Source organism: Salvelinus fontinalis, chromosome 8 (assembly GCF_029448725.1).
Source record: "Salvelinus fontinalis isolate EN_2023a chromosome 8, ASM2944872v1, whole genome shotgun sequence".
Classification (NCBI taxonomy): Eukaryota; Metazoa; Chordata; class Actinopteri; order Salmoniformes; family Salmonidae; genus Salvelinus; species Salvelinus fontinalis.
The window spans coordinates 32,085,737-32,228,948 of NC_074672.1; the positions used below are offsets into that span (position 1 = coordinate 32,085,737).

The window sequence follows — 143,212 nt, forward strand, 5'->3', positions numbered from 1 at the left end:
CCACATACAGTGGGGCAAAAAAGTATTTAGTCAGCCACCAATTGTGCAAGTTCTCCCACTTAAAAAGATGAGAGAGGCCTGTAATTTTCATCATAGGTACACTTCAACTATCACAGACAAAATGAGAAAAAAAAATCCTGAAAATCACATTGTAGGATTTTTAATGAATTTATTTGCAAATTATGGTGGAAAATAAGTATTTGGTCACCTACAAACAAGCAAGATTTCTGGCTCTCACAGATCTGTAACTTCTTATTTAAGAGGCTCCTCTGTCCTCAACTCGTTACCTGTATTAATGGCACCTGTTTGAACTTGTTATCAGTATAAAAGACACCTGTCCACAACCTCAAACAGTCACACTCCACACTCCACTATGGCCAAGACCAAAGAGCTGTCAAAGGACACCAGAAACAAAATTGTAGACCTGCACCAGGCTGGGAAGACTGAATCTGCAATAGGTAAGCAGCTTGGTTTGAAGAAATCAACTGTGGGAGCAATTATTAGGAAATGGAAGACATACAAGACCACTGATAATCTCCCTCGATCTGGGGCTCCACGCAAGTTATCACCCCGTGGGGTCAAAATGATCACAAGAACGGTGAGCAAAAATCCCAGAACCACACGGGGGGACCTAGTTAATGACCTGCAGAGAGCTGGGACCAAAGTAACAAAGCCTACCATCAGTAACACACTACGCCGCCAGGGACTCAAATCCTGCAGTGCCAGACGTGTCCCCCTGCTTAAGCCAGTACATGTCCAGGCCCGTCTGAAGTTTGCTAGAGAGCATTTGGATGATCCAGAAGAAGATTGGGAGAATGTCAGATGAAACCAAAATATAACTTTTTGGTAAAAACTCAACTCGTTGTGTTTGGAGGACAAAGGATGCTGAGTTGCATCCAAAGAACACCATACCTACTGTGAAGCATGGGGTGGAAACATCATGCTTTGGGGCTGTTTTTCTGCAAAGGGACCAGGACGACTGATCCGTGTAAAGGACAGAATGAATGGGGCCATATATCGTGAGATTTTGAGTGAAAACCTCCTTCCATCAGCAAGGGCATTGAAGATGAAACGTGGCTGGGTGTTTCAGCATGACAATGATCCCAAACACACCGCCCGGGCAACGAAGGAGTGGCTTCGTAAGAAGCATTTCAAGGTCCTGGAGTGGCCTAGCCAGTCTCCAGATCTCAACCCCATAGAAAATCTTCGGAGGGAGTTGAAAGTCCGTGTTGCCCAGCAACAGCCCCAAAACATCACTGCTCTAGAGGAGATCTGCATGGAGGAATGGGCCAAAATACCAGCAACAGTGTGTGAAAACCTTGTGAAGACTTACAGAAAACGTTTGACCTCTGTCATTGCCAACAAAGGGTATATAACAAAGTATTGAGATAAACTTTTGTTAATGACCAAATACTTATTTTCCACCATAATTTGCAAATAAATTCATTAAAAATTCTACAATGTGATTTTCAGGATTTCTTTTCTCATTTTGTCTGTCATAGTTGAAGTGTACCTATGATGAAAATTACAGGCCTCTCTCATCTTTTTAAGTGGGAGAACTTGCACAGTTGGTGGCTGACTAAATACTTTTTTGCCCCACTGTATCTCTCTCTGTAAGGTCTCAGTGATAATAAACAGTAACTCGTGCAGCAGAACAGAACAATTCAAACACTACATAAAGACTACAATAGATGCGAACATACAGTGCATTCGCAAAGTATTCAAACCCCTCGACTTTTTCCACGTTTTGTTACATTACAACCTTATTCTAAAATAGTTTTTTCCCTCATCAATCTACGCACAATACCCCCTAATGGCAAAGCAAACACCGTATGAGAAATTTTAGCAAAAAAATGAAAATAAAAAAATGAAATATTACATTTACATAAGCATTCTGATCAGTACTTTGATAAAGCACCTTTGGCAGAGATTACAGAAGTGTTCTTGGATGGGGAGTGTCGCTGCACAGCTATTTTCAGGTCTCTCCAGAGATGTTTGATCGGGTTCAAGTCCGGGCTCTGGCTGGGCTACTACAGGACATTCAGAGACTTGTCCCGAAGCCACTCCTGCATTGTCTTGGCTGTGTGCTTAGGGTTGTTGTGCTGTTGGAAGGTAAACCTTAGCCCCAGTCTGAGAACCTGCTCCAGAGTGCTCAGGACTTCATCAAGGATCTCTCTGTACTTTGCTTCGTTCATCTTTCCCTTGATCCTGACTAGTCTCCCAGTCCATGTCGCTGAAAAACATCTCCACAGCATGATGCTGCCACCACCAGGCTTCACCGTAGGGAGGATGCCAGGTTTCATCCAGTCGTGACACTTGGCATTCAGGCCAAAGAGTTCAATCTTGGTTTCATCAAACCAGAGAATCTTGTTTCTCATGGTCTGAGAGTCTTTAGGTATCTTTTGGCAAACTCCAAGTGGGCTGTCATGTGACTTTTACTGAGGAGTGGCTTCCGTCTGGCCCAGGAAGAAAGCCGTTACAAACAGTCCGTAGAAACATGTCAAACGATGTATTGAATCAATCTTCAGAATGTTGTTAACATACATCTTGAATAAGGTTCCAACCGGAGAATTACATTGACTTCAGTTGAGAGATGGAACAGAGCAGCCTCTCACGTGAACGCGCGTGGTCAAAGCGTGGTCACCTCATTGCAGTGCTTACTCATTCCTGTCTCCTTCTGCCCCCCTTCACATTAGAGTCATAAGACATAGTTCTATTGACTGTTGACATCTCGTGGAAGCCGTAGGAAGTGAAAACTAATCCATATCTCGCTGTAATTTCAATGGGAGCTTGGTTGAAAATCTACCAGCCTCAGAAATAATCCAAACAGGAAGTGGAACTTCTCAGGTTTTTGCCTGCCATATGAGTTCTGTTATACTCACAGACATAATTCAAACAGTTTTAGAAACGTCAGAGTGTTTTCTATCCAATACTAATAATAATATGCATATATTAGCAACTATGACTGAGGAGCAGGCCGTTTTCTTTGGGCACCTCTGTGCACATTTCATCCAAGCTACTCAATACTGTCCCCTGCAGCCATAAGAAGTTTTAAGTCCTCCAAGTCTCCATTCTCCCCGTGACATCTAACAAAGATACAGCTGTAAATCAAATTCTACACATCTACAGTATAATTGAAACTGGGATGGGGGTACTAATCAGAGAGAGAAAGGGAGAGAGAAAATGAGAGCGGGCGCGAGAGACAGAGAGGGAGGGAGGGAGGGAGGGAGGGAGGGAGGGAGGGAGGGAGGGAGGGAGGGAGGGAGGGAGATGGCAGACAACTGCAGTGTCTTATTCATCCCTCTTTTAAAGTAGGAAATTATCTATTTCATTGTATCCCGTTCCTCCCCAGGGATGAAGTCTGCTTGCTCAGTACAGAAGGATGACAGTTCTATCTTTCTATCTCTTTCACTCTCTCAGAATCTCTCCATCTTGCCAACTATCACATCCTCTCATTCTCCCTCTCATTCTCCCTCCCTCTCATTCTCCCTCCCTCTCGCTCTTTTTCCTCCTCTCTCTCTTCCTCCTTCTCTCTCCCTACCTGTCCAGTTAGGGCCAGTGTTGTGCCGTACCTGTCACAATTCATCATAAGCAGGAAATATTCTCCTCTTCACTCTCCACTTCTCCCCACTGAGGAAAATAAGAATACAGACTCCATCTCAGCCAGATCCATTCCGTCAGAATAATTCTGGCCAGCACTGGGCTTCTGCAGACTGCTCAGTACAAGAGAACCACTTCCAGTCAATAAACTCTTATCTGCTTGGTTCTCTCCCTGAATAAAAAGCAGAGGAGGAAAAATAAACTTAATCTTGGAAGTAAATTAGCTTTGAAACTTAGAATCCATAATATAACCTTTATATAACCTTATGTAAGTGTTACAAAGTCCAATGGTTGAATGTACTGAGGAGAGTCTGTGTAAATTATTACACATCTTACCTCAAGTTAACAGTAAAGTATGTTCAGTGTCATGATGTAGGAAAGTCATATTTGTCCAAACAGTCAAGGTGAGCTACCAAGGTGACCTACCCACAGAGACACAAAGAGAAAAAGAGAGAGTCGGACAGAGAGAAGGAGAGAGAGAGAGACGGACAGAGAGAAGGAGAGAGAGAGACGGACAGAGAGAAGGAGAGAGAGAGACGAACAGAGAGAAGGAGAGAGAGACGTACAGAGAGAAGGTGAGAGAGAGAGACGGACAGAGAGAAGGAGAGAGAGAGACGGACAGAGAGAAGGAGAGAGAGAGACGGACAGAGAGAAGGAGAGGGAGAGAGACGGACAGAGAGAAGGAGAGAGAGAGAGACAGACAGAGAGAAGGAGAGGGAGACGGACAGAGAGAAGGAGAGAGAGAGACGGACAGAGAGAAGGAGAGAGAGAGACGGACAGAGAGAAGGAGAGAGAGAGACGGACAGAGAGAAGGAGAGAGAGAGACGGACAGAGAGAAGGAGAGAGAGAGAGAAAGAGACGTGCTTGGAGTAAAGTCCTAGTGTAGGCAGGCACTGCAATTAGCAATATGAATGATGTTCAATATTGACCCTTCTATATCCCTGTCATGTAAGATAACATATTGGCATTGAAAACAGAAGATCGATTACCCCTTTCTCCTCTGTCGTGTTTCAATGTCATACAGACAAATTATTAGTGTGTCCTTACTGAAAGCTTTGTTATCGCACCAAGCTCAGTGGATCAATGAAGCTGACTTTCCCTGGCTATTTGTTACCTTAGAAGACTCTCCCTGACTATCCTAATTAGGAAGATGCTAACAGAAGAGAGAAGTGTTATGTCTTCCAAGGACACTGCTCATTGTTTCAGAATTACACTCGCTAATCATTGCTAAATAAATCATTTATCCTCACAGGACTCCCTTTATGTGTGTGTTTGCGTGTGTGTGTGTGTGTGTGAGAGTGTGTGTGTGCACGTGTGCGTGTGAGCGTGCATGTGTGCATGAGTGCGTGTGTCTGTAATCTTTACGGAAAGGCACGCACAGAGACCACGTTGAACTGAGAGACCATAATTGAGTTTAGCGTGTGTGGATAAAATTAAAAAATGATGATGTCCATGGCCTATTTTGAGACTTTTTCTTTCCTTGCACTGTTACGTCACTAACTTCAATCATTTATTTGTACATGAAATGAAATTGACTAAATGAGTTCACAATAAGTTTCACGCTGAAGCATGAAAACACACATGGAGGAAAGTATTAACTCTGTAAATGTCTCTACAGTACATCCTGTACCAATATGTGTATACAGTATGTTTGTGAATTCTTGTGTTTGAGTACAGATGTAGGATCTTAATTTGATCACCTTGTTTCAGGAGAACTTTCCCTCAATGCAGGACCTTTCTTACTTTTAGTGTATTTGAGGTTTAAAAATGCTTCTGAAGTTTGTAATATCCACTTTGAAATGTCAGACTTGATTTTCTCTGATGAAAAATGTATCAACCCCTACAAAAATGACAATTAATTATACTCCACATTATAATTGATATTTCATGTTGCTGCAGGATAATTAAGACCCGATAACTGTATGTGGGTGTGCATTCATGTATGTACTTGTGAGGGTGCGTGCGTGTATGTGTGTGTTTGTGTGATCCATCAATGGGTCTGATTTGTGTGACCCATTTGTATTGCGGAACATTGCATTGACCGTTTCTCTCTCTCATGCCCTCTGCTTGTGTATAGACTATAGAGTGTACCGACAGCACTCTCAATCAATAAATCTTAAATTGAATACGTGATTGGTTTGGGACTGAGTGGCCATCTTTGTTCTTAACCTTCCACAGTGAGTCCCACTCACCACATTCACCCAACAACAGACACAGTCTGCATCTCAAATGAAGCGAACCCTATTCCCTATCTAGTGCCCTACGTCTCACCAGGGCCCTATGTAGCTGGAGCCCAAGACACTCCATACCCACCTGGTAATAGGTTTTTACATTGTGATCTTCTCTGACCTTGTGAAAAAGTGTCTAGTGCGGGTTTGATTGAATTGCACTCCTCAGTCCATTGTGACAGTAGAGAGTGCAGATTGTGTGGTGAACCAGAGGACTGTGGGACTTTTCATTCCTTAACATACTGTATGTGTTGCTTGATAAATAGGTCAAAGGCACGCATGCACTGGACTCGTGAGAACAAGAACACACATGAACGAACATGCATTACTGTAACATGCAGACACACACACACTAACACGCTCACACACACACACACACATACATACACTATAACGCTGTCCATTGTTATCATTCTTCATTTTTCTACACTATCATTTCCTACTATGTTTTCTAATAAGTAAGTAATCGGAAACGTCAGACAGATACTCCTGAAAGTTATAGCAGGATTTGTTGTCATCTGAAATAAGTACAAATCAACATAATGCCTCATGAAGATTACCTAGAAGATGACACTCCTCCTCGAGTGTGTTTACATACTTGTAAATGAGAACGTGTTCTCAATTTGCCTACCTGGTTAAATAAAGGTGAAATAAAAATAAAATAAAAAATACTCTCTGTGTTCTGACGCTCAAGTCATTCCAGGTTAAAGGTTTACATAATCTATGAGACTACAAACTACTGTCTCTCTCTCTCTCTGTCTGTCTGTCTCTCTCTCTGTCTCTCTGTCTCTCTGTCTGTCTGTCTGTCTGTCTGTCTGTCTGTCTGTCTGTCTGTCTGTCTGTCTGTCTGTCTGTCGGTCGCCCTCTCTCTCTCTCCCTCTCCCTCTCTCTGTATCTCTCCCTCTCTGTCTCTGTCTCTCTCTCTCTATCTCCCTCATTCTTTATCTTTTCTTCTCTCAAGGCAGTTTTGCTGCATTCAGAGGAAACATTGCCAACTGTTCCACGGCATTAGCAACACATCAAATCAAATCAAATGGTATTTGTCACATGCGCCGAATACAATGAGTGTAGACTTTACCGTGAAATGCTTGCTTTACGAGCCCTTCTCAACGATGCAGAGTTCAAAATAAATAATAAAAATACAAATTTTAACACAAGAGGAATAAAATACACAAGAATGGAGCTATATACAGGGAGTACCAGTACCATATCAATGTGGAGCTATATACAGAGAGTACCAGTACCAGATCAATGTGGAACTATGTTACAGATATGTACATAAAGGCAGGGCAAGGTGAATAGTCATCTGGATAGATAATAATAGTAGTAAAAAACTAAAAAACAGTATAGAAGCAGCATATGTGTGTGTGTGTGTGTGTGTGTGTGTGTGTGTGTGTGTGTGTGTGTGTGTGTGTGTGTGTGTGTGTGTGTGTGTGTGTGTGTGTGTGTGTGTGTGTGTGTGTGTGTGTGTGTGTGTGTGTGTGTGTGTGTGTGTGTGTGTGTGTGTGTGTGTGAAAAAAGGGTTCCAAAAGGGTTCTTCGGTTGTCCCATTGGAGAACTCTTTTTGGTTACCGGTAGAACCATTTTTGTTCCATGTAGAACTCTTTTGGGTTCCATGTAGAACCCTCAGTGGAAATGGTTTTACATAGAACTCAAAGGATTTTACCTGGAACCAAAAAGGGTTCTTCAAAAGGTTCTCCATTGGTGACAGCAGAAGAACCGTTTAAGAATGTAGTGTATGTGAATGTGTTTGGGTTTTGTATGAGAGTATCAGTGTAGTGTATGTGAGTGAGTGTGTATATGGTATGCATACATAGTCTTGTGAGTGTGCATAGAGTTAGTGCAAGATAGTCTGTGGAACCATTGAATTATTTAACTATTTTGCGGTCTTATGACTATTTAGCAGTCTTATGGCTTGGGGATGAAGCTGTCTCGGAGCCTGATAGTCCGAGAGCCAATGCTCTGGTACCGTTTGCCAGATGGTAGCAGAGTGAACAGTCTATGGCTTGGTCGGCTGGAGTCCTTGGCAATTTTTTGTGCGTTCCTCTGACACTAACTGATATAGAGGTCCTGGATGGCAGGGAGCTCGGGCCCCAGTAATGTACTGGTCTGTCCGCGCTACCCTCTGTAACGGTTTGCATTTTTCCATACCAAGCGGTGATGCAGCCAGCCAAGACGCTTTCAATGGTACAGCTGTAGAACTTTTTGAGGATCCAAGGGCCCATGTCAAATCTTTTCAGCCTCCTGAGGGGTAAGAGGCTCTGTTGTGCCCTCTTCACGACTGTGCGGGTGTGTGTGGACCATGTTAAGCCCTTAGTGATGTAGACGCCAAGGCACTTGAAATTCTCGACCCGCTCAACTACAGCTCTGTCAATGTGGATGGGGGCGTGCTCTCCCCTCTTTCTCCTGTAGTCCATGATCAGCTCCTTGATCTTACTGAAGTTGAGAGAGAGGTTGTTGTCCTGGCGCCACACTGGTAAGTCTCTGACCCCCTCCCTTTGTTTTTATATTGCTGCTACTCACTGTTTATTAACTATGCATAGTCACTTTACAAATGACCTGGACTAACCGGTGCCCCCGCACATTGACTTGGTACCGGTACCCCCTATATACAGCCTTCACATTGACTTGGTACCGGTACCCCCTGTATGTAGCCTCCACATTGACTCTGTACCGGTACCCCCTCTATATAGACTCCACATTGACTCGGTACCGGTACCCCCTCTATATAGACTCCACATTGACTCAGTACCGGTACCCCCTGTATACAGCCTCCACATTGACTCAGTACCGGTACCCTCTGTACACAGCCTCCACATTGACTCGGTACCGGTACCCCCTGTATATAGCCTCCATATTGACTCTATACCGGTACCCCCTGTATATAGACTCCACATTGACTCGGTACCGGTACCCTCTGTATATAGACTCCACATTGACTCGGTACCGGTACCCCCTCTATATAGCCTCCACATTGACTTGGTACCGGTACCCCCTGTATATAGCCTCCACATTGACTCGGTACCGGTACCCCCTGTATACAGCCTCCACATTGACTCGGTACCAGTCCCCTCTGTATATAGCCTCCAAATTGACTTGGTACCGGTACCCCCTGTATATAGCCTCCACATTGACTCGGTACCGGTACCCCCTCTATATAGCCTCCACATTGACTCTGTACCGGTACTTCCTGTATATAGCCTCCACATTGGCTCTGTACCGGTACACCCTGTATATAGCGTCCACATTGACTCGGTACCGGTACCCTCTGTATATAGCCTCCACATTGACTCTGTACCGGTACCCCCTGTATATAGCCTCCACATTGACTCGGTACCGGTACCCCCTGTATATAGCCTCCTCATTGACTCTGTACCGGTCCCTTCTGTACATAGCATCCACATTGACTCTTTACCGGTACCCCCTGTATATAGCCTCCACATTGACTCGGTACCGGTACCCCCTGTATATAGTCTCCTCATTGACTCTGTACCGGTCCCTTCTGTACATAGCATCCACATTGACTCTTTACCGGTACCCCCTGTATATAGCCTCCAAATTGACTCGGTACCGGTACCCTCTGTATATAGACTCCACATTGACTCGGTACCGGTACCCCCTCTATATAGACTCCACATTGACTCGGTACCGGTACCCCCTCTATATAGCCTCCACATTGACTCTGTACCGGTACTTCCTGTATATAGCCTCCACATTGACTCTGTACCGGTACACCCTGTATATAGCCTCCACATTGACTCGGTACCGGTACCCACTGTATATAGACTCCACATTGACTCTGTACCGGTACCTCCTGTATATAGACTCCACATTGCCTCGGTACCGGTACCTCCTGTATATAGCCTCGTTATTTATTGTGTTACTTTCTGATTGATTAGATTATAATTTTTTTAACTTTATTTTATTAACTCTATTTCTTGAACTGCATTGTTGGTTAAGGACTTGTAAGTAAGCATTTCACCGTATTCGGCACAAGTGACAAATAACATTTTATTTTATTTTATTATATTTGTAGGCTGTCTCATCGCTGTGGTGATCAGGCCGACCACCGTTGTGTCTTCAGCAAACTTGATGATGGTGTTGGAGTCCTGCGTGGCCATGCAGTTGTGGGTGAAGAGGGAGTACAGTCAGGGACTAACCCCTTTGGGGCCCCCGTGTTGATGGTCAGCAAGCAGGTGTTGTTGCTTACCCTCACTACCTGGGGCCGGCCCGCCAGGAAGTCGCAGAGGGAGGTGTTCAGTCCTAGGGTCCCCAGCTTGGTGATGAGCTTGGAGGGGACTATGGTGTTGAACACTGAGCTGTAGTCTATGAACAGCATTCTCACATAGTTATCTCCCCTCCTGTCCAGGTGGGAGAGGGCAGTGTGAAGTGCAATTGAGATTACAGCATCTGTGGATCTGTTGGGATGGTATGTGAATTGGAGTGGGTCTAGGATGTCTGGGATGATGGTGTTGATGTGCGTCATGACCAGCCTTTCACTTCATAATTACAGGTGTGAATGCTACAGGGCAATAGTCATTTAGGCAAGTTGCCTTGGAGCTCTTGGGAACCGGGACAATGGTGGTCAGTTTGAAACATGTTGGGATTACAGACTGGGACAAGGAGAGATTGAAGATGTCCGTGAAGACACATGCCAGCTGGTCTGCACATATATTGAGAACGCATCCTGGTATTCCATCTGGCCAGGTGGCCTTGCGACTGTTAACCTGTGTGAGTGTTAAGACTGTGTGATCACTGAGATCACACAGTCATCTGGAACAAAAGGGCTTTCACGCAAGACTCAGTGTTGTATTCCTCGAAGCAAGCATAAAAGGCATTTAGTTCGTTTGGAAGATATGCATCACTGGGCATTTTATGGCTAGGTTTCCCTCTGTAATCCATTATCGTCTGCAAGCCCTGCCACATGCGACGAGCGTCAGAGCCGGTGTAATAGAATTCCACCTTTCTCCTACACTGAGTGTACAAAACATTAGGAACACCTGCTCTTTCCATGACATAGACTGACCAGGTGAATCCAGGTGAACTTTATGATCCCTTATTGATGTCACTTGTTAAATCCACTTCAATCGGTGTAGATGAAGGGGAGGAGACAGGTTAAAGAAGGATTTTTAAGCCTTGAGACAATTGAGAAATTGATTGTGTATGTGTGCCATTCAGAGGGTGAACGGGCAAGACAAAAGATTTAAGTGCCTTTGAACGGGTATGGTAGTAGGTACCAGGCGCACCGGTTTGTGTCAAGAATTGCACCGCTGCTGGGTTTTTCACGCTCAACAGTTTCCCGTGTGTATCAAGAATGGTTCACCACCCAAACATTGTAGTCAACATGAGCCAGCATCCCTTTTGAACGCTTTCAACACCTTGAAGAGTCCGTGCCCTGGCAAATTGAGGCTGTTCTGAGGGCAAAAGGGGGTGCAACTCAATATTAGGAAGGTGTTCCTAATGTTTTGTCCACTCAGTGTATTTGTCATTTTGCGAGTTTGATGTCTTGTCAGAGGTCGTACGGGCATTCTTTCGTCCATGTCACTGTCCTGTTCCTTGTAAGCGGTAGCTTTACCATTTAGCCCAGTGTGAATATAGCCTGTAATCCATCAAAGGGAGACAACATCCATTATCTCTGCTGGCTACCAGGACCACCGCCATGCTAGACTCTCTGTGTGTGTGTGTGTGTGTGTGTGTGACAGACATGGTGTTCTCGTTTTCTCCTCCATGCATGTTTGTGTCTGTGCGTGTCAGCAGAGAGATGTAGCTTGTTTACCACAAATATCCTACAACACGAATAGAGAAGACAAGGTGATGCAAGTTCCAAAAATACCTTTTATTGCGACTCACTGCTCATCCACTGATTTCATCTGGTATTGAGTCATATCTGCATCTGCCAAGGCTGACCTCAAACAATGGTGACTGAATGCATTCGGAACAGTAACCAGGGGATTAGATGTGGACATGGGTTTGACACGCAGGGTTTTCTTGATCATTAACCTCAATCAGCATTACTGACGGGTGGTTTCCCTCTAATGACACGGACCTGAATCGCTGGATCACAGACAGACAGACAGCAGTTAAACATATTCAGTTAGACAATCTATCATAATTTTGTATGAAGAATATACTATCAACTCAATATCAACTATCTCCGTACACCTCGGCAATGGTTAACTGAGGCTCTCAGCTCCTGGCTCCCGGCTTTCAGTAATGGGGCTCCCGAGTGGCGCAGTGGTCTAAGGCACTGCATCTCAGTGCTAGAGGTGTACTACAGACACCCTGGTACGAATCCAGGCTGTATCACAACAGACCGTGATTGTGAGTCCCATAGAGCGCTGCACAATTGGCCTGGATTTGGCCGGTGTAGACAGTAAGTAAGAATTTGCTCTTAACTGACTTTTCTATTTAAAACAAAGGTTAAATACAAAATGAAACCAGGTCTGTGAAGTTTTGCGGCTCTTTGGATCTATGAAATGGTTCTGGGCTGTTGAAGCCATACATCCTCTAATGCAGCTGACAGCGAATTTTCATCACAGAATCTTCTCCCAGAAGTGAAATAATGTCTGCCCTGGAGGCAAATTAAATGAAGAGAAATGAACATGCTGAGGCCTTGGCTGTAGATGGCTAAAGTTAAAGGTGATGGAATCAAATTGATGCATAGGCGGAGGTACTTCATCACAAGACAGACAGCACAGAAACGTCATATTAGGTTGTAATTACATTTATCGCAGTGAGCCCTTCCTGTGATTGACAATGGTCCGCCCAAGAAGGCTTTAGTGTCCATGTTAGACTGGTTTGATATATATTAGATAGTGCATCTCTGTCAAAATGTGTGCCAATTAATTTTAAAACACTGTTTAAAATGTGTCGGCCAATCAGCTGTGTTTTTAAATTGGTTCTCTCAAGAAATAGGACAGTGTCGACTTTCATTATGTCAATAATGGTGAAATGCAGACTCAAAATGACCTGGCTGTCAAACCAGATAGGCTGAGGTAGCCTAATGAGCTTCTGTTGATGAGGGCTAGCAGATTCACTCAACTATGTGCTGATCAAATACATGACCCGAAACCAATGCATATTTATTCCCTGTAGTTACAGGTAGACTTAATAAACCATTTAGACTCCAAATTCCAGTTGCCATGTCTGGGATGTGTGCAATGGGCCTAAAGTAGGCTATTCTCCTAGCCTGCACGTTTTCCTGTAGTCTGCTGCACTCTGCTGGTAGAGCATGGCAGTAGTAGTTGTGGAGCGCCACAGGGGGCGCTGCTGCAGACCAATGTCATGATTGTAAAAGGAAGTGCGTATGTTATTGTTTCAAAAGTTCCAGTCTGCCGGAAGCTCATACGAAGAAGATTATTCCGGAAGTGAACCCGTTCTTATTATACCTTAGTGAGTGAACCGCGTTGTCTGTATAACTAGCCACGATGGCTAGCAGAGATGGAAACTATAATAACAGAAATCAAAATGATGGTAGAGGTTCTAGGGGCGGTGGACAGAATTTCGGTAGAGGCTCCGGTGGCCGCGGGCAGAATGATGGTAGAGGCTTTGGGGGCGGCGGGCAGAATTCTGGTAGAGGTTCTGGAGGTGGCCGGGGTGGCGGGCGTAATGCCGATCCCCCGCCAATGCCCATGTCCTCCCCGCTCATGGGCAAGAAGAAAAAGCCCTTCCTTGGGATGGCCGCGCCGCTAGGCTATGTGCCTGGACTCGGCAGAGGGTAAGCAGGCATGGTGTTAGTTAGCTTAGCCACATAGCTAACTAGCTACAGTAACTAAGCCACCTTAAATCTTGAATTTGGCTGGCAATCAAGTACTTGTACCTAAATCTTGCTAATAGTGTTAAGATGCAATACGTCTAAAATTCCATCTTTCTTGTTATTAAGTAACGTTAGTAACTACTATGTTTGGCTCGCAATCTACCTATGTAAACCCTCCAGAACCAGACTGAAACAAAAACTACAGAGGCTGTGGTCTCCAGAAGCAGGGTTGAAGATAGCCAGCAGATCTGACCAGCTTGCTTACAACTGCACTAGGGTCTGACAGACTTCCAGTGTAGATTAAGACACCGCTGAGCCCACCCGAGATATGGCTCGGAAAATGTATCTTGATACAGGGATGAGAAATGAGTTATACTCCGAATTGCCCCATTATCCCAACTGAACTATTACAACAACTGCAATTTTTTTTAGCAGTCGTTTAATCTTCTCGGTGTAACAGTTGGGATAATGGGACAATTTGAAGAACGCCACATTTCTCATCCCTGGATTGAGGTATGTTTTCCAAGCCATCTCTCGCACCTGCTCTGCTGTGTAATACTCTACACACGAAGCATGTCTGACCCTAGTGCAGCTGTAAGCAAGCGGGTCGGATCTGCTGGCTAGATTGAAGAATAATGTTCTAGTCTGTTGTTGAATCTCTCCATCTAACTCTACCTCTTCTGTCTCCAGAGCCACAGGTTTCACCACCCGGTCTGATATCGGTCCCGCTCGAGATGCCAACGACCCGGTAGATGACCGCCATGCTCCCCCGGGGCAGAGGACGGTGGGGGACAAGATGAAGAAGAACCAGGAAGATGACGAAGAGGATCTGAATGACACCAACTATGATGAGGTCCTTGTCTATACATGACACCCAAGAACAAGTTCAGGCAAAGCTCAGCTCTCACCGTATTGTAACATCTGCCTCTGCCCACTTTTTCTCAGTTTAACGGCTATGCTGGCAGTCTGTTCTCCAGTGGACCCTATGAGAAAGACGACGAAGAGGCAGATGCTATCTACGCAGCTCTGGACAAGAGGATGGACGAACGACGCAAGGAGAGAAGGTGAGAGAAGAGACTTCCATGTGTTTATTAGTGTGGGTTACTGCTCCTGGGGGGGTGGGTGTGTGTGTGTGTGTGTGTGTGTTACTGCTCTTTTGTGTTAACCCAGTCTGTCCTGTGTGGTCCCCAGGGAGCTGAGGGAGAAGGATGAGATAGAGAAGTACCGTATGGAGCGCCCCAAGATCCAGCAGCAGTTCTCTGACCTCAAGGTTGGTCACTGTGTTCCCATGGCAACAGAGTCAACTCTCCTGTACTGTCTCCGAGCAGTCCTACCTTTAAATCTGCCAAAGACGCAATTTCCATCTCTTAATGGATAATGACATTGAAAGCAATACATCTATTCTACATTCTCTCTCCCTTTCTCTCTCTCTGGCTCTCGGTCTGTGTGTAGAGGAAGCTGTCAGGAATGTCAGATGAGGAGTGGCTGAGTATCCCGGAGGTTGGCGATGCCAGGAACAAGCGCCAGAGGAACCCGCGCTATGAGAAACTCACCCCTGTACCAGACAGCTTTTTCTCCAAACACCTGACCACAGGAGACAAGCACACCACCGTGGACCCACTGCAGGGGGTTAGTAACGTTACATGCACAGAAGCAGACACACACTCAAGCATACTCACCAACTTCTAAGGGTCATGCATCGCCGTACTCTCATACCACGCTCTCTCTGTTTTGTCACATGTTGCAGTTTCATTATGTGCCTGTAGGAGTCAACTTCTGCTGAAACAGTCTCCAAATCCTACCTAGGGCTGTTGGGGAGACTGTATTACCGCTACACCGGCAGTCACGAGTCATGACCGCAGTAAAATTCAAATGACTGTCGAGTCACAGTAATCTCCTCTTATGCACTCTGGACATGCTTCGGTAGTACCCAGCTTGCTAACGATCTTTGGGTCCTGATGGCCTGGTTCTCAGGGCTCTATTGTCCCTCCATCAGGTCCTAATGGCCTGGTACTCAGGGCTCTTGTTCCTCTAACCACTCTGACATCAATGTAAATGATTTCTACGGTGATGATTAATTCAAAACACCCATACTATTAGAGCTTATGCATGGTCTTATGCATGGTCTCCCCCCCCCCCCCCCCCAAAAAAAAAACTACATTAAAATGATCGTGCCCACAATACATATTATGCATGACAAAAAACATCAAACAAAACTGATTTAAGATGTCTTTGGTACATAGTTGGTCTGGCCTTTGAGTGTGGACTGTATTATTATGCATACTGGATGGACTGGTTACCTTCTGCTCCAAAATGTCTATCCATGAGTCTGGGAGAGAACGTATAGGCCCAGGCGATGCTGCTGGTTCATTGATTGTGCAGGGCGGCTAACAGTTAGCCTACAATTAGTAAATTTGGTTTTGAATAGCCTAGTAATAGGGCTTTTTTTTCATAATTCAATTGTGACATTACTTTAAGCTATACAGAATATCTCACCACAATGCATTTCCATCTCCCCTCTCCTTTATTTTTTTCTCAAGCGCGCAGGCGGGCTGTCAACAGTTTAGTGAAATTTGTTTAGTTGTGAAAACATGTTACTATCGATGTTCCCGAACAGATTCTACTTGGTTTTCCAAATTAAGCACTTGCTATCTGCAGGATCAAGGTTAAAGGGCCCATGGCATACAGAGTTTGGGTGGAAAATCCCGTCGGGCAGCAAGAGCATGCTCCTCAAACAGTGGTTGATGCGTGGAGTGAAATAAATGGAGTGAAAATTATGTTTATTCCTAAGCACATGCTCCGCTATAAAACCAAAGTAGCCTACAAAACTGACTGGCGGGAAAGCACGCGGCCTACATTCACTATTCTAGTGCATACAGATGACTTGTCTTTTGTCCCCTGTCCATTTGATAATGGGACATTCTAAATCGAAACAAATTTTACATATTAGTAAAGACATGATTATAATTGAGAATAGTCTGATGGGTGAAAATATGATCACTTGATGAGAGAACAGCTGTGCAGCCTGAGGCAAGGAAGAGAGCAAATCTTTTTTTGCTACTTTCTCAAATCCTCAATAGCCAATAGTCCCACCATGCAGCCCATATCTGTTCTGATTTCTAACACATTCTGATGTTTGTATCATTCACAACTAAGGTTGACAAATAACAAAATCTAGCATATAGGACTTGTTTCAAATGATCACTTTTACACTTACTACAAAATAATGGCACAGGATTTATAAGCATATCTTGCCAGCTAAATGAACAAGCCTACAGCCTAAGGCATGGAGTATAGCCATATAACTAACATATAGTAGGCCAACTCATATTCTGTTCTTCTGAAATACATTTTCTTCATGTCATGTTTCTTTAGACCTGACTAAAATAAAGAATGGATTTGTGAGGGTGTATATTCAGGGTTGGGTAGGTTACTTTCTAAATGTAATCCGTAACAGTTAGTAGTTGTCTAAAATTGTAATCTGTGAAGTAACTTTTGGATTACCCAAACTCAGTAATGTAATCTGATTACATTCGTTTACCTTGAGATTACTTTCCCTTAAGAGGCATTAGAAGAAGTCAAAAATGTATGTTACCAATTGAACGTCATCTATTGCAGGATAAATCAATGTTAAAGTTTACATATCTGGCCATATATGCATGTTACATTTTACTTTATGGGTTGTTTATGTAGGCTTCTTCTAACCCATCGCTTTCTACTACATATAATAATACTATTAAATTGTATCTTTACGTTAAAAACCAAAGTCTATCAGAATTCCATATTTCCAAGTCCTATTCTTGAAGTTCAAGGGGTATAACATTTATTGGACTGACTGGCAGTATAGATTAGCCAAATTGTTTTACCTGCGCATGACCCCAAAACTAAGGATTTATTAGCCAGCCCTACTCTGTTGTTTATGATTTTGTTGTCATGGAGGACGGATTGGGCTCATTGATTCGAGTTGAAAAATAAGTCCTGCGCTCATGGAATGGCATGCTTTGAGCACTACTGAAAAGTGCTATTTACATGTGGAAAAGAAATGCCATATGCTGCATTTGTTATAGGCCTATTGTCTACCTTTTTGTTGGACACTGATATCTTGATAATAAATGCTCGCTTCGAGCCAAGCAACACTAAAGCATGCACAAGAGCACCAGCTGTTCTGGATGACTGTGTGATAACACTCTAGGTAGCCGATGTCAACAAAACCTTTAAAGAGGTCAACATTCACAAAGCCGCTGGGCCAGATGGATTAACAGGACGTGTACTCAAAGTATGCGTGGAGGTAACCTGTCTAAATGATTACCACCCAGTGGCACTCAAGTTGGTAGACATGAAGTGCTTTGAAATGCTGGTCATGGCTCAGATCAACAGCATCCTCCCAGACACCCTAGACCCACTCCAATTCCCATACCGCCCCAACAGATCCTCAGATGACGCAACCTCAATCGCTCTCCACACTGCCCTTTCTCACCTGGACAAAAGGAACACCTATGTGAGAATGCTGTTCATTGACTACAGCTCAGCGTTCAACACCATAGTGCCCACAAAGCTCATCACTAAGCTAAGGAATCTGGGACTAAACACCTCCCTTTGCAACTGGATCCTGGACTTCCTGTCAGAGAACTGGCAGTGTGGTGCCAGGACCACAACCTCCCTCAATGTGAGAAAGATAAAGGAGCTGATCGTGGACTACAGGAAAATGTGGGCCGAACAGTAGGACCTGAGCCCTAGGACCATGCCTCAGGACTACCTGGCCTGATGACTCCTTGCTGTCCACCTGGTCGTGCTGTTGCTCCAGTTTCAACTGTTCTGCCTGCGGCTATGGAACCCTGACCTGTTCACCGGATGTGCTACCTGTCCCAGACCTGCTGTTTTCAACTCTCTAGAGACAGCAGGAGCGGTAGAGATACTCTGAATGATCGGCTATGAAAAGCCAACTGACATTTACTCCTGAGGTGCTGACCTGTTGCACCCTCGACAACCACTGTGATTATTATTATTTGACCCTGCTGATCATCTATGAAGATTGGAACATCTTGGCCATGTTCTGTTATAGTCTCTGGCCACCCCTCATAGCCTGGTTCCTCTCTAGGTTTCTTCCTAGGTTCTAGCCTTTCTAGGGAGTTTTTCCAAGCCACCGTGCTTCTACACCTGCATTGCTTGCTGTATGGGGTCTTAGGCTGCGTTTCTGTACAGCACTTTGTGACATCAGCTGATGTAAGAAGGGCTTTATAAATACATTTGATTGATTGATTAACATCGACAGGGCTGTAGTGGAGTGGGTCGAGAGTTTCAAGTTCCTTGATGTCCACATCGCCAACTATCTATCATGGTCCAAACATACCAAGACAGTTGTGAAGAGGGCACAACAAAAGCTTTTCCCCCTCAGGAGACTGAAATTTTTGGCATGGGTCCCCAGATCCTCAAAAGGTTCTACAGCTGCACCATTGAAAGCATCCTGACGGGTTGCATCACCGCCTGGTATGGCAACTGTTCGGCATCTGACCGTAAGGCACTACAGAGGGCAGTGTGAACGGCCCAGTACATCACTGGGGCCAAGTTTCCTGCCATCCAGGACCTATATAATGGGCGTGTCAGAGGGAAGCCCATAAAATTGTCAGAGACTCCAGTCACCCAAGTTGTAGACTGTTTTCTCTGCTACCGCATGGCAAGCGGTGCCGGAGTGCCAATTTCTAGGACCAAAAGGCTCCTCAACAGCTTCCATTAATAAAATCGCCACCGGGCAATTTACATTGTCTTCCCACCCTTTTGTACACTGCTGCTACTCTCTGTTTATTATCTATGCATTGTCACATCTATGCATTGTCACCCCCCCCCCCCCCCCCCTACATGTACAAATTACCTCAACTAACCTGTACCCCCGCACGCTGACTCGGTACCGGTGCCCCCTGTATATAGCCTCGGTATTGTGTTACTTTTTATTATTACTTTTTATTTTAGCCTACTTGGTAAATATTTTCTTAACTCTTCTTGAACTGCGCTGTTGGTTAAGGTCTTGTAAGTAAGCATTTCACTGTAAAGTCTACATGTGACAAATAAAGTTTGATTTGAAATCCACAGATGAAACAATAACAAAATGTTGCCCCGCCTCTGTTTTGGTAAACAGTTGAGGGATGGCCCTGTAAAAATGTAACCACTCTCAGATTAATCGACAGCTATGGATGCAAGGACTGACCATCCATGATATCAAAATGATAGTTTTAACAATGTTATGAGGCTATACAGTGTTTGTTTATATTTCCAATGTTTGCAAACATTGGAGTAAAACAAGCTTCTCTTTTGGGTTCTCATGGAGTGTGACAATTGAACTAAGCCCATGAGACATTTATAAGTTATTTTCTTCAGCAATCAATGGATAAGTCCCAAAATTGATATAGCAACTACAGATTGACCCTTTTAAGTCTATCAAAAGTGTGCAAGTTTGAGTATGTGTCCATTAGGCTTATGGACTTTTTATCAGCATGAATTAGATTTGAGCAATAAAAGCCCCACGCTTATTCCATAGGCTGGGATCTGCACTATGCAGCTTTTGCAAAAGGGCATTTTTCACTGGCTGTCCACTGGTTTCAAAAACAATGGTTGATAGGCTGCTTAAATTTCTTGAATTCAACCATTATTGAGTTCGAAAACACATTTAGATTTGTGAATGTTCATCCACAACAACCACAATCCGTGAGGTGCAAATAGTTGAATGAGAGAGCAGCAGTGTGAATCACAGAGGCTTTCGACTCTTATCACTGCATTCTTATCGGCAGACTCAACAGCCTTTGTTTCTCAAATGACTGCCTCGCCTGGTTCACCAACGACTTCTCAGATAGAGTTCAGTGTATCAAATCGGAGGGCCTGTTGTCCGGACCTCTGGCAGTCTCTATGGGGGTGGCGCAGGGTTCAATCGGGGGGCCGACTCTCTTCTCTGTATACATCAATGATGTTGCTCTTGCTGCTGGTGATTCTCTGATCCACCTCTACACAGACGACACCATTCTGTATACATCTGGCCCTTCTTTGGACACTGTGTTAACAAACTTCCAGACGAGCTTCAATGCCATACGACACTCCTTCCGTGGCCTCCAACTGCTCTTAAATGCTAGTAAAAATAAATGCATGCTTTTCAACCGATCGCTGCCTGCACCTGCCCGATTAGCATCACTACTCTGGACGGTTCTGACTTAGAATATGTGGACAACTATAAATACCTAGGTGTCTGGTTAGACTGCAAACTCTCCTTCCAGACTCACATTAAGCATCTCCAAACCAAAATTAAATCTAGAATCAGCTTCCTATTTCGCAACAAAACCTCTTTCACTCATGCTGCTAAACATACCCTCGTAAAACTGATTATCCTGCCGATCCTTGACTTCGGCGATGTCATTTACAAAATAGCCTCCAACACTCTACTCAGCAAATTAGATGTAGTCTATCACAATGCCATCCGTTTTGACCCCAAAGCCCCATATACTACCCACCACTGTGACCTGTATGCTCTCGTTGGCTGGCCCTCGCTTCATATTTGTCTCTTTATCTCAGCTCACTGGTCACTTTAGCAACACCCACACGTAGCACGCGTTCCAGCAGGTTTATTCCACTGGTAATCCCAAAGCCAACTTCTCCTTTGGCCGCCTTTCCTTCCAGTTCTCTGCTGCCAATGACTGGAACGAATTGCAAAAATTGCTGGAGACTTATCTCCCTCACTAACTTTAAGTATCAACTGTCAGAGCAGCTTACTGATCACTGCACCTGTACATAGCCCATCTGTAAATTCCCACCCAACTACCTCATCCCCATATTGTTATTTATTTTTACTCTTTTGCACCCCAGTATCTCTACTTGCACATCTATCACTCCAGTGTTAATGCTAAATTATAATTATTTTGCCACTATGGCCATTTTATTGCCATACCTCCCTAATCTTACTTCATTTGCACACACTGTATATACATTTTTCTATTGTGTTATTGACTGTACGTTTGTTAATCCCATGTGTAACTCTGTTGTTGTTTGTGTCACACTGCTTTGCTTTATCTTGGCCAGGTCTCAGTTGTAAATGAGAACTTATTCTCAACTGGCCTACCTGGTTAAATAAAGGTGAAAAAAAATAATCGGTGCACTATGTGGATATCAATAATAAGTGATATCCATATGTAACAGTATAACTTTAGACCGTCCCCTCGCCCCGACACGGGCGCGAACCAGGAACCCTCTGCACACATCAACAACAGTCACCCACGAAGCGTCGTTACCCATCGCTCCACAAAAGCCGCGGCCCTTGCAGAGCAAGGGGAAACACTACTTCTAGGTTTCAGAGCAAGTGACGTAACTGATTGAAACGCTATTAGCGCGTACCCGCTAACTAGCTAGCCATTTCACATCCGTTACACGTATCACCGTAGACTACACCACTGCTGTCATCCTTACCTCCAAGCATTTATTCAAGTTGTATAATCTTTGGATGCCGATAGCAGTCGCACCATTGGAAGACATAGCTAGTACTGTAGCCTACTGTACAAAAGCCTATTCCTGCTCTTTTCCCATGATCCATAAAACACATTTGGTGTGTCATCATGGTGGTCTCTGACTTGTGGTCAGACTCGCTCAGGTGGAACAAATTTAAACTTGATCCTTTTTTCAATGCTGATTTGAATGTCATTGAGAAAACAGAAGTGTCAAAGATTTTTTCCCCCACACACTTCCTTTCTGAATTTAAAAGTAATCCTCAAAATAATCATCTGTTTTTTCTAAAGTATCTGTAATCTGATTACAATATGTTTTTTGCTGGTAAAGTAACAGATTACAGTTACCGTTTTTTGTAATCCCTTACTTGTAACCCAGTGTATATTAAATTGAATTATTAGACTATTTTACATGTAGAGGTTCCAAAGGTGCGCATCAGAGGCTTGTATGCGTAGAGGCCTGGAGATGCGAAACTTGTTTGTTAATTAACGGTCAATTACCTTGAGACCGGCAGTCTTCTGCATGACAATAACCAGCTGACAAAATGTCATGACTGCCACAGCCCTAATCCTACCCATGCCAACAAGTATTTCTAGGCTACTGGTTCTCATCCAGACACTTATTTGTTGTGTTGGTTCTGTCTCCAGTTGAACCTCCCTGGTGGTCTGGAAAGCCCGTACCCTGGGGGGATGACCCCTGGCCTGATGACCCCCGGGACAGGAGAGCTGGACATGAGGAAAATCGGCCAGGCCAGGAACACACTGATGGACATGAGGCTCAGCCAGGTAATGCATAACTTTAGTCCTACTGACTTAAAAGCTTGTGTCTAGTTTGACTGTTATTCCCCAACCTACAGTGTGCTCCAAAAGTATTAGGACATTTATTGTAATACTTTTCTTTTTGTCTCTGTGCTCCAGCACTTTGGATTTGAAATTATACAATGATTATGAGGTTAAAGTGCAGACTGACGGCTTTCATTTTAGGGTGTTTTCATCTATATCAGGTTTCAGGTAGCATAGTGCTTAAGAGCGTTGGGCCAGTAACCGAAAGGTCGCTGGTTCGAATACTAGGTGAAAAATCTGTCTGTGCCCTTGAGCAAGGCTCTTAACTCTAATTGCTCCTGTAAGTCTTTCTGGATTAGAGCGTCTGGTAAATGACTAAAATGTTCATGTAAAATATCATGTGAACATAGTACAAAAGTATTGGGTCAAATTCAAATATGTAGTAAACGTTTTTGGTAGAATTTGGTGCCATTTTCCTAGCACGCAATGATTACAAGATTGGATGCATTTGCTGTTTGTTTTGGTTGTGTTTGAGATGATTTTGTGCCTAATAGAAATCAATGGTAAATAATGTATCATACCCCACCAAAAATTCTACCCTCCCATGTTATTGTAATGACGAGAGATTAACATGTCTTGGGGGTATGATATCAAATTCTACCCTCCCATGTTATTGTAATGACGAGAGATTAACATGTCTTGGGGGTATGATATCAAATTCTACCCTCCCATGTTATTGTAATGGTGAGAAGTTAACATGTTTTGGGGGTATGATATCAAATGCTACCCTCCCATGTTATTGTAATGGTGAGAGATTAACATGTTTTGGAGGTATGATATCAAATGCTACCCTCCCATGTTATTGTAATGGTGAGAGGTTAGCATGTTTTGGGGGTATGATATCAAATGCTACCCTCCCATGTTATTGTAATGGTGAGAGGTTAACATGTTTTGGGGGTATGATATCAAATGCTACCCTCCCATGTTATTGTAATGGTGAGAGGTTAACATGTTTTGGGGGTATGATATCAAATGCTACCCTCCCATGTTATTGTAATGGTGAGAGGTTAACATGTTTTGGGGGTATGATATCAAATGCTACCCTCCCATGTTATTGTAATGGTGAGAGATTAACATGTTTTGGAGGTATGATATCAAATGCTACCCTCCCATGTTATTGTAATGGTGAGAGGTTAGCATGTTTTGGGGGTATGATATCAAATGCTACCCTCCCATGTTATTGTAAAGGTGAGAGGTTAACATGTTTTGGGGGTATGATATCAAATGCTACCCTCCCATGTTATTGTAATGGTGAGAGGTTAACATGTTTTGGGGGTATGATATCAAATGCTACCCTCCCATGTTATTGTAATGGTGAGAGGTTAACATGTTTTGGGGGTATGATATCAAATGCTACCCTCCCATGTTATTGTAATGGTGAGAGATTAACATGTTTTGGAGGTATGATATCAAATGCTACCCTCCCATGTTATTGTAATGGTGAGAGGTTAACATGTTTTGGGGGTATGATATCAAATGCTACCCTCCCATGTTATTGTAATGGTGAGAGGTTAACATGTTTTGGGGGTATGATATCAAATGCTACCCTCCCATGTTATTGTAATGGTGAGAGGTTAGCATGTTTTGGGGGTATGATATCAAATGCTACCCTCCCATGTTATTGTAATGGTGAGAGATTAACATGTTTTGGAGGTATGATATCAAATGCTACCCTCCCATGTTATTGTAATGGTGAGAGGTTAACATGTTTTGGGGGTATGATATCAAATGCTACCCTCCCATGTTATTGTAATGGTGAGAGGTTAACATGTTTTGGGGGTATGATATCAAATGCTACCCTCCCATGTTATTGTAATGGTGAGAGGTTAACATGTTTTGGGGGTATGATATCAAATGCTACCCTCCCATGTTATTGTAATGGTGAGAGATTAACATGTTTTGGGGGTATGATATCAAATGCTACCCTCCCATGTTATTGTAATGGTGAGAGATTAACATGTTTTGGAGGTATGATATCAAATGCTACCCTCCCATGTTATTGTAATGGTGAGAGGTTAACATGTTTTGGGGGTATGATATTTGTGCATCTAACATTCTCACTGATCGTTATTCATGATTCATTCAGGACTATCTGTAATCATGGTAGCATCCACATTTAATGTAGATGTGTCTAGAAACATATTATATTCTTATTTACAATAAGTGACTCTAAAATGTCACAATACATTATTTGCTATACATTTCTATTGGACACAATTATCTGAAACACAAACAGCAAATGCATACAACCAATGTGTAGAGCCACAAGCTTGATGTAGTCATTGTGTGCTAGGAATATGGGACCAAATACAAAAATGTTGACTTCTTTAAAACACATATCAGGGAATTTGTTGGCTTCTTTAATAGACATATCAGGGAATTTGTTGGCTTCTTTAATACACATATCGGGGAATTTGTTGGCTTCTTTAATACACATATCAGTGAATTTGTTGGCTTCTTTAATACAGGTGAATTTGTCAGAATACTTTTGATCCCCCAAAATGGGGGGGCTATTTATTTATTAATTTTACCTTTATTTACCTAGGCAAGTCAGTTAAGAACAAATTCTTATTTACAATCACCGCCTCGGAACAGTGGGTTAACTGCCTTGTTCAGGTGCAGAATGACAGGTTTTTATCTTGTCAGCTCGGGGATTCGATCTAGCAACCTTTCGGTTACTGGCCCAACACTCTAACCACTAGGCTGCCTGCCACCCCATGTACATAAAGTGGTGTAATTTCTAAACGGTTCACCCGATATGGATGAAAATACCCTGAAATTAAAGCTGACAGTCTGCACTAACCTCATACTAATTGTATCATTTCGAATCTAATGTGCTGGAGTACACAGCCAAAACAACAAAAAATGTGTCTCTGTCCCAATTTAGTTTTGAGCTCACTGTATATTTTATGGAAGGGACTGGTCAGGTGGTATCGAAAGTCTCCAGTAAGCATGTGATCCCCAGTATAACTTCCTGTTTTGTATATCTGTGCTGATCTCCATCTCTCTCTTCTCAGGTGTCTGACTCTGTGAGTGGACAGACGGTGGTGGACCCTAAAGGTTATCTCACTGACCTAAACTCTATGATCCCCACTCATGGAGGAGACATCAGGTGAGGGGCCCAGAGAATAAACTTAGCTACGAACACACATTTGTTGCTGATCTATATCTCTGTCTGTGTTGTTGACTGTCTTCTTGTGAATGTGCAGTGACATTAAGAAGGCCCGTCTGCTGCTGAAGTCAGTGAGGGAGACCAACCCCCACCACCCCCCCGCCTGGATTGCTTCGGCCAGGCTAGAGGAGGTGACAGGGAAACTACAGGTGGCCCGGAACCTCATCATGAAGGGCACTGAGATGTGTCCCAAGGTAACATACTTTACAGTTTGTGTATCTTTTCAAAGTGCACTTCTTGCTTCCCATGATGCTTATCTGTATATTTGTGTGTTCACTTTTTAGGTTTTAAATGCGGCATTCAATTTCTCCACCAGTCGGTGTCTGTGCTGGCCTGGTTAGATTTCCAGACATTAAAAATGGGCTGGCCTAATTCCCCTGTATTAGATAATAGATAGGTCTAGTCTAGATGTGTCTCTGGCTGTAATCTGCACATTACTGCAGACTAATGATAGTGCTCAAAAACTTCACCTCATTGGTGATAATGATTGATGGATGTGACTGCTAGTCTACAGCCTGGTGACTCAGCCAAGGCAGTGGTGACCCAGGCAATGTGTATGATGAATGGGTGTGTTTTGTCCCCAGAGTGAGGATGTGTGGCTGGAGGCTGCCAGGCTGCAGCCAGGGGACACAGCCAAGGCAGTGGTGGCCCAGGCGGTGCGTCACCTCCCCGGGTCTGTCCGCATCTACATCAGAGCAGCCGAGCTGGAAACTGACGTCAGGGCCAAGAAACGCGTCCTCAGGAAGGGTGAGATGTTTGTGCCCTGTCAAAGCTACAATGGTGCAAACCAGTTCTTGTTGAGACCTGTAAAGCCTTGTTCGCATTGACAGTTTGAAGTGACTCAAATCAAGTTTTTTTTGCATATCCAATTCGAATCTGTTATTTTTCTTGGAGTCTGAACAGCCAATGGTAGGCATTGTTGTCACCTTAGCTTGCTACCTAACTGTTGAATGATAGGAAGTTATCTGTCTACACCACTGTGCCATGTCATTACTATGACAACTAGTGTGGTATTGTCAGCAGATGACTTCTGCCTGAACACACACACATCCGATTTGTTCACTTGTAACCTGTTCTTTGGACAGTAGAGCCCGACCGATTTATCGGTTCACCAGTATTATTGGCCGATATTTCGTACCGTTTAATCCATTGAAAAGGACCAATATAAGATGAAAAGAAAACGCTCGTCATAAAAGCCGTTCTTGATAGAATTGGACTTTTTGTACATTTCGCGCTACACTAAGACTGGACACTACCACCGGGCCAACGCATCCACACCAGTCAGAGAGGAGAGTGAACTAACTCTTAGTCTTACTGCTTCTACTGTGAGTGCTGAGTGGACAGAAGCTTGTCAGCTCAGTAAAATGCGCACAGGCCATTTACTGTTACGTAAAGTGTCATGGTAGGGTGTCGTGACAAACAATGGATGCAATGCCCAAATCTAAAGTAAGTGCGATGCTAAGAAGTTCAAAGTTGTGGTAATGTTATAGCTTTTTAGTGAAGCCAGCGAAATCTGTTGTGTTATTTTTGCTCTTTAGTAAGGCTATTCCTCAAGCTCTAACATTCAAATGTTTTCAGAGACACAAAAAAACATGTCACTGTCACTTGGTAGGGACTGGTCCTTATTCACATTTCGCCAATCGCCATTTCCGTGACGAGTGCAACCTATCCAGTTAACTAGCTGTGTGTGAGGACTTGACAATGTCCTCTGAGGGATGGTGCTATCAGGGATCCTTGGGATGTCCCTACGCTAAATCCCAACCACAGATAGAACAATGAGCAAGATATTTCACCGGATGTATAAATGTGAAGCATCCGGTAGGCGTTGCCACGCACTACCAAATATGGGGATGAGAGGAAACCCAGTGGCTGGCAGTAGGAGAAGATGGGGCGAGATGGATTTTTGCCAACATTCTGCTAATTTTCTCATTGATTAAACATTTGATCTCAATACAGTTTTCTGTTTCCAAAACTAGAATCTGTTACAAGAGAGTAGACTAAGTTTGTAGACTTAAAAATTGCATTATTTAGGAGTGCAAGGGCAAATTTAGTTATTGCACACGCACACTTCACCCGGTAGTGTTCCCTAACAGAAATATCCAAATACATGATACAATGCGGCAATACGACCTCGATTGCTCAGTTTAGCTGAGCGGCCAGCTCTAGGAAGAGTCTTGGTGGTTCCAAACTTCTTCCATTTTAGAATGATGGAGGCCACTGTGTTCTTGGGGACCTTCAATGCTGCAGAATTCTTTTGGGTACCCTTCCCTAGATCTGTTCCTCGACACAATCCTGTCTCGGAGTTCTACGGTAAATTCCTTCGACCTCATGGCTCTGTTATGCACTGACGAGTGTGTTCCTTTCCAAATCATGTCTGATAAATTTAATTTACCACAGGTGGACTCCAGTCAAGTTGTAGAAATGTCTCAAGGATGTTCAATGGAAACAGGATGCACCTGAGCTCAATTTCGAGTCTCGTAACAAAGGGTCTGAATACTTATGAAAATAAGGTATTTCTGTTTTTTGTTTTTTATACATTTGCTAAAAATAAAAAAAAATCTGTGTTCACTTTGTCTTTATGGGGTATTGTGTGTAGATTGATGAGGAAACAGTTTTATGTAATACATTTTAGAATGAGGCTGTAACGTAACAAAGTGGAAAAAGTCAAGGGGTCTGAATACTTTCCAAATGCACTGTATATCAGTTATCGGTGAATATTTCCACTCTAAAATTGGAATTGGATCCAAAAATCCCATATCGGCCTGGCTCTATTGGACAATCAGTTTTTAAAAATGAATTTGAAAAACAAAACTGATGTAATCATTAAGGCCTGCACTGTGAACAAGGCCTAAGTGTCTGCTATTGAGACTATTGAGCTTGGACTAGTGATGAAAGGAAAGACTGGGAGAAGAGGGAAATAAAAAGTTCAACAGGCCACCACTCCATTTGAACCCAACCTTGAACCTTGTTTCTTATCCCAGTTGACACTTCTAGCCATGTGAGAGCACTGCTCCATTACACACACACACACAGTGCTGTTCCCAGCAGCATACTTCTTTGAGAGACTGGATGTTTTGCTTCCTTTGAAAGTGTTCAGCCCCTACATATCTGGGCTGCCCCTGTCTGTATTTCACCATAGAAATAAAAAACCTTCTATTTATCCATCACAGTGTGCCTAGAAGATTGAGGCAATGTGTTGGTATTAAAATGATAATTGCCATGATTACATTATGACATTTTTTGCAGAAATGTTTGTGTTTTAGGGTTGGACAATATCCAGATTTTCATATCATCACGTCATCGGGATTTACAGTATTACCGTCTTAGTACACAAGGGGGCACTAAAAATGCAACAAAAAAACAAATGGGCGTCTATTACCAGAATGCTAACAAAATTAGCACAGGTAATGGCGTATAGTGGCTGCTAGCTAAATATGCTAACGACCACAAATGGAAAATAAAGTAATTGCGAATACAGGCAATCCAGCTCATAAAGTTTGGACATTTATAAGTAAGTGAATGTTAATACGAGAAAGACGTTTTGACAGGCTTGTCTGAAGGAAGAAGAGCTCTGGCTCTGGAGCAGCAGGTGTACACGCTGTGTCTGTGTGGAGTCGCTCGGAGAAGCCTCAGGAGCCGCCAACGGAGTGGAGAAAAAAACACAAGGAAACGGAGATGGCAGCAGTGACATCTGTACAGATAATTCATCCAAAGTGCTTTGACTTCTCAAACACGGCAGCTAACATTATTTGATGCCCCGCCTCCTTGTTAATTCAGCCACTTCACTAACTAGCAAGTGAAACCAAATACACACCTGGACTCTTTCTCCCATTGTGCCATGGTGGAACTAAGGTGGTTCATAATGTCAAATCGTGACAGACCAAATGAAGAACTCGATCTGCCTCATCTCCTAATGTTTTGCACAAGTTGACTACAGGTATTTACTTAAGTAACTACAAAAATGACAGTTTGTTGATAAATGAAGGCTGTAACTTACTTAACAGAAATCCCATGTGGGATCGCCGCATTTGAAAATGACGGGGGAAGAACATCATCTGTAGTTAGGTTTCCATCCAACTGGCGGCAACATTTTTATGCGAATCTTTAAAAATCTGCTTCAAGAAAATGTGTATTTTCCCACCAGTGCTGTTTCCACCAAACGGACTTGTTGCAGATAAAAGTCACGTTATGACAATCCACACAAAATGTACTTTTTCACTTATGTTTTCATGTACCAAATAAAAATTGAATGTTCAATGTGTATCCATCGCATTTTCAACTCTACCGATAGTTTTGTCACCAAAACTGTTGCGTTAAATGGCCTTTGTGCCTACTCTGGTCATACCGTGGGCTTTCACCACCCTGTGAAGAGTCGTAGTGGGAGGACCTAATGCACCATGTCATCCCATGACTCCCAACTTTACTTCCATATGATGGTTATTATATCAATATTTGCACATAAAGGCGTTGCCACTGTCGTTTCACGCATAAGTAATTTTACAGACAAAAAGATCCCACCATGTCGAATGAACAAACGATCGGTCATTTATACAATTCAGTCACGGGGCCAAAAAAGTTTGGGAACCCCAGGTGTAACTCCTCTCTGTGTGTCCCACAGCGCTGGAGAATGTGTCTAAGTCAGTTCGTCTGTGGAAAACTGCTGTAGAACTGGAGGAGCCAGAGGATGCCAGGATCATGCTGAGCAGAGCTGTGGAGTGCTGTCCCACTAGCGTGGAGGTACACACATTGATATTGTGCAATGTTCTCATAAGGACCCAGTCTCATACAACCTTCTGCATTCTGACCCTGACTGCTCATCCCAAAATATCAACTTTTTTTTTTGCACCCCCTTCCCTCACCTTCCTGCCCCCTCTACCTGTGTAGTTGTGGCTGGCACTGGCGCGGTTGGAGACCTATGAGAATGCCAGGCGTGTCCTGAACAAGGCCCGTGAGAACATCCCTACGGACCGCCACATCTGGATCACCGCCGCCAAGCTGGAGGAGGCCAATGGGAATACGCAAATGGTGGAGAAGATTGTTGACAGAGCCATCACATCACTCGGGGCCAATGGGGTCGAGATCAACAGAGAACAGTGGATACAGGTGAGAGGGAGAAAGTGTGTGAGAGAGAGAGAGGTGAGAATTTAGAGCAGGAAACACCAGTGTGATACAAAGTGATGTGAGCCACTTCCAGCTCCTGTTATTTTCCTGTGACCCACTGAATAAACAACAGTCTCCTGCAGCCATTATCCAAAAGCCTTCCGCTTCACCCCGGCATATTCAAAACGTCTAATGTTGACAAGTTCCTTCACCCTTTACTCAAATCATGCCTATGCTGCCCTTGACTCCACTGTGTAAAAGGATACTGTAGTCACTTCCTCTCTTCAGAGGTGCTGGCATGCCAGAGTCATTTGGAACACTCTCTCGTCCATCTTATTTAATCACTGCAGCACAAAACAAGTGGAGATCTCAAACACTTTGCACAGTGTGTGTGTCACTTCCTGCAGGTAGGTGACTGATGTCTTTCTGACCTCTGTGCATTTCACCTCTGTTCAACTTGCACTTATTGTTGTGCAACCAAGCTTTGGATTGCAATTATCTGTCGGATTTATTTTTTGGTTTTCTTTTCCCTTGTTTTTACTCTTTTCTTGGCTCTAAAGTGAAGTGGTCCATCATCAGTTCTCTGGAACAGGCATGGGAGGTATATTGGAGTACACATGGGTAATATTAAGCATATGGGTTTGGCACTGCAGAGCCAGATCAAACACGGGCTTGATTCAACTCAAAATAAAGAGATCATGTCATGTTTTTCCCCCAGTACAGTTGGAAGCCCTAGCCGCCAATAAATCAGTCTATAAATGGTTGAGGATCCCCGGTTATTTTTTTAGAGGACGTGGGGACATGTTTTCACATAAATCGCTCTGTAGTTGCTCCAGCATTCCACTGGCTTGCCTGTGGTTCTCTCTCGCTCTCTCTCCTCTCCCTCCTGTCCTTCCTTTCAACTCCCCCTCTCCCTTTCAAACTTTTCTCACGATTCGTCTTCTCTTCCCTCCCTCCTTTTCATTTTCCCTCCCGTCCGTACCCCTCTCTGTCCTCTCCTCGCTCAACCTATTCTTTCTGCCTCTCCCCCCTCGTCTCCAGGATGCAGAGGAATGTGATAAAGCTGGCAGTGTGGCAACGTGCCAGGCGGTGATCCGGGCGGTTATTGGCATCGGCATCGAGGAGGAGGACTGTAAACACACCTGGATGGAGGATGCAGAGAGTGTAAGCCATGATGACCTTTCACCCATTCCTTATCCTCTAATATCTCGATCCCCCGGATCTAATATCGCGATCCCCCTGGATCTATTATCCAGATACTCAGTTTATATTAGACACATATGGCATGTCCTTAGTTTGATACATTATCTGTAATTATTTTTTATTCCAGTGTGTGTCCCATGGGGCTCTGGAGTGTGCCCGTGCCATCTATGCCCACGCCCTGCAGATGTTCCCTAGCAAGAAGAGTGTGTGGCTCCGCGCAGCCTACTTCGAGAAGAACCACGGCACCAGGTGTGTGTTGAAAGTTGAATTAAATACCTGTACCTATTGATTGTAATTGTATCAAAGTAGATATCATCACTGTGGCACGATGTCATTGGCAAATGATTCAATAGAAGCCAATCAATTTCATTAGTTGCTTTTCATTCATTTAATGTATGTAAAATAGTAATTATTTATGTAAGGAATCAACGAGGGGCTATGCGTTCTCTGGAAAATAATGAGGGACGTGGAAGGTGTGTTCCACAACGCATTAGCGAAGTGGAACTGACCTTCCACGAGAACGCATAGCCCCAAGTTGATTATCCGATTTATACCATGGCAGTAATTTAACAAATTTACTGCTAGAAATGTGTTCATTTGCAGGGAGAAATGTGTTTAACATCCACTGAAGTAGCTAGCAAGTTTACTAGATAGCGACAATAGTTGCCTTGGTAACAAACAGACCTGCTAGTTTAGCTAACCAAACCCATACGGTTAGTAATGATCAATCACTGTTTGAAAGCCTGCCTGTCCTCACACTTTCTCACCATTACTTATTCAATCTCTTTCCTTTCTCCTCCCTCTGTCTTTACCCACATCTCTCTCTCACTCCCTCATTTTCTTCTCATCTGACCGCCTTTCTATCTCTCCATGATGCACCCTTTTACTTCTCACTGTCCACTATCCACCCCCCCTCCCCCTCAGGGAGTCACTGGAGGCGCTGCTGCAGAGGGCAGTGGCTCACTGTCCCAAGGCTGAGGTGCTATGGCTGATGGGGGCCAAGTCCAAGTGGCTGGCTGAGGACGTGCCTGCTGCCCGCAGTATCCTGGCTTTGGCCTTCCAGGTGAGAGAGGAACAATGATCTTGCTAGCTGGAGTAAACATGCTTATTCCAACAGTATCTTTCTTTATAACAACAGGGTACACAGCAAAGTGCAAACCAACATTTGGTGGAAGTAAAACACCCTTCCTCCTATCTGTCTGTGTCCAGGCTAACCCTAACAGTGAGGAGATCTGGCTGGCTGCTGTGAAGTTGGAGTCTGAGAATAATGAATACGAGAGAGCACGTCGACTACTGGCCAAGGCCCGCAGCAGTGCTCCTACTGCCAGGGTGAGTGTTGGGGGGGTGTGTCGGGGTTTCCGTTAGCCGGCAATTGTCTGCTTTCGGCCAATAATTCTAAATGAAAAGCCGATAAAACTGTTGTCGACCAAAAAAAATCCCATATCCCATTTATTAATTGATGGAAATACCAGTCGATGGAAATACATTTGACCGTCATGCTTATCGGTATATAGGTTAATGTGCATAATTTGGTGGAATGAAATTGGCCTATTTTCGTTAGTCATTATGTATCTTATTCATCCAACACAACTATCATACACGCCCAGTATACAGAGCCTATTTTGAGTGGGATTTCTCCTGATGGAGGAAAACATGCACTTTTATATAAGCCCATTCATTGCGCAACAATTCTAAATGCAATCGCATGTTAAACCATTTGGTGCCAGGTAAGATTATCATTATGTGCATTTTCATGGATCAGTTTTATTTCAATAATAACGTTTTAGTTTCTATGTGTGCTTAGATGTTTTTCACTGACAGCCGCAGCTCAATAATCAGCTAGGCCTATTGCCACGCAGGTTTCCCAATAAGACATATAACATAAAATACATTTGAAAATAAAATAATGATCCTTGATTTCTCTGGCCAAGTCATGCTTTCTGGTGAAGTATTTTCACAGATTTTATGTATGGACAGGAGTAATTATATAATTTTGGAAAATGTATTTCCATTTACTTCTTTATTGGACCCACTGCTATGCCATTTCTCCTGTTCTATTGGACCCACCACTATGACCATTTCTCTCCTGTTCTATTGGACCCACTGCTATGCCATTTCTCTCCTGTTCTGTTGGACCCCCACTATGTCATTTCTCTCCTGTTCTATTGGACCGACCACTATGTCATTTCTCTCCTGTTCTATTGGACCCCCACTGTCATTTCTCTCCTGTTCTATTGGACCCACTTCTATGCCATTTCTCTCCTGTTCTATTGGACCCACTGCTATGCCATTTCTCTCCTGTTCTATTGGACCCACTGCTATGCCATTTCTCTCCTGTTCTATTGGACCCACTGCTATGTCATTTCTCTCCTGTTCTATTGGACCCACTGCTATGTCATTTCTCTCCTGTTCTATTGGACCCACCGCTATGCCATTTCTCTCCTGTTCTATTGGACCCACTGCTATGTCATTTCTCTCCTGTTCTATTGGACCCACCACTATGCCATTTCTCTCCTGTTCTATTGGACCCACCGCTATGCCATTTCTCTCCTGTTCTATTGGACCCACTGCTATGTCATTTCTCTTCTGTTCTATTGGACCCACTGCTATGTCATTTCTCTCCTGTTCTATTGGACCCACCACTATGCCATTTCTCTCCTGTTCTATTGGACCCACTGCTATGTCATTTCTCTCCTGTTCTATTGGACCCACCACTATGCCATTTCTCTCCTGTTCTATTGGACCCACTGCTATGTCATTTCTCTTCTGTTCTATTGGACCCACCACTATGTAATTTCTCTCCTGTTCTATTGGACCCACTGCTATGTCATTTCTCTCCTGTTCTATTGGACCCACCACTATGCCATTTCTCTCCTGTTCTATTGGACCCACTGCTATGTCATTTCTCTCCTGTTCTATTGGACCCACCACTATGCCATTTCTCTCCTGTTCTATTGGACCCACTGCTATGTCATTTCTCTCCTGTTCTATTGGACCCACCACTATGCCATTTCTCTCCTGTTCTATTGGACCCACTGCTATGTCATTTCTCTCCTGTTCTATTGGACCCACCACTATGCCATTTCTCTCCTGTTCTATTGGACCCACTGCTATGTCATTTCTCTTCTGTTCTATTGGACCCACCGCTATGTAATTTCTTTCCTGTTCTATTGGACCCACTGCTATGTCATTTCTCTCCTGTTCTATTGGACCCACCACTATGCCATTTCTCTCCTGTTCTATTGGACCCACTGCTATGTCATTTCTCTCCTGTTCTATTGGACCCACCACTATGCCATTTCTCTCCTGTTCTATTGGACCCACCTCTATGCCATTTCTCTCCTGTTCTATTGGTTTTCATATCAACTTTCTTTAATTGTCCTCAAGCCAAAGGCACAATCCTAGTCATATTAGCAACCCATCGTAGCTGTTGCATCTTTCGATTCCAGAGATTTTCACCTCTGTCACATATGGAACCGCTATCAGGTGAACTGTTTAGAATGGCATCTTCCCAGCGAATTGCATTTTGACAAATGTTTGAAAATGATGTTTTATTGTCCCCTTCTTTACATGATTTCCGTGGTCTGTTAAGATGCATTTCCATAATCTAAATGTGATTTCTGTCATGGCCGGTGAATTAAAATCTTCCCGGTCATCTTCCCGGTCAACCCTGGGTTGTGTATGGGTGGGAATGAGCGGATGTGTGATAGAGGATATATAATATGATGCTTGTGTATGGTTCACGTGTGAGCCTCGACCGGAACTTTAGTTGAGGGGGGACAGAAGACAATATCCTGCTGCTCCACTGTACAGATGTCAAGTCTTAATTCGACCAGTTTCTCACCGCAGGAAAATAATCCTGCAGCTACAAGACACGTGGATTATAATCAATGGACATTTTTGTAGGGGTTAATACATTTTTGTAGGGGTTAATACATTTTTGTAGGGGTTAATACATTTTTGTAGGGGTTAATACATTTTTGTAGGGGTTAATACATTTTTGTAGGGGTTAATACATTTTTGTAGGGGTTAATACATTTTTGTAGGGGTTAATACATTTTTGTAGGGGTTAATACATTTTTGTAGGGGTTAATACATTTTTTGTTAGGGAAAATCAAGTCGGACAATACTTACGTGGAAATTACAAACTTTTGAAATTACACTACAAGTTTATATTTCCTGCAGCGCAGGACAATTCTCTGGGAAAACAGAGTGATCAAATTTAGCCATAACTTTTAACTGTTAGCCTCAGCCAAGACTCCTCTATGGATACAAAGAGCTGAATCAGAGCGAGTCCTACAGTCAGCCAAGACTCCTCTATGGATACAAAGAGCTGAATCAGAGCGAGTCCTACAGTCAGCCAAGACTCCTCTATGGATACAAAGAGCTGAATCAGAGCGAGTCCTACAGTCAGCCAAGACTCCTCTATGGATACAAAGAGCTGAATCAGAGCGAGTCCTACAGTCAGCCAAGACTCCTCTATGGATACAAAGAGCTGAATCAGAGCGAGTCCTACAGTCAGCCAAGACTCCTCTATGGATACAAAGAGCTGAATCAGAGCGAGTCCTACAGTCAGCCAAGACTCCTCTATGGATACAAAGAGCTGAATCAGAGCGAGTCCTACAGTCAGCCAAGACTCCTCTATGGATACAAAGAGCTGAATCAGAGCGAGTCCTACAGTCAGCCAAGACTCCTCTATGGATACAAAGAGCTGAATCAGAGCGAGTCCTACAGTCAGCCAAGACTCCTCTATGGATACAAAGAGCTGAATCAGAGCGAGTCCTACAGTCAGCCAAGACTCCTCTATGGATACAAAGAGCTGAATCAGAGCGAGTCCTACAGTCAGCCAAGACTCCTCTATGGATACAAAGAGCTGAATCAGAGCGAGTCCTACAGTCAGCCAAGACTCCTCTATGGATACAAAGAGCTGAATCAGAGCGAGTCCTACAGTTAGCCAAGACTCCTCTATGGATACAAAGAGCTGAATCAGAGCGAGTCCTACAGTCAGCCAAGACTCCTCTATGGATACAAAGAGCTGAATCAGAGCGAGTCCTACAGTCAGCCAAGACTCTTCTATGGATACAAAGAGCTGAATCAGAGCGAGTCTTACAGTCAGCCAAGACTCCTCTATGGATACAAAGAGCTGAATCAGAGCGAGTCCTACAGTCAGCCAAGACTCCTCTATGGATACAAAGAGCTGAATCAGAGCGAGTCTTACAGTCATCCATCCTCCAGTTTGCCCAACCCCAACATCAGTGTCGGGTGAAAGAGAACGAAAGCCCCAGGGGATATTTCAAAACTCATTTGTCTTGTCAGAATGGCCCAGTGGGATATATAGATCACATGGTGTGCACACACACAGATCCCTCAGTCATTTACTATCAGGGGAAATGTGAATGTGGAAGCTGCTGGCTGTGCTAGGTGTGTAGGGGTTGCTTCTCGGTCACGTAGAACACCAGCAGTTGGTGAGGTGGAGATGGACCTGACCTCAGACTTGTTTCGGGAGGAAGTATTATATGAAGGTAATGGTGTGTTATCCATGCGTCCATGCCCAGGCTTGCTAGATTCACAACTGGATGGGAAACTGCCAAAGTGCTGTCTGTCTCCAGGAGATCATAGCATTGCCTTGCCAGATAAAGTAACAATGTGGTGTTGTTGAAGGTAGAAACACTCAGGCTAGGCTTGAGGATGTTGCACCTGGCAGCATTAACATGATATTAGTTACATTTGAAATGGTTGTCTGATGTCTTGCCACCAAAAATGTATTTGTTCAATGCTATTTCTTCTGCAAGATCTTATTCAGAATGGAATACTGCTGAGAATAAGTGTTGTAATGTCAAATAAAATTTTATTTGTCACATAAACATGGTTAGCAGATGTTAATGCCAGTGTAACAAAGTGCTTGTGCTTCTAGTTCCGACAATGCAGTAATAACCAACGAGTAATCTAACCTAACAATTTCACAACAACTACCTTATACACACAAGTGTAAAGGGATGAAGAATATGTACATAAAGATATATGAATGAGTGATGGAGGCCTCCATGTAATGACTAAGATGAAACATGTATATACAGAGTGTGTGTTTGTCCCATTGCAGGTGTTTATGAAGTCAGTAAAGCTGGAGTGGGTTTTGGGGAACATCGAAGCAGCCCACGAGCTGTGCACCGAGGCTCTTAAACACTATGAGGACTTCCCCAAGCTCTGGATGATGAGGGGACAGATAGAGGAGCAGTCTGAGCACAACGAGAAGGCCAGGGAGGCCTACAACCAGGGGGTGAGAGAGGTGGAAGGGAGATTGGACGTGAAGACAGGAGCGGGCATTCTGGATGATGAGCGATCTGAATACATTCATATAGCTAGAGAGACAGTAGGCTATCTGAAGTTCAATGTGGCCCAGTTATTGATCCGGTCTTAAAACACTGATTCATCTCTTAACTCTGTGTGTGTGTGTGTGTGTGTGTGTGTGTGTGTGTGTGTGTGTGTGTGTGTGTGTGTGTGTGTGTGTGTGTGTGTGTGTGTGTGTGTGTGTGTGTGTGTGTGTGTGTGTGTGTGTGTGTGTGTGTGTGTGTGTGTGTGTGTGTGTGTGTGTGTGTGTGTGTGTGTGCGTGTAGCTGAAGAAGTGTCCCCACTCCATGTCCCTGTGGCTGCTGCTGTCTCGTCTGGAGGAGAGGGTTGGCCAGCTAACCAGGGCCAGATCCATTCTGGAGAAATCACGCCTCAAGAACCCACAAAGCCCAGACCTATGGTGAGATATACAGACGCATTACGCTTACACACAGACACACACACACACTTAAAACACACAAACTGGGTGATGCATACACATTACCTTGTGTGTGTGTGTGTTGTCAGGTTGGAGTCTGTGAGATTGGAGTTCAGGGCAGGGCTGAAGAACATCGCCAACACACTGATGGCTAAAGCCCTACAAGAGTGCCCCAACTCAGGTAAGACAGTCAGTCACAATGTGTGTGTGATGGAAAGCAATTCTCAGTCTTTTTAGTCTGCTAGATCCAGGTGGTGATTGTCCCAGTTAGCTAGGTCTCACTGTTGAGAATATGAGATGTATTTACTCACATAAACCAGGTTTCCATCTAACATTTTTATGCGAGTAAAGTACACGTCGGATAGATAATGTCACGACAGACCTGATGGAAACAGCAAATGTGTCGGTAAACTTTGCAAATGTCGACAAAACAATACTCTAGCCAAGGTGGGATCTTTTTGTGAAATGGAGGTGGAAATGCCTTTATGCACAAATATGGATATAATAACCATTTTGACGTAAACTTGGAGTCACGCGATGATATGGTGTGTGGTCTTTCCACTAGGACTCGTCAGGAAAGCATGCAGTTTATTAGGCTGCAGATGAAATAAGTTCTGAACTTCACAGGGTGGTGAAAGTGCTAGATGAGCTTGATGATCCTTTCCAATACATTTTGAGGGTCTTTTTCTGGTGACATGATGATTGATGCTTGACTGCTGTTTGACAAAACAAAATAATAATGATCTCATCATGTAGTATGCTGTTTCTTCGAGCTGCTGGGCACATTTGCTCTTTAACGCAACAATATTTTTTAACAAACCCATCAGTAGAGTTGAAAATGCGATGGAAACCCATTTACATTAGATTTTTTTATTCAGTACATAGGAATTTGACTGCACAAGTCATTTGTGTGTGCATTACGTCATCACGCACAGCCTTTTATCTGCAACAAGTCAAATTGATGATGTAAACATCTCCGCTGGGAAATGTTGTCTTTTTGTATTTATGTGGATTTTAGAATATTGGCATGGAAATCTGTCGCCAACTGGTTGGAAACCTAGCTAGTGAAGTGTAAATACCACAGAACTGTAAGGCGTTTACTCAAGTGACATGGTTTAGTCCTCAGAATCAGAAGGTTAAAGTTGTTTGTGTTTTAACTATGTCTATTTTTAATCATGATCATTAGTTCAACATGAAACAGTTCAGGGTGGAGAAAATACTCTTACATATTGTATCTACATATATCTCTGTCTTTCTGTAGGTATCCTGTGGGCTGAGGCAGTGTTTCTGGAGGCACGGCCCCAGAGGAAGACTAAGAGTGTTGATGCTCTGAAGAAGTGTGAACACGACCCACACGTCCTGCTAGCCGTGGCCAAGTACGACACACTACCAACCTACAGAACATGAATCTTTCACTCTCTCTCTCAACCTCCCCCCTCCTCTTATCTTTGCTATGACCACCTTCCCCTTTGTACTGTCTCAGTAGGTTAAACTCTCCCTTGCTCTTATCTTTGCTATGACCACCTTCCCCTTTGTACTGTCTCAGTAGGTTAAACTCTCCCTTGCTCTGCTTTCATTCCTTCAGTAGGTTAAACTCTCCCTTGCTCTGCTTTCATTCCTTCAGTAGGTTAAACTCTCCCTTGCTCTGCTTTCATTCCTTCAGTAGGTTAAACTCTCCCTCGCTCTCTCTTGCGTTCACTCTGTCAACATATTGGTGGTGATCTGGCGGTAACCAGCTTGTGTGTGTGTGTGTTGCAGGCTGTTCTGGAGCGAGCGTAAGATCACTAAGGCCAGAGAGTGGTTCCTGAGGACAGTGAAGATTGAGCCAGACCTGGGAGATGCCTGGGCCCTCTTCTACAAGTTTGAGATGCAACACGGCACTGAGGTCTGTGTGAATGAGCTTGTATGTGTGTGGGAGGCTCTGTGTTGTTCTATGGTGTCTCACATCCTCTCTCTCTCTCTCTGTGTCCCCTGTAGGAGCAGCAGGAAGAGGTGCGTAAGCGCTGTGAGAACGCTGAGCCGCGTCACGGGGAGCTGTGGTGTGCCGAGTCCAAACATGTCCTCTACTGGCAGAAGAAGATAGGAGAGATCCTAACACAGGTCGCCTCCAAGATAAAAAACACCTTCTAAAGTTGGACAGACAGACTGTGTGTGTTATGGATCTGTTTCTATGACTCCATGCCCCTCTGTCCACTAACCAGTGACACACACCTCAAGTTCTCTCCTTTCAAAGTCTGTGGTAGGGAGTAGCAGCATAATTGCAGTCTTCGGACACACTTGCCTGGGCTGAGGAGTGGACTATGGTGTTATACATTGTATAACAGTGTTATACAATGTATGCAGAGTTTTTTTTAAAGCACATTGCTGTTGGGAAAATGAAAACAGGATATTTTGTTGAACTTCATTTTTTATGGAATTGTGAAATATAATGTCCTTCAATTGAATCTACAAGTGTATTCTTGGAGCAGACTAAGTTACCTGATACCAGCTCTGTAAAGAAGTTAATGTGACCATTCATTTAACCATGGTATTGTTTCTTTACTCCTCTGTAATTTGCTTGATCGAGATATACACCGTAAATAGTTAGTCATGATTCACTGTTTGTGTATGTCTTACAACTGTTTAAAACTGCTCCGGAGGATTCCTTAATAAACAACAAACTGAAAATCGACCATTTAATTGCCTTGAATATGAGATGTTTTCTTAAGAAAACAAGCATCTTCCAAGATCTGTATGTGGCATGACACTGATGGTGAGATGGGTCGGCTCAAGATCACTGCCAAAGTAAAGGAAATCATATCCCATTTTATTTGTCACATGCTTCGTAAACAGCAGGTGTAGACTAACGATGAAATGCTTACGGGTCCTTTTCCAACAATGCAGAGTTAATTTAAGAGTCTATTGACGCACCTGTGCGTCAATCTAAGTAACATAATAAAAAAATCGCTATCAAAATCCATTCGTTTAAACTAGAGATAAGAGTTTTTGCATGTGCTGTGTCCCAATCCACCGCGTCCGAGTGACAGCCTTTTGCATCTGCAGTGGAAAGTGGCCGAGCTACAGCAGTGTTTGTCAGACCATGAGACATCCTGAAAATTGGTCTTCTCACAAATGTTTGGCTTACGAACTATTATGACCACTCTATTGAAAGGGGAGACACCCATGAACACAGTGGCCTTCTCTGTTTTAGTCTACGACCCCCACAATTGTCACAGGACTTGTGTGAAGGGAACCCATACAAACCACCTAGTTTGGAGGTAGTTTTGTGGCAACAAAAGTAAGGGGTTAAATGTGTCATATTTCCTAGATATGACACTCTTCAAAACCCTATTCCTTATGATACATTTTTGGCTGTTTTTGCCATTTCTGAATGTGTTATTCAATATTTTATTTACAATTATTTTGATACCCAAAGGGGTCCTAAACTTCAAAATCAAATAGCTTAATGATCCATGGTATGGCCATCTTAAAACAATTTCATGTGTTAGCTTAGTAACCCCCCCCCCCCCCCCCCCCCCCCTTTAAAGCATGGGTATGAGGTAATTGAGGTAGCTATGTACAAATAGGTAGGGCTAAAGTGACTAGGCAACAGGATAAATAGAAAGTAGCAGCATATGTGAATGTGAGGGTGTGTGTCATCCATATTCATGTGTGTGTGTGGGTAGAGCTAGTACAAAAAAGGGTCAATGCAGATAGTCCGGCCAGCCATTCGATTAGCTATTTAGCAATCTTATGGCTTGGGGGTAGAAGCTGTTCAGGGTCCGGTTGGTTCCAAACTAGGTGCACTGGTACTGTTTGCTGTGCGGTAGCAGAGAGAATGGTCTATGGCTTGGTTGGCTGGAGTCTTTGACCATTTTTGGGGCCTCCTTCTGACACCGCATCCCTCCAATAGAACATCCACATAAAGTCTGTAAATAGGGCGTTGGGACACCACGAGCAAGAACAGTTTCAATGCACCAGGGCATAGATTCTACAACTGTCTGGAACTCTATTGGAGGGATGCAACACTATTCTTCCAAGAGAAATTATCCAGGCGAATGCCTGCCTCAGACCGCTTGGAGAACATAAAGTCCTCCCAAGTCACTTTATACACACAAGATCTCTGCTAAACATAGAATCACATGGTGGTCCATCTCTCTGGGACCTCCAATAACTTCAGAACAAAGTTGACAACAAATACAAAGTTGCCATTGTCTTTGCAATTGATACAAACAAGCGACATACCGAGATGACTGCATCAATCTAACATAATACAAACATCCCCATCAAAATCTGCCTGTTGAAGCTAGAGATGTGTTTTTTGTATGGACTGCGTCTCAATCTACCGTATTCGCCTATGTCGGTCTTTCGCATCTGCGGTGGAAAGTGTATTAAGTAATATGACCCCAAACGGAATGGGAGACTCACAAACACCATGATATTCTCCATTTTACTCTATGATCCCACAAGTGTTACAGGACTCATGCGAAGGTAACCCCGTACCGGTTAAAACATTTTATGGAAGTTTTGTGCCAACAAAAAAAAGGGATTAAATATGTGTTTAAGATTTACTGACCTTTCTTATATCTCCTATAAGACAGACACTTCAAACACGTAAGATTTCTTTTTTGACTGTTTTGACATTTCTAAATAGAACCCTCCCAAAGGTTTAGACAGTTTAAAATATAAACAGTAGGCTATAGGCCTATTTATCATATTTAAATACATTTCATGTTCAATCAATCAAGTTATATTGTCTGTCATTTGTCTCTATATATGGTTTGGAGATGACACAGCATAATACAGACAGAAGCATGTCTGTTCTACAAAATATATTCACAAATATTTTATTTTCTCTGTTACGCTGTGTGCACTGAAGTGACATGCATGATTGTTGCTGGCACTGATGTTCAGATGAAGGGAATTAAATAGTCTGTAATGTGTATCCCTGCAGCTCTCAACTCACACAGCTGTCGCTTCTGGCAAAGTCATTCAAAGCGTATACTTTATCACTCAGGATGGAACTTTCCAGTGCTAATATTTTTGCCATGTAATGTTGTTAGTATAACAAAAACGAGATAACCTCACAGTAGAATAGTTGACCTATTTACCTATATGGCTTGTGGTTGTGTGTTTTATGCGAGATCAATATTCCTCTCAAGGCACATTCAAGTTGCTAGAGTCATAGAAAGGAAACATTCTGACCCTGCAGTTAATGCACTACAATTCTTAATGCAATCATGTGTTTTGAAAGCAGGGGGATGCCAGTTTTCCATTGCTACCACGTTTATTTCTCTACTCCTTCAATTGTGCATGTGGCATTGTTTACAAATGCATTTTTACACCCAGTTTTTCCAGCATTCTTTGGGCACAGCTGCTCACCAGAACTCTTAAAGGGGCAATGTTTTCTTAAAAGGGCAATGACATACTTTGTAATAAAAAAAGTATTCAAATTTATAATAAATAATAATAACAAATCAGGATGTTGTGTCCAATGGTGTAACTGGACATATGGACAAACCCCATGCTTAAGCCTATGTACATTTTAGTGGTGTGCTGTTTGTTCATCCACCCGCATTTGCTAATACCCTATCTGCAACCACCTGACATCGGACAAAGTGAAATTGAGGCCCGCCCCAACCCTAATCCTGCTTATATAGAAAATGCGCTGTAGGCGGCATTTATTTTATTTTTTTACATTTTGGTAGGCTATTTGTTAGTCAACTTGTCTATAAGTAGACATACATAGCTTAACTTCTGTCATTAGATGTTGCCCTAGACTGAGGAGAAAATGCCAACAAAAAAAAAATTGGGGGGGGATCAATGTCCAAATGACATCAATAAAAAGCTGTGAAAAGGACCCAATTGCCGGGACCACCCATCTGTAAAATGTATGCACACATGACTAAGTCCTTTTTGTCTGCTAAATGGCATTGAAATAGAGTTTGATGCCTCTGGAATTTATACACTGATTGAGTAGGTGACCTTATGGAGAATGTACTCTTGTTAGAGAGATGGTGAGAGAGACAGTTCCTCAGGGCTCTATAATGTTGATTAAAGATTAACAATGTTTGCAATTCTGTGCCATGTCACTCAGCTGTGAATATCCAATTAACTGTCCATTTATCCATACAAGATGTGGTGTTACAGTTCTGGTAGTCACCCACATTGATGAATCCATCAGGTTAGAATGTTGTGGCAGACATTTGGGCAGCTATGTAAGAAAGCCTGTCTCTTTAATAACTCAGTGATGTTGTTACATCTATCACAAGCAGGCAGAGTGTTTAGTTCATTACCAAGTGCAGCTCGCCACCTACAAATCTCAGTTTTGGACATTATTTCCTTTCTGACCAATTTAAAGTCTGTTCTAGGTGACAGGTTCTTCTGCATCGTCATCAAGGATGGCTGGGAGCTGCACCAGCTGGGCCACAGGTCGAGGTAACTCCGACCCTTGACCAGGATAGCAGCAGTCCTAATACGTCCATCAGGTAAGTATGAGTCATCTTCCCAACAGGCCGTGCAATGAAGCGTCTTAGAGTCATCAGGAAGGCATTGGCATCCAGGCTCTCCTGGAGGTCCAGGTGGGTGCAGTGGCTGGTCATGCATTTGTAGATGATGCCCCATCACATTTCGCCCAATTTTTTTGTTGAATAGTCCAAAATAATCCACTCCGGGAGAGTAGAAGGATGGCTTGTACAGACACAGAAGAGCAGGAGGTAGTTCTGCCATCTTTGGAACATCAGGTTTGATGCGCCATCTTTGGGATTGCAAACAGGTGTGCTGAAGCTTCCGGATAGCTTCCCTTCCCCGCAGAATCCAATATCTACGACCCTGTTCCGCCACAACCCTCTCTGGGCCGAGATGGAGGAGAGTCTAGTTGAAATCTTGAATGAGTCACTTGATCAGCGGATGATGCGGATCCAAGACGATGGGGTGCATAGCATCCATCTCCAGGTGCTCTTCTCTTCGCAATCTAACGCCAACTCTAAGGAGTCCTGAATCCTTATCATACTCAGGAGACAAGAGACCCAGGCGGCTTTTAGAAGGAATAGACCGGTTTGACATGACGGCCTTGACCTCTTCACAAAAGGATTCCATCTGAGCTTGCTACAGGAGGAGGATCTCTGCGGCTATGTAGTCTGCTCCTTTGCTGGTTGAACTGGAGAGTGGATCGGCCTCCACGTGTAGGGATCTAGTTGTTAAGAGCTGAAGACTGGAACTGACAGACATGTCCGCAGAAGGCTGATTTCTTCAGTTCACTGTCATCAGGCTCCGGGTCAGCAGAAGGCATTGAAGGCCACCTATCTTCTAAGTGCTGGAGGAACTCAGGGCCTTGGTGCATCGATGTGGTTGGGCCAGCTCTTTCAAGGTATTGCCCCAAGTGATGTCATCCGCATTGTTGTTCGCGGTATCTACATGCCTTCAGTTGACTACATCCGTAAGGTTCTAAATCTCTGCAACACAAGTTCCTATGAAGACCTTGTATTTACAAGATTCTGACTTGAGCCAATTAAGGACTGTAGTTGAATCGGACCAGAGGATGACTTGTCCGATGGGCAGGGTGAGTTCTGCTTGGAGGACACTGGCCAGCTGAGCCCCAGTAAGTGCAGCACTCAGCCCCAAGCGTGGAATTGACAGCTGCTTCTTTGGTGCAACGCGAGACCTGGCCAGAATGAAAGAAATGTGCATCTGCTTCTGGTCACCCACAGTCTGTATGTAGGCAACAGAGCCATATGCTCTCTATGACGTATCACAGAATATGTGGAGGTCTCTGGTTGACTTTGGATTGTCAGCATTTGGTGGTGTGTAAGTTCTGGTGAGCTCCATCTGGACAAAGTCAGGAATCTCTTGTTCCCAGAAAAGCCATCTGTCCAGCAGGCTCCGAAGCTGAATGGGCTCGTCCCAAACTATCCCTTCTTTTCACAGGTCCTCGGCGAGTACCTTGGCTCGGGTTGTGAAAGGCATGATGTAGCCTAGTGGGTGGTATTGACAGGCAAGCATGCTGTAGATATTCCTCAATGTAGGTTTGGAGAGCTACACAATGTGGTGCTTATATCTCAAGGAGTCTCTGAGGCAGTTTCAATGTTGCCAAAGGGGTTGGTTCCCTGGAGGTCCGTGCTACTTTGGGAAAGCCACAGTTCACTGCTTTCTGATCTAGCCTCGGGCAGTAGTTGCTCGATGACAGCCGGTACATTGCTGGCCCAACGGTGTATCTAAAAGCCTACAGTATGGAGCAACTGCCGCAGTACATTAACAAGGTTTCTTGCTTCGTCGGCAGAGGGGGTGTCACCACTTACAGCTACGGCATGTTGATAGAATCTGAGGAGGACAGGGATAGTCCCAAGGTTGGTCCAGGGAGGAGAAGGTCATTGAGTGACTGTCCTTTATGCTGGAACGAACAGTTAAACACAATCCTATCCTTTCCATTGTGATGCACAATATGGTGGGGTAAAAACCAGGACTCAGTAGATCGTTCAGCTACCTCAGGTGACACCAGTGACACGTAACCTACCGTCTGAAGCTTCTTTATCTCCTGGCAGTACACCTCTGCACGTCTTGGGTCTCTGGCGAGTATGTGGAAAGCTGCTTGTCGAGCATTTCATTCCAAAATCATGGGCATTAATATGGAGTTGGTCCCCCCTCCACTCTTCTGGGAAGGCTTTTGACTAGATGTTGGAACATTGCTGCGGGGATTTGCTTCCATTCAGCCACTAGAGCATTAGTGAGGTCGGGCACTGATGTTGGATGATTAGGCCTGGCTCACAGTCGGCGTTCTAATTAATCCCAAAGGTGTTTGATGGGGTTGAGGTCAGGGCTCTGTGTAGGCCAGTCAAGATCTTCCACACCGATCTCAACAAACCATTTCTGTATGGACCTCACTTTGAGCACAGGGGCAGTGTCATGCTGAAACGGGAAAGGGCCTTCCCCAAACCGTTGATACAAAGTTGGAAACACAGAATCATCTAGAATGTCATGCTGTAGTGTTAATATTTGCCTTCACTGGAACTAAGGGGCCTAGCCTGAACCATGAAAAACCGCCCCAGACCATTATTCCTCCTCCACCAAACTTTACAGTTGGCACTATGCATTGGGGCAGATAGCGTCCTCCTGGCATCCACCAAACCCAGATTCGTCTGTTGCACTGCCAGATGCTGAAGCATGATTCATCACTCCAGAGAACATTTTTCCACTGCTCCAGAGTCCAATGGTGGCGATCTTTACACCACTCCAGTCGACGCTTGGCATTGCACATGCTGATTTTAGGCTTGTGTGCGGCTGCTCGGCCATGTCAATCCATTTCATGAAGCTCCCGATGAACAACTATTGTGCTGACGTTGCTTCCAGAGGTAGTTTGGAACTCGATAGTGAGTGCTGCAACCGAGGACAGACCATTTTTATGTGCTACGTGCTTCAGCACTCGGCGGTCCTATTCTGTGATCTTATGTGGCCTACCACTTCACGGCTGAGCCGTTGGTGCTCCTAGACGTTTCCACTCCACAATAACAGCACTTACAGTTGACCGGGGTGGCTCAAGCAGGGCTGAAATTTGATGTACTGACTTGTTGGAAAGGTGGCATCCTATGACGGCCATTCTACCACCAATGTTTGTCTATGGGGACTCGGCTGTGACCTCGATTTTATACACCCGTCAGCATCGGGTGTGGCTGAAATAGCCGAATCCACTAATTCAAAGGGGTGTCGACATACTTGTGTATATATAGTGTCTTCTTTTTCCTCCAAATGAAAATGTGGATTTAATTATTTATTTTTTTAATGAAAAATACTCGTATCATTATCCTCGAGCTTGCAAGGTGAGGGTGCTTTTAAAAATATATTTTTTTCTTACTTGTTAAACAAAATCTCTTTCTCTGATCAATTGTGTTAGTATAAAATAACATAATTTGTCCGTTTTTTTACATACAATATAGCTCAGTACTTGTATTATTTATTTATTGTATTTTTTGCTAAACTTTATCAAGGGATCAAATCATTTGGGACCCCACTGTATATATAATAATAATAATATAAGCCATTTAGTAGACGCTTTTTTGCATTAATTTGACATTCCTTTGTATATAGACTTACATGTAACAGTTTGAATGCAACGGTTAGTAATGTAACAGTTTGAAAGCAACAGTTTCAGCATTATTCTAGTATTACGCGCGACAGTTTCCCCGAACTATTTTGAGGACTCTAAAGTGTACATAGCCTAGCCCACTGATTGGGGCGCATCTAACCTAAACATGTCCACGTTGCTCCCCTGCACCTATAATCTCTCCAACGAAACCGAAAGAAAACAAAAAGTTGATTGATTGATCGTGGAAATTGTTCTCGACTTGATGGGACTGGAGTTTACTGAAATCCTAAGCCCACCGCTAGCAACCCATGACAGAGAGGGAAACTAGAGACGCCAATAGGATTTCGGCGATGTTGGGTAACCACGGAACTTCGGGAAAATCACTGCACATCCTGGGTCCGCTTGCCAACGCGTTGACTTTACCCAAGAAAACGTTTTTAAACACCCAAATAGGCTACTAACCTTTTGGATACAATGTACACAACCCGATCACGAATAACTCCCGCAGATCCTGCTGGCTCCCGAGGACACTGATTTGCTTGTCTGAAGATCATCCTATAGAAAATGATAAATGGTAGGTGGCCATTCCCTTCTGACATGTCATGCATACTTGCGTAACGATGGGTGCTGTCCTAGATCAATGGAAAGCACACTTGGAGATGGGGTCCATTCATGTAGATAAAACCAACTAATGTTATAGTGTTTTCTCTCTGTTCTGAACTGTTGCATGTTGAATAGTTTGATCATGATTAAATGTAGACATATACGTACCGTTTACGCACTCTGTCGTGCGCCCAAGAATAACCTTTCAATTACGCGCATTGCGCGCAGGACGCATTCCATATTAAATCTACAAATAATGAATGTGAATTAAAACAAGCTGACTGGCAGGTATGTGTTAACTCACACATTACTTGATTTTTCAGTATGTGAACGGGCTTGTTCTCCGTAGCGTCGTGGTGTTTCTGCTGTTGGGTGTCTCCTACAGTAAGCGCAGGTGCAACTACACGGATATACTCAGCACGTACAGAGAACTAATCTTCGTTGATCTTCAGTATTTGGTATGTGGGCCTTCAGATCGTTGAAAGTGTGTTACTGTTGTTCACAAGATCCAAGTGGCTTTATCGCAAATATAACTATTAGTTTTGTCTTTATTAATTTATTCTACCTGTTATATTGACTCTGGAAAATGGCAGATGCAAAATTCACACTTTAGAAAAACGTATTCCATAAGTCTGGCACTAGCTTGAGCCTACACAAATATTATGCAGGGCAAGTCTGTACAGTGGAATACATGTTTTTGACTGCCTTCACTGGTTTGTTATGAATTTATAAACATGTGTAACCCTTTATTGTCTAACAGACATGTCTGTTTTCTTGGAACAGAATCTGACAGGCACTTTTGACACACCCAAAGAGAGGGACCATTGTCCCTCAGGAAAGGTAGTGTGTGTGTGTGTGTATGTTTGGTTTTACTATCCTTATGGGGACTAGGAGTCCTCACAAGGATAGTAAAACAATGAAAATTGTCATTGTCATTTCGCAGGTCCCCACAAGGAAAAATTATATTTTAGGCTTAAATTAGTTTTAGATTTGGGATTATGGTTAAGGTTAAGGTTAGTTTAAGGATTAGGGAAAATAGGATGTTGAATGGAAGTCAATTGTTTGCTCCCCACAAGGATAGTAAAACAAATGTGTGTGTATGTGTTTGTTTGTGTGTCAGTTTCAGGACCATGGACAGGGGATGTAGCTAATATGCACCTCTGTGAAAACAATTACACCTTGCCTTATACTCCAATTACAACTTTGTTTGTTTGTTTGAGTGATTGATTGAATGATTGATTGCTTGAATGTATGAAATAAAAATGTGAATTGCAGATGACAACACAATCATTATACAAAATGTATTTCCAACGTGTGTCTCTTATTTGACAGTATGCCTAATAATTCACTGTTTTCCCATGCTTCATTATGGCAGCTGCAGCACGTGTTGCGCTCCATCCATGGTATGACGGAGCAGTTCCTGTGCCAGGGCTGGGACCAGGAACACGGGCGGGGCAGCAGGCAGCAGAGGGGCATGAAGAAGCTAGTGGAGATGATGGCAGTGCTGATCAGACAGAACTGCAGACAAACTGACCTGGTGAGGCTGCTTTAAAGACAGGGCTAGGTTTCACTATGGTTCTGGCGAATGCTTTTTGTCACTTACAATTCATTTTTCAATAATGATAGTAAATGTGTATAAATGATGTATATCAGTCAACGACGATGTAATGAGATGAGACGGATCCTCAATGTTTTGCCTTTACTTTCTTTAAGGCGAGCAGACAGAAGAGAACAGCGCCGTGTGTGACTACCCAGAGGACGAAGGGAAAGAACAGGAAGAGGATGAGACTCATCAGGGCACTGATAAACTGTTGGCAGAAGCTGCAGAGTTTGTACACACCCACAAAATAATTTGGGGGAAAAACGTTTTTATTTTTATCAAAATTGTTTCAAAAAAGCATTTATGGATTGTGTTTGGTTCTTATTTTGTAGAGTAGAATGACAGTTTGTATGTCAGGCATAGGCCTCTGTTTATGACCTTTTACTTCTTGTCTGTACAGTCCCACATGTATAAGCTATAGGTCACCATAGATCAGGGATGGGCCACTTTGATGTGGTTTGGGGCCACAAAAAAAACGAACTGATCATGCTTACTATACGTTTAGATAACTAGCCGCTAGACTAACTTGCCAATCTAAAAATGTTTAACTGACTTGAGCTAATTAAATGACTGCTGATGCACAAAACACATGTTGAAATTGCACTTTGTGTAATCTATTATTCTAACGCTCAACAGTAAGTTGAGACCCGACTGAGTTCCCCCCATTAATTATGGTTGTTAGAGGATGGTTTTACAATGCAGGGAAGATATTTACTTGTAATACCTTGGTGCACACACATTTTATAACTCTTAGCTATCTCACAATCCAGATATTGTTTTTGTGAAACCGATAGATACATCTACTGTTTTATGAAATGTCTTCAAGATGCCCACTGATAAAGGTTTCTTAAACTGCACCATTGGTTGTTTATTCCTGTAATGATCGAAAAATGGGCTATTACTAGATACCTATTGTTTAGTTCTCTTGTTATAAGAAATTGTTATCAAAATGGACAAAAAACAAGAAACTTCCCAAGTTGCATAACTTCCAGAACGTTTATCATTTTAGGGTTTTGTTTCTGTGGGGAAAGATATTCCACATGCACAGTCATGTTTACATGAACTCTGTAGCACTGTTAGTGCTATCCTGGATCCTTGAGACGTCCATTCCATAAACTTAACCCTAACCATTTTAAATGTCTACTTCAATATGGTCATACCAAGAATCATTTAGCTATTTGATTTACAATTTTAGAACCCCTTAAGGTATCAAAACATTTTTGTTTGATGAAACATTGAATTTGGCCATACTGCTATTAGCCCATAGAAACACATTGACTAACAGCTTCATACAGATTAACAGTAAGAAAATACATTCTAAAGGAATTTTATTCTGAAGTGTCTGTCCTATATCTGAGACATATAGGAATGATCAGGCCATGAATATATATATATATATTTACATGTATTTAACCTCTTGTTTTAGGCACTAAACGATCTCCATATATTTCCATTCATTCTGTTCACTGGTACCCAAACAAAAAACTGAAATCGCTAGTTTAACGGGCCACAGATTTTGATGGGGATTTAACTATTACGCTAAATCGACTCTAGGGGGTTTTGAGCACTGGATACAAATCAGTATTCGACTTCCATCCGTCAGTTGACATACATGAAAGCCGGTCACTAGGGGGCAATAGTGACCGTTTTTACCTTCAATTAGGTTTTGATTTTGCTAGAGCTGTGTGGACAGGGATGGCAGGTGTACATAGGTATCTGCGTCTTAGTTCAAAGGTTGCAAGTACGAATCCAGCAATAGAAGGTTACTTTTGAGAGTTTTGTTTTAAGCCCATCACAAACCTTTACCCTTATGTGGATCATTCAGAGTTAATGCCTAACATAATCATCTGTCTCTGATTCCAAAGGTTGTAAATTCGAATCCAGCAATATAAAGTTGTTTTTGAGATTTTTGTTTAAAGCCTATCCCAAACCTTAACCCTTACCTTAACCAATCAGAGTTAATGTCTAAACTTAACCCTAACCTTAACATTTCAGAGATAATGGCTTAACCTAACCTTGAACATTTAGAAATTTGATATTTGCAACAACTTCAAAATTTGACATTTGTGAAACATGGATGAATGATAAATCTTGAGGTGGCATGGGGGTTGTTTGAGGAGACATGGATGAATGATAAATCTTGAGGTGGCATGGAGGTTGTTTGAGGAGGGGGCAACCCTGGTTGTTATGGAGCGTTCCCGAGGGCACAGAGCTCGGTATCAACTACAAGAGCTGGCAGGTCGGGTCTTGCTTCCAGGGGGTGAAGATGATCCCACCAGGCCTCCACTTCCTCCACTACTGTTCCTCCAATGCACCAGACCGTGGGGGTGAAACAGGCCTCTGAAGCAGCGAGATCTGTCTGGCCAACTGGGAACCCAAAGAGGAGGATCTGGACATCTCTGCCTCCCAGAATGAAGAGGAGGTGGGCAGGGTCTGGGTGGGCTTACAAGACCTGGACCCTTTCCTGGGCCCCTACCCACCCGTACGAGCTGATGTAGAAATGTGTCTCGCTAACTGCCTGTGTGAACCAGGAGCTGGCCACAAGGTTGCAGCTTCTCCTGGGTTGTATGTGTGCCGTCAACAACCTAATCCCATAACTTTAGCTCAAACACCAAGAACCGCGAGGAACAGAACCTGCCTAGGAACGATAAAGTGTCAGACCATGAAGGAGGGGCTGGACAGGATGAAGCCGAGAGATGGGACTGAGCTGAGGTTCTCCTCCATCCCCAGGCAGACCTACCCTCCTGGAGCCACCTCAGCCTAGTGTAGCCCAGACCTGAGCTGCAGTGGCAAGAAAAAGTATGTGAACCCTTTGGAATTACCTGGATTTCTGCATACATTGGTCATCAAATTTGATCTGATCTTCATGTAAGTCACAATAATAGGCAAACATAGTGTGCTTAAACTAATAACACACAAATGATTCAATTTGTCTTGTCTATATTGAATACATCATTTAAACATTCACAGTGTAAGTTGGAAAAAGTATGTGAACCCCTAGGCTAATGACTTCTCCAAAAGCTACAGTGCCTTGCAAAAGTATTCATCCCTGTCAGAGTGTGCGCAACTGGTTGAAGGAAGTCAGGTGCAGGAGAGCAGAGATGAGTGAACAGGCACTTTATTCAGGCAGAGGAAAACAGCCGAATGCAAACTGCATCACAACACTCCGGCCCAAGGGAAAAAGCGATAGCGCACAAATACACAAATAGGTACAATTAACAAAACCACGGGTCACAATACCCGGCACAAACCCAGCCAGCCTGTCACATGATCTCAGTATATATACACCTATTCTAAAAGGCCCCAGAGTCTGCAACACCACTAACAAGGGGCACCCCCAAGCAAGCGGAACCATGAAGACCAAGGAGCTCTCCAAACAGGCCAGAGACAAAGTTGTAAAGAAGTACAGATCAGGGTTGGGTTATAAAAAAATATGCAAAACTTTGAACATCCCACGGAGCACCATTAAATCCATTCTTAAAAAATGGAAAGAATATGGCACCACAACAAACCTGCCAAGAGAGGGCCGCCCACCAAAACTCACAGACCAGGTAAGGAGGGCATTAATCAAAGAGTCAACAAAGGGACTTAAGATAACCCTGAAGGAGCTGCAATGCACCATAGCTGTCACGTATACTCCCTCTCCAGCCTCTAGGTCATCAGGCTGCTGATTATCCCACAAAGCTGACACCATCGTCAAGCGCACCAGCGCCTCATGACACTCACCTGGACTCCATCACCTCCTTGATTATCTTCCCTATATCTGTCACTCCCCTTGGTTCTTTCCTCAGGTGTTATTGACTCTGTTTCCACGTCGGTGCGTTGTTTGTGTTTCGTATTTATTGTTTTGTTAATTTATTAAAACACTCACTTCCTGTACTTGCTTCCCGACTCTCAGCGCACTCGTTATATAATAACACCTCACCTAAGGGAAACATCAGGGAGTGTTTATTTTTTTTGTTTCAGTGTAAATGACGTTGGGTCCGGGAGCCGCTACAGGCTCTCATGCCTCAGCTGGATCGCCAGGCACCCCTGCCTCAGCCGGCTCGTCGGGCTTTCATGCCTCAGCCCGGATCGCCAGGCTCCGCTGCCTCAACCGGCTCGTCGGGCTTTCATGCCTCCACTGTATTGCCAGGCTCCCCTGCTTTTACCGGCTCGTCAGGCTCTCATGCTTCAGCCGAATCACCAGGCTCCCCTGTCTTAGCCGGTCTGTCAGGTTCCCGAGCCCCAGCCAGCTCGGCAGTTTCCCGCACCTCAGCCGGCATGTCAGGTTCCCGCACTTCAGTATGGGTGACCGGTCTGCTCCTGATCCCCAGGTTCATGTCCTTTACCGGTGTCCTGTGGCTGGAACTGCGCGTCGGGTAGGGGGTACTGTCACGTATACTCCCTCTCCGGCCTCTAGGTCATCAGGCTGCTGATTATCCCGCACACCTGTCACCATCGTCAAGCGCACCAGCGCCTCATGACACACCTGGACTCCATCACCTCCTTGATTCTCTTCCCTATATCTGTCACTCCCCTTTGGTTCTTTCCTCAGGTTTTATTGACTCTGTTTCATGTCGGTACGTTTGTTTGTGTTTTGTGTTTATTGTTTTGTTTATTTATTAAAGCACTCACTTCCTGTACTTGCTTCCCGACTCTCAGCGCACTCGTTATAACAGCGGAGATTGGAGTATCTGTCCATGGGACCACTTTAAGCCGTACACTCCACAGAGCTGGGCTTTACGGAAGAGTGACCAAAAAAAAAAGCCATTGCTTAAAGAAAACAAATAAGCTAACACGTTTGGTGTTTGCCAAAAGGCATGTGGGAGACTCCCCAAACATATGGAAGAAGGTACTCTGGTCAGATGAGACTAAAATTGAGCTTTTTGGCCATCAAGGAAACTGCTATTCCTGGCGCAAACCCAACACCTCTCATCACCACGAGAACACATATATGGTGGTGGCAGCATCATGCTGTGGGGAAGTTTTCATCGGCAGGGACTGGGAAACTGGTCAGAATTGAAGGAATGATGGATGGCGCTAAATACAGGGAAATTCTTGAGGGAAACCTGTTTCAGTCTTCCAGAGATTTGAGACTGGGACAGAGGTTCACCTTCCAACAGGACAATACTGCTAACTTCTACCGAGTACGGATCCCGGATCCGGGTTTGAAAATAGACAACTTACGGTGATCGCCACAAATAGTCATATTAAACATTCCTGAAAATAAAAGTGTCTCACATGCTTCAAAAGCCTCGAATCTTGCGAATCTAACTGCGTTGTCAAATTTAAAAAATGATTTGCTGCGAAAGAATAGGATGCTATTATCTGAGCTCAGCGCTCCATAAATAAATACTTTTCCAACCAGCACAAGCGTAACATTATCACAGATTGCATTGAAACAAATGGTTTACCTGTGGAAAATCTTCTCTGTTTGCAATCCCAATGCTCATTGTTACACACTGAATGGTCTTTAGTTCGGTTAAATCCCTTTTTTATAGCCTAACACGAAACATTTTGTGAACGCTTATGTCGTTGAATTTCATGTCATAAAATTTTTGGCGAAACATCCGACCTAAAAACACTGACTAAACCTGACGTTATCAAGTCAGGTTTGGTTTCCTTGAAATCAACTGTTTGTTTGTAACACAACCAAACGGTTGATGGGTCATTTTGCGGGACGTATTGATCCGAAAAAAACGATTGGAAGACAACGACCTCCGACCTCATTTGCGCACCAATCGGTGGACCATTGTCTCTTTGATTGACTGTATTTTAACCAAATGACAACTCATCGTCTTGAAATCTAGCTGGTTAGATAGCCAATGAACAGAGCTAAATGGCACTATCAAATGGTAATTTGTTTGGAGGCGAACTCACACGGAGAACCTGTGCGCCACAGCAGTCTTTTCATTTCGCATTTCAATGAGGAAGGAGTGAAAGTTATTACACGCAGCGGTATTTCGGCAACGTGCATCTTCAACTCTATTTTCATCGAAAATCATGGCGAATAAGTCTGGGAAAGCTAAGTCCAAGACTAGATATAGCAATGTAGAGGCAATTTTAGAAGAAATTGATCGTGATACAGATACAGAAATGTTATCTGAGGACGAATCTGTGGGAGCTGCCTCTTATGATTCTGAAACGGAGGCATATTTCTTGGAAGGAGAGGATATCGTTTTGGATTGGTAAGTTCTTGTCATTCTAATGCCGTTGTTTGTAATATAAAATGTTATTTGTGATAGTTTTTACGTTTTAGTTGCAATATATGCAAATGTTATGAAATGTGTAACGTACATGTGGGTATTCATTGTGAGGGTACGCTTGTATAGCGTGTAGCATGTGTACTGTACTTTGACAATATTATGGTAGCATGGCCACAGATATGATTTGAAACCAGTGTTTGTTCTATTGCCTGTTCTCTCTCTCTAAATAAAAATGTATTTCTGTAGAACGTAGCAGCCAACACAACCAGCTAGCCAGCATGTGTACTGTACTTTGACAATTTTATGGTAGCATGGCCACAGATGTGATTTGAAACCAGTGTTTGTTCTATTGCCTGTTCTCTCTCTATATATAAATAAAAATGCATATGTTTATTATACCTGTTGATACAGGGCTCATATGTGAAACTATTCTAACTGAAAATTGATTCACAGTGGCAATGATTCCGACTGGGAGCCCCCAGCACCGCCCCCAGCGCCAACCTGTTCTTCCATCCGGACCCCTGCTGTCTCTGGGCCATCTACCGGTCACACCGACAAAGAAGCGGAAGAGGGGAAGTGTGCCACCTGCTAGAGAAGGGACAGAAGGGCGTTGGCACACTGTCCTGGAAGATGATGTGGAGCCACCCCAGCCAACTTTCCGACCGAAAAGAGAGCCTGGACCTCAGGTGAACGCGAGCACAACATACAGCCCACTTGAGCTTTTCCAGTTGTTTTTCACCCATTCTGTTGTAGGTTCACTCGTGTCTAACACGAATAAGTTTGGGAAGAAGAAGCAGGCAGGCAAAAAGGTAGCATGGAAGCCCGTATCCATGTCAGACTTTTACTGCTACCTTTCACTGGTCATCTACATGGGGCTGGTGAAGCTGAAAAGCCTGACTGACTACTGGAAGACGTCATCACTCTACCAACTGCCTTTCCCCATGACTGTTATGTCCTGCAAAAGGCTTCTGGTTGTTTCACAGGCTCTTCACATCAGTGACCCAAAGGTTTATGAAGAGAATGACAAGAAGAAAGGCACAGCAACGTTTGATAGACTGTGCAAAATAAAACCTCTCTACTCCAGCATTGTTGAGGCCTGCAAGACCTACTTTCAGCCAGCCCAGAACCTGTCCATCGATGAGAGGATGGTAGCCTCAGTACTAATCAAGAATGGTGTTCATCCAAAACAAACCATTGCTACACGTCTGAAGTTTGCAAATGTGCACCTGGATGTTCCACAGCGCTACTGGCAAAATATTCTGTGGACAGATGAAACTACAGTTGAGTTGTTTGGAAGGAACACACAACACTGTGTGGAGAAAAAAAAGGCAGCACACCAACATGAAAACCTCCTCCCCACTGTAAAGTATGGTGGAGGGAGCATCATGGTTTGGGGCTGCTTTGCTGCCTCAGGGCCTGGACAGCTTGTTATCATTGACGGAAAAATGAATTCCCAAATTTATCAACAATAAAAAAGTATTACAAAAATACCTTTATTTAAGCAGGAGAATGTTAGGCTATCTGTCCACCAATTGAAGCTCAACAGAAGTTTGGTGATGCAACAGGACAACGACCCCAAACACAGAAGTAAATCAACAACAGAATGGCTTCAACAGAAGAAAATACGCCTTCTGGAGTAGCCCAGTCAGAGTGATGACTTCAACCCGATTGAGATGCTGTGACATGACCTCAAGAGAGCAGTTCACACCAGACATCCCAAGAATATTGCTGAACTGAAACAGTTTTGTAAAGAGGAATATTCCAAAATTCCCCCTGACTGTTGTGCAGGTCTGATCCACAACTACAGAAAATGTTTGGTTGAGGTTATTGCTCCAAAGAAGGGTCAACCAGTTATTAAATCTAAGGGTTCACATATTTTTCCCACCCTGCACTGTGAATGTTTACACGGTGTGTTCAATAAAGACATGAAAAATTATAATTGTTTGTGTGATATTAGTTTAAGCAGACTGTGTTTGTCTATTGGTGTGACCTAGATGAAGTTCAGATCAAATTGTATTACCAATTTATGCAGAAATCTTATATTTATTTCCAAAGGGTTCACATACTATTTCTTGCCACTGTATGCCCTGGACATTCTGCTGGAGAAACACCACCAGCAGCAACCACTCAATGAGCTAGGTGAAGCGGAAGTAAGATCTATGTGATATATTTGACTGATTTATGGAGAAGATAAAATGAATAGGAACTTAGACTAGACGTTATAGATAGCGAAACATCAAAAGAGATTGGGGCTTAGACATTTGAATTGACATGATTGCAACCATGCTGTAGTCATACGTCGTTCTGCCTCAGGTGCCTATCCTCAACCACTATAAACCACATCTAATAGGAAAACTGACAACTGCAGCCTTTGCTCTAAGAGCTGTAAAATAACCTGGATATGTCACATTACTGTTTTGTGTTCGTTCATCGGCAGTTGAAAATTAACTGTCTTTCTGATTGCCTCTATGTTTCTCGCCTATGCCTTTCCCTCTCCCTCCCTCTCCCCAGGTGAGCTGCAGTTTGCATTTGTGTGTTTTCTCATTGGGACAGTGTACTTACGAGGGCTTTGAGCACAGGAAGCGTCTGCTGGCCCTGCTGTGTCGTAGTGATAGCCCGGATCTATACCTGGGCCTCATCGCTGTGCTCTACCAGCAGCTGGGAGAGATACCTACAGACTTCTCTGTGGACATTGTGTCTCAGGACAACTACCTCACCACGTTACAGGTGAGCTGGCATCAATGAAACCCCATCATTACTGATGTCTGTATTATAGAATATCTCCCCCAGTTCTAGAAGACAAAACAGACCGCACCGAAAATTGGTTAAAAGCAGCAGGTGGCCATCCTATCGCATCTGACCACAGAACACAGTCCATCATTTTCTATTCATTTCCTGATAATTCTACATGTTGAATCGGCTGCACACGGCCAGTGTTTGTTACGGTGTGACTCGTGTCTAACTTGCTCTCCATTTCCCTTCTCTCCATCAGGACTTCTTCCAGTTTGCCAGTGGGCCTGGGGTGGACGGCACCCTGCGGAAGAGGGCAGAGAAGTTCAAGGCCCACCTGACCACTGAGGTAGATCCTGACGATTGTGACCCTGTCGTAGTGTTACTGCCTGAGAAGATCACACTGGACTGAGCATGCTCTGAAGAACATCCAGGGTCATAGGTATGTGGGGGTCAGGAAATAGGACTGCAACCTTGTCTTAAAGAAGAGACATACATTTAAAAAAATTGTATTGTTTATATTTTTATTTATTATACTTTTAGCCTTTTTTCACCCCAATTGGTAGTTATAGTCTTGTCCCATCCCTGCAACTCGTATACAGACTCAGGAGAGGCGAAGGTCAAGAGCCATGCATCCTCCGAAACTAGCCCTGCCAAGCCGCACTGCTTCTTGACACACTGCTCGCTTAATCCAAAAGCCAGCCACACCAATGTGTGGGAAGAAACACCATACCACTGGCGACCGAAGTCAGCTTGCATGCGCCTGGCCTGCCACAAGGAGTCGCTAGAGTGCGGTGGAACAACGACATCCCGGCTGGCCAAACCCTCCCCTAATCCGGATGTCGCTGGGCAAATTGTGCGTCATCTCCCGGTCACGGCCAGCTGTGACACAACGTAGGATCAAACCCAGGTCTGTAGTGACGCCTCTGTTTTCTTTGTCTCTCATTTCCTTCAAGTGTGTTGCCTTGAGTTTGACTATTCTTAGGAAAACAACTGACCTCCAAGGCTCTTGATGCTGGGGTGTCATTCTAGTTCTGGCCATGCTTCCCCCTCCCTGGCTCTCTGGCTTTAACTTCTCTGCCAGTCTACTCATAAACAGGCACATGTCCATCTAAAATGAACGGTCCAATTGGAATCAGGAATGAGGTCAATATGGCACTTTCTACGGGGATCATTCTAAGGTTCTAGAGGAGAATGGGGAAATGTGGAAAACCTCAATGATACCCTCTAGTGGTCCTTCTGTGTTCATGTTAGCACCTATCATCAATAATTAGTTATTTTTTGGAAGTGCCTGTCTTACAGTACATCAGAAAAAGCCCAAATAAGCTACCGTGCTTTATTTAACACCATACCTGAAACTCTCATGTATTTTTTACAAGGTGTTTATAAGAAATGCTAGTGGGAAATGACCCTAGAACAGTTCATTCTGAACATTATGAACTCTCTGCCTTGATCTAACCGTGGCCACTGAAGACTTGTTGTTCAAACCAAATCAAATGTTATTGGTCACATACACATATTTAGCAGATTTTATTGAGGGTGTAGAGAAATGCTTGAGCTCCAAGCTCCAACACTGCAGTAGTATCTAACAGTACACAAGAATCTAAAAGTAAAAGAATGGAACTGAAAATTATAGATGTGATGAGATGTATATATGTATTATGGACAGTATGTGGATTGAATATGTAGTATATCTGAAAACGTAGGATAGAATAGTGTATGTACAGCAATAGTTTAATAGGTTGGCCTAGACTAGTGACACGATCGTGGAAATAACATTCGGAACAAGGCGCTGATATGGGTTCCACATCCTTTCATTTGTGAAACGCACAAAACAAGAAAAAAGCAAACAATACGTGAAGCTATAGAGTGCTCACAGGCAACTACACATAAACAAGATCCCACAAACACAGTGGGGAAATGACTAACTAAATATGATCTCCAATCAGAGACAACGATAAACAGCTGCCTCTGATTGGGAACCATACCAGGCCAACATAGAAATAAAACAACCTCGATTACCCACCCTAGTCACACCCCAACCTAATCAAAATAGAGAATAAAAAGGCTCTCTATGGTCAGGGCGTGACAACTAGAATACAGTTAAAGTCAGAAGTTTACATACACTTAACTCGTTTTTCAACCACTCCACAAAAGTCGGTTAGGGCATCTACTTTGTGCATGCCACAAGTCATTTTCCCAACAATTGTTTACAGACAGATTATTTCACTTATAATTCACTGTATCACAATTCCAGTGGGTCAGAAGTTTACATACACTAAATTGACTGTGCTATCAAACAGCATGGGAAATTCCAGTAAATTATGTCATGGCTTGAGAAGATTCTGACAGGCTAATTGACATCATTTGAGTCCATTGGAGGTGTACCTGTGGATGTATTTCAAGCCCTACCATCAAACTCAGTGCCTCTTTGCTTGACATCATGGAGAAATCAGCCAAGACCTCAGAAAAAAATTGTAGACCTCCACAAGTCTGGTTTATTGTTGGAAGCAAATCCCAAGCGCCTGAAGGTACCACGTTCATCTGTACAAACAATAGTACGCAAGTATAAACACCATGGGACCACACAGCCATCATACCGCTCAGGAAGGAGACGCGTTCTGTCTCCTAGAGATGAATGCACTTTGGTGCGAAAAGTGCAAATCAATCCCAGAACAACAGCAAAGGACCATGTGTAGATGTTGGAGGAAACAGGTACAAAAGTATCTATATCCACAGTTAAACGAGTCCTATATAGACATAACCTGAAAGGCCGCTCAGCAAGGAAGAAGCCACTGCTCCAAAACCGCCAAAAAAAATGCCAGACTACGGTTTGCAACTGCACATGGGGACAAAGATAGTACTTTTTGGAGAAATGTCCTCTGGTCTGATGAAACAAAAATAGAACTATTTGGCCATAATGACCATCGTTATGTTTGGAGTGCGGTAGCAGAGGGAACAGTCTATGACTAGGGTGGATGGAGTCTTTGACAATTTTTAGGGCCTTCCTCTGACACCGCCTGGTGTAAAGGTCCTGGAAGGCAGGAAGCTTGGCCCCAGTGATGTACTGGGCCGTTTGCACTCCCCTCTGTAGTGCCTTGCGTTGGAAGCCAAGCAGTTGCCATACCAGGCAGTGATGCAACCAGTCAGGATGCTCTCAATGGTGCAGCTATACAATCATTTGAGGATCTGAGGACCCATACGAAATATTTTCAGTCTCCTGAGGGGGAATAGATTTTGTCGTGCCCTCTTCACGACTGTCTTGGTGTGCTTGGATCATGTTAGTTTGTTGGTGATGTGGACACCAAGGAACTTGAAGCTCTCAACCTGCTCCACTGCAGCCCCGTCAATGAGAATGGGGGCGTGCTCGGTCCTCTTTTTCCTGTAGTCCACAATCATCTCCTTTGTCTTTGATCATGTTGAGGGAGAGGTTGTTGTCCTGGCACCACACGGCCAGGTCTCTGACCTCCTCCCTATAGGCCGTCTCATCGTTGAGGGAGAGGTTGTTGTCCTGGCACCACACGGCCAGTTCTCTGACGTCCTCTCTATAGGCTGTCTCGTTGTTGTCGGTGATCAGGCCTACCACCGCTGTGTCATCGGCAAACTTAATGATGGTGTTGGAGTCGTACCTAACCATGCAGTCATGAGTGAACAGGGAGTTCAGGAGGGGACTGAGCACACACCTCTGAGGGGCCCCTGTGTGAGGATCAGCATTGCGGATGTGTTGTTACCTACCCTTGCCACCTGGGTGTGGCCTGTTAGGAAGTCCAGGAGCTTTGAGGGAACTATGGTGTTGAACGCTGAGCTGTAGTCAATGAATAGCATTCTCACATAGGTGTTCCTTTTGTCCAGGTGGGAAAGGGCAGTGTGGAGTGCAATAGAGATTGCATCATATGTGGATCTGTTGGGGCGATATGCAAATTGGAGTGGGTCTCGGGTTTCTGGGATAATAGTGTTGATCTGAGCCATGACCAGCCTTTCGAAGCACTTCATGGGTAAAACAGTATGTAAACATTATTAAAGTGACCAGTGTTCCATGCCTATGTACAAAGGGCAGCAGCCGTTAAGGTCCAGGCTTGAGTAACTGGATGGTAGCCAGCTAGTGACAGTGACTAAGTTCAGGGCAGGGTACTGGGCGGAAGCCGGCTAGTGATGGCTATTTAACAGTCTGATGGCCTTGATTTCACAACCATCCGTAACGTGTGTCTAATATAGCATGCAGTATCATTACTATTCACTGTAACCTTGGGTAACTGGTCATTCTCTTTGATTACACAACTTTAAATCTGTGTGTGCTTTTTGGTTACTCTGTTCTGTAAATGTTACTTACAGATTACGTCCACTAGATGGCGGCGTTGATCTTCACTGTAGATCTGTTACTTTGGCTAGAGATCAATCTGGAGGAAAACATGTTTGGTCTCTGATAGTATCAATGGATTAATAAAACCATTGCATATTCTAGAATGAGGATGTCAGTTATACCTTCAAAATACATTTCCCCTATCAATCTGTGACACCAGTGCATCACTGTTCATAAGGTGCCGTGTGGTACATGTTTCTGTTACATTTTGAACAGTGTTGAGGAGGCTGGTGTGTTTCAGGTTTGCTCTATGAAAGGAAAGATCCGCCAGCAAGACGTTGTCTTGGAGATGCTGCCACTGCCTTTTTGTGCATTCACAGCTGAGAATAGATCTGTCCCTCCAGGATTCCACGATTACAATTTGTTGTTGCAAAATCTGAAATTCCCCGCTTATTATACGAGTGCTTGCAAATTTCCACATAAAACAGTCAAATGATCGCCATTTTGTCGCATGGTTCAAAAAAGACACACATCAACAAACTTTTTCCCTCATCGGTGCATTTTCCCAACAAATTGGACAAAATCATTGCATATTGCCATGTGTAGCAGTGTGATGTTGTTCCCCTAGATTATGCACCAAATTGCACACAAGGACCAATTTAAATAGGCCAGGTCAAGAGGGAATGTTAATAATTTGATAATAATAATAATAATTCAGTGTTTTTATTTAATTACAGCTGCATAGCTAATGTTATTTTTTGGTGTACAAACACTTTTTCATATCAATATTGATATGTGATTGTAAAAGTTGAGTACATTTTGGTTTGGCCCATCGCGGGGTTATCTGTATTTCCGTGCCCCTTATTATTCTCTTTTGCCTGACCTTCGGCTAGCAAGGTGCCTGAGAGCTGTGACTGCGCCAAAGGAGAAAATATTGTGTGTTGTCTCTTCGTGTGCAGGGCAAATAAAAATAATCCAACCAGCAGACCTACAGTTGTGGCAGTGTCATAATTAAAAGTACACAACGCAGAATGAACAACGCTACACATGCAACATTTCAGAATTGCCGCAGCAGAATCAAACATTTTGCCCGCAAATATCCCAAAGAATTTCCTCTTAATCTTGAAGGGACTGAATAAATTACCAACACTTTTCAGATTGAGGAAGAATCAGAAACTCCCTACTGTTTAGTGTTGGCAGGGGGTGGTTTGAGTGTGTGTGTGTGTGTGTGTGTGTGACCTTCCATTTAGTCTACTTTGTCAAGTGGTAGTTAATGTGAGACAGTGATGCAGTGAGCTCCATTGTGAGAGTCTAAAAACATTTGGGAGTTGCTGGAACTGATTTCACGATGTTCATGAGGCCTGAAATGGTGTGTGTGTGCGTGCTTGTTCTTGCGGATGTGTAGAGAATACCCTCTCATTGACTCTTAGGGGTTTGGAACAGGCCTTATGTTTGCCTGTTGATCCATCCGCCATTCATCTATTCATCCATTTGTCTTTCATCCGCCACTTCTGGTAGGTTTCTGTCCCTTAGCTCCAGTGATTCCCTTTGAGGCCCTGCTCTGTGAAACAGTCTGTGGAATCAACCAGATGCTGGAAAGAGGAGAGCCTCATAATATAATTACCTCAGCCAATGGAATCTCTACTATTGGTGTTGAGTCACCTATAGTTCTAATTGTATGGAAATGTGTTCCGCAGTCTCAGCCTTCGCTTTTGATGCTCCATAGAATGTTTTTTATTATTATTGTGATTGTTTTTGCATGTAAATAAATTCTGGAACTCATTTCCCACCTATCTGATGAATGTTCTGAGCTGGTGGTCCATCAGATGACCCAAGTCCTGCTCTGTGGTTTGAGTGTCATGTATAGAGAGGAGGCTAGACTGGTATGGGCTTTCAGTGAAGAATAGAGAAGAGGTCTTCATTAAGGAGTTGAAAATGAATTGAAACTCAAGTGAACTCAGTTGTTCCTACACTATGTAAGTGGTCAGTGGTGGTCCATTCCCAAGCCTGCAGAACAGGACCATACACATGGGCCGTGGTCCGTCACTCTCTCTCAGGGCGAGACACGTGTCAGCTGACCACTGGGGTTTCAACAACTATGGCTGGAATGAATAACTGACTAATTACTACCACATTTCCTCCACAGCAACGGAAGGAATGTCAACCAGACATTCAAATACATAGGAATCAGTGGAGGCTGGTGGGAGAAACTATTGGAGGATGGGCTCATTGTAATAGCTGGAATGGAATTAATGGAGTGGTATCAAACACCAAACATATGAAAATCACGTTTGACTCTGTTCCATTAATTCCATTCCAGCCATAACATGAGTCCGTCCTCCAATGGCTCCTCCCACCAGCTTCCGCTGATAGGAATATATTGGTGTAGGACCTAAAGCTTTAAAGCTAGAATGTTTTGACTTAATGAATTAATGATATATACCCAATGATTCTTGAAGAATATAACTTATATTATGCCTCATGAGCTTAGTTCAAATGTCGTACCCCATAAGAACCCAAAATGGAAGCTTGTTTTACATTGTTTACAAACATTGGAGTAAATGTATTCAAACATTAGAAATGGTCTCATATCCTCAAACAAATGGATAAAACTATACTTCATCCAGCTTTTTACCAAAACAGAGGTGGGGTGCCACTTTGTTATTGTTTCAATTAATGACAACTTTAATGGAAATGCTATTTCATATATTTAACAGACATGTGAACACCCTACTGTGGATGTGTCAGGGAATTTGACATCAGGAGTACAGCTCCTCAACATGCTCTCCAATTAGTTTGGACATTCAGTCAGGCGGACCATCACTGTGTCCCATTTCATTCCAATAACCCCCCCACCCCTTCTAAAACCATCCTAATTGCGTCCGGAATTGCAACCATTTCTTTTTAATATCTCTGATGTGTTTCATTTGGGGAGCCCAGCCTGTGCTGCCTGTCACACACACACACAGACACAGAGAACACAAAGACGGTCTAGAAAGCTGGAAGCGGAGGTTGATTTTGTGGAACCTGAAAACATACACTCCCAGCCCCTGTCAGTCAATATGGGTTTTTTACTCCATTAGATGTGGAATGGTGATTTCCATAGAGCTCACAGGTTGGTCAGGCTGCCAGTAAAAACACTGATCTCTCTGTCTCTCACTGTACCCCCTCAGAGCAGGAGCTAATGCATGGAAGGAAGGAGTGTGTGTGTGTGTGAATGAGAGAGAGTTATGGGTCAATCTGCATAGCCATATTTCTCAGGTTTCATGGAAGACTTGACATTGTCTCTCTTTCTCACATTGACAGTCAATCTGTTTAAATTCATCACCACTTTGTGGTAAAGCGAGGTACATAATTGTAATGAATAGCTTGTCAGTGTGGGCTTTTAGTAATTGACCATGTCCCCATGATTACATGTGGGAAGGACTGGTACGGGATATGCGCGTGTGTGTGTGTTGCCTATAGGACTAGCTGCTTTTTACAGCGCTATATGGACCACTTTGGTTCTGAAGCCAAATGTGTGTTTATAAACCTGCACCAAGGTTTTTTTTCTCAGACTGTGAATTCTAAATGGCTCGGTCCAGCTAAGTACATCATTGTCATGAATAGCTCATCAGAGTGTGGGCTTTTAGTAATTGACCATGTCCCCATGATTACATGTGGGAAGGACTGGTATTAGCCTAGTGGTTAAGAATGTTGGGCCAGTAAGCAAAAGGTCACTGGTTCAAATCCACAAGCCAGCTTGAGCAAGGAACTTAATACTGATTGCTCCTCTAAGTTTCTCAGGATAAGTGAATCAACTAAAATGTGAATGTTTAAAGCAAATTGGGATCATTCATGTTTAGAAAAAATGTAATTCACAGTACAGTTATTACGTATAGGAGGAGATATGCATCTGTAGGTCCAGGCTGTTTTCTATGCTGAGTATTCCCAACCCAGACAGACTTTCTGAGACATTGTGCATTACATGTCCACTGCGCTGCACACAATTTAAGCTTAGTCTTAAATGATGCAAGCCAATATATACCAGAGATAATGGACTGTTAATGTTACCAGCACCGTACCAGGCTGCATACTACTGCTGGCTTGCCTCGGTAGCTAAGCAGGGTGGGTCCTGGATGAGAGACCAGATGCTGCTGGAAGTGGTGTTGGATGGCCAGTAGGAGACACTCTTTCCTCTGGTCCCCAAAAGATATCCCAAGGCAGTGATTGGGGACATGTCCCTGTATAGGCTGGTGTATTTTAGCTTGGATGTTAAACAGGTGTCCTAACTCTCTGGGTCACTAAAGATCCCATGGCACTTATCGTAAGAGTAAGGTTATAAACCCTGGTGAACTGGCTAAATTCCTAATCTGGCCCTCATACCATCATGGCCACCTAATCATCCCCAGCTTCCAATTGGCTCATTCCCCCTCTCCCTTGTAACTATTCCCCAGGCTGTTACTGTAAATGAGAATGTGTTGTCAGTAAATTTAGCTGGTAAAATAAGTTTATTTTATTTTATTGCAACCACACAACTCAAATGCCGGTTCACCAGTTGATCTATAAATTCTACATTTATTCAAAGCCCTCAAGAACTATTGTCCGCTAAAGATGAACATCTGTTAATATCTGCCAATTTGTTGGCTGTCGAGAATCAAGACGACCTGTCCCCAGAGTTTCCTATACAGTTAATCTCTTTCCGTAACGTGGTAATTAAGTAGAACAAGAGGCTCAATTAAAGATGTTGCAGAACTGCTGTACTTTAAGCACCACTCCCTTCTGCCCAGTTTCAATGATGCTGCTATAGCAATCAAGCTATTTTTACCATCCCTGTAACTGTCGCTTCTGTGGAGAGATCGTTTTGTCAACTAAAACTCATAATGAACTACAAGAAGAAGCATAGGCTCTCGGCCTGAAATACGCTTTTGAACACCTGAGTCAGCTCCAGTCATTGCACTGGTGCCGTCGCAATGAACACGAGAGGAGACAGAGAGCTGGTTTCAAACGCAGGGAGCAGCAGGTGTTTATTGTAAAGGACCACAGCAGGAAGCAGGTAGCTGGGTCCAGGGGCAGGCAGAAGGTCATACACAAGTGGTCCAACAGGGCAGCAGAACAGGCAGGGAACAGGCTAGTAACGTAGTCCGGGAGATCAGGCAATAGGTAGATAACAGGAAAGCCGATAGGCTAAAGTACAGGGAGGGAATAGGCGTCGTTAGTGAGGCAGGCAAAAACTATCATACATGGGAGTAACTCGCAGGAAACCCAGCACTCTGAAATACGTGTGTCACAAAACAAACAATACCTCACAGTGATGGGGTGCAAAGAACTGAACTAAATAGTATTCAGGTGATTGGGATCTGGAGAGTGAGCTGCGTTTAGGGGATCTAGGTGTTTGAGCTGGAATGTGAGCTGCGTTCAGGGGATCTAGGTGTTTGAGAGTTTGAGCTGGAATGCGAGCTGCGTTTAGGGGATCTAGGTGTTTGAGAGTTTGAGCTGGAATGCGAGCTGCGTTTAGGGGATCTAGGTGTTTGAGAGTGTGAGCTGCGTTTAGGGGATCTAAGTGTTTGAGATGGTGAGCTGGAAAGTGAGCTGCTTTCAGGGGATCTAGGTGTTTGAGAATGTGAGCTGGAAACTGAGCTGCTTTCAGGGGATCTAGGTGTTTGAGAGTGTGAGCTGGAAAGTGAGCTGCTTTCAGGGGATCTAGGTGTTTGAGGGTGTGAGCTGGAATGTGAGCTGCTGTCAGGGGATCTAGGTGTTTGAGAGTGTGAGCTGGAATGTGAGCTGCGTTTAGGGGATCTAGGTGTTTGAGAGTTTGAGCTGGAATGTGAACTGCTTTCAGGGGATCTAGGTGTTTGAGAGTGTGAGCTGGAATGTGAGCTGCTGTCAGGGGATCTAGGTGTTTGAGAGTTTGAGCTGGAATGTGAGCTGCTTTCAGGGGATCTAGGTGTTTGAGAGTGTGAGCTGGAATGTGAGCTGCTGTCAGGGGATCTAGGTGTTTGAGGGTGTGAGCTGGAATGTGAGCTGCTGTCAGGGGATCTAGGTGTTTGAGGGTGTGAGCTGGAATGTGAGCTGCTGTCAGGGGATCTAGGTGTTTGAGGGTGTGAGTTGGAATGTGAGCCGCTGTCAGGGGATCTAGGTGTTAGAGTGTGAGCTGGAATGTGAGCTGCTGTCAGGGGATCTAGGTGTTTGAGGGTGTGAGCTGGAATGTGAGCTGCTGTCAGGAGATCTAGGTGTTAGAGTGTGAGCTGGAATGTGAGCTGCTGTCAGGGGATCTAGGTGTTTGAGGGTGTGAGCTGGAATGTGAGCTGCTGTCAGGGGATCTAGGTGTTTGAGAGTTTGAGCTGGAATGTGAGCTGCTGTCAGGGGATCTAGGTGTTTGAGAGTTTGAGCTGGAATGTGAGCCGCTGTCAGGGGATCTAGGTGTTTGAGGGTGTGAGCTGGAATGTGAGCTGCTGTCAGGGGATCTAGGTGTTTGAGGGTGTGAGCTGGAATGTGAGCTGCTGTCAGGGGATCTAGGTGTTTGAGGGTGTGAGTTGGAATGTGAGCTGCTGTCAGGGGATCTAGGTGTTTGAGGGTGTGAGCTGGAATGTGAGCTGCTGTCAGGGGATCTAGGTGTTTGAGGGTGTGAGCTGGAATGTGAGCTGCTGTCAGGGGATCTAGGTGTTTGAGGGTGTGAGCTGGAATGTGAGCTGCTGTCAGGGGATCTAGGTGTTTGAGGGTGTGAGTTGAACGCAGACGTTACAGCCGTTGTAGCCTACTCCACGGCATTTATTCACTGATATCCTCTTATACTTTCAATCAGTTGAAAAGCGCAGCATCATATGAGGCAAAATGCATCTTACCATCTGTATTTCTATATGTTGAAAACATGATTGCTGGCATGCAAAACATTTTGGGAGTTTTCCTTTAACTGCTGAGTGGGTGGGGGACAGAAGTAAGGGGAGCGCAGTCTGGTAGCCATGACTCTAGTCGATGGACTGCATTAGATTGGTCTATAGAGCTCATTCCCAGGACCATATCTGAATTGTGAATTCACATGTCATTTTATGACTTTCTTCTCGTTTAAACTATAGATAAATTGCAGTTTAAACGTTAAGCGCTATATGGACCATTTTGGTTCTGAAACCAGATGTGTGTTTATAAACCTTCACCAATGTATATTTTCTCTGATGGTGAATGGTAAACAGCTCGGTCCATCCTTCATGTAATGCAAAATCAATCAGTGTTAACTACACTGTAAATATTATATGATTGACGCCATGTGAATGTGCAGTGAAGAATTGTGTGTATGTGCAGTAGGGATGTGACAAATCTAAAACCTTCATGTTTAAACTGCAAGTTGAGTTTTTTTACAACAGAAAAATCCTAAAGTTACATGTGAATTCATAATGCAGATATGGTCCTGCTAATGACCTCTAGAAGGCAATGCAGTTAGTTCCATCTACTACAGGCTACCAGACGGCGCTCACCTTACTGCTGTCCCCCACCCACTTTGCAACAATGGTAGTTATGACATTTTTAGGTATTCTGCTGTGTGCCTCTCCTCTGCCTTCTCAGTGGTCAGTACATGGGACTTCATGTCCCACTTCTCATTAATGTGATGGCTCACTGCAGTGATGTATGACAGTGTTTTCATATACGTCCAATAATCTGTTGTTAATGCCACATATGGGGTGTTTGAAAGCTCTTGCTTTGTACTTACAGCGCAATTATTGAACAATTTCTCCATCCGGACCATCACAGTTTTTCGACATTGCATCTTGCAGCCTGGTTCTAGATATACCATATTGAAGCAGACATCCTCTACCATTGACAATGTCTGCATAACAACTGGAATCATTTCTGGAATCAGCGCTGTGATTTTCTCACTCCGTCCCTTATTGTCTTCTGTGGGGTCTCACAATTAGGGGATTTGTTTCTAAAAGTTAACGATCCCAATTTCATTTAAACGTTCACACCTCTGATGTGCCGTGAGAGTCAGTGAAAGATATGACCATGTGTGTAACGGTAGATTGTGTGTGGGCAGTGTGCATGCAAGTGTGTGTGTATATGTGGTAGTCAAGCCTTTACCAATGTGAGCCCACTGGGCAGTCCCAGAACTCAGCTCCCCCACGCGGCTCAGGCTGCCCCTCTATCTCCCTCCATCAGTCCTGGTCCCCGAGGGTCAGTTTTGGAGCCCCCTCCCTCTGGTTTTACCTGGTTATTCCTTTCCCCCCTCAGAAGTTTTAAGTATGTTCATGAGGCAGGCACGTGCACTCTCCCAAGGAGTGTTTAAATGTGTGTGTGTGAGGAACAGTGGTTGAGAGAGCGTGTGTGTTTGAAGCTCAGAGTGTGTTAGTAACTATGCTCAGAGGAAAGCTATGCGTGTGAACAATGTGTTCTGTTATAGTAATCTGCAGAAGTAATTAATGGCAAGAGCTGAAAACAAGGCCATGGCCCTTTGAAGCCTGGTCAACAGCCGGCGTGCGTGTCTTTGTGTGTGAGAGAGTGTGTGTGTGTGTGTGTGTGTGTGTTTCTTACTTGGTATGAAAGCCTGCTGTACTGGCCTGCTAACTTTAATGAAGTAATGCTTCAACAACTACTACCTAAGTGAACCTACTGAAGTGGTCAAAATATTGCTAGTTATGAATGAAACCTCTATGAGCATCTTACAAGGTGCAGTTATTTTCCATTCTTTTCACCTTTGTCATGACACAAGACGAGACCCAGATGTAGACACAAGAGGCAGATGGTTGGAGTCTTAAAATGTTCATTAATCCAAAAGGGTAGGCAAGAGAATGGTCGTAGACAGTTCAGAGTCCAGGAGGTACAGAGTGGCAGACAGGCTCGTGGTCAAGGCAGGCAGAATGGTCAGGTAGGCGGGTACAAAGTCCAGAAACAGGCAAGGGACAAAACCGGGAGGACAAGAAAAAGGAGAACGCAAAAACCAGGAGAACGGGGAAAACGCTGGTTGACTTGGAAACATACAGTACAAGACGAACTGGCACAGAGAGACAGGGATGAATACACTGGGGAAAATAAGCAACACCTGGAGGGGGTGGAGACAATCACGGAGACAGGTGAAACAGATCAGGGCGTGACAATATTGTAATGTAATGTACACCCTGCAGCTTTAGGCAAGGATAAGGGCGCAAGAAAGCATATCCTTGAGTTTAGCCATGAGATTCTAACTTTTGGGATGGAGGCTGACTGGGGACACACAGTACCAGCCAAAAGTGTGGACACACCTACTCATTCAAGGGTTTTTCTTTATTTGTACTATTTTATACTTTATAGAATAATAGTGAAGACTTCAAAACTATGAAATAACACATCGAATCATGCAGTTACCAAAAAAGCTTTAAACAAATCAAAATATATTTTATATTTGAGATACCAAGTAGCCCCCCTTTGCCTTGATGACAGCTTTGCACACTCTTGGCATTCTCTCAACCAGCTTCATGAGGTACTCACCTGGAATGCATTTCAATTAACATGTGTTTCATGTTAAATAGTTAATTTGTGGAATTTCATTCCTTATTAATATGATTGAGCCAATCAGTTGTGCTGTGACAAGGTAGGGGTGGTATACAGAAGATATCCCTATTTGGTAAAAGACCAAGTCCATATTATGGCAAGAACAGCTCAAATAAGCAAAGAGAAACGACAGTCCATCGTTACTTTAAGACATGAAGGTTAGTCAATCCGGAACATTTCAACCACTTTGAAACTTTCTTCAAGTGCAGTCACAAAAACCATCAAGTGTTATGATGAAACTGGCTCTCATAAGGACCACCACAGGAAAGGAAGACCCAGAGTTACCTCTGCTGCAGAGGATAAGTTCATTAGAGTTACCAGTCTCAGAAATTGCAGCCCAAATAAATGTAGATGTATGACACACGCACGCACACGAACACACATACACTGTCACTGCCTTTGTGTTTGTCTTTGCATTCACAGCTAAGAATAGATGACCAACATTTTTCATACTGAGGACTCAGAGACGCCCCGTTGTTTAGTGTTGGCAAGGGGTGGTATGTGTGTGTGTGTGTGTCTGTGTGTGTGTCTCCCTCCCTTTAGTCTGTGCCTTTAGTCTCTTTTGTCAAGTGGTAGTTAATGTGAGACAGTGATGCAGTGAGCTCCATTGTGAGAGTAGTCAAAGCCATCTTAACAACATTTGGGGGTTGATGGAGCTGACTTCACAACATTCATGAGGGCAGAAATGGTGTGTGTGTGTGTATGTGCGTGCATGTGTGTTCTTGCACATGTGTAAAGAATACCCTCTCATTGACTCTGAGGGGTTTGGAACAATCCTTATGTTTGCCTGTTGATCCATCCGCCATTCATCTATTCATCCATTTGTCTTTCATCCGCCACTTCTGGTAGGTTTCTGTCCCTTAGCTCCAGTGATTCCCTTTGATGAGGCCCTGCTCTGTGAAACAGTCTGTGGAACCAATCAGAAGCTAGAAAGAGAGCCTCCTAATGTAATTGCCTCAGCCAATGGAATCTCTACTATTGATGATGATTCACCTATAAATCTAATTCTATGGAAATGTTTTTGCATATAAAGATATTCTGGAACTCATTTCCCACCTATCTGATGAATGTTCTGAGCTGGTGGTCCATCAGATGACCCAAGTCCTGCTCTGTGGTTTGAGTGTCATGTATAGAGAGGAGGCTAGACTGGTATGGGCTTTCAGTGAAGAATAGAGAAGAGGTCTTCATTAAGGAGTTGAAAGTGAATTGAAACTCAAGTGAACTCCGTTGTTCCTACACTATGTAAGTGGTCAGTGGTGGTCCATTCCCAAGCCTGCAGAACAGGACCATACACATGGGCCGTGGTCCGTCACTCTCTCTCAGGGCGAGACACGTGTCAGCTGACCACTGGGGTTTCAACAACTATGGCTGGAATGAATAACTGACTAATTACTACCACATTTCCTCCACAGCAACGGAAGGAATGTCAACCAGACATTCAAATACATAGGAATCAGTGGAGGCTGGTGGGAGAAACTATTGGAGGATGGGCTCATTGTAATAGCTGGAATGGAATTAATGGAGTGGTATCAAACACCAAACATATGAAAATCACGTTTGACTATATTCCAGTTATTACAATGAGTCAGTCCTCCAATAGCTCCTCCCACCAGCCTCCACTGAAAGGAATACACTAAATGGACAAAGTAGGTGGACACCCCTTCAAATTAGTGGATTTGTCTCTTTCAGCCACACCCGTTGCTGACAGGTGTATAAAATCGAGCACACAGCCATGCAATCTCCATTGACAAACATTGGCAGTAGAATGACCCATAATGAAGAGCTCAGTGACTTTCAACTTGGCACCATCATAGGGTGCCACATTTCCAACAAGTCAGTTTGTCAAATTTCTGCCCTGCTAGAGCTGCCCAGTAAACTGTAGGGGATGTTATTGTGAAGCGGAAACATCTGGAAGCAACAACGGCTCAGCCGCGAAGTGGTAGGCCACACAAGCTCACAGAACGGGACCGGCGAATGCTGAAACGCTAGTCGCGTATAAAATATTCTGTCCTCAGATGCACCACTTACTACTGAGTTCCAATCAAATCAAATGTATTTACATAGCCCTTCGTACATCAGCTGATATCTCAAAGTGCTGTACAGAAACCCAGCCTAAAACCCCAAACAGCAAGCAATGCAGGTGTAGAAGCACGGTGGCTAGGAAAAACTCCCTAGAAAGGCCAAAACCTAGGAAGAAACCTAGAGAGGAACCAGGCTATGAGGGGTGGCCAATCCTCTTCTGGCTGTGCCGGGTGGAGATTATAACCGAACATGGCCAAGATGTTCAAATGTTCATAAATGACCAGCATGGTCAAATAATAATAATCACAGTAGTTATCGAGGGTGCAGCAAGTCAACACCTCAGGAGTAAATGTCAGTTGGCTTTTTTAGCAGGTCCGGTGAACAGGTCAGGGTTCCATAGCCGCAGGCAGAACAGTTGAAACTGGAGCAGCAGCAAGGCCAGGTGGACTGGGGACAGCAAGGAGTCATCATGCCAGGTAGTCCTGACGCATGGTCCTCCAATCTGCTTCTAGAAGCAAAGTCAGCACAAGAGCTGTGTCGGGAGCTTCCTGAAATGGATTTCCATGGCCGAGCAGCCTCACACAAGCCTAAGATTACCTTGCGCAATGCCAAGCGTTAGCTGGAGGAAACACAATGTGGAATGTGGAAACACATTCTCTGGAGTGATGAATCACGCTTCACCATCTGGCAGTCACACAGATTAATCTGGGTTTGACAGATGCCAGGAGAACGCTACCTGCCCCAGAGGGCCAACTGTAAAGTTTGGTGGAGGAGGAATAATGGTCTTGGGCTGTTTCATGGTTCGGGCTATGCCCCTTAGTTCCGGTGAAGGGAAATCTTAACGGTACACCATACAATAACATTTTTGATGATTCTGTGTTTCCAACTTTGTGTCAACAGTTTGGGTAAGGCCCTTTCCAGTTTTAGCATGACAATGCCCCTGTGCACAAAGAGAGGTCCATACAAATGTTTTTTCCAGATCGGTGTGGGAGAACATGACTGGCCTGCACAGAGCCCTGACCTCAACCCCATCGAAGACCTTTGGGATGAATTGGAATGCCGACTGCGAGCCAGGCCTAATTGCCCAACATCAGTGCCCGACCTCACTAATGCTCTTGTGGCTGAATGGAAGCAAGTCCCTGCAGCAACGTTCCAACATCTAGTTGAAAGACTTCCCAGAAGAGTGGAGGCTGTTATAGCAGCAAAGGGGGAACAAACTCCATATTAATGCCCATGATTTTGGAATGAGATTTTCGACGAGCAGGTGTACACATACTTTTTGTCCTGTAGTGTACATTGGTGTAGTTGCTACATACAATTTTTTGTAAATGAATTAATGATATATACCCATTGATTCTTGAATAATATAACTTATAAATGCCTCATGGGCTTAGTTCAACTGTCGTACCCCATCAGAACTGAAAATGTAAGCTTGTTGTACTCCAATGTTAGTAAACAATGTATATGTACCCAAACACTATATATCCTCAAAACATGGTTAAAACTAGAATTTTGATATCATGGATGGTCGTTCCTTATATCCATAGCTCTGTCTATGAATTTGAGAACGGTTATATTCCTCCAGGCTTATCCCTCAGCTTTTTACCAAAACAGATGCGGGGTGACCGTTTTGTTATTGTTTAAATTAAGGACTCTTGTTTTAATGGTTAAACTATTTCAGATCATTAACAGACGTGTCAACACCCTACTGTGGACAGGCATTTGACTTCAGGAGTACAGCTACTCGCCAAGCTCTCCAATCACACTGAAAAAAAATATAAACACAACATGTACATGGTTGGTCCCATGTTTCATGAGCTGAAATAAAATATCCTGGAACTTTTTCATATGCACAAAAAGCTTATTTCTCTCAATGTTTGTTCACAAATTAGTTTACATCCCTGTTAGTGAGCATTTCTCTTTTTCCAAGATAATCCAGCCACCTGGCAGGTGTGGTATATCAAGAAGCTGATAAAACAGCATGATCCTTACACAGGTGCACCTTGTGCTTGGTGACAATAAAAGGCGACTCTATAATGTGCATATTTGTTACACAACACAATGCCACAAGTTTAAAGGGAGTGTGGAATTGACAGGTTGACTGCAGCAATGTCCACCAGAGATTTGAATGTTCATTTTTTGTCCATAAGCCACCTCCAATAATTTTGGGTATCATCGTTCCAAGGTCTCCGACTGAATTCGCCAACCGACGTTCCTCTGCACTGCCACGTGCAACTTTTTCTCAGCTGGCACAATTTGATTGGCTGCTGTCCGATTCAAACTGTAATTCTTTAAATGAAGAGATGATGCGCTGCACACTTTTTTTAAGAGCATCATTTTTTATATTTGGGCTTGGGGAGGGTATCAAGTCAGGTCGGGTCAAAAGGCTCAAGTCCAAGTTAACTTCTTTGGGCTGCAAGCCCGAAGCCGGGCACAATATGACAACAGCCTCTTCAAGTGCAGGGCGTGAAATTCAAAATATATTTTTTTGAAATATTTAACTTTCACACACAAACAAGTCCAATACAGCATATGAAAGATAAACATCTTGTGAATCCAGCCAACATGTCTGATTTTTTAAATGTTTTACAGCGAAAAAAAATACAAAAAAGGACAGACATTTTTCACAGCACAGGTAGCATGCACAAAGCCAACCTAACTAACCAAGAACCAACCAAACTAACCAAGAAACAACTTCATCAGATGACAGTCTTATAACATGTTATACAATAAATCTATGTTTTGTTCGAAAAATGTGCATATTTGAGGTATAAATCAGTTTTACATTGCCGCTACCATCACAGCTACCGTCACAAATAGGACCGAAGCAGCCAGAGTAATTACAGACACCAACGTCAAATACCTAAATACTCATCATAAAACATTTCTGAAAAATCGATGGTGTATAGCAAATGAAAGACAAACATCTTGTGAATCCAGCCAATATTTCCGATTTTTTTAAGTGTTTTACAGCGAAAACACAATATAGCATTATATTAGCTTACTACAATAGCCTACCACACTACCGCATTCATTCATCAAGGCACGTTAACGATAGCAATAGGCACGTTAGTGATAGCGAATAAACCAGCAAAAGATATATAATTTGACTAACCTTGATAAGCTTCATCAGATGACAGTCCTATAACATCAGGTTATACATACACTTATGTTTTGTTCGAAAATGTGCATATTTAGAGCTGAAATCAGTGGTTATACATTGTGCTAACGTTGTGCTAACGTAGCATCTTTTTCCCACAACGTCCGGATATTTTTCTGACACTTTTTCTGACACACATATTCTGACCAAATTACTATTCATAAACATAACAAAAAAATACATGTTGTATAGGAAATGATAGATACACTAGTTCTTAATGCAATCGCCGTGTTAGAATTCTAAAAATAACCTCATTACAATATGCAGTTTACGTTATGGCGAGAGAGTACCAAAACCTGGCCGCAAACGACTAGTTCACATGTACGACAGATATATGAAATAACATCATAAAATGGGTCCTACTTTTGCTGATCTTCCATCAGAATGTTGTACAAGGGGTCCTTTGTCGGGAACAATTGTTGTTTGGATTTAGAATGTCCTCTTCTCCAGTCAATTAGCATGGAAAGCTAGCAAAGTGGCGCTAAGCTCTCCTTCCTGAACAAAGGCACACAACGCAACACGCCTAACGTCCCGAATAAATTTCAATAATCTAATGAAACTATATTGAAAAAACATACTTTACGATGATATTGTCACATGTATCAAATAAAATCAAAGCCGGAGATATTAGTCGTCTATAACGACAGCTGTACAGAAGGCAAATCCAGGTCCCTTCACGCGCTCTCCAGAAAACAGGAAACTGGTGACACGTCATGCCAAGAGCTATTATGCGAGCCCAGATCAAGTTACACACTCCATTTCTTCTCTCACTCCTTGTCGACATCTAGTGGAAGACGTATGAAGTGCATCTAAACTAATAAATATCAAGGACTTTAATAGGCAGGCCCTAGAACAGAGCATCGATTTCAGATTTTCCACTTCCTGTCAGGAAGTTTGCTGCAAAATGAGTTCTGTTTTACTCACAGATATAATTCAAACGGTTTTAGAAACTAGAGAGTGTTTTCTATCCAATAGTAATAATAATATGCATATTGTACGAGCATGAATTGAGTACGAGGCCGTTTGAAATGGGCACCTTTTATCCGGCTACTCAATACTGCCCCTGCAGCCCAAACAGGTTAATATCCCTGATACGTTTGATTTGCACACACACACACACACACACACACACACACACACACACACAGACGGTCTAGAAAGCAGGGTGCGGAGGTTGATTTTGTCAAACCTGAAAACATACCCTCCCAGCCCCTGTCAGTCAATGTGGGTTTTTCACTCCAGGTTGGTCAGGCTGCCAGTAAAAACACTGATCCCTCTCTCTCACTGTACCCCCTCAGCAGAGCAGGAGCTAATGCATTGAGGGAGTGTGTGTATGCGTGTGAGGGTGTTTGCGTGTGCGTACGTGTTTGCATGCGTGAGTGTGTGTGCGCACAAGTCTGTGTGTGAATGAGAGAGAGTTATGGGTCAATCTGCATAGACATATTTCTCAGGTTTCATGGAAGAATTGGCATTGTCTCTCTTTCTCACATTGACAGTCAATCTGTTTAAATTCATCACCACTTTGTGGTAAAGCGAGGTACATAATTGTAATGAATAGCTTGTCAGTGTGGGCTTTTAGTAATTGACCATGTCCCCATGATTACAGTGGTTGAGAGAGCGTGTGTGTTTGAAGCTCAGAGTGTGTTAGTAACTATGCTCAGAGGAAAGCTATGCGTGTGAACAATGTGTTCTGTTATAGTAATCTGCAGAAGTAATTAATGGCAAGAGCTGAAAACAAGGCCATGGCCCTTTGAAGCCTGGTCAACAGCCGGCGTGCGTGCGTGCGAGCGAGAGAGATTCTTACTGGTATGAAGTAATGCTTCAACAACTACTACCTAAGTGAATCTACTGAAGTGGTCAAAACATTGCTAGTTATGAATGAAACCTCTTTCAAGGCAAAGTTATTTTCCTTACTTTTCACCTTTGTCATGACACAAGGCGAGACCCAGATGCAGACACAGGAGTCAGATGGTTGGAGTCTTAAAATGTTTATTCATCCAAAAGGGTAGGCAAGAGAATGGTCGAGGACAGTTCAGAGTCCAGGAGGTACAGAGTGGCAGACAGGCTCGTGGTCAAGGCAGGCAGAATGGTCAGGTAGGCGGGTACAAAGTCCAGAAACAGGCAAGGGACAAAACCGGGAGGACAAGAAAAAGGAGAACGCAAAAACCAGGAGAACGGGGAAAACGCTGGTTGACTTGGAAACATACAGTACAAGACGAACTGGCACAGAGAGACAGGAAACACAGGGATAAATACACTGGGGAAAATAAGCAACACCTGGAGGGGGTGGAGACAATCACAGGAACAGGTGAAACAGATCAGGGCGTGACAATATTGTAATGTAATGTAATGTACACTCTGCAGCTGTAGGCAAGGATAAGGGCGTAAGAAAGCATATCCTTGAGTTTAGCAAGTTTGGGATGGAGGCTGACTGGGGACACACAGTACCAGCACACGCACACACACACACACACACTGACAGAGGAGGTACTATTCTCGGGTGCCAAAAGGAATGTCAAAGTTTTCTCACTAAAAACAGACAGTATTACATTTGTCTGACACAGGGCTCAAAACAACCTCTCTCAACATATCACCACCTCCATTTCAATAACGGACGATTAGAGGTTGCATTTTATATAGTCCTTTTTAAACACTATATTGAAACATCTTTCTAACCACAACGATTGGATTTCCTTGTGACCCACCAAGTAACCAACACCAAAGTTTATTTTCAGGACCCTGTTTAAAGCCACACACTTCCTGATCCTGCATCATCTCCACTTCTACTCTACCTGAGGCCTCTCGTCCTCTCTCCTCTCCTCCTCCCTCCCTTCCTGACGTCTTTCCTCTGTGGATGTGTATTTTCCTCCTGCTGTGTGAAGTGTGGAGCAGCAGTGAACTCTCATTGATCTCACTGCTGAGTCTGTCTGCCATGCTCACCTTCTCCTGTGGATCATGTAGTATTGGATATCCCACTTGGCACAAACTTAATTTCAATGTCTAGTTTGGATTTACCTTTGAATTCACATTAGATGACAACTCAACCAATGTGAAATAATAACAAAAAAAGTTGGGTGAAAAAAACACAAAATTCCCTTATATTGATGACTTTTTGGAAATCCAATCATTTGCCCACCTTGATTCAATGTCAGTCATCACATAGATATTTGATTTTTAAATGATGTGGAAACAACGTTGATTCAACCAGTTGTTGCCCAGTGGTATACAACTGTAACTATCTTTCTCAGGTTTCTGTCTTTCTCGCTGTTTGTAAGAGTTTTTTTGTTTATCCCTACCGGCCAGTCAGAGGAGAGCTTTTTGTGTGTGTCTGTGTGTGTGTGTGTGTGTGTGAGAGAGAGTGTGTGTAGCCTTTGGCATGCGGTGCTACACCCTAGCAGACCCTATCACAGCAGAGAGGATCTGAGCCCGGGAATACATCCTCCCTCCCTGCATCCCCCCATTTTTCTCTATCCATTTTATGAAAGAATGTCTTTAAAAAGTTAACAATAAAACGTCCCAGCTTGCTGTGGGTGGGGCTGAGCCTAGATCTTCATGGCCTCTCTGTTTTCTTAGTGTCGGTGTGTTGGAGTGAGCGCTATGAAGTGAAAGATGACCTCTCCCAGCAGTTCTTGGCCCTGGCGACATCCCTGTCAAAGGCTTTGGGAGGAAGAGGAAGGGCAAAAGGGAAAGTCAGAGCTCAATATAACTTTCAGCTGTATATATGGGGACGGCTATACAGTCATCAGCAGCCATGTTTCTTATTCTTTATTACTGAGAGTTAGGCTATCCTCCCAAAAACCTCCCTGCTCACTTCTGGGGAGAGGGAGAGAATGGTATAATCCAATGACTTAAACAGCCATTTAACAGTCTTTAGTGTGTTTACATAGTGCCTGCTCCATGCATGTCTAAATCCCATTTATGTTGTAACAGCATTTTGGAGGAGGCAACATACCATCCTCAGGAGTTAATGGGAGGAGGATAAATGGACCATACCATCCTCAGGAGTTAATTGTCATTGGGGGTGGCAGGTAGCCTAGCGGTTAAGAGCGTTGAGCCAATAACTGAAAGGTTACTGGTTCGAATCCCTGTGCTGACTAGATGAAAAATCTGCCGGTCTGCACTTGAGCAAGGTACTTAGCCCTAATTGCTCCTGTAAGTCGCTCTGGGTAAGAACGTCTGTAAAATCTTAAGGAGAGGGGGATAAATGGACCATACCATCCTCGGGAGTTAAGGGGAGGAGGATAAATGGAGAGTACCATCCTCAGGAATTAAGGGGAGGAGGATAAATGGAGAGTACCATCCTCAGGAATTTAGGGGAGGAGGATAAATGGAGTGTACCATTCTCAGCAGGAGGTTAGGAGCAATGAGGCAGTACCTGGTTTGGGCACAGGCAGTATTGGAGTGATCACAAATTCGAAAGTCCCAGTGGTCTGTGTGTCCGTGCCTATGTATCTTTTAAAGAGTATGGGTCATCTGGGTAAATTGTAATCCATATATTTGTATACAGTCTACTGAACAGAATTTCAAATCACTCTCTCTCTTTGTCTTCCTCAGCAGGTGTGTGAAGTGCTAGCCCGTTAATCACAGTCTAAGTCTCATGGTACAGTAGGACCTGTGATTTATTCACAGACCTTTTAAAAGTCCAGAAAAATAAATGTTCCTCTCTTTTCTTCCTTCGTCTTTAATATAACGGTAAATCTTTCTCCCCACTACTCTTTCTCTTCCCCCACCTCTCTTCTTTTCTCTTTCTCTCTCTCTCTTTCACTCCCCCCCTCCCCCTATCACCCTCTCCTATTTCTGTGGTCTAGTGCCCGAACAGATTTTACAGACAGGCGGGGGAACCAGGTTTCTGGAGGGGGAACCAGGTTTCATGAGACAGACAGCCAGGACAGTGGGGCCCAGATGGTTGGTTGGAGGACTGGATTGGGCTGGTGGGATAACAGGCTCTCTGTCTTCCCTTTATCCTCCCACCATCCTCTCTCTCTCCCTGGCCAAACTCCCACCCTCCTCTCTCTCTTTCTCTCTCCCTGGCCAGACCCCCACCCTCCTCTCTCACTCTCCCTGGCCAGACCGCCACCCTCCTCTCTCTCTCTCCCTGGCCAGACCCCCACCCTCCTCTCTCTCTCTTCCTGGCCAGACCCCCACCCTCCTCTCTCACTCTCCCTGGCCAGACCCCCACCCTCCTCTCTCTCTCTCCCTGGCCAGACCCCCACCCTCCTCTCTCTCTCTTCCTGGCCAGACCCCCACCCTCCTCTCTCACTCTCCCTGGCCAGACCCCCACCCTCCTCTCTCTCTCTCCCTGGCCAGACCCCCACCCTCCTCTCTCCTTGGCCAGAATCCCATCTCACCTCAGTTACTCAGCTCTAATCTGAGCCCTGTCTCGTGCTGCTGTCACCACTGCAACTAAAATAGTTTAATTTGACAAGCCTCTGTCAGTGTGTGTGTCTGTCAAAGTCTGCATGTGTCTCTTTCTGTGGGTGTGTGTGTGTGTGTGTGTGTGTGTGTGTGTGTGTGTCTCTCTCTCTCTGTGTACTGTGTGTGTCTGTCAGTGTGTACGTCAGGGCCAGGCATACTGGAGCAAGGTGGCCACGAGCTTGACTTATGAGAGACCTTTCATACCAATGGTAAACCACAGGCAATAAACACAGCCCTGATATACACACAATACAGGGCTTGATCCGGCCAAATGGTTAGAGATATGGCTGAGTACTGAGACATGGCCAGAGGTTTGAGATGGGGCCTAATGGTTATAAATACAGCTGAGGACTTGAGATATCGCCAGAGGTTTGAGATGGGGCCTAATGGTTGGATTTATGGCCAATTTGTTATAGATATGACCAAGAGTTTGAGATCATGCCAAAGGCTTTTAGATTTAGCAACCCAAGCACCTTCAACTCAACCAAGGCAATACAGACAAACGCTTGCACACGCACACACTCACAGACACACCCATACGCACACAAACACACACAAATGCAGGCGCACACACACACACACAATGTAATTCTCCCTCTAAGGAGTAGGCGAGGCCCTAACAGTGGGAGTGGGCTGGGTGGTCCCCTATGGCTATTTTCACTGGCGTCACTATTTAATGTAAACAAGATTGAAATATGCAGATAATTGGTATTGTTTATATCTGAAATAGGTTTTGTTTAATTTGTATCACAATACAAATGGGACTGCAGATTTGAAGGAAATCTATGGGCAAAATATTGATGACACCTTTGAGATGGGCTTAGAAAAGCATCTGCCATATTGCTTAATCCTATACATGATGATTTAAATGTGCCAACACTGAAGTTGTAGGAGCTAGGGAAGAGGGCTAAGGGTTGTTGCTGTTTATATACTCTGTTCTCTTTTGTTGCTCTCACATGTGTGTGGCACACATGGCATTTATCATAGTGATGTCACACAAAGCAATGTTGCGTAATAGGAAGCCCATGTGAGAAGGGTTTTACTAGACGGGTCTCAGATGGACTCACCCAAAAGATTTACTGTCTTTGTTGTTTACCCAGAAGGAGCATTACTCAGATGATTCAATCATTATGGACCGACTCACAATCCAAGAAACTGCCCTCTCTCTCTCTCTCTCTCCTTCTTCGTCCTCCTCCTTGTCACGTTCCTGACCTATTTCTGTTAGTTTGTTGTATGTGTTAGTTGGTCAGTACGTGAGTTTGGGTGGGCATTCTATGTTTTCTGTTTCTATGTTGGTTTATGGGTTGCCTGGTATGGCTCTTAATTAGAGGCAGGTGTTTGGCGTTCCTCTAATTAAGAGTCATATTTAGGTAGGTTGTCTCACAGTGTTCGTTGTGGGTGGTTGTCTCCTGTGTCAGTGTTTGTCGCACCATACGGGACTGTTTCGGTTTGTTTGTTCATTTCGTCATTTATGTGTAGGCTATTTTCCCTGTTCGTGTGTTATGTGAGTCCTTCGTCCAGATCTGTCTACACCGTTTGTTATTTTGTTTAGTCAAGTGTATTTCGTTTTCGTGTTTTCGTGTTTTCTTTAATAAATTATGTCTTCACAATCCGCTGCATTTTGGTTCAATCCCTGCTCCTCATCTTCTGATGAAGAGGAAGAGGAAAGCCGTTACAGAACCACCCACCAATCCAGAACCAAGCGGCGTGAAGTCGAGCAGTGGCCTGCTACACAGGAATCATGGACTTGGGAGGAAGTATTGGAGGGTAAAGGACACTGGGCTCACATTGGGGAATATCGCCGCGCTCGTGAGGAGATGGAGGCAGCGAGAGCCCAAGAGCGGTGGTATGAGGCAGCAGCAAGGAGACGTGGCTGGAAGTCCGAGAGGAGACCCCAAAAATTTCTTGGGGGGGGGCTAAGAGGTAGTGGGCCGAGGGCAGGTAGGAGACCTGCGCCCACTTCCCAGGCTTACCGTGGAGAGCGAGAGTACGGGCAGGCGCTGTGTTACGCAGTAGAGCGCACGGTGTCTCCTGTATGAGTGCATAGCCCAGTGCGGGTTATTCCACCTCCCCGCACTGGTAGGGCTAGATTGGGCATTGAGCCAGGTGTCATGAGGCTGGCTCAACGCGTCTGGTCTCCAGTGCGTCTCCTCGGGCCGGCTTACATTGCACCAGCCTTACGCATGGTGTTCCCGGTTCGCCTACATAGCCCGGTGCAGGTTATTCCACCTCCCGCACTGGTCGGGCGACGGGGAGCATTCAACCAGGTAAGGTTGGGCAGCCTCGGTGCTCAAGGGAGCCAGTACGCCTTCACTGTCCGGTATTTCCGGCACTACCTCCCCGCCCCAGCCCAGTACCACCAGTGCCTACACTATGCACCAGGCTTCCAGTGTGTTTTCAGAGCCCTGTTCCTCCTCCACGCACTCTCCCTATGGTGCGTGTCTCCAGCCCAGTGCCTCCAGTTCCGGCACCGCGCACTAAGCCACATGTGCGTCTCCTAAGTCCTGTGCACACTGTTGTTTCTCCCCGCACTTGTCCTGAGGTGCGTGCCCTCAGTCCGGTACCACGCACCAGGCATATAGTGCGCTTCGAGAGGTCAGTGTGCCCTGTCCCTGCTCCCCGCACTAGGCTTGAAGTGCGTGTCCCCAGTCAGGTGCCTCCAGTTCCGGCACCACGCACCAAGCCTACAGTGCGTCTCAGCCGGCCAGAGTCTGCCGTCTGCCCAACGGCGCATGAACTGCCTGTCTGCCATGAGCCTGCAAAGCTGCCCGTCTGCCATGAGCCTACAGAGCCTTCCGCCAGACAGGAGCAGCCAGAGCCTTCCGCCAGACAGGAGCAGTCTGAGCCATCCGTCTCCGCAGCGCCATCTGAGCCATCCGTCTCCGCAGCGCCGTCTGAGCCATCCGTCTCCCCAGCGCCGTCTGAGCCATCCGTCTCCCCAGCGCCGTCTGAGCCATCCGTCTCCCCAGCGCCGTCTGAGCCATCCGTCTCCCCAGCGCCGTCTGAGCCATCCGTCTCCCCAGCGCCGTCTGAGCCATCCGTCTGTCCCGAGCCATTAGAGCCGCCCGTGTGTCCCGAGCCGTCAGAGCCGATAGTCAGTCAGGAGCCGCTAGAGCCAGTCGTCAGTCAGGATCTGCCAGAGCCGCCAACCAGACAGGATCTGCCAGAGCCGCCAACCAGACAGGATCTGCCAGAGCCGCCAACCAGACAGGATCTGCCAGAGCCGCCAACCAGACAGGATCTGCCAGAGCCGCCAACCAGACAGGATCTGCCAGAGCCGCCAACCAGACAGGATCTGCCAGAGCCGCCAACCAGACAGGATCTGCCAGAGCCGCCAACCAGACAGGATCTGCCAGAGCCGCCAACCAGACAGGATCTGCCAGAGCCGCCAACCAGACAGGATCTGCCAGAGCCGCCAACCAGACAGGATCTGCCAGAGCCGCCAGCCAGCCATGAGCGTCCAGAGCCGTCAGCCAGCCATGAGCGTCCAGAGCCGTCAGCCAGCCATGAGCGTCCAGAGCCGTCAGCCAGCCATGAGCGTCCAGAGCCGTCAGCCAGCCATGAGCGTCCAGAGCCGTCAGCCAGCCATGAGCGTCCAGAGCCGTCAGCCAGTAATGAGCTGTCCCGCAGCCCAGAGCGGCTATTTATTCAGAACTGCCCCTCAGTCCAGAGCTGTCTCTCTGTCCGGAGCTGCCTTTCAGTCCGGAGTTACCTCATTAGCCTGATCTATCCCTCTGTCCTGAGCTATCCCTCTGTCCTGAGCTATCCCTCTGTCCCGGTGCTGCCCCTGGTGTCGATGTTACCAAAAGGATTTAGTGGGGGTAAGATGAGGGTGGGCATTCATAGGGGAAAATGGAAGCTGGGATTGACTATGGTGGGGTGGGGACCTCGCCCGGAGCCTGAGCCACCACCGTGGTCAGATGCCCACCCAGACCCTCCCCTAGACTTTGTGCTGGTGCGCCCGGAGTTCGCACCTTATGGGGGGGGGTTATGTCACGTTCCTGACCTATTTCTGTTAGTTTGTTGTATGTGTTAGTTGGTCAGGACGTGAGTTTGGGTGGGCATTCTATGTTTTCTGTTTCTATGTTGGTTTATGGGTTGCCTGGTATGGCTCTTAATTAGAGGCAGGTGTTTGGCGTTCCTCTAATTTAAGAGTCATATTTAGGTAGGTTGTCTCACAGTGTTCGTTGTGGGTGGTTGTCTCCTGTGTCAGTGTTTGTCGCACCATACGGGACTGTTTCGGTTTGTTTGTTCATTTGTCATTTATGTGTAGGCTATTTTCCCTGTTCGTGCGTTCTCGTGTGTTATGTGAGTCCTTCGTCCAGATCTGTCTACACCGTTTGTTATTTTGTTTAGTCAAGTGTATTTCGTTTTCGTGTTTTCGTGTTTTCTTTAATAAATTATGTCTTCACAATCCGCTGCATTTTGGTTCAATCCCTGCTCCTCATCTTCTGATGAAGAGGAAAGCCGTTACACTCCTCTTCTTGGCTCTGTCTCCTGTCTGTTTGGTGTGTGTTGATGCAGTTTTGTTTAGTCCTGACCCGGGTTACCTGGGAAGTAAACACACACTGGGCCCTGCTCCATCCTCTCATTACTGCTGAACTTCGGCTCTGTAATGAAAGCAATCCCCACGGTCCAGAACAGACTGCTGTGTAGAAGACTAGCCCATAGACTGCTGTGTAGAAGACTAGCCCATAGACTGCTGTGTAGAAGACTAGCCCATAGACTGCTGTGTAGAAGACTAGCCCATAGACTGCTGTGTAGAAGACTAGCCCATAGACTGCTGTGTAGAAGACTAGCCCATAGACTGCTGTGTAGAAGACTAGCCCGTGGACTGCTGTGAAGAAGACTAGTACGTGGACTGCTGTGAAGAAGACTAGCCCATAGACTGCTGTGAAGAAGACTAGTACGTGGACTGCTGTGTAGAAGACTAGCCCATTTTAGATCAATGGTTCCCAAACTGTGGGTCTGCAGAGGAGGTGCGGGGGTGTAAAACTGCAAATTCTTCTCTCCGCCAACAAGAGGGGTGTGAACACTGTGTGTCATGAAAAGTGCTGGTGCCCATAGAAATACACTATATATACAAAAGTATGTGGACACCCGTTCAAAATGAATGGATTTGGCTATTTCAGCCACATCAGTTGCTCACAGGTGTATATTATCAAGCACACACCCATGCAATCTCCATAGAAAACATTGGCAGTAGAAACGTCTAGGAGCAACAACGGCTCAGCCGTGGAGTGGTAGTCCACGTAAGCTCACAGAACGGGAGTGCCGAGTGCTGAAGCGTGTGGCGCGTAAAAACATCTGTCTTCTGTTGCAACACTCACTACTGAGTTCTAAACTGCCTCTGGAAGCAACGTCAGCACAACAACTGTTCGTCGGAAGCTTCATGAAATGGGTTTCCATGCTCGAGCAGCCGCACACAAGCCAATGCTGGAAGGGGGGCCTGAATTAAAACGTTTGGGAACCCCTGCTTTAGATAATGGGCTTTGTGCTGAGCTGCTGCATTTTAAACATCAAGCCAGTGCATTGGGTTACCATTAAGGATGCATGATAGTGTGTGTGTGTGTGTGTGTGTGTGTGTGTGTGTGTGTGTGTGTGTGTGTGTGTGTGTGTGTGTGTGTGTGTGCGTCTATGTGTCTGTTTTGTAAGTCGGGGATATGTCAAAATCTGTCACGGCAAATCACTTGACTGTATTTTATATCCGGTTCTAATAATTTCTGAAGGGAAGACGTTGTGTCCAATCTAAACAGTGCATCCGAAAGCTCCATTGGTCAGACAGACAGACAGCTGGGTCTCTCCGAAAATGTCCTGGGGACATTATATGTTGGAGTTGCCGTTGATGGAGACCAAAGAGCGAAGATCTGCCCTGTACCATAATGATATTCTGCTCTCACAGCTTCCCGTCTGCAGCTCTTCCTGCACACACAGCACCGAGCTCGCCAGACACCATGGGTAGACAAACAAAGACAGGCTGCTCGGATGGAAGAGCGTGCAGAGTAGTGTGGTTTTATTGGATGCTCTGTGCGTTGGGAAATCTACATTGGATGTTTTGATTCTATCCATCAGATTTATGCCCCAATCTGTGCTGGTGTAGTTTCAGCCAGAGATGGAGTCTAGTTTACAGTGGATTTGCAGTGAGGCAAACTCAGTTTGAGGTGTAGAAGTTGAATGGGCCGTGCGCCATCCCAGGTAGCACATTTGGTTCCTTGGAAGTTGTGGGAACGTATGTTTTTGGTTTACATTGGTTGTGGAAACAAAGCTATACATTTCCTGACCAGTAAAACTAAATGTTTTTTAAACTTCTGAGAACAGAAGTGAAAATGTTGCCTGTTCTGGGAATGTTTATTTTTAGGTTGCAGGGGGGTTCTTTGAATGTTTTGCATAGGTTCCTTGAAAGTTTTTAAGGGAGGTTTCATTAACGCTGTGAGAATGGACATTATAGGTTATTTTGAGGTTTTTGAATGACTTCCTTAAAACTTTCATTGAAGTGATTTGTGGTTTGGGAAAGCTAAAGCATCAGTCCATGTGTACATGTGCTCAAAATTATTGCTGACCAAAATTAGATTTAACCGGGCTAGTAACTCACTAACTAGCAAAGAATATCAGCAAATGTGCACACGGCTACAAGAGGCTCTGCTCTGTGATCTTAAATGCACATATATGTAGACTACTCTCAGTCCGGGTGATGTAAGAACCGCTCATGCCTGTGAAATAGAACAAGGCTACTCCTATGAGCTCCTCAGCCGACAACAAAATCACCAAATCAGTCTTGCAGTTAGATTAGATTTTTTTTGCATTGAAAGCGACTGTTATTATTCTGGCAATTCTGTGTGGGACTGCTCCAAGAGCTGCTCAGCATACGCACGCAGTTTAGAGGGAACGTTGCTGAAGGGTATTTACTGCCTGTGAGAGAGACAGGTTTCTGTGCTACTGCCGAGAGAGGAAACAAGGATTATTCTCCTCTCCCATAAAAGCAAGGGAGGAGAAATGGACAAACGCATGCCTTTGATATCCACCCAAATGGCTAAATGCTTGGCTTTGAAATCCCACTGGCAGTGACACAAACTATTTACAGGCTCTTATCAAAAGAAAGATGGCACACCATGCAGATTAATCTATCACTTCATATTGTACTCTTATCTTTATTTATCTCTCTCTCTCACTCTCTCTTTCTCCCTTTCTCTCTTTTTCCTGTGTTCTACAATGTTTCCTAGTGTGCACAGTAGATGGTCAAACACACACACACACACACACACACACACACACACACACACACACACACACACGAGCCTGTCTGGGGTATTTGAGAAGTGGAATTTTAAAAGAAAGAGTGGAAAGTAAGTTCTATATTCCCCCCCCCCCCCCTCTGTCCTTCTATATTCTCCCCCCCCCTGTCCTTCTATAATCTCTTCCCCCCCCTGTCCTTCTATATTCTCTCCCCCCCTCTGTCCTTCTATAGTCTCTTCCCCCCCCTGTCCTTCTATATTCTCTTCCCTCCTCTGTCCTTCTATATTCTCTGCCCCCCTATGTCCTTCTATATTCTCTTCCCCCCCTGGCCTTCTATATTCTCTTCCCCCCTCTGTCCTTCTATATTCTCTTTCCCCCTCTGTCCTTCTATGGTCTCTTCCCCCCTCTGTCCTTCTATAGTCTCTTCCCCCCTCTGTCCTTCTATGGTCTCTTCCCCCCTCTGTCCTTCTATGGTCTCTTCCCCCCTCTGTCCTTCTATAGTCTCTTCCCCCCTCTGTCCTTCTATATTCTCCCCCCCCCTGTCCTTCTATAATCTCTTCCCCCCTCTGTTCTTCTATATTCTCTCCCCCCCTCTGTCCTTCTATAGTCTCTCCCCCCCCCCCTGTCCTTCTATATTCTCTTCCCTCCTCTGTCCTTCTATATTCTCTGCCCCCCTATGTCCTTCTATATTCTCTTCCCCCCCTGGCCTTCTATATTCTCTTCCCCCCTCTGTCCTTCTATATTCTCTTTCCCCCTCTGTCCTTCTATATTCTCTTCCCCCCTCTGTCCTTCTATGGTCTCTTCCCCCCTCTGTCCTTCTATAGTCTCTTCCCCCCTCTGTCCTTCTATGGTCTCTTCCCCCCTCTGTCCTTCTATGGTCTCTTCCCCCCTCTGTCCTTCTATAGTCTCTTCCCCCCTCTGTCCTTCTATATTCTCTCCCCCCCTCTGTCCTTCTATATTATCTTCCCCCCTCTGTCCTTCTATATTCTCTTTCCCCCTCTGTCCTTCTATAGTCTCTTTCCCCCCTCTGTCCTTCTATAGTCTCTTCCCCCCTCTGTACTTCTATATTCTCTGCCCCCCTCTGTCCTTCTATATTCTCTCCCCCCTCTGTCCTTCTATAGTCTCTTCCCCCCTCTGTCCTTCTATATTATCTTCCCCCCCTGTCCTTCTATATCCCCCCCTGTCCTTCTATAGTCTCTTCCCCCCTCTGTCCTTCTATAGTCTCTCCCCCCCTCTGTCCTTCTATATTCTCTTCCCCCCTCTGTCCTTCTATATTCTCTTCCCCCCTCTGTCCTTCTATATTCTCTTCCCCCCTCTGTCCTTCTATATTCTCTTCCCCCCTCTGTCCTTCTATATTCTCTTCCCCCCTCTGTGCTTCTATATTCTCTTCCCCCCTCTGTGCTTCTATATTCTCTTCCCCCCTCTGTCCTTCTATATTCTCTTCCCCCCTCTGTCCTTCTATATTCTCTTCCCCCTCTGTCCTTCTATAGTCTCTTCCCCCCTCTGTCCTTCTATAGCCTCTTCCCTCTCTGCCCTTCTATACCCCCCCCCGTCCTTCTATACCCCCCCCCTGTCCTTCTATATTCTCTCCCCCCCCGTCTATATTCTCATCCCCCCCCGTCTTTCTATATTCTCTTCCCCCCCCTGTCCTTCTATATTACCCCCCCTGTGTTTCAATAGTCTCTTAACCCCCTGTCCTTCTATATTCTCTTCCCCTCTCTGTCCTTCTATATTCTCTTCACCCCCCCTGTCCTTCTATATTCTCTCCCCCTCTCTGTCCTTCTATATTCTCTTCCCCCCTCTGTCCTTCTATAGTCTCTTACCCCATCTGCCCTACTATATTCTCTTCCCCCTCTGTCCTTTTATACCCCCCCCCCCCCCTCTGTCCTTTTATACCCCCCCCCCCCCCCCTCTGTCCTTCTATATTCTCTTCCCCCCTCTGTCCTTTTATACCCCCCCCCCCCCCCTCTGTCCTTCTATATTCTCTTCCCCCCTCTGTCCTTCTATATTCTCTGCCCCCCTCTGGCCTTCTATATTCTCTTCGCCATTTCTTCCCCCATTCTTTTTATCTCCCCTGGCAGACCCATAAAAGACATGGAATTTTTGTCAAATTAGTGATCGTCACACCCTCCCAATTTAGAGACCAGCTTTTCAAACGCTCGAGAGACAACTCTATCGTGTGTGTACGTGCATGCATGTGCGCGTGTGCACGTGTCTCTGTGTTGTTAGGGGGGTCACAGGGGTGGAGACAAAAGTAATTTCTCATAAACAGGCATACATACCCTTTGAATCAAATAAAAAAAAATATTGGTTGCATACACACATTTAGCAGATGATATTGTGGGTATAGCGAAATGCTTGTGTTTCTAGCTCCAATAGTGCAGTAATATCTAAAAATTCACAACAATACACACTAATCTAAAAGTAAATAAAGGAATTAAGAAATATATAAATATTAGGATGAGCAATGTCGGAGTCCGGAGTATGTGTATGTGTGTGTATACGGGGCCTTAGGTATTGTATTCAGACCCCTTGACTTTTTACACATTTTCTTACGTTACAGCCTACACACAATACCCCACAATGACAAAGCAAAAACAGGCTTTTAAACATTTTTGCTAATTTATTAAAATAAAATAAAAAAGTATTCTGACCCTTTACTCAGTACTTTGTTGAAGCACCTTTGGCAGCAATTACAGCATCGATTGTTCTTAGGTATGATACTACAAGCTTGGCACACCTATATATGGGATGTTTCTCCCGTTCTTCTCTGCAGATCCTCTCAATCTGTCAGGTTGGATGGGAGCGTCGCTGCACAGCTATTTCCAGGTCTCTCCAGAGATGTTCGATTGGGTTCAAGTCCGGGCTCTGTTTCGGCCACTCAAGGACATTCAGAGACTTGTCCCGAAGCCACTCCTGCGTTGTCTTGGCTGTGTGCTTAGGGTCATTGTTCTGTTGGAAGGTGAACCTTTGCCCCAGTCTGAGGACCTGAGCACTCTGGAGCAGGTTTTCATCAAGGATATCTCTGTACTTTGCTCCGTTCATCTTTGCCTCGATCCTGACTGGTCTCCCAGTCCCTACCGCTGAAAACAACCCCACTGCATGATGCTGCCACCACCAGGCTTCACCATAGGAATGGTGCCATGTTTCCTCCAGACGTAACGCTTGGCATTCAGGCCAAGGAGTTCAATCTTGGTTTCATCAGACCAGAACATCTTGTTTCTCATGGTCTGAGAGTCTTTAGGTGCCTTTTAGCAAACTCCAAGAGGGCTGTCATGTGACATTTACTGAAGAGTGGCTTCCGTCTGGCCCCTCTACCGTAAAGTCCTGATTGGTGGAATGCTGCAGAAATGGAATCCCCAAGACTCTTCCTAGAGCTGGCCACCCTGCCAAACTGAGCATTCGGGGGAGAAGGGCCTAATATCAACAGGCCCTATTCACCAACTGAGGAAATATCAACAGGCCCTATTCACTAACTGAGGAAATATCAACAGGCCCTATTCACTAACTGAGGAAATATCAACAGGCCCTATTCACCAACTGAGGAAATATCAACAGGCCCTATTCACCAACTGAGGAAATATCAACAGGCCCTATTCACCAACTGAGGAAATATCAACAGGCCCTATTCACCAACTGAGGAAATATCAACAGGCCCTATTCACTAACTGAGGAAATATCAACAGACCCTATTTACTAACTGAGGAAATATCAACAGACCCTATTTACTAACTGAGGAAATATCAACAGGCCCTATTTACTAACTGAGGAAATATCAACAGGCCCTATTTACTAACTGAGGAAATATCAACAGGCCCTATTTACTAACTGAGGAAATTTCCCATCTCCACAGAGGAACTCTAGAGCTCTGTCAGAGTGACCATCAGGTTCTTGGTCACCTCCTTGACCAAGGCCCTTCTCCCCCGAATGCTCAGTTTGGCAGGGTGGCCAGCTCAAGGAAGAGTCTTGGGGATTCCAAACGTCTTCCATTTAAGAATGATGAAGGCCACTGTGTTATTGGGGACCTTCTTTGCTGCAGAAATGTTTTGGTACCTTTCCCTAGATCTGTGCCTCGACACAATGCTGTCTACGAACAATTCCCTCGACCTCATGGCTTGGTTTTTGCTCTGATGTGCACTGTCAATTGAATTTACCACAGGTGGACTCCAATCAGGTTGTAGAAACATCTCAAAGATGATCTATGGAAACAGGATGCACCCGAGCTCAATTTAGAATCTCATAGCATAGGGTCTGAATACTTATACAGTATTTCTATTTTTCTATTTAATACATTTGCAAAACTTTCTAAAACCTGTTTTTGCTTTGCTTTGGCCAGCTAGTGGTGACTATTTAATAGTCTAATGTCCTTGAGATAGAATCCATCAATCAATCAAATGTATTTATCAAGCCCTTTTTACATCAGCCGATGTCACAAAGTGCTGTACAGAAACACATCCTAGAACCCCAAACAGCAAGCAATGCAGGTGTAGAAGCACGGTGGCTAGGAAAAACACCCAAGAAAGGCAGGAACCTAGGACGAAACCTAGAGAGGAACCAGGCTCTGAGGGGTAGCCAGTCCTCTTCTGGCTGTGCTGGGTTGAGATATCAGTACATGGCCAAGATTTTCAAAAGAAGATAGAAGCTTTCAGTCTCTCGGTTCCAGCTTTGATGGCCCTGTACTGACATCGCATTTTGGATGGTAGCAGGGTGAACAGGCCGTGGCTCGGGTGGCTGAGGTCCTTGATGAACTTTTTAGTCTTCCTGGGATACCGGGTGCTGTAGATGTCCTGGAGAGCCCCCGGTGATGCGTTGGGCAGACAACTCCTGACACCCAGAAGCTTTTGAGAGATTCAGGAAAAAGAAAAGAGGGTCGGGGAATTCCAAACAGGTCAGACTAGAAATCCCAATATTCCATGCCCTAGTTCCACACGTGCTAGGATGGCACATGTTGCATCGTTGCTATGTCAGACATCCTCATGTCTTGCCATTTACTTAACTGAGATGTGTAATGTTTTCAGCGGGCTGAGGTTGATCAGAGTAAATCCTTACGGTTGCTGTTTTGTTTTCATTCTTTATTAAAAGAAAACATCTCTGAGGCAGACTCAGTAACTCTCCCCAAAGCCTGCTCTTATTGAAACAACCTCTCACTCCCTGTCAAACCATCATACATGTGTTCGTCCGTGTGTCTGTGTGTGTGTGTGTGTGTGTGTGTGTGTGCACGTATGCATATTCTCCAAACCGCAGTCTTCTCTCCACCCCAGATCATTGCTCTCCATGCCAATATCTCATACCACTCTATACAGGTTAGGAGCCTGGGATTTTCTCTAGAATCAGAGTGATGGCCATAGTGGATCCTTGAGAAAACTCTCATCAGTCTTTCCACATGCCCTTTCCCATCTCTGGAAAGAGACACAGTAAGCTGTACATCTAATGGTCAGTCTTCCCAATCATGGGCTCCTGTGGAAACAGAGACAGTCTACTAATGTAACTGTCTGTGGCTCACTGACAGACAGATGCTAATCATCCTGCTGCTCTGTGAACAGACTGGAACACACACAGCTCTGAGACACACAGAGAGTTGCCAGATGGTCCCTGTTTCACAGCTCATAGTCAGTCCACTGCCACTCAGACATAGTGCCAGGCCTCTCAATCTGGTATCCACAGCCACTTACACAAGCTTCCCAATTCTGTGTATAGAGAAACTGTCGGAACGCAAAGGGGAAGTGTGTGTGTGCTCGTGTGTGTGTGTGCTCGTGTGTGTGTGTGCTCGTGTGTGTGTGTGCTCGTGTGTGTGTGTGCTCGTGTGTGCGTGTGTGTGTGTGTGTGTGCACGTGTGTGTGTGTGTGCTCGTGTGTATGTGTGCTCGTGCGCACGTGTGTGTGTGATTATTGGTCACAAGTGTAAATCAAGCAGACATGAGCAGAACCTGGAAACCATTGTGTCAAAATCACAGTTTTCATTTCATTACTGTGGTATATAATTGTGTGGGGGGAAAGCGTTTGGAACGGACCGGCACCTCAAAACTTACGTAGGGAGTAATACACATCTGGTTATAAGCTCTAAGTGTGTGTGTGTGTGTGTGTGTGTGTGTGTCCAAGAGCTCATCAGTGATCCAAACCTCTTTCCAGATTCTTAAGCAGAGATGTGTGTTTAACTGGGAACAGAAATCACGGAGTAGAAACCTCGTCAGATTTGGACACAGTAAAGTCGAACTACATTTCTCTGGTATAGAGCTAGAAGGAAGATAGGAAACAGGGATGGGTAGTTAGCACATCCTAGGAGGACGGATAGACTGTGGTGAAGGAGCTATGGACAAAGGGGTGGCTGGTTTGGGGATAGAGAAAGGGGCTACGGCAATGGTTTTCCATGCTATTCAACTCCCAAGGCCTTTCCTATATTGGAAAACCACCAGCCAGATCGCTCAAGATTGACTTCGAAAATGGACGTCTGTCCATGCCCTGAGGAAGTCAGGAAATGCCTTCAAAACTGGCCACTTGGGGCAACAAATAGCACTATTACAATCAAGTAGGCCTGGGTTTTGCTAGGGTGTTCTGGTCAGGGGTGGCGGATGGGCGTAATCCCATACGGAGCAGGAGGAACAACCCAGGGTGTCAAAAACACTTTGAAATTTGACATTTGGAGCAACTTCTAAATTTGGAGTAATGTGGATAAACTTCAGAATCTGAAGTGAAATTGTTAAAACCGTGAGATCTTTTTGAAGCCACATGGCTATGGCTATCACGGATTGTAAGTAAGCAGTGTGTGTGTGTGGGTGGTTGTGTGTGGTTGTGTGTTACTGTTTTCCAAAGTGCCTCAATTCCCACCCCGGATCACATGAAATCCAGGATTGGTTTCGGTCCGCTCCGGTCCTGGGAACTCATGTCTTTATTAATCTGAGATTTGTTTTAACAGCACCACTTTATATGAGAGATTATCCTGCTAGACAGAGTAAATCCACACGCGCACGGGGACACAAGCACACACACACACACACACACCTGTCCTGCTCCTCAACACATAGGCGAAACCAAAGACCCCTTTCTCTCACATCAGCTTTGACACCCCTCCATGCAATCTTTTCAATACTGACCTATTTCCACTGATCCATCTCATATTTACATTCAATACAGTCCTGGGATGACTGTTTCCTGTTTCCCTTCGGAAGTGGCTGAGAGACGCCATGGAAAACTGAGTGTGCGTGTGAGTGTGTGAGTGTATCGAAGTGTGTGAGTGTGTGCGTACGTACATATGCGTGTTTGTGAGAGATGTGTGGGTGTACGTACATGTGTTTGTGAGAGAGAGTGTTCTGCTTGCGTATGCTACACATTGCCTACCTAGCAACCGACTTACCTAGTTACCTACATCGTTTTCAGTAGAGACGGTAACGCTAATGCTATGTCTGTGTAGCTGTGCAGCGAGGGGTGTACTGCCCGTAGGTCTTTGGCTCCAGTGTTAGCCAGAGTAGCAGCTGTTGTGTGCTGGTATGTGACCAGTACACTGACAGGGGCGCGACAAACCGGACAGATTTAAGGGATAGAGGTCACTTTGTCTTGCCTAACTTGTGTTTGTGTGTGAATACTTCTGTGTGAATACCTCTGTCTATGTGAAGACCGCTCACAAATGCCTCTGGGAAACCTGGTTGAGAAAAAGCATCTGGTATCGTCTGCATTCTGGGAGCTAACACGTGTCTTCAAGTCTCAGGCAAGGTTATTATTCATCACGCACATGTACTTGACTTCCCTCAACGCCATCATGTGCTAGAGGTACAGTATTTGACCACTCTGGTGTGGTTTAAACGATTAGAGTGAGTGCCCCTCAGCTTAGAAAAAAGCTTAATCCTGGAGAGAAATGTTTTGGAGAGAAATGTTTTGACATTATAAAGAAACACTCAGATGTGCAGCTACACTGCCCCGGGGTCCCTCAGCTGACAAGTGTGTGTGTGTGTGTGTGCGTGCGTGCGTGCGTGCGTGCGTCCAAGAGCTCATCAGTGAACCAAACGTCTTAGGCAGAGCCGTTTAATGTCGTTAATGTTATTATCTGTCTCACTTTGCTTAAGAATCAGTCACCTTGCCATTCATGCTAATGAATCTGATCTAAATCTGAGAAAGAGCATGAGAGTGTCCCAGCAGATGCTCCCCTGACCTGTCCCTGCTGCAGTTGACCCCATGAACCCTTCCAACCCCAGGCCATCCTCCTCCAGCTTCAAATACTGTAATTCCAGTGTGGGGTTTCACTTGTTGGATTCCCCCCTCTAACCTTCCCACACCCACTCCAAAAAACTGAAACCAGGGAAAGCAGACACCACTGCCCTAGGTTGGGGTGCCCCATATACTATCAAGATAATGACTTGTGGGACCTCTAGAAACATACTACTCCACCCTCCATGGCTCCTCCCCAGCCCACCCTCCATGGCTCCCCCCAGCCCACCCTCCATGGCTCCCCCCAAACCTACCCTCCATGGCTCCCCCCAACCTACCCTCCATGGCTCCCCCAAACCTACCCTCCATTGCTCCCCCCGGCCCACCCTCTATGGCTCTCCCCAGCCCACCCTCCATGGCTCCCCCCCAGCCCACCCTCCATGGCTCCCTCCAGCCCACCCTCCATGGCTCCCCCCAACCTACCCTCCATGGCTCCCCCCCCAGCCCACCCTCCATGGCTCCCCCCAACCCACCCTCCATGGCTCCCCCCCAGCCCACCCTCCATGGCTCCCCCCAGCGCACCCTTCATGGCTCCCCCCAAACCTACCCTCCATGGCTCCCCCCAACCTACCCTCCATGGCTCCCCCAAACCTACCCTCCATTGCTCCCCCCGGCCCACCCTCTATGGCTCTCCCCAGCCCACCCTCCATGGCTCTCCCCAGCTCACCCTCCATGGCTCTCCCCAGCCCACCCTCCATGGCTCCCCCCCCAGCCCACACTCCATGGCTCCCCTCCCAGCACACCCTCCATGGCTCCCCCCCAGCCCACCCTCCATGGCTCCCCCACAGCCCACCCTCCATGGCTCCCCCCAACCTACCCTCCATGGCTCCCCCCAACCCACCCTCCATGGCTCCCCCCAACCTACCCTCCATGGCTCCCCCCCGGCCCCCCCTCCATGGCTCCCCCCAGCCCCCCCTCCATGGCTCCCCCCAGCCCCCCCTCCATGGCTCCTCCCAGCCCCCCCTCCATGGCTCCTCCCAGCCCCCCCTCCATGGCTCCTCCAGCCCACCCTCCATGGCTCCTCCCAGAACCCCCAATGGCTCCCCGCAGCCCACCCTCCATGGCTCCTCCCAGCCACCCTCCATGGCTCCTCCCAGCCACCCTCCATGGCTCCTCCCAGAACCCCCAATGGCTCCCCGCAGCCCACCCTACATGGCTCCCCCAGCCTACCCTCCATGGCTCCCCCCAACCAACCCTCCATGGCTCCCCCAGCCTAACCTCCATGGCTCCCCCCAGCCCACCCTCCCTTTACCCCAGGGTGGGGGCTGTGAAATACCCCTGATCCAGGCACAGGCAGCACAAATTGGGTGGATGGACACATAAATGGATGGATGGACACATAAATGGAAAGAGATATCCAGTGGAAAGAATAAGGGGGGGAGAGAGCAAACAAGAGAGTGAGACAGACCAAAGTGTGCGCTTGTTTAATCTGTTCCCCCAACTTCCTGGCGTTAATCCTTGGGAAGAAGCATCGCAGTCTGGCATCCTCTTGCCACGTGATTAGCTTAAACAATAAGAGCCAAGTGGTCAATATGTTACAGCTGAATCGAGAGGCGAAGAAGACAGCTTGCCTGTCGAAACGTTAGATATTAGGTTAATACATTTTTGCATCTGAGCTCCCAGAGTATGCGGCTCTCCTTTCATTTTACAGCTGAATCGCCCAGAACTCATCTAACAAGGCAACAAGTGGCTCAGTGAAGCGCAGGCATTTGGGGAATGATACGCCTTCTTTGATGTTTTAATGAAAGGCATTCTCTCTCTCTCCACTTCTTTCCCTTCTAGACCTCCTCCTCTCCTGTTGTTTGATGCTCTGACCGCCGTATGCACTGAGGCTGATGAGAGCTATCGAGTTACTGAAATAATGGCAAGTTATTCAACACAACAGCAGTAAATGGACTGTGAATGAGTGACCAAGATGAGAGCTAGTTCTCTGTATATTTATCCCTCTCCATCCTCATCTCCCTTCTCTACTTCCTCCCTAATGCACCTTCTCTTCCTCTACATCCATCTATCCTTCTACCCCTCCATCCTTTCCTCACCTCTTCTTTCCCTCTACACTCTCCACTCCCATACTAAGTTATTCCCTCGGTCAGCCATAGTAAAGGCAGAGCCAGTCTTAGTGGGTCTCTATTATATTGTATACACAGAGCAACCCTTCATCGGGCTCCAGTGATTGTTGGGTCTGTTTACTGACTCTGACGGTGATTGATAACAGCTTCCACATTGTTTACTGTGTGGAACGGACTGCTGGCATACACAAGCAGTGTGTAGCAATCTCCAGGCCTCTTCAGACAGCCTGGTCCCTGTGGTTACATAAGGCCACATGTGCAGGACCATGTCCTCATCCCCTGACCAAAGTCTAGCTGACTGGACTACTGCATCCTTCCTTCCCTCCTTCCCTCCCTCCCTACCCCTGGGAATAACTGAACTAAATGCACTCAATTCCAATGTTTCTCATTTGCTCTCTCTCTCTCTCTCTCTCTCTCAGCAGCTCAGCATAGTTCCGTCTACATTTACAAGGTTAGGGTTTTGGATAGGGTTAACATCTTATGTTTAGGCACTCATTCTGAATGGTGAAGGTAAGGGTTAAGGTTTGTTTACAAACAAGTGTCCATCCACAGAGTAATAGGATTATGCCCATCCACCACCCCCGTCCACAACGACCTAGCAAAACCCAAGCCTACTTGATGGTAATAGTGCTCGCTGTTGCCCCTAGTGGGCCGTTTTGAAGGCATTTCCCGACGTGCTCAGGACATGGATAGATGTCCAAATGTCGAAGTCACCGCTTGAGATGTAGTTAGAGAAGCGTACACCTGTCAGGTTCTCCCCAAGGAGAGGTGGGCGTGGAGTCAGGCGCAAGAGAGAGCGAATGTAAAGAAAGGGCGTTCTTTTTATAGTCCAAAGAACAGGAACAGGACCACAACAGTAGCCTCAAAAAAAACGAAACACGGTCCAGAAAAACACCTGTTCAGCAGAACACACCAAAACGCAACCCAAACAAATGACAGTAAACGAAACAATCCCGCACAAAACCAAGAGGGTAGGCCGGGATTAAAATACCCCACTAATTAACCAATGGGACACAGGTGAACGACAAGACAGACAAAACCAAATGAAAAGGAAAAAGGATCGGTGGCAGCTAGTAGACCGGCGACGACGACCGCCGAGCGCCGCCCGAACAGGGAGAGGAGCCACCTTTGGTGGAAGTCGTGACAACACCTCACAAGGACATGAAAAAGTTCAGTTATTTTTTTCATAGCTTTCTTCATGGCTCTCCATCCGGTTTGTCCTGACTTCAGGGAAACAGGCAGCACCAGATCTTTGTTCGAGATATCCTTATAATTCTCTCTCTCTGGCTTGAGACTCATTTTGTTTTAAGGACGAAACAGACTAGAGTTTAACGTCAGTTTTGTGTTTACCCCAGCTAATGATTAAGATAGGATTTAGAGAGTAACCTGATCCTAGATCTGTGCCCAAAGGCAACAACTACTCAAACTAAATAACAAGGAACATAACAGGGGATGTTCAGCAGCTGGTCAGTGCCAGCGGGCAGAGGGAGCATGTCACGCCCAGCCAGGGCCACCCTTCTCTGGCAAAACGAGTGTGCCTGTTCCCCCTCTGGCTGTTTGTCTGGATGGAGTGTCACCAGCTCCACATGCTGTGTGATCTCACACACGGTCTACTGTGTCCTCACCTGACGTCACCACCAGAATCTTCTAATGATGCGTTTACACAGGCAGTCCAATTCTGACCTTTTTTCTTGGTTTTTGACTAATCAGATGTGAAAAGTTCTGATGTGATTGGTCAAAAGACCAAATAGTGGAAAAAATGTCAGAATTGGGCTGCCTGTGTAAACGCAGCCTTATTGTGATACCATATGATCATGCACTTGATGTAACTGTGTGAGAAGCATGTTATATGTCTTTATTCCTAGCGCTGTGTAATTTCAATAAAATGATATTGTCAAAAAAGTCCAATACAAAGCAGTAGTCTGCTATTTATAACTTTAATGAAAACAGTTGAGCCAGAGGAAAGAGAGAAAGTTTTGTTGCGTAAGAGGAACAAAAAAGGAGAGAGGGGGAGGAAAAGAAAGTAGAGGCCCAATTTTTCCATAAACAATGAACCTAAGAGATCTGTAGATGTGAATGTACATAGATTTGACCAGGCCAGAGAACCCTTTCCCCTAATACCACAGCACGCAATTATATAACTGCACTTATAGTGGTACAAGGGACGATGCAGAAAATTTTGACTGGATGAAGTCAATCAGTCTGGGGCCCTCATTTAGGAAGTCATGGGGTATAGGCCGTATCCTTCACTCAACAAGGGGGTGTCAGGAGAGCGCTAGCCCTCATTACCTTTGATTGGAGGGGGAGAAACGAATGCCATTCCCGCAAAAATTAAATGCAATGGAGTCCAGTGGGGGCTGGTGACTTGAAAAATTGAGGAGGATTGGAAAAGGCGCGGACTGCACGGAGACGACAAAGCGTCTGTCACGTCCGTCGTAGTGAGGAGACGACAAAGCGTCTGTCACGTCCGTCGTAGTGAGGAGACCAAAGCGTCTGTCACGTCCGTCGTAGTGAGGAGACCAAAGCGTCTGTCACGTCCGTCGTAGTGAGGAGACCAAAGCGTCTGTCACGTCCGTCGTAGTGAGGAGACCAAAGCGTCTGTCACGTCCGTCGTAGTGAGGAGACCAAAGCGTCTGTCGCGTCCGTCGTAGTGAGGAGACCAAAGCGTCTGTCGCGTCCGTCGTAGTGAGGAGACCAAAGCGTCTGTCGCGAACGTCGTAGTGAGGAGACCAAAGCGTCTGTCGCGTCCGTCGTAGTGAGGAGACCAAAGCGTCTGTCGCGAACGTCGTAGTGAGGAGACCAAAGCGTCTGTCGCGTCCGTCGTAGTGAGGAGACCAAAGCGTCTGTCACGTCCGTCGTAGTGAGGAGACCAAAGCGTCTGTCACGTCCGTCGTAGTGAGGAGACCAAAGCGTCTGTCACGTCCGTCGTAGTGAGGAGACCAAAGCGTCTGTCACGAACGTCGTAGTGAGGAGACCAAAGCGTCTGTCACGAACGTCGTAGTGAGGAGACCAAAGCGTCTGTCGCGAACGTCGTAGTGAGGAGACCAAAGCGCAGCGTGATGTGAATACATATTTTTAATAGAAGACGACTGAACACGAAGAACACTAAACAAAGTATACAAAATAACAAAACGAACGTGAACGCTATAAACAATGAGTGCAGACATGCAACTTCACATAGACAATAACCCACAAACCAAACTGGAAAATGGCAACCTAAATAGGATCCCCAGAGACAACGATAAACAGCTGCCTCTGATTGGGAACCAATCCAGGCCACCATAGACCTACATATGTCGAGACTAGACACACACACCTAGACATACAAAACCCTAGACAAGACAAAAACACACATACCACCGTCGTCACACCCTGACCTAACCACAATAATAAAGGAAACAAAGAATACTAAGGTCAGGGCGTGACAGCGTCTTTAAAAAAATTGTGAAAGACAAATTATTTTAACCCAAAGCACTTAATATAGACATTTAGAGTACAGTAGGCTCATCATGGATGGATGGTGTTGGAGAAGAGCTCAACTCTTCCACTAAGGGCAGGACAGGATTTTACTGGGAAGACAAAAAACAATAACACAACACACTACACAGTTAGACAAAAGAGCTAAGAATGAGTTAGTCCAAGCAAGGAGTACAATTATTGATGTGTAATAATATGATTGTGTTTGTGTATGTAATTTCCTCTACATAGAAAATTGACCTGTCTACTCACAGTGCTTAGAGAGGAAACATTCAATGTGGCAGTGGATGAGAGGGTACATGAGATGTGGCTTCAGTTCATGTCAGGAGAGAGTTGACAATGGTAGTGGAGTGGAGTGGTCATCACCTTTTACACCAGGGAATAGGAGGGGCACTCACTTTGCTATAAATACAAATAGCAGATAAATTGCCCCTAAGTAAAAGCCAACTCTTGCCGATAATCTGCATGTGACCCTGTTTCTTCTTACCTTCTCATTATGTTGTGCAGTTTGAAAACGCAGATGTTTGTCCATTACATGATCGATGCAGCTTTTTCCAGGAAGATTGAATCTGATATGGGCAATAAAGGGCTTCTTCAACAAAAAATCCACTACATTGTTGTTTGCATTAGCTAGCCATTCTGGAGGAGAAAACTGCACCCTGGTAGCTAACTAGCTACTTGCTACTAAAGTTTGCAAGACAAATGTAAATAAATTGCACTCACGTGACACAAATATAGTTCTAAAACCAAGAAAACAATATATGATCTACCTCTTCCGCCTCCTGTAGTTTGAAGAAACTAATTTGAATTAAATAATATCCCCAAAATTCTCAACTATCACTCTTCACTCTCATTCTCTATCCAATATGTCACCAACTCACCAAGATTATTAACACGTAGAACCCCCATAATGCTCTGTGGCACAACCAACACACCACACACCACACCAGGTTTGTTCTCTATTCCTAAACCTATTTTTGAAAAGACATGTCAGTTCATATTGCAAATGCTTTTATTGGTTGGAGGACGTCATCCGGAAGTGGTCATAATTACCATGTAGGTCTATGGAAGGAGGTAAGGCCCGTGAGGCTCCTAGGTTTTGTATTGAAGTCAATGTAGCCAGAGGAGGACGGGACATAGCTGTCCTCTAGCTAAACCATGGTGCTAGCCTGGAGTGTGTTGTTGAGACTACTGTAGACCTTTATTGCAAAACAATGTGTTTTAATCAGATATTTTGTTACGTGAATATATTTAGTATCTTTTGAATGTTTCATTATTTATTCACTGAGTAGAATGGTCGCCCTTCCTCCTCTGAGGAGCCTCCACTGATGGAGTTCATCTGTAAGTGGTTATACTGTAGAGCCTGGCTCTGAGATGGATTTGAGTTTGTTCAATTATATTTTTCTATAGAAAATGGGCACAATTAGGGTTTCCAGAATGTTGCATTCCGTGCTGAGGGATTTAGTGCCATTCTGTGTGTGTGTGTGTGCGCGCGCGTTTGTGTGAGTGAGCGAGCAAGAGAGAGAGAGCTCTATAGAAACTAAGCTCACAGTAGAGAAATTGGCTTGTCTAACAACACAGCCCGTTTTTCAGCAGTGATTATGTTGCTTGCCATGGTTTATTTTCACATCTATCACCCTGCACTTTGTTTCTGCCCTGAAGGATTGTTATCTGTACATGACACTGTTTAGTTCATTGGGTTTAGGGAAGCAATAACATCATATCAATAGGATAACGAAGCACCCTGGACCTCAGTGGATGGTGGATGTGGAGTGAAAGTGAAGGTTTTATATTCAGAGCTTGTGATATGTTTACTTGAGTGTGAAAAATAGAAAATATTGAGAGAGGGGGGAGCAGAAGGAGAAAGAGGGTGAGAGAGGGAGAGAGAGAAAGAGGGTGAGAGAGAGAGAGAGAGAGAAAGAGGGTGTGAGAGAGAGGGAGAGAGAAAGACGGTGAGAGAGAGAGAGGGAGGGTGAGAGAGAGGGAGGGTGAGAGAGAGGGAGGGTGAGAGAGAGAGATAGAGGGTGAGGGAGAGAGATAGAGGGAGAGAGATAGAGGGTGAGGGAGAGAGAGAGAGAGGGTGAGGGGGAGAGAGGGTGAGGGGGAGAGAGAGAGAGGGTGAGAGAGAGAGAATGAAAGAAAAAGTAGATAAGTGGAAATGTTTACTGGAGTGAGCATTGTGGGGTCCAGGATAAGCCCATCTTTCATTTGGACATGGGTGGAAGTGTATGTACTGTACTGTAGCTGAAGTTTTGCCTAGCAGGGATACGTAGTGGGTATTATGTTGCTTTTTGTGTTTCACCCCACTTTGTCGGAAACAGAACCATACAGAACCTTTGTTGTAGGAAAGAAAACCAGCACACTGCTTAACCCTCTCAAAGGGATATTTTTTCACAAACAAGATCAATTACAGTACCAGGCAAAGGTTTGGACACCCCTACTAATTCAATGGTTTTCTACATTGTAGAATAATAGTGAAGACCACAAAACTATGAAATAACACATATGGAATCATTTAGTAGCCACAACTTGCCTTGATGAACGCTTTGCACACTCTTGGCATTCTCTCAACCACCTGGAATGCATTTCAATTAACAGGTGTGCCTTGTTAAAAGTTTATTTGTGGAATTTCTTTCCTTCTTAATGCATTTGAGCCAATCAATTGTGTTGTGACAAGGTAGGGGTGGTATATAAAAGATAGCCCTATTTTTGGAAAATATCAAGTCAATATTATGGCAAGAACAGCTCAAACAAGCAAAGGGAACAACAGTCTATTACTTTAAGACATGAATCAGTCAATCCAGAAAATGTCAAGAACTTTGAAAGTTTCCTCAAGTGCAGTCGCAAAAACCTTACAGCGATACGAAGAATCTGGCTCTCATGAGGATTGCCACAGGAAAGGAAGACCCTGAGTTACCTCTGCTGCAGAGGATAAGTTCATTAGAGTTACCAGCCTCAGAAATTGCATCCCAAATAATTGCAGTTACAGACACATCTTAACATCAACTGTTCAGAGGAGACTGCGTTAATCAGGCCTTCATGGTCGAATTGCTGCAAAGAAAACACTACTAAAGGACACCAATAAGACGAAGAGACTTGCTTGGGGCTGATTAGTCAACATTTTAGATTTTTGGTTCCAACCACAGTGTCTTTGTGAGGCAGAGTACAGTAGGTGAGCGGATGATCTCTGCATGTGTAGTTCCCACAGTGAAGCATGGAGGAGGAGGTGTAGGGGTGCTTTGCTGATGACACTGTCAGTGATTTTTTTAGAATTCAAGGCACACTTAAACAGCATGGCTTCTACAGCATTCTACAGCGATATGCCATCCCATCTGCTTTGTGCTTAGTGTGACTATCATTTGTTTTTCAACAGGACAATGACCCAACACACATCCAGGCTATGTAAGGGCTATTTAACCAAGTGATGGAGTGCTGCATCATTTTGACCTGGCCTCCACAATCACCCAACCTCAACCCACTTGAGATGGTTTGGGATGAGTTGGACCGCAGAGTGAAGGAAAAGCAGCCAACAAGTGCTCAGCATGTGTGGGAACTCCTTCAAGACTGTTGGAAAAACATTCCAGGTGAAGGTATTTGAGAGAATGCCAAGATTGTGCAAAGCTGTCATCAAGGCAAAGGGTGACTACTTTGAAGAATCTCAAACCATATATATTTCCCCTATTGTACATCATCCTAAATTGTTTAATTTATACATGCACAACTAATAATGTAGCTTATAGTGTTTCTAGTGTAGTCTGTAGTTTTTAGCTCGGTGTTCACTGTGTACATAGTGTATGTGGACTGTGTAGATTCTGCATCTAAATATCCCTATATTCTGTTTATCATCTGTCTGTGTATTCTGTTAATTGTTGCAGCACCATTTCACAGAGTCAAATTCCTGTACATGCGTAATGTGTTTGGTGAATGAAGGTGATTCTGATGGTTTAGCATGTTGAATGAAAATGGTATCACTAGCCTAATATGTGTTCTTCTCCCATCTCTCTCTGTTACACTGTAATACATAACTCTCACGCAAGTTTGTAGATTACCTGGTACTGTAATGGTTTACATGTTATGTGTGAGCTCTAAGAGCACCGTGGTCACAGATGCTTACCCTTTCTAAACAATGTATGGGGTTTATGACTGCATTGGCTTGCATTGGTGGAATTCAGAATGGTTAGAATTCCTGGACGGCCTCCAGGACGGATGGTTTTCAATGTCACATCACCTAATCAGATCCATGCAACAATAATAGAATCCAATGTTCTTGTGACTGACGTAAACTCCACCCCCGGGGAGGGTTAGGACTCTTGCTGTAGACATTTCCATTTGATGTTTTGATATAAATTAAAACAATGCCACTTTTATTTTCTTCCTTTCCTCTTGGTCTTCATCTGGGAATGTTAATTGGGGGGTGGAAGGAATGTCGCAGCATGTCGGGGTCACTAAGCCATCTTGGGCAATGGAGCACATAAACACAGAACGAGCCTGTACACACGCACATGCACACACACAGACTTTCCCCCCTCCTTACAGCAAGTTTGGATTAGACCACCATACGGCAGCCATATTGGCTGAGAAATACAGGAGAGAGAAACCTGCTGCTCTTGCTGTCTGTTAATGGAGGGTTTGGCTTGTAGCCTGTCTCTCTGAGGAGGAGTTAAGTGGAAGTCACCAGAGCGGTTCTCATTTCCATGCCCTGGCCTAGCTCTTTCATGTGGATCCAGCAGGCTTTATGCAACAGCCTGGCCTGCCCGGCCCTTACATCACACTGCTAGGTCCCTGGAAGGAGGAACTGGTCTCACATAGACTCACTGACCTGTCTCGTCTTCCATGACCACTACTGACAGTATGGGGTCTGTGACCAGTTTGTTGTTGTTGTTTGAGCTGAGAGCCGTTGAGTTGGTATCTCAGGCCTGACATCAATATTAGGCCTTTCAGTTAGTTCCCTGTTTACCCCTGGATTGCCCCAGTAAACACCCAGCTGGGTCAACATGGCTCTGTCTGTATGCATGTGAGTCAAACACTACAAGGTAAACATCACATCACTATCTCCTCGTGGCTGAACTATTGATGGACTGTGGTCTTGGGAAATGAACATATGATGTCCCATACTGCTTGATGAGCCGGAACATAATTACAAATAATTTATAGACTGAGAATTGACAGCAACAAGCCAAATCAGATATCATATTTGACTAAAACATAATATTTTCAAATCTTTCTTACATACTGTATGTATATGATCATGTGTCTCTGTATTTTGCGTGGGAATACTTGGGAACAGATTTCCAAAATTAAAATCAATTGGACATGATTTCCTGGTGTTTTTAGTGAAATGAAAATTCATTTTTTAAATGTTATTTATTCATTTATTTTGGTCATTAAACTTGGGGTGGGGTAAATAAAACCACCCACGGGCCAAATGTGGCCGCCAGTTGGGGAACCCTGCTCTCGAACCTCATGTAGAACTTCCTTACATACTGTATCTCCAGTTCCACCAAAGCGTCAGATATTTGACCCCAACTCATAATGACCTCTGTCTTGTGATTGGTCCTTTCATTACGCCAACTGAAGGTGAATGTCACTCCTCCTTTTAAATGAACCAATGACAAATCTGTCTCCTTAACCTTAACCTCTCTGGGCCTAAATAAGCCTTGTTTTCTGTTACTTTCACTTGTCTGTCTTACTCCACACCTAGACACACACTGGATGTAGATGCCTCATTTCTCATTGTTAAATGGACAGTGAGCGCTCTCACTTCTGAGAGACGGAGATTTACGACGAGTGAGTCGCTTTATAAGTCCTCCATTATGTAAAGTTAGAGAGCACTGTGGCAATCATAACTCCACACACACTGACAGGCCCTCTCCCACAGACAACAATCCCATCCAGCTTAACACATACACTGAGTGCACAAAACATTAGGAACACCTTTCTAATATTGGGTTGCACCCCTTTTTGCCCTCAAGACAGCCTAAATTATTCAGGGCATGGACTCTACAAGTTGTCGAAATAATTCCACAGGGACACTGGCCCATGTTGACTCCAATGCTTCCCACAGCTGTGTCAAGTTGGCTGAATGTCCTTTGTGTGGTGCACCATTCTTGATACACACAGGAAACTGTTGATCATGAAAAACTCAGCAGCGTTGCAGTTCTTGACACACTCAAACCGGTGCGCCTGGGACCTACTACCATACCCCATTCAAAGGCACTTACATATTTTGTCTTGCCCGTTCACACTCTGAATGGCACACATACACAATCCATGTCTCAATTGTCTCAAGGCTTAAATTCCTTTAACCCGTCTCCTCCCCTTCACCTACGCTGATTGAAGTGAATTTAACAAGTGACATCAATAAGGGATCATAGCCTTCACCTGGATTCACCTGGTCGGTCTATTCATGGAAAGAGCACGTACTCGTGAAGCTCTGTGCACACACACACACACACACACACACACACACACACACAAAGCTGTTCCTGGTCACACAGGACGATCTTGGATATACCTGTCTGGATAATTAGATGAGAGAGGCCACACAGGGCTGGGGAAACTAGGTCATTATTAGGCTAGTCTTGTTGGGTATATCGAAGTGTGGAAGCTGCCATGACATGATCTACAGAAACGACATCAAAGTATCTCCTTCATTTGGCAACATTTACAAATGTCCAAGGAGATCCTTGGGCTATTTTTTTGAAGTTGTTTCAGAGAGCAAGAGGGACTTCACATGAGGGAGAGAGGAGGAAGAAATGGAGGTTGAGAAGGAGCGACCAGACTTGGATCAAACAGGAGGGAGAGAGGAGGAAGAAATGGAGGTTGAGAAGGAGCAACCAGACTTGGATCAAACAGGAGGGAGAGAGGAGGAAGAAATGGAGGTTGAGAAGGAGCAACCAGACAGGGATCAAACAGGAGGGAGAGATCGAGGGAATAAAGAAAATGTAGAAATAGTGGAAGAAAACGCAGAAATATGTGGAGTTCCACTCTCTCTCAACATGAAGGAATCATTCCAGAATTCCAAGCCCCCAGACTTCCAGCTGCAAGGTTGGGACCTGCCTGGGAACAGGGATCAGGTCATCTGGAAATGACAGGAAGGTGCGAAGTGGACATCCTGGCAGGAAGAGGCAGAAGGAAAAGTGATCAGTCTTTACAGTTTAAATGGTATGGAAGGAGATTCAGTGAACTGAATGACTGCTGTGCTTTATATCTCCCCCTACGTGGCTCTTAGAACGATATGAGTACACTAAAAATGAAAAGTACTGTATTAGAATACTGAAGGTATCTTTTTCTCATGTCGTTCCTCATATCTTTCTCATGTTTTTCTCTCCTTTGACCTCTCTATACTATACTGCTGCCTCTCTGTCCCTCTTTCGAAAACAAATTCTATTCTAACCATCTCCTCATCCTATTTCCCTCATCTCTCTCTATTTGTCTCTCTCTCTCTCTCTCCTCCCTCAAGTGTTCTCTCATGTCACACATGTTCTCTGATAATTAGCCGGGGTTGTGTGATGTTGACCTCCTATTGGGTGGCCGTCTGATTGACAGACACAGGCTGGATTCATAGGCAGCACAAACACACAAAGCCAAATTTGTAGCTTTGCTTTGTCTTTGTCGTTAGTCACTTAAAAACGCCGCTGTTATTTTGTTGTTTATCCTTCTGTCAATGACTCACTCTGGGAAAACATCCAATATGACAGATTTCCGATTTCATGGTCCACATACACAAATGCACACACACAAGCACACATACACATACGTGCACCTACACACGCACACACAGTCTTGTATAACTAACCTTGTGGGGACACACAATTCAGTCCCATTCAAAACCTACCCCCAAAACCTAACCTTAACCTTAACCCTACAGTACAGTAGCTCCTAACCCTAAAACTAATCCTAGCTCCTAACCCTAATTCCTTGTGTAGCAAGGAATTTTTGTTTGTTTACTATTCTTGTGGGGACCCCTAACACACACACACTCAAATGCCACTAGTGGATTCTGAGTAGTTCCTCATGTGTTGCAGCTACAATAACAAAAGGGTGGGTCAGAAACATTCGTTTTATGTATCTGTGGGCCACAAGAAGCTAGGAAAGGCTAAGAATGGGTTGGGGGTGGGGGGTGGTTGAAGTCAGACAACAGTTTGGGAACCACACTGTTTGTGAGGCCTGAGGGGGTCACCACAAAAACAAACCCAGCAGCGTTTTTGTTGCTCATTAGGGATATGGCTAATAGTACAATTGTTCTTGTGTTGTCATCCTCCCAGTGAGGGCCTGTTCCCTCACATGTTATTGATCAGGAAGAAGCTTTGCTGGCAACATTCTCATGGATGAGAGAGTCTGGAACCTATCAAGTTAATTTTCATGGGAGTAGATAAATTGTATTGAGTTGCATAATAAATGTGTTATCTATTGTATGATAGTACTGGGCGATTAACCGAAATGTCGTTTTTCAGTTTTTTAAACAACTAATTGTCCAATGTCGGTTCAATTATTTGAATTTCATTTTGTTCACATTTTTTCTTTGAGCTCAATACACACATTGCGCTGCAGTTTCTCTAGAGATAAATCAGATCATGCCGAACTTTGCGACGTAGTAGGGAGTTGTAGTTTCCAACAGGCCAATGTTCTACATAGTTTATGGCAGAAAATGTGAAAATGAATTACAATGACTTTAATCCACTTGTGCGGTCTGTTTCTTTTACGGCTGCTATGCAACAGACAGAAGAAAGCACGATCAAGAGGTGATCAATAGAGAGCAGTTGATTCGTGAGGTTTTGCTATTCAGCAGTCATAGAAGTATACCTTATTTACTTTGAAGAACTACTAAAATAATGATTTTGTCAACCAGAATTGGCAGCAGCTTTATAGAGATAAGATGATGACTTGCAATGAAATAGTAAAGGTATCAAATGAAACAAATGTAATATATACAACAACTGAAATATTTAATTGAAATAGAGTAATGTGAATAGTTGACAGTTAATAAGTGATAAGCAGTCATTGTCAGTTACGACCATCATGGGAGTTGCATTCATTGTTTTGATCTGTGTTGTTACAGCATTCCCCCCACATAATGCAAAAAACCACTAACCACTCAGTACTATTGTCGCCAAACACAGTCTCCAACACAGTATCCTAGAGAGAGTCTATTCTATAGAATGCAGTCTATGAAGTGTATCTGTGCCCCATAACACCGATACCTCATCACCTTAGATATGGAAGCCCTATCTGACTGAAGGGATTCGGTATGTTGACCAGACTTGAATTGGAGACAAACGCAATGGGAGAAATGAAGTCCGAAACACCAATCTTACAGTATATTCATGGTTTAAAGTGTTTATTGTTAAAGGTGCACAGAGAGGCTTGGACACGTAAATGTGATGGCTGTGTCAGAGTTCAAACATGACAATTGCTAGGTTGCTGGCAGGCCAGTGTGAATATTGGAATACACTGATAGAAAAACTAAAAAAACACACTGAACAATTAAACTGTGTAATGCTGATAGGTGGTTCCACGAGGGCCATTAAACAAGAAAGGTGTGTGTGTGGACAGAGTGGGCGTCTTCGTCCTCTTGTGCTCTTGCCCTTGCTGTTACCATACCTCAGGGTGGATCCTGGTTGCTGGCTGGGACCATAAGTATTGTTCTCCTCACAGACACAAAGAGCCAAGATCAGATTTTCATGCTGCCCACACCCTTGCCCTCTTAGGGGAAACTAACAGACTGGCCAAATTAACTACAATCTCTGTCTTGTAAGTAGCCTTTTTTCATTTCCAAAACACAAAGACCCAATGATGCCCCTGAAGCGTTGTATTGCAACATATCTCAACGATGAGCTCATATGTTTTCCAGAACAGGAGTGGCTGTAGAACTCATCCCAACCACTCTCTGACATGGCAGGTGTGTCTGAACTCCGGTTGTCAGGAACGCCAGAGGGCTTGGGATTCAGCAACATTTGCTCTGAGATGTTTTTCCAACTGCTTCTCACTTGTTATCCTCTCGTCCGACAAGGCCAAGCGTGAGAGGATTACAGGCCATGCCAACATGTCCAAATATCCCCATCACCGCTGCTAGCATCAGATGTCAGGCCTTGTTACTCTCAGTGCCCTCCCCCTGCATACCCCTGTCCCCCTGCATTAAGCTCCAAATCTAGCCCCAGGCTTCTCGGGCCTAGGTCAGCCCACACCTGGATGAACCTGTCAAAAGAGGTACAGGGACCAGAGGAGACCAGGGTAATAATGTTGTTGAAGGCTGTTAGTGACCTTTTTTCTTTGCTTCCAGGCTTCCTTATTCCTTAGTTTCCTTCAGCCTCGTTGAAAAGAGTAGAAAGCTATAATGAATAGAGTAGAGGCCTGGAGGTGATTCAATGTTCATTTACCTTTATCAACCAATCCCTTAAAATGATAGAAAAGGACAACAGGTAAGGCAGCCAATAAAACATACTGGAACGTGGCCCCTGCCTGATCAACAGAAATCCCTGATTGCTTATAAGAGATTCAATAGAGAAATAGTTTGAGACACATGCAATGTTTTGAGGTTGTGAATGCTGGTCTCAGTGAGGGCGGGGCAGTCTTGTTTTATGTTGTATTCACACTAAGCTTGTGCATACCACAGTCAGACATGGGAAAATCATTAGGACATAGCTAAGGATTTTATTGCACTTGTGGTGTGTGTACAAATATATTCTCTTTACCACTCCTGAATACACATACACAGACCCAAATCCTCAGACATTGTTGTACATGCACGCAAACATGTACCTGCAAACGCACACACCGACACGCACACACTGACACGCACACATGCACATACTGTATATTAAAGTGTCTCACCCTCTCTCTCTCTCTATCTCTCTCAGTGTGTGATAATGTTTAACTGGTGGTGGAATGCAGGGTTTGTTTTTAAGACTGATCCTCAAAGCTCCAGTGTTTCTCCTGCACCTTGCAGCACCTTTAGGCACAGACTTTGCTCAAATCCTAACATTCTCCATTGAGAGGTATAACATAATCTGACCTGAGATCAGTTGAATCTGTAAGGGAAACCTCTTCCTACCATCACCTTGCCCGGTTTCTTAAAAAGAGTTCCTGATCTGTCTGGCGCTCTGGACTGATCCTGTCCACAGATCTCCCGCTCCAAAGCTCTGATGGGCTCCAGCTGCCGGCTCTCCTGAGCCCAATGCATCCCAGATGGACCAGAGCTGGCTGCACAGGGACACAGCTGTGCTGGGAGAGAGAGGAAGAGGAGAGGGAGGAGGTGGTGGAGAGAGTGAGCAGGAGTGAGAGAGAAAGGGAGGGGGAACAAATGTGAGAAAGGGAGAATGAGAGAGAGGGATAGGATGGAGAAAGGGGTACAGAGAGAGGGGACAGAAGGGGAGAAGAAGACAGGGGGGAGAAGGGTCTGGTAGACTGACTGAGCTAGAGAAAAACAGGGGGTGGTTCTGTGTTAAATTGATAGAGGTTAATGCAGGTTAAATGGAGAATGAGTTAACTTTACAGCGTAGTGCTGTAAATGGTGCTGCAAAGCCAGTTGTGAGAGCAGTACTACAGCCATCTACTCAATGACCAGAGAAACAGGGAACGGGGACCCCAGGAAGAGTAGAACCTTTGCAGCGGCTAATGGGGATCCTAATGAATACCAAATACCAATGCCAAACAAGACAGCAACCTGGATATTCTGCCAGATACAGTATCAGTTTGAAGTAGCATCATGCATGTTTCATAGAAAGTGTTTCACTCAATCAGTCACATTTGATATGGTGTGTGTGTGTGTGTGTGTGTGTGTGTGTGTGTGTGTGTGTGTGTGTGTGTGTGTGTGTGTGTGTGTGCGTGTGCGTGTGCGTGTGTGCGTGTGTGTGTGCGTGTGTGTGCAGCATATAGAAGCACTAAGTAAATACATATCTATCATCAGACACTGAGTTATGTGATAAGCATCTGTAATGGATACCCAGCTAGCACATAACGTTCTGAGAACCATATGTTTCCTAGAGTTTGGTGAGAGCGTGGTTGTCCTATGGTTATTTTTCATACAACCTTCCCATAACATTCTGGGAATGGTGCAGGATAGTCGCTTGACTTTCGAACATTCTCAGCACATTTAAGGAACTTGACAAAATAACTTAATTTTCTTGGTATTTTATTACTTTAACAGAACGTTTCCTGATAGTTCAAACATGGTTACATTTAATACTTTTTGGGGTAATGTTCTAGGAAAGTTCTCCAATAGTTCAGAGAATGCTAAGAAACAACGTTCTTCTGTGGGAATTTTAATGCTTCAGCGTAACATTGTTTTGGAAGGTTTCCTAAAGGTTAAATAAATAAAAGTGAATTCCTCATTGTTCTATTTAAACTAAGGTCGACATCCCCATAAAAACCAGTCAGTTTAAGATGTCTGGATGCATCTCAATCCACCACATCCTCCTACTTCTGCATCTGAGGTGAAAGGTGACAGAGCTAGAGCGGTGTTTGCCAGACCATGAGACTTCCCGAAAATCGGTCTTCTCACAAAATTGTCTGTAGTGTCCGAACGGCCTACAAACTATTACGACCCCTCTATGGAAAGATGAGGCTCGCAAACACGATGGTGTTCTCCGTTTTGCTCTACAACCCCCACAAGCGTCTTGGGACTCTTCTGAAGTCGGTGCAGCCGATCTGGCAACTTCTGTCTGTAGCGTCCAAACAGTTTGGGCTACACACTAATATGACCCCTCTGTGGAAAGGTTAGTCTCTTTCGAACACATATGTTGTTTTGCTCTAGGTTGCCCACGAGCCTCACATGACTAGTCTGAAGGTATCTGGGTACCCAACATTTTTATGGAAGTACAGTATATATGAACACTGTTAAGTGCCAAAAATAAAGGGTTGAAAACATAAAACAGACCGAAAAATGTTTTTCCTGATCTTTCTTATACCTCTTAGGTATAGGACAAACACTTCAGAACAAACATATAGAGTGCATTTGGAAAGTATTCAGACCTCTTGACTTTTTCCACATTTTGTTACGTTACAGCCTTATTCTAAAATTGATTAAATTGTTTTTTCCCCACATCAATCTACACACACTTCCTCATAATGACAAAGCAAAAACAGGTTTTGAGATACAAAAATCTGAAATATTACATTTACATAAGTATTCAGACATTACGCAGAACTTTATTGAAGCACCTTTGGCAGTGATTACAGCCTCAAGTCTTCTTGGGTATGACGCTATAAGCTTGGCACACCTGTATATGGGGAGTTTCTCCCATTCTTCTCTGCAGATCGGCTCAAGCTCTGTCAGGTTGGATGAGGAGTCTTGCTGCACAGCTATTTTCAGGTCTCTCCAGAGATTTTTGATTGGGTTCAAGTCCGGGCTCTGGCTGGGCCACTCAAGGACATTCAGACACATGTCCCAAAGCCACTCCTGCGTTGTCTTGGCTGTGTGCTTAGGATCATCCTGTTGGAAGGTGAACCTTTGCCCCAGTCAGGTCCTGAGCGCTCTGGTTCCAAGCATCTTCCATTTATGAATGATGGAGGCCACTGTGTTCTTGGGGACCTTCAATGCTGCATACATTTTTTGATACCCTTCCCCAGATCTGTGTCTCGACACAATCCTGTCTTGGAGCTCTACGCACAATTTCTTCAAGCTCACGGCTTAGTTTTTGCTCTGACATTCACTGTCAAATCATGTCATGTCAAATGAATTGACATAATCAATCAACAGGTGGACTCCAATCAAGTTGTAGAAACATTTTAAGGATGATCAATGGAAACATGATGCACCTGAGCTCAATTTCAAGTCTCATAGCAAAGGGTCTGAATTCTTATGTAAATTTGCCTGTTTTTACTTTGTCATTATGGGGTATTGTGTGAAGATTGATTAGGAAAAAAAATATTTAATCCATTTTAGAATAAGGCTGTAACGTAACAAAATGTGGAAAAGTCAAGGGGTCTGAATACTTTCCGATTGCACTGTGCATTCAGTTCTCAGCTCCAACACAACTCTCTATCCTCTATCTTGTTAAGTGTGTTCAGGTGTGTTGACCACACCCACTAATTGGCCTTACCTGAATTTAATGAGTGGTTGTTTCCTTTGAAATGGGGTCTGTTTCAGTAGGCTAAAACTAACAGCTCCTCGTGGAGCAGTGGGGTCTGTTTCAGTAGGCTAACACTAACAGCTCCTCGTGGAGCAGTGGGGTCTGTTTCAGTAGGCTAAAACTAACAGCTCCTCGGGGAGCAGTGGGGTCTGTTTCAGTAGGCTAACACTAACAGCTCCTCGTGGAGCAGTGGGGTCTGTTTCAGTAGGCTAAAACTAACAGCTCCTCGTGGAGCAGTGGGGTCTGTTTCAGTAGGCTAAAACTAACAGCTCCTCGTAGAGCAGTGGGGTCTGTTTCAGTAGGCTAACACTAACAGCTCCTCGTAGAGCAGTGGGGTCTGTTTCAGTAGGCTAACACTAACAGCTCCTCGTAGAGCAGTGGGGTCTGTTTCAGTAGGCTAAAACTAACAGCTCCTCGTAGAGCAGTGGGGTCTGTTTCAGTAGGCTAACACTAACAGCTCCTCGTAGAGCAGTGGGGTCTGTTTCAGTAGGCTAACACTAACAGCTCCTCGTAGAGCAGTGGGGTCTGTTTCAGTAGGCTAAAACTAACAGCTCCTCGTGGAGCAGTGGGGTCTGTTTCAGTAGGCTAAAACTAACAGCTCCTCGTAGAGCAGTGGGGTCTGTTTCAGTAGGCTAACACTAACAGCTCCTCGTAGAGCAATGGGGTCTGTTTCAGTAGGCTAAAACTAACAGCTCCTCGTGGAGCAGTGGGGTCTGTTTCAGTAGGCTAACACTAACAGCTCCTCGTGGAGCAGTGGGGTCTGTTTCAGTAGGCTAACACTAACAGCTCCTCGTAGAGCAGTGGGGTCTGTTTCAGTAGGCTAACACTAACAGCTCCTCGTAGAGCAGTGGGGTCTGTTTCAGTAGGCTAACACTAACAGCTCCTCGTAGAGCAGTGGGGTCTGTTTCAGTAGGCTAAAACTAACAGCTCCTCGTGGAGCAGTGGGGTCTGTTTCAGTAGGCTAAAACTAACAGCTCCTCGTAGAGCAGTGGGGTCTGTTTCAGTAGGCTAACACTAACAGCTCCTCGTAGAGCAATGGGGTCTGTTTCAGTAGGCTAAAACTAACAGCTCCTCGTGGAGCAGTGGGGTCTGTTTCAGTAGGCTAACACTAACAGCTCCTCGTGGAGCAGTGGGGTCTGTTTCAGTAGGCTAACACTAACAGCTCCTCGTAGAGCAGTGGGGTCTGTTTCAGTAGGCTAACACTAACAGCTCCTCGTGGAGCAGTGGGGTCTGTTTCAGTAGGCTAAAACTAACAGCTCCTCGTGGAGCAGTGGGGTCTGTTTCAGTAGGCTAACACTAACAGCTCCTCGTGGAGCAGTGGGGTCTGTTTCAGTAGGCTAAAACTAACAGCTCCTCGTGGAGCAGTGGGGTCTGTTTCAGTAGGCTAAAACTAACAGCTCCTCGTGGAGCAGTGGGGTCTGTTTCAGTAGGCTAACACTAACAGCTCCTCGTGGAGCAGTGGACTAAATCCATGACTCAACAACAGAAGATGATAGGTTTAAATCTCACTGATGCTGTGTCACAATAAACTAAGAAATGTGGTTGCATGATTAATGCCTAAGCAAAATCATTTCTGTGGTGGAGTTCAAAACATTTAAACTGAGCTAACAGTGTTCTTGAAACATCCATGTGAATGTTTTAAGGAAGTTATTAAAAAACATTAATGAACCTCCCAGGAAAACATTCAGGGAACCACAGTAACATTTTCTCAGAACCTTCCTGCCCAGAGCAGGAGAAACTTCCATTTTGAGAACGTTTAAAAACGTTCAATTTTACCTGTCAGGAAACGTTTGGCTTCGTTCCCAGAACCAATGTTAAACCAAAAACCTACGTTCCCACAACTTCCAAAGAACCCAATGTGCTAGCTGTGTATTGCCTAATATAATTCAATAAGCAAAGCTGCTAACCAGACGTGGGAGAGTTGTTTTAGACATTCAATTTCCTTGTACATGGACACAACACACAATCCTAAAAAATACAACACACTCAGTCCTTTGGAAGTCTGTATTTCCAATCTGCCACTCCCATCTCTCCCCTGTGCCCTGTTCCTCACACACACACACACACACACACACACACACACACACACACACACACACACACACACACACACACACACACACACACACACACACACGTTGCCTGGCATATAGGAAAGCGATTTTAGCGGTTTGTACCATGCACGTTTAATTAGCTTTTATTGCTATCGTCTCTACAGCGAAAAGAGGACCAGCGAGCCAAGAGCTCCTCGCTGCCAGAGTTCTGACACACCGGCGTTGCCTTGCTATCCAGCCCAGCTTCTCCTCTGTGTCATGTAAAACTCCTTACCCACACGTGCTGTTCAACGTGCCTCAGCAAGTATTATTCTCTGTCTCCAATACTGTAGACTCTGTCTCCAATACTGTAGTCTCTGTGTCCAATACTGTGGCCTTTAAGTCTGCAGCTGTCTTCAATTGTCCTTGTTAATCTCCATTTATGAGTGAAAATGAAAGTTAAATAACATGCGTTAAGCCCAAAGGCATTAGCTCTGGAAGCTAAAATGAACCCTCAAGTCTTGGGCAAGCCTACTGAGTGGAAGCCTGTACCTCTGCTACATAAATGTAACAGACTTCACCAATTACAGTCACCAAAAACTGTCTTCATCAGGCATGATCTCAGATACATACACTGAGTGCACAATGAGTAAGATTACAGCTATTGTTTGTCTAAAACAGTCCTATGAACTCGACTGTTCCCCATTTAATCCTTAACCTTTCCGCTAGCGGAACACTGACAACATTCCGCTCAAAAATATTTTTTAGAAATACGTAACTTTCACACATTAACAAGTCCAACACAGCAAATGAAAGATAAACATCTTGTTAATCTACAAAGGTGTCCGATTTCAAAAATGATTTACAGCGAAAGCACAACATATGATTATGTTAGGTCAGAGCCAAGTCACAAAAACACACAGCCATTTTTTCAGCCAACGATAGGAGTCACAAAAAGCAGAAATATAGATAAAATGAATCACTAACCTTTGATGATCTTCATCAGATGACACTCATAGGACATCATGTTACACAATACATGTATGTTTTGTTCGATAATGTGCATATTTATATCAAAACATCTCAGTTTACATTGGCGCGTTACGTGCAGTAATGTTTTGATTCCAAAACATCTGGTGATTTTGCAGAAATAGTCATAATAAACATTGATAAAAGATGCAAGTGTTATTCACAGAATTAAAGATAAACTTATCCTCTATGCAACCGCTGTGTCAGATTTCAAAAAAACTTTACGGAAAAAGAATAATCTGAGAACGGCGCTCAGAACCCAAAACAGCCAAAGAAATAGCCGCCATTTTAGCATCAACAGAAGCAACAAAAAACACTATAAATATTCACTTACCTTTGATGATCTTCATCAGAAGGCACTCCCAGGAATCCTAGTTCGACAATAAATGACTGATTTGTTCAAATAAAGTTCCATAAAGCCCATCATTTAGCCACTTGTTGTTAGCATGTCCAGCCCAGTAATCCATCTTCATGAGGCACGAGAACTTCCTCCAGACAGAAACTCAATTTTTTTTGTTACAGGTTGTAGAAACAAGTCAAATGATGTATGCAATCCATATTTGGGATGTTTTTAACATTAATCATCAATAAGGTTCCAACCGGAGAATTTCATTGTCTGAAGAAAAGCGTCATGAGCCCGAGGCTCTCTGCCAGACCACTCACTAAAAGAGCTCCTATGAGCCCCTCCTTTATAGTAGAATCCTAAAACCAGTATCTAAAGACGGTGACATCTAGTGGAAGCCCTAGGAAGTGCATGCACATCCATAACTAGCAGGGATTTCAATAGGCACTGTTTTGAAAATCGATTTCTCACTTCCTGTTTGGATTTCTTCTCAGGTTTTGTCTGCCATATGAGTTCTGTTATACTCACAGACATCATTCAAACAGTTTTAGAAACTTCAGAGTGTTTTCTATCCAATACTAATAATAATATGCATATATTAGCATCTGGGACAGAGTAGGAGGCAGTTCCGTTTGGGCACGCAATTCATCCAAAAGTGAAAATGCTGCCCCCTATCCATTAAAAAAGTAAACCTGCGTTAATTTAAGTTGCATTATAAAAATATCCCCATCGAAATATGTCAGTTTAAGATAGAAATATCTATGTTTTTTTGCATGGGCTGTCATGGGATACATCTGAAGGTAACCCATACAAATGGATGTAAGTATAGAGGTAGTTTTGTGGCAACAAAATTAAGGGGTAAAATATGTGTCCCAAAAAATATTTCCTGAGCTTTCTTATATCTCCTAGATAAGAGACACTAAAGAGTATATATATAGTACCAGTCAAAAGTTTGGACACACCTAATCATTCAAGGGTTTTTCTTTATTTTTACTATTTTCTACATTGTAGAATAATAGTGAAGATATCAAAACTATGAAATAACACATATGGAATCATCCCAAAAAGTCTTAAACAAATCAAACTATATTTTAGATTTTAGATTTTATATTTTAGACTAATGCAATTAGTTTCATGTCTTCTTTGGTCATTACCAGTCCAGGCTTCATAAAGGCCTCATTTCCGTACCACACTCAAATAGTACACTCATTTAGTCTCTCTCTCTCTAAGTGTTCTCGTGGGGGTTTCTGCACATCACTGTATTACAGCTTGGCATATTTCACTCATTGACTAATATGTTCAGGCATTGAAACAATGTTGTTACTCACATAAGTGGATCCTTGCTTTTAGAACACAAAAGCAGCATTTAAGAATAAAACATTATGACAGGGATGCTTGTCAGAAAAACACAAGCATTTAGGATTGATGGAAATTAAACAACTAAACATTTTCTTACCAAACTGTCATTCTTTTTTGGGACAGATTAATTTGCAGAAATATTACAATATTTCCCTCTAATATATTCATTAGGCCCTTTTGCAGGGTCAGTGAGCTATTTGTTATTGTCATTGAAATAGATCCTAGCACATGAGGAGAGTCTTAACTGCTCTCTAAACAACCCAACAAAAGACCAGATGCACAGTTGACATCCTACCAACATCCTATAATTGAACAGTGATTTTCTCAATGATAGGCACAAGACATACACGTCATTCATAGGTTATTCAACATTGGTTTATTTACCACGGACATTCGTGCGGTGGACTTTATGGGTTAGGAGTCCCGCTAGCCAAATCCGGTGAAATTGGAGGGCACGCAATTCAAATAAATAATCATACAAATTATGGATATTAAACATTTAGGTACATACAAGTGTCTTATATTGGTCAAAAGCTTACATTGTTGTTAATCTAACCGCACTGTCTGATTTACAATAGGCTTTACAGCGAAAGCATGCCATGCGATTGTTTGAGGACGGCGCCCCACATCAACATATCTTTCCACCGGCACAGGCTTCATAAAAATACAAATAGCGAATAAATATTCACTTACTTTTTGAAAATCTTCCTCTGATTTGCAATCCAAAGGGTCCCAGCTACAACATATAGTGTCGTTTTGTTAGATAAAATCCTTCTTTATATCCCGAAAAAGTCTGTTTAGTTGGCGCCATCGATTTGAGTAATCCACTCATTCAACAAGCAGAGAAAGGAATCCAAAAAGCTACCGCTGAACTTTGTTAAAACAAGTCAAAATACGTTTCTATTTAATCCTCAGGTACCCTAAAATGTAATTAAACTATAATATTTCATACAGAAAGAAGTATGTTCAATAGGCAAACGATATTAGCAGGTGCGCGTCCTCGTTGTCACACACTCTGAGTCCCAGTAGTAAAACTCATAATTCTTCCTCATTTGGGAAGAAACAAGCCTGAAACCTGGAACAAAGACTGTTGACATCTAGTGGAAGCCATAGGAATTGCAATCTGGGAGCTGGATTTGGATATGCCCCTATACTTTCCATTTCCATTATACTTTCCATTGAAAAAAAAGAATTCTGGTTGGTTTTTCTTTGGATTTTCTCCTACCATATCTATTGTGTTATAGTCTCAAACATTATTTTAACATTTCTACAAACTTCAAAGTTTTTTCTATCCAAGGGTACCAATTATATGCATATCCTGGCTTCTGGGCCTGAGTAACAGGCAGTTTACTTTGGGCACGTCAGTCAGATAGGAAGTGGAGAAAAATAGACCCTAGCCTGAAGTTAACAATGCAATGAAACGTTGTTGCCCCTTGCTGAAACAAGCAAGTTTGTATCAAACAATGAATAGAATGGGCTTGGAACCTCTAACCCTGGCAATTTGACTGGTAATCTCATGGGTACACTCGGAATAGCTGCCTGGTATTGTGTTTCCATGGTAATGTAGAATGTTCAATGCAAATGATATTAACTGATGCAATGGAATGTATTTTTTGTAATATCAGTTGAGTTGAATCAACAAATCACAGAACACAGAACATCTGGGTTGGCGCCCCCCCTTGGGTTGTGCCGTGGCGGAGATCTTTGTGGGCTATACTCGGCCTTGTCTCAGGATGGAAAGTTGGTGGTTGAAGATATCCCTCTAGTGGAGTGGGGCTGTGCTTTGGCAAAGTGGGTGGGGTTATATCCTGCATGTTTGGCCCTATCCGGGGGAATCATCGGATGGGGCCACAATGTCTCCTGACCCCTCCTGTCTCAGCCTCCAGTATTTATGCTGTAGTAGTTTATGTGTCGGGGGGCTAGGGTCATTCTGTTATATCTGGAGTATTTCTCCTGTCTTATCCGGTGTCCTGTGTGAATTTAAGTATGCTCTCTAATTCTCGCTTTCTCTTTCTTTCTTTCTTTCTTTCTTTCTTTCTCTCTCTCGGAGGACCTGAGCCCTAGGACCATGCCTCAGGACTACCTGGCATGATGACATGAAAGGAGAACATTTGGGTCTTCTTTTTGCTATTCGAACGGTTATTATAGAGACCGCGGTCATTTGGCTGGACAATTACAGTCATCCAAAATTCCATAACCGTCACACTCTTGATATCAATCAGTTAGGTCTAATTCAACAGGTCCTCCATCCTTAAATCACTGTCTCTCGCTCCTAATACTAAAAACACGTCAGGCTACCTATTAAGGATGAATGTTAAATCCAGGTGACCCAATAGGAAAGCAGACTGTGTTCCAATGGAGAAGGTATTTGGCAAACTTATCCCTAAAAAACATAGAGAAATATGTACTGTAAAAGACAAGGGGGGGAAAAGAATGCAGGATAATGTTTTGTGATGTAAAAACCCCTGGGATCACAAGTAGCTCTTAGCAGCTCTACTGTGAGTGTGTTTGTGTGTGTGTGTGTTTGTGTGTGTGTTTGTGTGTGTGTGACTCCCTGTCTGAAAGAGCTCTTTGTTTCAGTCCAAGGTTTCTGGGTTCAACTAATCAGATGGATTAAGGGCAGCTTTGAAAGTCCAGCGATCTGAAATGGCATCCGAACAAAAACAAACATACTTCCACCAACCCGGCCACCTGCCTGCGCACACCAAGGTGTGTGTGTGTGTGTGTGTGTGTGTGTGTGTGTGTGTGTGTGTGTGTGTGTGTGTGTGTGTGTGTGTGTGTGTGTGTGTGTGTGTGTGTGTGTGTGTGTGTGTGTGTGTGTGTGTGTGCATACAGGCCTGCTTGTGACTGATCTTTGTTTTGAATTTAAATAAAACAAGGGAAAGTTATGTTTGTTTGATATATTATTAGACCTTGTATACACTCAAAGTAGCTTTAGAGAATATGAGCCAACAGAACGGTAATCCTTGAAATGACCAGTGAGTGTTTAAACAAAGGCAGTTTGAAAGCAGACTGATGATAGCTGGAGAAGTAAAGGGAGGATTTGCCTCCTCTGACCCCCAGTCATCCAACAATGGAATCATAATGAAGTGTCCATTGACTCTCGATGGGGAGTTTTGAGTGGTGCTCAGTCCGCCATTGTGACCCACAGAAGCAGCTTAATCTTTCAGTTGAGCCCCAGGCTTGTCTTCTCTTTGTAGGCCTCGCTCCAGCTTTGGCTGACTGGTTGCTCTAGGTCAGGCCTTTGAGACTTTAATACAAGCCAGATTTAATCAGTTACTCTTTTAAGTAGCATCTGTTGGTATTGGGATGTCAAAGCCAATCAGCTTGTATGTAAAATATAGTGATCTACATGCAGGAAAAGCCAAATATTTACCATGTGCTTATATCTGACTTGTCAATTCATCAGTGTGAATCATGGTATAAAGTTCAATTACAGAGACACATGTTTAAATGAGCACAATTTGATTACATTTGATTTACATGAGTTATACATTACACTGGTTAGTGACTAGACTTATACATTACACTGGGCAGTGACTAGACTTATACATTACACTGGGCAGTGACTAGAATTATACATTACACAGGGCAGTGACTAGACTTATACATTACACAGGGCAGTGACTAGAATTATACATTACACTGGGCAGTGACTAGACTTATACATTACACTGGGCAGTGACTAGAAGTATACATTACACTGGGCAGTGACTAGACTTATACATTACACTGGGCAGTGACTATAAGTATACATTACACAAGGCAGTGACTAGACTTATACATACCACTGGGCAGTGACTAGAATTATACATTACACTGGGCAGTGACTAGACTTATACATTACACTGGGCAGTGACTAGAAGTATACATTACACTGGGCAGTGACTAGAAGTATACATTACACAAGGCAGTGACTAGACTTATACATACCACTGGGCAGTGACTAGACTTATACATACCACTGGGCAGTGACTAGACTTATACATTACACTGGGCAGTGACTATAAGTATACATTACACAAGGCAGTGACTAGACTTATACATACCACTGGGCAGTGACTAGAATTATACATTACACAGGGCAGTGACTAGACTTATACATTACACAGGGCAGTGACTAGACTTATACATTACACTGGTTAGTGACTAGACTTATACATTACACAGGGCAGTGACTAGACTTATACATTACACTGGGCAGTGACTAGAAGTATACATTACACAGGGCAGTGACTAGACTTATACATTACACAGGGCAGTGACTAGAATTATACATTACACTGGGCAGTGACTAGACTTATACATTACACTGGGCAGTGACTAGACTTATACATTACACTGGGCAGTGACTAGAAGTATACATTACACTGGGCAGTGACTAGAAGTATACATTACACAAGGCAGTGACTAGACTTATACATACCACTGGGCAGTGACTAGACTTATACATACCACTGGGCAGTGACTAGACTTATACATTACACTGGGCAGTGACTATAAGTATACATTACACTGGTTAGTGACTAGACTTATACATTACACTGGGCAGTGACTAGAATTATACATTACACTGGGCAGTGACTAGAATTATACATTACACTGGGCAGTGACTAGACTTATACATTACACTGGGCAGTGACTAGAATTATACATTACACTGGGCAGTGACTAGAAGTATACATTACACAAGGCAGTGACTAGACTTATACATACCACTGGGCAGTGACTAGACTTATACATACCACTGGGCAGTGACTAGACTTATACATTACACTGGGCAGTGACTATAAGTATACATTACACAAGGCAGTGACTAGACTTATACATACCACTGGGCAGTGACTAGAATTATACATTACACAGGGCAGTGACTAGAATTATACATTACACAGGGCAGTGACTAGAATTATACATTACACAGGGCAGTGACTAGAATTATACATTACACAAGGCAGTGACTAGAATTATACATTACACAGGGCAGTGACTAGAATTATACATTACACTGGGCAGTGACTAGAATTATACATTACACTGGGCAGTGACTAGAATTATACATTACACAGGGCAGTGACTAGAATTATACATTACACTGGGCAGTGACTAGACTTATACATTACACAGGGCAGTGACTAGAATTATACATTACACAGGGCAGTGACTAGACTTATACATTACACTGGGCAGTGACTAGAATTATACATTACACAGGGCAGTGACTAAAGTATTAATAACACTGGGCAGTGACTAGAATTATACATTACACAGGGCAGTGACTAGAATTATACATTACACTGGGCAGTGACTAGAATTATACATTACACAGGGCAGTGACTAGAAGTATACATTACACTGGGCAGTGACTAGAAGTATACAATTTACAAGGCAGTGACTAGACTTATACATACCACTGGGCAGTGACTAGACTTATACATACCACTGGGCAGTGACTAGACTTATACATACCACTGGGCAGTGACTAGACTTATACATTACACAAGGCAGTGACTAGAAGTGTACATTACACAAGGCAGTGACTAGACTTATACATTACACTGGGCAGTGACTAGAATTATACATTACACTGGGCAGTGACTAGAATTATACATTACACAGGGCAGTGACTAGAATTATACATTACACAGGGCAGTGACTAGAGGTATACATTACACTGGGCTGTGACTAGACTTATACATTACACTGGGCAGTGACTAGAATTATACATTACACAGGGCAGTGACTAGAATTATACATTACACAGGGCAGTGACTAGAATTATACATTACACTGGGCAGTGACTAGAATTATACATTACACAGGGCAGTGACTAGAATTATACATTACACAAGGCAGTGACTAGAATTATACATTACACAGGGCAGTGACTAGAATTATACATTACACTGGGCAGTGACTAGAATTATACATTACACTGGGCAGTGACTAGAATTATACATTACACAGGGCAGTGACTAGAATTATACATTGCACTGGGCAGTGACTAGACTTATACATTACACAGGGCAGTGACTAGAATTATACATTACACAGGGCAGTGACTAGACTTATACATTACACTGGGCAGTGACTAGAATTATACATTACACTGGGCAGTGACTAGAATTATACATTACACTGGGCAGTGACTAGAATTATACATTACACAGGGCACTGACTAGAAGTATACATTACACTGGGCAGTGACTAGAATTATACATTACACAGGGCAGGACTAGAAGTATACATTACACTGGGCAGTGAATAGAATTATACATTACACTGGGCAGTGACTAGACTTATAAATTACACAGGGCAGTGACTAAAATTTTACATTACACTGGGCAGTGAATAGAATTATACATTACACAGGGCAGTGACTAGAATTATACATTACACAGGGCAGTGACTAAAATTTTCATTACACAGGGCAGTGACTAGAATTATGCATTACACAGGGCAGTGACTAGAATTATACATTACACTGGGCAGTGACTAGAGTTATGCATTACACAGGGCAGTGACTAGAATTATACATTACACTGGGCAGTGACTAGAAGTATACATTACACTGGGCAGTGACTAGACGTATACAATACACAGGGCAGTGACTAGAATTACACATTACACAGGGCAGTGACTAGAATTATACATTACACAGGGCAGTGACTAGAATTATACATTACACAGGGCAGTGACTAGAATTATACATTACACTGGGCAGTGACTAGAATTATACATTACACAGGGCAGTGACTAGAATTATACATTACACTGGGCAGTGACTAGAATTATACATTACACAGGGCAGTGACTAGAATTATACATTACACAGGGCAGTGACTAGAATGATACATTACACTGGGCAGTGACTAGACTTATACATTACACATGGCAGTGACTAGAATTATACATTACACAGGGCAGTGACTAGACTTATACATTACACTGGGCAGTGACTAGAATTATACATTACACAGGGCAGTGACTAGAATTATACATTACACTGGGCAGTGACTAGAATTATACATTACACAGGGCAGTGACTAGAATTATACATTACACACGGCAGTGACTAGAATTATACATTACACAGGGCAGTGACAAGAATTATACATTACACAGGGCAGTGACTAGACTTATACATTTCACAGGGCAGTGACTAGAATTATACATTACACAGGGCAGTGACTAGACTTATACATTACACTGGGCAGTGACTAGAATTATACATTACACAGGGCAGTGACTAAAGTATTAAAAACACTGGGCAGTGACTAGAATTATACATTACACTGGGCAGTGACTAGAAGTATACATTACATTGGGCAGTGACTAGAATTATACATTACACTGGGCAGTGACTAGAATTATACATTACACAGGGCAGTGACTAGAAGTATACATTACACTGGGCAGTGACTAGAAGTATACAATTTACAAGGCAGTGACTAGACGTATACAATACACAGGGCAGTGACTAGAATTACACATTACACAGGGCAGTGACTAGACTTATACATTACACTGGGCAGTGACTAGAATTATACATTACACAGGGCAGTGACTAAAGTATTAATAACACTGGGCAGTGACTAGAATTATACATTACACAGGGCAGTGACTAAAGTATTAATAACACTGGGCAGTGACTAGAATTATACATTACACAGGGCAGTGACTAGACTTATACATTACACTGGGCAGTGACTAGAATTATACATTACACAGGGCAGTGACTAAAGTATTAATAACACTGGGCAGTGACTAGAATTATACATTACACAGGGCAGTGACTAGAATTATACATTACACTGGGCAGTGACTAGAATTATACATTACACTGGGCAGTGACTAGAATTATACATTACACAGGGCAGTGACTAGAATTATACATTACACAGGGCAGTGACTAGAGGTATACATTACACTGGGCTGTGACTAGACTTATACATTACACTGGGCAGTGACTAGAATTATACATTACACAGGGCAGTGACTAGAATTATACATTACACAGGGAAGTGACTAGAATTATACATTACACTGGGCAGTGACTAGAATTATACATTACACAGGGCAGTGACTAGAATTATACATTACACAAGGCAGTGACTAGAATTATACATTACACAGGGCAGTGACTAGAATTATACATTACACTGGGCAGTGACTAGAATTATACATTACACTGGGCAGTGACTAGAATTATACATTACACAGGGCAGTGACTAGAATTATACATTGCACTGGGCAGTGACTAGACTTATACATTACACAGGGCAGTGACTAGAATTATACATTACACAGGGCAGTGACTAGACTTATACATTACACTGGGCAGTGACTAGAATTATACATTACACTGGGCAGTGACTAGAATTATACATTACACTGGGCAGTGACTAGAATTATACATTACACAGGGCACTGACTAGAAGTATACATTACACTGGGCAGTGACTAGAATTATACATTACACAGGGCAGGACTAGAAGTATACATTACACTGGGCAGTGAATAGAATTATACATTACACTGGGCAGTGACTAGACTTATAAATTACACAGGGCAGTGACTAAAATTTTACATTACACTGGGCAGTGAATAGAATTATACATTACACAGGGCAGTGACTAGAATTATACATTACACAGGGCAGTGACTAAAATTTTACATTACACTGGGCAGTGAATAGAATTATACATTACACAGGGCAGTGACTAGAATTATACATTACACAGGGCAGTGACTAAAATTTTCATTACACAGGGCAGTGACTAGAATTATGCATTACACAGGGCAGTGACTAGAATTATACATTACACTGGGCAGTGACTAGAGTTATGCATTACACAGGGCAGTGACTAGAATTATAGATTACACTGGGCAGTGACTAGAAGTATACATTACACTGGGCAGTGACTAGACGTATACAATACACAGGGCAGTGACTAGAATTACACATTACACAGGGCAGTGACTAGAATTATACATTACACAGGGCAGTGACTAGAATTATACATTACACAGGGCAGTGACTAGAATTATACATTACACTGGGCAGTGACTAGAATTATACATTACACAGGGCAGTGACTAGAATTATACATTACACTGGGCAGTGACTAGAATTATACATTACACAGGGCAGTGACTAGAATTATACATTACACAGGGCAGTGACTAGAATGATACATTACACTGGGCAGTGACTAGACTTATACATTACACATGGCAGTGACTAGAATTATACATTACACAGGGCAGTGACTAGACTTATACATTACACTGGGCAGTGACTAGAATTATACATTACACAGGGCAGTGACTAGAATTATACATTACACTGGGCAGTGACTAGAATTATACATTACACAGGGCAGTGACTAGAATTATACATTACACTGGGCAGTGACTAGAATTATACATTACACACGGCAGTGACTAGAATTATACATTACACAGGGCAGTGACAAGAATTATACATTACACAGGGCAGTGACTAGACTTATACATTTCACAGGGCAGTGACTAGAATTATACATTACACAGGGCAGTGACTAGACTTATACATTACACTGGGCAGTGACTAGAATTATACATTACACAGGGCAGTGACTAAAGTATTAAAAACACTGGGCAGTGACTAGAATTATACATTACACTGGGCAGTGACTAGAAGTATACATTACATTGGGCAGTGACTAGAAGTATACAATACACAGGGCAGTGACTAGAATTATACATTACACAGGGCAGTGACTAGAATTATACATTACACAGGGCAGTGACTAGAATTATACATTACACAGGGCAGTGACTAGAATTATACATTACACAAGGCAGTGACTATAATTATACATTACACAGGGCAGTGACTAGAATTATACATTACACTGGGCAGTGACTAGAATTATACATTACACTGGGCAGTGACTAGAATTATACATTACACAGGGCAGTGACTAGAATTATACATTACACTGGGCAGTGACTAGAATTATACATTACACAGGGCAGTGACTAGAATTATACATTACACTGGGCAGTGACTAGAATTATACATTACACAGGGCAGTGACTAGAATTATACGTTACACAAGGCAGTGACTAGAATTATACATTACACAGGGCAGTGACTAGAATTATGCATTACACAGGGCAGTGACTAGAATTATAGATTACACTGGGCAGTGACTAGAATTATACATTACACAGGGCAGTGACTAGAATTATACATTACACTGGGCAGTGACTAGAATGATACATTACACTGGGCAGTGACTAGACTTATACATTACACAGGGCAGTGACTAGAATTATACATTACACAGGGCAGTGACTAGACTTATACATTACACTGGGCAGTGACTAGAATTATACATTACACAGGGCAGTGACTAAAGTATTAAAAACACTGGGCAGTGACTAGAATTATACATTACACTGGGCAGTGACTAGAATTATACATTACACAGGGCTGTGACTAGAATTATGCATTACACAGGGCAGTGACTAGAATTATACATTACACTGGGCAGTGACTAGAATTATACATTACACAGGGCAGTGACTAGAATTATACATTACACAGGGCAGTGACTAGAATGATACATTACACTGGGCAGTGACTAGACTTATACATTACACAGGGCAGTGACTAGAATTATACATTACACAGGGCAGTGACTAGACTTATACATTACACTGGGCAGTGACTAGAATTATACATTACACAGGGCAGTGACTAGAATTATACATTACACTGGGCAGTGACTAGAATTATACATTACACAGGGCAGTGACTAGAATTATACATTACACTGGGCAGTGACTAGAATTATACATTACACACGGCAGTGACTAGAATTATACATTACACAGGGCAGTGACAAGAATTATACATTACACAGGGCAGTGACTAGACTTATACATTTCACAGGGCAGTGACTAGAATTATACATTACACAGGGCAGTGACTAGACTTATACATTACACTGGGCAGTGACTAGAATTATACATTACACAGGGCAGTGACTAAAGTATTAAAAACACTGGGCAGTGACTAGAATTATACATTACACTGGGCAGTGACTAGAAGTATACATTACACTGGGCAGTGACTAGAAGTATACAATACACAGGGCAGTGACTAGAATTATACATTACACAGGGCAGTGACTAGAATTATACATTACACAGGGCAGTGACTAGAATTATACATTACACAGGGCAGTGACTAGAATTATACATTACACAAGGCAGTGACTATAATTATACATTACAGAGGGCAGTGACTAGAATTATACATTACACTGGGCAGTGACTAGAATTATACATTACACTGGGCAGTGACTAGAATTATACATTACACAGGGCAGTGACTAGAATTATACATTACACTGGGCAGTGACTAGAATTATACATTACACAGGGCAGTGACTAGAATTATACATTACACTGGGCAGTGACTAGAATTATACATTACACAGGGCAGTGACTAGAATTATACATTACACTGGGCAGTGACTAGAATTATACATTACACAGGGCAGTGACTAGAATTATACATTACACAGGGCAGTGACTAGAATTATACATTACACTGGGCAGTGACTAGACTTATACATTACACTGGGCAGTGACTAGAATTATACATTACACTGGGCAATGACTAGAATTATACATTACAGAGGGCAGTGACTAGAATTATACATTACACAGGGCAGTGACTAGAATTATACATTACATTGGGCAGTGACTAGAATTATACATTACACAGGGCAGTGACTAGAATTATACATTACACAGGGCAGTGACTAGAATTATACATTACACTGGGCAATGACTAGAATTATACATTACACAGGGCAGTGACTAGAATTATACATTACACAGGGCAGTGACTAGAATTATACATTACACAAGGCAGTGACTAGAATTATACATTACACTGGGCAATGACTAGAATTATACATTACACAGGGCAGTGACTAGAATTATACATTACACAGGGCAGTGACTAAAGTATTAATAACACTGGGCAGTGACTAGAATTATACATTACACTGGGCAGTGACTAGAATTATACATTACACAGGGCAGTGACTAGAAGTATACATTACACTGGGCAGTGAATAGAATTATACATTACACAGGGCAGTGACTAGACTTATACTTAACACTGGGCAGTGACTAGACTTATACATTACACAGGGCAGTGACTAGACTTATACATTACACTGGGCAGTGACTAGAAGTATACATTACACAGGGCAGTGACTAGACTTATACATTACACTGGGCAGTGACTAGAATTATACATTACACTGGGCAGTGACTAGACTTATACATTACACTGGGCAGTGACTAGAAGTATACATTACACTGGGCAGTGACTAGAAGTATACATTACACAAGGCAGTGACTAGACTTATACATACCACTGGGCAGTGACTAGACTTATACATACCACTGGGCAGTGACTATACCTATACATTACACTGGGCAGTAACTAGAAGTATACATTACACAAGGCAGTGACTAGAATTATACATATCACTGGGCAGTGACTAGAATTATACATTACACAGGGCAGTGACTAGAATTATACATTACACAGGGCAGTGACTAGAATGATACATTACACAGGGCAGTGACTAGAATTATACATTACACTGGGCAGTGACTAGAATTATACATTACACTGGGCAGTGACTAGAATTATACATTACACAGGGCAGTGACTAGAATTATATATTACACTGGGCAGTGACTAGAATTATACATTACACTGGGCAGTGACTAGACTTATACATTACACAGGGCAGTGACTAGAATTATACATTACACAAGGCAGTGACTAGACTTATACATTACACTTGTCAGTGACTAGAATTATACATTACACAGGGCAGTGACTAGAATTATACATTACACTGGGCAGTGACTAGAATTATACATTACACAGGGCAGTGACTAGAATTATACATTACACTGGGCAGTGACTAGAATTATACATTACACACGGCAGTGACTAGAATTATACATTACACAGGGCAGTGACAAGAATTATACATTACACAGGGCAGTGACTAGACTTATACATTTCACAGGGCAGTGACTAGAATTATACATTACACAGGGCAGTGACTAGACTTATACATTACACTGGGCAGTGACTAGAATTATACATCACACAGGGCAGTGACTAAAGTATTAAAAACACTGGGCAGTGACTAGAATTATACATTACACTGGGCAGTGACTAGAAGTATACATTACACTGGGCAGTGACTAGAAGTATACAATACACAGGGCAGTGACTAGAATTATACATTACACAGGGCAGTGACTAGAATTATACATTACACAGGGCAGTGACTAGAATTATACATTACACAAGGCAGTGACTATAATTATACATTACACAGGGCAGTGACTAGAATTATACATTACACCGGGCAGTGACTAGACTTATACATTTCACAGGGCAGTGACTAGAATTATACATTACACAGGGCAGTGACTAGACTTATACATTACACTGGGCAGTGACTAGAATTATACATTACACAGGGCAGTGACTAAAGTATTAAAAACACTGGGCAGTGACTAGAATTATACATTACACTGGGCAGTGACTAGAAGTATACATTACACTGGGCAGTGACTAGAAGTATATAATACACAGGGCAGTGACTAGAATTATACATTACACAGGGCAGTGACTAGAATTATACATTACACAGGGCAGTGACTAGAATTATACATTACACAGGGCAGTGACTAGAATTATACATTACACAAGGCAGTGACTAGAATTATACATTACACAGGGCAGTGACTAGAATTATACATTACACTGGGCAGTGACTAGAATTATACATTACACTGGGCAGTGACTAGAATTATACATTACACAGGGCAGTGACTAGAATTATACATTACACTGGGCAGTGACTAGAATTATACATTACACAGGGCAGTGACAAGAATTATACATTACACTGGGCAGTGACTAGAATTATACATTACACAGGGCAGTGACTAGAATTATACATTACACTGGGCAGTGACTAGAATTATACATTACACAGGGCAGTGACTAGAATTATACATTACACAGGGCAGTGACTAGAATTATACATTACACTGGGCAATGACTAGAATTATACATTACACAGGGCAGTGACTAGAATTATACATTACACAGGGCAGTGACTAGAATTATACATTACACAGGGCAGTGACTAGAATTATACATTACACTGGGCAATGACTAGAATTATACATTACACAGGGCAGTGACTAGAATTATACATTACACAGGGCAGTGACTAAAGTATTAATAACACTGGGCAGTGACTAGAATTATACATTACACTGGGCAGTGACTAGAACTATACATTACACAGGGCAGTTACTAGAAGTATACATTACACTGGGCAGTGAATAGAATTATACATTACACAGGGCAGTGACTAGACTTATACTTAACACTGGGCAGTGACTAGACTTATACATTACACAGGGCAGTGACTAGAATTATACATTACACAAGGCAGTGACTAGAATTATACATTACACAGGGCAGTGACTAGAATTATACATTACACTGGGCAGTGACTAGAATTATACATTACACTGGGCAGTGACTAGAATTATACATTACACAGGGCAGTGACTAGAATTATACATTACACTGGGCAGTGACTAGAATTATACATTACACAGGGCAGTGACAAGAATTATACATTACACTGGGCAGTGACTAGAATTATACATTACACAGGGCAGTGACTAGAATTATACATTACACTGGGCAGTGACTAGAATTATACATTACACAGGGCAGTGACTAGAATTATACATTACACAGGGCAGTGACTAGAATTATACATTACACTGGGCAATGACTAGAATTATACATTACACAGGGCAGTGACTAGAATTATACATTACACAGGGCAGTGACTAGAATTATACATTACACAGGGCAGTGACTAGAATTATACATTACACTGGGCAATGACTAGAATTATACATTACACAGGGCAGTGACTAGAATTATACATTACACAGGGCAGTGACTAAAGTATTAATAACACTGGGCAGTGACTAGAATTATACATTACACTGGGCAGTGACTAGAACTATACATTACACAGGGCAGTTACTAGAAGTATACATTACACTGGGCAGTGAATAGAATTATACATTACACAGGGCAGTGACTAGACTTATACTTAACACTGGGCAGTGACTAGACTTATACATTACACAGGGCAGTGACTAGAATTATACATTACACAAGGCAGTGACTATAATTATACATTACACAGGGCAGTGACTAGAATTATACATTACACTGGGCAGTGACTAGAATTATACATTACACTGGGCAGTGACTAGAATTATACATTACACAGGGCAGTGACTAGAATTATACATTACACTGGGCAGTGACTAGAATTATACATTACACAGGGCAGTGACTAGAATTATACATTACACTGGGCAGTGACTAGAATTATACATTACACAGGGCAGTGACTAGACTTATACATTACACTGGGCAGTGACTAGAAGTATACATTACACAAGGCAGTGAATAGACTTATACATATCACTGGGCAGTGACTAGAATTATACATTACACAGGGCAGTGACTAGAATTATACATTACACAGGGCAGTGACTAGAATGATACATTACACAGGGCAGTGACTAGAATTATACATTACACTGGGCAGTGACTAGAATTATACATTACACTGGGCAGTGACTAGAATTATACATTACACAGGGCATTGACTAGAATTATATATTACACTGGGCAGTGACTAGAATTATACATTACACTGGGCAGTGACTAGACTTATACATTACACAGGGCAGTGACTAGAATTAAACATTACAAAAGGCAGTGACTAGACTTATACATTACACTTGTCAGTGACTAGAATTATACATTACACAGGGCAGTGACTAGAATTATACATTACACTGGGCAGTGACTAGAATTATACATTACACAGGGCAGTGACTAGAATTATACATTACACTGGGCAGTGACTAGAATTATACATTACACACGGCAGTGACTAGAATTATACATTACACAGGGCAGTGACAAGAATTATACATTACACAGGGCAGTGACTAGACTTATACATTTCACAGGGCAGTGACTAGAATTATACATTACACAGGGCAGTGACTAGACTTATACATTACACTGGGCAGTGACTAGACTTATACATCAGACAGGGCAGTGACTAGAATTATACATTACACAGGGCAGTGACTAGAAGTATACATTACACTGGGCAGTGACTAGAAGTATACAATACACAGGGCAGTGACTAGAATTATACATTACACAGGCCAGTGACTAGAATTATACATTACACAGGGCAGTGACTAGAATTATACATTACACAAGGCAGTGACTATAATTATACATTACACAGGGCAGTGACTAGAATTATACATTACACAGGGCAGTGACTAGACTTATACATTTCACAGGGCAGTGACTAGAATTATACATTACACAGGGCAGTGACTAGACTTATACATTACACTGGGCAGTGACTAGAATTATACATTACACAGGGCAGTGACTAAAGTATTAAAAACACTGGGCAGTGACTAGAATTATACATTACACTGGGCAGTGACTAGAAGTATACATTACACTGGGCAGTGACTAGAAGTATACAATACACAGGGCAGTGACTAGAATTATACATTACACAGGGCAGTGACTAGAATTATACATTACACAGGGCAGTGACTAGAATTATACATTACACAAGGCAGTGACTAGAATTATACATTACACAGGGCAGTGACTAGAATTATACATTACACTGGGCAGTGACTAGAATTATACATTACACTGGGCAGTGACTAGAATTATACATTACACAGGGCAGTGACTAGAATTATACATTACACTGGGCAGTGACTAGAATTATACATTACACAGGGCAGTGACAAGAATTATACATTACACTGGGCAGTGACTAGAATTATACATTACACAGGGCAGTGACTAGAATTATACATTACACTGGGCAGTGACTAGAATTATACATTACACAGGGCAGTGACTAGAATTATACATTACACAGGGCAGTGACTAGAATTATACATTACACTGGGCAGTGAATAGCATTATACATTACACTGGGCAATGACTAGAATTATACATTACACAGGGCAGTGACTAGAATTATACATTACACAGGGCAGTGACTAGAATTATACATTACACAGGGCAGTGACTAGAATTATACATTACACTGGGCAATGACTAGAATTATACATTACACAGGGCAGTGACTAGAATTATACATTACACAGGGCAGTGACTAAAGTATTAATAACACTGGGCAGTGACTAGAATTATACATTACACTGGGCAGTGACTAGAATTATACATTACACAGGGCAGTTACTAGAAGTATACATTACACTGGGCAGTGAATAGAATTATACATTACACAGGGCAGTGACTAGACTTATACTTAACACTAGGCAGTGAATAGACTTATACATTACACAGGGCAGTGACTAGAATTATACATTACACAAGGCAGTGACTATAATTATACATTACACAGGGCAGTGACTAGAATTATACATTACACTGGGCAGTGACTAGAATTATACATTACACTGGGCAGTGACTAGAATTATACATTACACAGGGCAGTGACTAGAATTATACATTACACTGGGCAGTGACTAGAATTATACATTACACAGGGCAGTGACTAGAATTATACATTACACTGGGCAGTGACTAGAATTATACATTACACAGGGCAGTGACTAGAATTATACATTACACTGGGCAGTGACTAGAATTATACATTACACAGGGCAGTGACTAGAATTATACATTACACAGGGCAGTGACTAGAATTATACATTACACAGGGCAGTGACTAGAATTATACATTACACAGGGCAGTGACTAAAATTATACATTACACAGGGCAGTGACTAGAATTATACATTACACTGGGCAGTGACTAGACTTATACATTACACAGGGCAGTGACTAGAATTATACATTACACAGGGCAGTGACTAGACTTATACATTACACTGGGCAGTGACAAGAATTATACATTACACAGGGCAGTGACTAGAATTATACATTACATTGGGCAGTGACTAGAATTATACATTACACAGGGCAGTGACTATAATTATACATTACACAGGGCAGTGACTAGAATTATACATTACACTGGGCAATGACTAGAATTATACATTACACAGGGCAGTGACTAGAATTATACATTACACAGGGCAGTGACTAGAATTATACATTACACAGGGCAGTGACTAGAATTATACATTACACTGGGCAATGACTAGAATTATACATTACACAGGGCAGTGACTAGAATTATACATTACACAGGGCAGTGACTAAAGTATTAATAACACTGGGCAGTGACTAGAATTATACATTACACTGGGCAGTGACTAGAATTATACATTACACAGGGCAGTGACTAGAAGTATACATTACACTGGGCAGTGAATAGAATTATACATTACACAGGGCAGTGACTAGACTTATACTTAACACTGGGCAGTGACTAGACTTATACATTACACTGGGCAGTGACTAGAAGTATACATTACACAGGG

The 143,212-nt window shown here is 43.7% G+C and overlaps 2 protein-coding genes and 1 pseudogene across 5 annotated transcripts; all 3 read left to right on the forward strand.

Annotated features, from left to right (window-relative positions):
* The first annotated feature begins 13,160 nt into the window (after positions 1-13,160).
* prpf6 (PRP6 pre-mRNA processing factor 6 homolog (S. cerevisiae)) lies at positions 13,161-41,816 on the forward strand. The gene is made up of 21 exons (XM_055932838.1): positions 13,161-13,545; positions 14,275-14,437; positions 14,530-14,648; positions 14,776-14,854; positions 15,037-15,213; positions 22,710-22,847; positions 25,922-26,016; positions 26,114-26,270; positions 26,661-26,823; positions 30,695-30,813; positions 30,961-31,179; positions 32,218-32,340; positions 32,507-32,628; positions 33,304-33,442; positions 33,589-33,708; positions 38,480-38,656; positions 38,994-39,127; positions 39,235-39,326; positions 40,407-40,521; positions 40,904-41,030; positions 41,123-41,816. The coding sequence occupies exons 1-21, from the start codon at positions 13,256-13,258 to the stop codon at positions 41,273-41,275; spliced, it is 3,021 nt and encodes a 1,006-aa protein (XP_055788813.1). The 5' UTR covers positions 13,161-13,255; the 3' UTR covers positions 41,276-41,816.
* Positions 41,817-53,414: 11,598 nt separating this feature from the next.
* Positions 53,415-54,234, forward strand: LOC129861483 (protein AAR2 homolog; annotated as a pseudogene).
* A 2,993-nt stretch (positions 54,235-57,227) lies between these two features.
* LOC129861479 (protein AAR2 homolog) lies at positions 57,228-111,146 on the forward strand. 4 transcript variants are annotated; one of them, XR_008760595.1, is made up of 6 exons: positions 57,230-57,575; positions 58,047-58,279; positions 60,105-60,320; positions 60,586-60,765; positions 60,926-61,233; positions 109,069-111,146. XR_008760595.1 is itself a non-coding variant. In XM_055932863.1 (5 exons), the coding sequence occupies exons 1-4, from the start codon at positions 57,521-57,523 to the stop codon at positions 60,733-60,735; spliced, it is 654 nt and encodes a 217-aa protein (XP_055788838.1). In that variant the 5' UTR covers positions 57,228-57,520; the 3' UTR covers positions 60,736-60,765; positions 101,932-107,654. The 4 variants fall into 4 exon arrangements, 1 of the variants encoding a protein (XP_055788838.1); XR_008760594.1 differs by lacking the exon at positions 109,069-111,146 and adding an exon at positions 101,932-107,654; XM_055932863.1 differs by lacking the exons at positions 60,926-61,233; positions 109,069-111,146 and adding an exon at positions 101,932-107,654 and having other exon boundaries at positions 57,228-57,575.
* Positions 111,147-143,212: the final 32,066 nt, after the last annotated feature.

Bases quoted from the DNA above. Each gene is read 5' to 3' on its own strand.
- prpf6 (XM_055932838.1), top strand. From the start codon at position 13,256: ATGGCTAGCAGAGATGGAAACTATAATAACAGAAATCAAAATGATGGT. The intron at 14,855-15,036 runs GTTGGTCACTGT...GTCTGTGTGTAG, and splicing joins AGCAGTTCTCTGACCTCAAG to AGGAAGCTGTCAGGAATGTC. The intron at 39,128-39,234 runs GTGAGATATACA...GTGTGTTGTCAG, and splicing joins CCACAAAGCCCAGACCTATG to GTTGGAGTCTGTGAGATTGG.
- LOC129861479 (XM_055932863.1), top strand. From the start codon at position 57,521: ATGATTCTGAAACGGAGGCATATTTCTTGGAAGGAGAGGATATCGTTT. The intron at 57,576-58,046 runs GTAAGTTCTTGT...ATTGATTCACAG, and splicing joins GAGGATATCGTTTTGGATTG to TGGCAATGATTCCGACTGGG. The intron at 58,280-60,104 runs GTGAACGCGAGC...CCCTCTCCCCAG, and splicing joins AAAGAGAGCCTGGACCTCAG to GTGAGCTGCAGTTTGCATTT.